The sequence below is a fragment of the Monodelphis domestica genome, chromosome 5 (genome assembly GCF_027887165.1).
Source record: "Monodelphis domestica isolate mMonDom1 chromosome 5, mMonDom1.pri, whole genome shotgun sequence".
NCBI lineage: Eukaryota > Metazoa > Chordata > Mammalia > Didelphimorphia > Didelphidae > Monodelphis > Monodelphis domestica.
In genome coordinates, this window is record NC_077231.1 from 120,698,772 (window position 1) to 120,842,950 (window position 144,179).

Genomic DNA, 144,179 nt, shown 5'->3' on the forward strand with positions numbered 1-144,179 from the left:
TATTTTCATATTTTGGGAATTTCCCATGGTGAAGACTTATTTTTTATTTTAACTCAAACACACTAAAAATTATCCTTTACAGTTTGGCCAAAACCTTTACAATTTGGCATTTACAGGTTTTAGTATTCACAGTTTTGGCAACACATTTTGGCGGTCACATTGCCAAGAAAACCTCCATGAATAGCTTTGGTCCATGAAGTCATGAATAGCAAAACTGAGCAACAAGTCCCTTATTTTTAACTCTTGATATAAACACTAAATTAACAAGCACTTATTAAATTCCTATTATGGTCTAGGCATGTGCTAAGCTCTGGAGGTATAATCAAAGATGAAAATGATTCCTGCCCTTCAAGAGCCCAAGATGGGGAAGAGAGCATGCAAATGATTATGTACAAATAAAAAATGTATAGGATGAATTGGAGATAATTATATAGGGAACAGACTAGCATTAAGGGGGATAGGAAAGAGAAAAGTTTCTGGCAGAAGGTGGGATTTTCACTGACATTTAAAAGGAGCCAAGAAGTAGAGGTGAGGGGAAGAGAGTTCCAGGCATGGGGGACAGTTGGTGAAAATTCATGGAGTTAGAAGAGTCTTATTTGAGGAATATTTAAGAGGTTAGTGTCATTGGGGTGCAGAGAATGTGAAGGAGAGTAAGTTATAAGAAGAGTGGAAACATAGAAAGAGGCCAGGTTATGAAGTCTTTTAAAAGCCAAACCATTTTCTATTTGATCTTGGAGATAACAGTAATTTATTGAATAGAGAGCGTGACATCGTCAGTCTACTTTAGAAGGATGAATTTGACAGCTAAGTGGAAACTCAAGTACAATGAGGAGAGACTTCAGGCAGAAGACCAACTAGCAGGCTATTGCAATAGTCTTAAGTGCAAGGTGATGAGGTAGTCAAGGTTACAGCAAAGCCAGAGGACAGAAGTGGCTATGCATGAGGTGAGATTAATGAGTCTTGGCAACAAATTGGATGTGAGGACTGAGGTAGAGTGAAGAGTCAAGGATAAAGCCTACATGGCATTTTTGAGTCACTAAGAAGGATGGTGGTACCCTTGCCAGCAATAATGAAATTAGGAAGAGGGAAGGATTTGAGGGAAAAGAGAAAACATCCATTTTTACACAAATTGAATTTAAAATGTCTATTATAGATCCAAGATAAGAAGAGAGGTTAGGTCTGGACAGACATATCTGAGAAGAATCTAAACAGAGATAAAATCCAATAAATCACCAAAGGAGAAAATTAAGAAAATGAAGCAAGGAGGCTCCAGGATGGAATCCTGGTGATACTCACACTTAGAGGGAGAATCAACAAAAAATACCAAAAAGGAAAGGTAGGAGGAGAAATAGAAAGGAGTAGGAACATAGAACCCAAGAAAGGAAGTAGGCAACAGTACTTTTGCACCAGATTTGAGGTTCTAGTTCAATGGAACCAAGAATAATACATTACTTTTTTTCTGTCTCCACAATAACACCTAGACAGCAGATACTGACTACTTCTGAGTATTACTGCATATTCACATGGTTGAGATGACGGAGACCTCGTTTGTAGGTGCTCCATCCTGGAATTTTTTTAAACCATCCCAAGTTTATTTTCAACAATAACAACAACAAAAACCCCAACAGAAACACTTCAGCAGGTACACAAAACAATAGAATTTCTCCTCAGATCATACATTCACAAGGAAGAAGCTTGACAATGACAATGCCTTTGGTAATTTTTTTTTTTTGGTAATAGTATCACTTCACAGTGTAAACAAGTGCTATTGTGTTCTCTTTTCACAGATTCAAGAGGAAAGGAAGGCACAACTTGGCTAAAAGATCATATACAAGAATAATCAGATATCCAACCCAGTTTATAAAAATGATTAGCAATTTTGATCCACATTCCATTTCAGGTCCTTCCACAGTTAAGGGGAGAAAAACTAAATGATTTCCCCTAACCCAAGTCAGGGTCTCCTTTCTTCCTTCCCCCTAGAGTCACTTTATAGCCATGTTTAATCTTTAACTTTACATTTTATTACACAAACCAGATACAAGAGGAATGAAAGTCATCCAAGTTCAACTGCTCCCACTAATATATCAAATTATTTATTAGTGCATGGGAATAAATTTGTCACCTGTTGTCCACAAGGTCCCCTTCTCCTACAAGTGGCTCCAGCTCTGGGCTTAAATGAATTGTATTCATTTCCAGGAAAGTCTGACTCAAAAGAGAGAGACTTGCAACAGAGTTACACAGCTAGTGAATGTCTGAGGCTATATTGGCACCTAGGTCTTTGTAGGTAATATTTATTGGGAAAGGAAAATGGGATTGGAAAAATGGGGAATAAATGGGAGGTTTGTATGAGGTATGGAGGAGGTTGAGGGGAGAGAGGGAATATTGCTTGGTGAGTCAAGGGAGGGAGATGCCCCCTGCTGAGAGGAAACAGCAGGGGTCCGATAAGGTCTGTTTTGTCTAATGAATGACTGAACTGAAGTTCAGCTCCCTCTATGACCAGAAAAGATAGTCCACTTATCTGACTGCCGATTCAAATAATATAAAGTTCAACAACCAGTTGGTTATTAATAACCAGTTGGAATTGGAGTTCTTTCCTCAGATTCAGAGTTGAGGGCAGGCCAGAGGCTGGTGGAGGGTTCTCCCACTCCCCTCTACTCTATATTAGTCCAGTTTTGTCTTTTTTAGAATCTTAGCAGTAGACAGGAAGCAAACAAGAACAGTTCTAACTTTCAGAAGAGATTGGGCTTGAATCTTCAGGCTGAACGAAGAAAGGTGGCACACCACACCAGACTGGACTGAACAAGCTCCTCTCCTCCAACACCCGGAAGCAAGTCCCCCCGGCAGGAAGGAAGTACTAGTCACAAGACCCCTTCCCCCACAAACAGTCAGTCTTGTTTCCTTTCCACAATGTCCGAGGCTATATTGGCACCTAGGTCTTTCTAACCGTAGTCTAGTGCTCTACCCAATGTGTCACCCAATTGCTTTATTTACAAGCTAGTCCCAACTTACATTTCTAGCCTCATTGTATGCTATTCTTCCTCTCACATTCTGCTACCCAATCAAACTGGTCTTTTCTATTCCTCATACACTATAGTTCATCTCCCATATTCATGCCTTTTGTGAAGATAGGATTAACTCTCCCCTTCTCTATTTTTAACTAATCAAATAAAGAACTTAAAGTGCCCCTACTTACCATTAAGTATGAGTTCAGAAGTCACTTACTAGAGTGACAACTCCAAAGTGTAGTGATTAAAATAGTGGGAGTTATAAACTGTGGCAGATAAGAGTGTTTGGCTTAAATTGTGACTGCAGAAATATAGTTTCAAGACAGTGTCTTGTTTTAAATCAAAATATAAAGTGGTCACCAGGGAAAAATTCCCAAATATGAAATATACCCAAGTCAGCTGGGTTTTATAGAGATTTTAATTAATACAAATGAGGAATAAGAGAGAGAGAGACAGAGAGACAGAGACAGAGAGACAGAGAGAGAGAAAGGGAATAAATGAGAAAAAGGGAATAAACCAGCCTAGGCCAGCATGAGCCAGCCTAGGCTGAAACCCTAAGAGAGAGATCAGTCAGTCTTTTATCCACTCACCACAAGATTTGTCCAAGCAAGATTCTAGTGTTCAGAGAGATACCAGCTGCCTCCTCCAATTTAGCTTTTCCCAGCTGACTGTCCTGAGCCCTCTTTACCTGCTTTTAAAGGGAATTTTCTCCTATGTCACCTCCCCTAAGTTCTCACATCTACCAATCACAGTAGATGTTTTCCAAAGGACAGACCATTCTTAATTCACACCTAAGTCGACTTAAACTTTTGATTAAGTTCACACCTGAAAAAACCTCTGAGTAAGTTCTCACCTCTTTGCTCCTTGTAAATTCAAAGTTGCCTGACCTTTATAGGTACTTAGCACCCTTTTGTATTAGATCTAAAAATAGGCACTGCTCAAGAACTTTTGCCTTACTATAAGTATGGGTTTAAGTATTTTTCATTGTTCAGCAAGGAGTTTCTTCCCCTAAAGCATGCTTAAGTAGGGGTGGAGTAGAGGTCTCACATTCCTGATCTAAGTCCCTTCATTGTTTAAATGGGGAATGGTCTTAACCAAACTTTATGAAGTAGGGTCTGAGAATTTTTTAAGGTTCACAAAAGGCCACTTGGGCAGTTCTAGGAAAACTGAAAGACTGCCATTGTTTTTTGTGAAGAAGGGCAAGTGACAGGAAGTGACATGGAAGAAGGGAGTATAAAAAGAGACCAACATGGTCTAGCATTCATTCCCTTCCTGGCATTTGGAGAGATTGTTCTGGAGATCCCTGCTTTGGCTTGAAGGAGACCTTTTCCCTGGATCCTTCATCAGCTTGCTGAGTGAGTGGAACTCTGGCTGAAGACATCATGGGGACTTCTGGCTGAGGATTATTAGAAAATTCACATAGTTTTTTAAAAATATTTTTAGAGGTTTATTGAAGATTAAAGAATTTAAGAATATACAAGTAAGAGAAGCATGTGCTAGGTGGGCCAAGAGGCCCATTCAATTTTCACTCACATCATGAGACACATCTGCTCGGGAGCAGAAGTAGGAAAGAGACCCTCAATATGTGGGGAACTCCTTTAAATAATGATCTGTGATCTTGCCCAGGTGAGAATTCAGTGCGAATACAAAGCATTCTGGGAAGTGAGGAAGGACTTCTGGGGACTGGAGTCCTGGATTCAAGTCTCCATTTTTACATTTCTCCGTGTGACCATTTGGAAAAAAAATAAATTTTTCCCAAAGGATCATGAAAACATAATCAACTTAAAGATTACAATAATTTGAGGATAAGTGAGAAAAAAAAATAATTGCTGGAACACATCGACAAAAAGCCAGTTAGGGGGTAGTCCACTTTGGCATGAAACTTATACATTCAAATAAATGTTTAATAAACCACACCCAAAGTTCATTCTTGTGCAGCTTTTGGTCTGGAGGCGTCTTCATGGTGTCTTCTCAAACAGTTCAGTTTCTGAACCCCCTGTGGGGCTGAGCCTCACTTTACCAGAGAAGGACTGGTTGGCTTGTTAAAATAGATCTCTTTAGCTACATTTTTTCCACTTTCACTCTTTCCATCTCTTTGTAAATAAAGCTGCTAAAAGTCATTTTGACTTAAGCTGTAATATTTTAAATTTAGCAACCACAATATTAATTTATAACTGTCATATTTAGCATAAAACCTAAATTTAAACTTACACTTCACATGACTGTACATTATGCTTTGAATGCCCTGTCTCCTCACTTCCACCTCCCAGAATTTCTCTTCAAGATGTAGTTCAAATGCTACTTTCTACATGAAACCTTCCCTGATCTCCCCAATTGCTAGTGCCCTCCCTCCCTAACAATCTTGTATTTAATTACTTTGTATTTATTTGATTTGTACTCTCTTTATATTTATTCTGCATATATAGACACACATATACAGATACTAGCTATCTTCCCTATTAGTCTGTATGTTCCTTGAAGCCTGAGATTGTTTCATTCTTCATCATTGTCCCCAGAGCCTAGGAGAATCCCTGGAATGTACTTGATAGATGTTGATTAATTTATTAATAGATAAATGACTTCTTAAAATCTCTTCCAATTCTAGAACTATGACCCTCTGATCTATAAAATAAGACAGCTACATGACCAAGTATATAGAAAAATGTGCTATAATAATAAAAAAAAACTTACCTTTCATCTTAGAATCAATACTAAGTATTGGTTCCCAGGCAGAAGAGCAGTAAAGGCTAGGCAATTGGGATCAAGTGACTTGCCCAGGGTCACAGGGTTGGGAAGTGTCTGAGGATTTAAACCCAGGACCACTTGTTTCCTTTCTTCCTTCCTAATAGATGTGACCTGCAGCTCTCACAATAAAGTCCGTTTGCTCAGAAGATCTGTTCTTGTCTTTTCTTTGGACATAAAGTAAGTAGGGCTGGCAAGCTAGTGTGAAATCATAAAAGCTGGAGATCAACAAAATGATGAAGTTCCTAACTATGAAAATAAAAATATAAAACATTCCTTAGAATAAATGTATTATTTTTAGTTCCATTGAACTAGGCCCTCTAATAAGGCGTAAAAACACAGTTGTCTACTTTTTTCTTGGTTTCCACATTACTGCTCCTTTCTACTCTCTTCCTACCTTTCTGACCATTCCTTTTTAGTCTTCTTTGTTAATTTTCCCTCTAAATGTGAGCATCACTAAGGATTACATTCTGGGACCTCCTCACTTCTTTTTCTATACGTTTTCCTTTGGTGATCTCATGGATTTTGTCAAAAGGATAAAGGACTGGGGATAGGGAGGGACCATATGAGGGGGAAGGTAAAAATCCAAGGCTCTCTACTCTCCGTGCAATATGGGTTGGCTAGTTTTCCTCTCAAAGATAAATAAAGCTTCCCTAGGGACTTGGTAGCCAATTCCTTTGACTTGGCTTTTTGGTCACTGAAGGACATAAAAAAGCCCTTATTTATAGAATCAGAGATCTTCAGACAGGAGATATATGAAGACCACAAGCACCTACACCTTGCCCTGTTGACTGGATGTTTCCATGTTAAAATGAGGAGAGGGCACTTAAGTGTTGGAGCATCCTTGTTGAGTATCTTTTCTACGTTAGGGAGAAGTAAACCTCTCTTGGTTGATTGTTCAATGACTTATAATTGCCTCATTTCATCCTAACATCAAACTTGAAGTAGCAGAGTGCTAACCTGAGGGACCCGTCTCTAACAAGGAACTCAGAAATCTTATATTCAACTTCCCTCATTTTATAAATGAAAAGATCAGGACCCAGAGACTTGAAGTGACCTACTTGAAGATCATACAAAATATTAGTTTTGACCTGCCTAGGAGAATTGGATTAGTTTGTTCAGCAAAATGAATCAAATATATGGGAGTCCATACACAGAACCAAACAAACTCTTTATTTCATTCATATTAAATAGAATAAAAACATTTCCTCCAAAAATTACAAGTTAAAGATAATTTTACAGAGAGAACATTTAAAATAAAATTGTGGTAATTAAAAATACCAACATGGAAACAGCAAGAAAAAGAGCAATGAAACAAACAAAAAATAAAAACTCCACAAGAATGGAATTTCCTTGAGTTCTAGAAAAGTTGTCTTTCCTTTCTACCTCAGTAGAAACTTCACAGAGAAACTGTTAAGATAAGGCCACGTAGCAACATATAGTTGTATCAACTAAGGAAATGAATATCACTCATAGAAGAAATCATATTCCAAGAAGATGACCAAAAGGATGGAGAAAGTTTCTAGGTCTTTTGTATTTCTTTGAAGTCTTACTGACAAGGCAAACTTCTGAGATTAACAAGACCTCTTACTTATGTGGATTCTGATTTAACTAAGATCTAAGATGCTTAGATTTAAAAATATGTATTATTATCATTTGTTGTGTTCAGGTGTAAGTACTCCAGGGAGCCTTTTTTATAGCTGGCCACACGCCTTGGTTTCTGGTTTGCTAAACCTTGGGCCTGCCTCTTCTGCAAAGATTCAACGATCATGTTGGAAAATTCTGCCTGTAGATGCTGCTGATTCTCACTGAAAAGAAGGAAAAGATTGAAACATTAATTCATATATAGGATTCCTCTGCTCCAAGATTGTCTTGGGTCCCTATAAATTATAAATTCATATATTTATATAAAATTATAATCTTATAAATTGAGTTTCATAGCCAATGATCAGGACCACTCTTGAGTATAAAATATGGATTACTTTATGTTTGTATAATGCTTTTCTGTTTATAAGAGGTTTCCACACACATTGGTTTATTTGAATAGAAACAACTCTGGGTAGAAATAGATTTGATTGCATCTTGGTAGGAATAGAAATTAAATTGAATGGGGAAGCTAAATAGTCCAGTGGATGGAGAGCCAGGCTGGAGAGGGGAGGTCCTGGGTTCAAATCTAGCCTCAGACACTTCCTAGTTGTGTGAGCTAGAGCAAGTCACAACCTCAGTTGCCTAGCCCTTCCTGCTCTTCTGCTTTGCCACCTTTACTTAGGATTCTAAAACAGAAGGAAAAGGTTTAAAACCATAACCACCACAAGTTGAAATGTTTTTGGATATGTTAATGCTGGAAGGGCTATAACACCATGTCCTTTTCCTGGCTCTGCTCCTTTCTCTGTGGAGTTCTCCATCACTCCCCAGCAACTTTTTCACCCTGGAAACTTCCTCTGGTGTGAGAGCCCTCTCTTCCAATTGAGGAGCTCATCCAGGGAGCTCCATTTTGAGGAAGTGCCTAGGTCAGCCATACTCACTCCTCACTCCCCTCTCAACTCTACTCCTGCATTTCTTGACTTCTCCTGTTAGGGTCCAGGTTTTTGCCCACCACCACAGAAGACCAAAAGACAATGCAATTAGCAGGAGAGTCGTTTATTGAACTGGTGTGCACCAGCAGCACACACCAGGGGAGCCCTGCCATAGAGTTCCAATTGTAGTCTAGGGATGCTAGGATATATATACTCTCCAGCATGCATGGCCCCCCAGTCCTTATCTGGTATATACCATTGTTGGAATGTTTGCCAGCATTTATGGTCCCTAAGCTCTTATCTGGGACTTACTGCTGCTGGGACCTTTGACATATTAACTTCCAAGGTCCAGCAGTTCCTGCTCCCTCATTCCACCATACCCCTCCATTGGTACCTTGTCATCCTTCGCCTGCCATTTGTCTCAATCGGGGTAGGAATGATCTTTCTTTTTTGAATTTATTTGTATTCCAAATTCCTAGCACTCAACAAATACTTATTGATTTTGAAGTAGTTCAGTGAATCTCAAGAGCCCTGGAAATCATGCCTAAAGAACAGATATTTCTAAGTAGTGCAGGTTATTCATGGGGAAGAATCAGAGTAAAGAAGGTGTGATACAGTTCTGGGTCATTCCAGATGAAGGGAAGTCTTCTTGGTACCCCCATCAAAGAAGATGGTAGGCTCTCAGTAGAGGGCTTTAAAGGGGTCAGAATTTTGGTATTATTCCCTTGATGACCTTCCATAGTAGAAGGAAGAGGCTTTGGCTGGTACTCCTAAGAACCCTAAAAGAACCTTCATAACAGTATGAAGGATGTCCATTCTAGACCTTGGGATATATTGTGTGAATGAGGACTGTGCCTTCTTAGACGTTTTAATTCCAATGGTTCAGACCTATGATAGGGACCAGTGACAGTGTCTGACCTGGTGTTTTTGGTGCTTGTTATCCCTGTCATCACAGATAATTTATGCCATATTTTAATGAAATATCCTGACATTATTTCCCCAAAGCTTTAAACTGATTGTTTTTTATTGTTTTATATTTTTAGTGGTTCATCCCCCCTCCCCCTCACTGATAGCTATCATCTCACATCTCTCCGGTCTTCTTTTGTGCCTTGAGAAGGTCATACATAATTGGTACTTCCATTTCCTTGCTTCTCATTCTCTTCTTAAATAAAATCTCTACAGTTTGAATTCGGATCTCATTATTCAACTGGTCCCAGACACTTATTAGATGAATGACTCCTGGCAAACCACTTAACCCTCTTTGTTTCAGTTTCTTCATCTGTAAAATGAGCTGGGAGAAGGAACTGGCAAACATATCTCTGCTAAGAAAACCCCAAATGAGGGTCACAAAGAACCAGATATGACTGAAAATGACTAAACTACAATAAAATAGTTTAATAGTTATTTATATATTGTCTTCCTCCATTAGATTGTAAGATCCTTGACAACAGGGAATGTTCTTTGTCTTTCTTTGTATTCTCATCACTTAGCACAGTGTCTGGCATATCATAGGTACTTAAAAATGCTTGTTTGTTGACTGACTCACAAACCTGGAACTTGTTGGTCAAAGACAAATTTAGGCTTAGTCCACAATAATAAGACTCCAAGAGTTTGAGTTGATCTCATGGCTCCACTGGTCAGAGATTACAGAGCTATTCTCAGTGCAAGTACAAAAGTTTGTTTTAACCTTTGGTCCCTATCAGAGTTGACTATGTTTAGAAGTTTAAAAGTATTTTTTTTGTCTTTGTTGCAGGTCAAGGAAAAACTTATCTGAATATTTGCTGTAGTCTTGGTCAGTTTCCAGACTACGGAGAAACCTCGAGATCCTGCGATGCTGAGTATCTATGAACTACAGACATTGTAGCTTCAATTCTAAACATATTCATGCACTCCCAAAATATCAGCGACCTCAGCGTCTAGGCTCTGCTTATGATGACTAGGTGAATGGCTTTTCTAGATAGCTTAGGCAGTCCCCAACATAGCAAGGCCGAAAACCTGCTGACCTCCCAGGTAATCTTGCCATTTGCATTGTAGTTATAAAAAATTATTTCCACAAGTGACCCTAGCTAGGGTAGGAGGGATCTGAAGATTCAAGGATGGAGCATATACATCTTGAAGAGACAGAAGCAGAGCTCTTATTCCTTAATTAGCTGGATTTTTCTCCAAGAATAGAGATAGAAACTAGCTTCACAACTCTGGTGGCAAATTAAAAGTTGGCTTATCTCCATTTTTTTGTCTCATTGGAATATAGAAAGGAATATTGTATTATATAGTGTATGTGTGTGTGTGTGTGTGTGTGTGTGTGTGTGTGTATACTATACATCCTAGCCTTTCTGGGGGGTCTGTAACCTAAACAGACCCCCCAGAAAGGCTAGGAATCAAAATTTGTGTAGTCTACTCATGTATAGCTTCTTAATTATCAGCTTATGATAATTACATATATCAGATGTATTATTTTCATACACACAGGATTTATCAAAGGTTACATTTCATATGCACAATGAAGTCCAGAGGAACATTTCTCAAAGTATGGGCTAAGGACCCTTGAGGGCCTCCAAGAAACTTTTACTTCTGACCTATGAGATCACAATTTAAAAAAATAATTTTTGGAAAATATAGCTCATGCAAAACATAATTTATGTAAAGATGTAATCAAATTTATTATTTTTTTTAATTATTTAAGAGATTTTTTCAAATTTAACAGTTTTAATTTCAAATATAATAAACATCGCTAAATACAACATATGTAAAGAAAATCTCTTTAGGATCCTCAGTAATTTTTAAGATTATAAATGGTTTCTGAAAACAAAAGTTTGAATGTTTGAAAACTGCCTGTCTAGATAAGACAACCAAGAAGGTCAATTTCCCTTTCTTTCTGTACCCCCATTCCCCATTCTATAACTTACACGGAAGGTGGTGTCGGCAAAGTATACTCCTGCTCTTTAACACCCGTAAGCCAATAGGTGGTCTCAGTTCCTCTTCCCTAATGAGACAGAAAAAACCCCACACATTATAGTAGTGGAATAAAGGAATTCATAGACATCTTCACAGATTTCTCTGAACCTGTCTTTTTTGTCATTTCTACTAGCACAATAGCATTTGTCCAACAATTCATCAATTGGTAGGCACCTTCACCTCTTAGTTTCCATTTCTTTGTTGCCACATAAAGAGTTGCTCTAAAATTTTTAATGGTACAAAGGGGTCCTTTTCCTCTTTATTTGATCTCCTTGGGGTTTAGGTGTAGTTGAAGTATAGTTGGGTCAAAAAGTATGCATAGCTTAGAGACTTTGGGGTCAGTTCCAAATTGTTTTCTAGAATGACTATTCTAATTTACAACTCCATCAATAGTGTGTTAATGTGCCCAAGGGATTATTTTCAAAAAGTAGACAATAACAAAATTTATTTGCAAGAATAGGTTTAAATAGAATCTCAAGGAAAATAATTAAAGGGGAAAAAAAAGAGAAAGGACAAGGCAGTAACAGTTCTAGATCTCATACTATACCAAGAAGCAGTAGTTGTCAAAATTATTTGGTACTAATTAAAAAGTAGAAAAGAAGATGAGCAAGGACTAGAATAAGTGAATTCAGTAGCTGTTTTTGATAAACCCAAGAATGTTAACTATTTGGAGAAGAACTCCTTGTTTGACTGGAATTTCTGGGGAAACTGGAAAGCAGATTGACAAACAATAGGCTAATCCACTGATGGATTTAGAGTTAGATTAGACCTTAGGGGTTGTTGAATCTAACCCCCTCAACTGGGGCTCAGAGAAGCAAAGTAGCATTCATAAAATCCTACAAATAGGTGGCAGAGCTGGGATTCACAATTCTTAAACTCCAAATTTGGCTCTTTTTCCACTTTACTACCCAGGTGCTACCGGCTTAGACTAAACTTTTATGCTATTCAAGGTGTTCCAAAAGTCTTAGTGCTATTTTGAGCTTCAATAGTTTAAAGCAATTAGAGTAACTACTATGATACCACTGCTAGGCGTATACCTCAAGGAAATTAAAGACAGAAAGAAAGGGCATCCTCTCTCTGTCTCTGTCTGTCTATTTATCTGTGTGTGTGTGTGTGTGTGTGTCTCATCCATCCATGAAAACATTCATAGCAGTACTTTTTATGGACATAAAGTAATGGAAACAAAGCAGAGATCTATTGATAGGGCTATTTTAAGAAAGCTGTAACTTCAGGGGTATTCTAAAAACCAACTCATACTCCTGAATAAGCCAACTGTTAAATTTCCATTGTGTGAGTTTGCACTACAGAAATCTACAAATGTTACAAAACAGAGCTTGATTTATTATTTTGTTGATTGTCTAGATATATGAAAATAATGGAGAAAATGTTAATAATACAGGTTAAAATAAAAAGTATGTAATATATACATTTGGAGGGGGCTGATTGTAAAACATTTACCAGCACACCCCTGAATCGTTTTCAGGAATAAAGTGAGAGCTATTCAATATTTTATGCTACCCTGATCAAATTATATCTGATGTATTATATTTTTAAAAGATATTGACATGTTAGAGATCATTCAGAGAAAAAACAAACAAAAATGATTAGGATGATAAAGGATAGAAAAGTGCCTTAAGTCCATGACACATGAAAACTAGTTGAAGGAATCAGAGCTGTTTACCCTGGAGAAGAGAAAACATAGAAACAAGATGACAGGTATCATCAAATATTTGAAAGCCTAGCTTAATGAATAGGGATAAGATTTGTTTTACTTGGCCCCAGAGAACAAAATCAGAATCATAGAATTTCACAATTGTAAAGGACCTTCTAGTATGCCATTAGGACATTAGAGGGGTGTTTTGGATTATTCTGGAAGGAGTAGCATCTCTGGTGTGAGGACTTACTGAGCCCTTTTCAGGGCTTCTCATCCAACGTTAGACATGATTCATGTGTTGGTTGCTTCTGTTGAATTATATTTTTTTGAAGGATCTTTTAGATATGGGATTACTGGTTCAAGAAATTCAGAAATGAATGTGCTATAAAAACACAAGGTATTAATATAACTCTTTAAAAGATACATAATAGCAGAAGAATTCTGACATGATTTTATATGAAAGGCAGGAAGTGAGGAAACAGAAGTATATAACTAATTGATTAAAACCTGATTCACTAACCTTACTTGTTTGTTACTTGTTCAAACTCCCTCCCTTACCCCAGGAACCACACGTGTGCACGCACACACACACACACCCAGGGGTATACTGGAAACAATAGCATTATGAAACAAGTTGTTAAATTTTCAGCATGAGCTAACACCTTATAAATTGACAAATAAATCAGGGCTTGGTTTATATTTTGTTGAGAAAGTGATGGAGAAAATGTAAATAATGTAGATGAAATTATTTTTGAATAGCTAATTGTTATATATTTATCAATATACTCCAGTGCTTCTCTCCAGATGTAGCTCCCCTGAATGAAAAGGCAAAGAGAAGGGTATTGATATGTATGTAAGGAAAATTTATGTGAAAACAATAGATCCATTTCTTTAGGCCTTGAATACAGAAGAGGAAAAAAAGACTTTTTTAGTGTCAAAACCAAATCTGAGATCATTTACTTGAAACAAAATTAATATATTGATATTTCTCACATGAATTATAAATCAATGAGGACTATGCAGAAAGGAGAATTAGAACAATGTTGTGAGATTCTATCTCTACCTTCTTCAACTTTGTTGAACATTTCTAAGCATAATTACACTAAATAAAAGTAGTGGTTGGTGTTTCTATATATCTGTTACCTTTAAGTAGGTTTCTCCTCTCACTTCATACAAGAACTGGCATTCAGTCCTCTTCAGAATGGCAATAGTGGATCCACTCACATGAATCCTCAAAGCTAGAAAGGAAAAGCAAAATTGAATTACTTCCATTCAGAATCCACTTTCATAGTCACAAGTGTTCTCACTTATTCTACCACTCTTTTTCAACTGTTATTATTTTGGTATCCTCCTAAAAAGAGACTTTGTGTGACCTACTTAAAGCATTTCCTTTCACGTGGAAGGACAGATGATTTTCATTATTCTGTAGACTGTTTCCTAATTAGCCTCATAGATCTTTGCATGTTTGTCTACAGTAGCAGTAGATGTGTCCTAGCTTGGGGCAGGGAACTTGGGATTTTGGCCTTGTTTGCATGATGATGTAAAGTCAAGAAGCACCACTAGGATGGTGGCCATATGAGTGAAGAGGACAAGTATGAGAGATATAAATGTAGAACTAGTGAGATTTAGCAATATATTGGCTATGTGGGATGAGAGAATAAGAAGAGTCAAAGATGACTCCAAATTTACAAACTTCAGTGTCTAGGAGGAAAATGATACCCTCAGTAAAAAGAAGGAAATTTAAAATAAGGGCAAATCTATAGAAAAAGATAAAAATTTCAGTTTTGCACATAATTCATTTGAGATGTTTATAGGATATACAAGAGAGGATATTTAATAGTCAACTAATGATATGTGATTGGAGGGAGTTCAATTTTCTTGTAATAATTCACCCATATGAGAAACTAAAAGAAGAAGCTAGAGCTCCAAGTAAGTTGGAAATCTCTACTACATACATTGCATCACAAATACTCAACCAAAGCATAAAACCAGTATTTCCCAAATTAACCTCATATATAACCCACAAAAAGATGTTAGCCTAAATCCTATTTGGCTTATCCAACTTTTTATGAGTCTCCTCTACACTCATGAAGACCACTTCTTTCCTTCTATTGTATCCATCTATTGTAATTATAGTATTTTGGAATCATACATTAAGAGCTGGAAGGGATTACAGTGGTCATTCAATTCAAACCTTTTATTTTATAGATGAGGAAATTGAGGCCCAGAAAAGGTTCAGTGACTTACCCAAAAATATACACAAATTAAATAGAAGACTGGTCATTTAAACCTAGGTCTTCTGATTTTAATTCATGTCTTACCACTCTATCATGACTGTCTTTCATAATCCTCAATAACAAACATTTGCTGGGTTTCTACCATGTGTAAGTGATTGTTCTAACATTCTTCTCATTATGAGGCTGCAGCAATATAGACTCCATACTGAAGAACTTGGGAATTCTAAGTTTTACTCTTCCTGGTCCCTACTGTACACAGAGTTTTATAGTTACTGCTTCTGTGAAAGTTCCCTGAAGGCACTATACCTTCAAAATCTTTATTCCTCTTGTTAAGGAGACTCTATTCTTCTTTTTTTATTGAAATTTTTATTTAATTAATTAATTTAGAATATTTTTTCCATAGTTACATGATTCATGTTCTTTCGCTCCCCTCCTACTCCCCCTTGTAGCCAACACACAATTCCACTGGGTTTTACATGTATCATTGATCAAGAACTATTTCCCTATTATTGATAATTGCACTAGGGTAATTGTTTAGACTCTATTCCTCTTGAGGACATGGTAGTTAGAAGATCCAATGATGTGATGAGCCCTGCTTATGAGAATTAATCTTTCAGTGTGAGCATATACACTTGAGAAAGACAAACATTATGTCAGGGCTTGACTTATTGTTTGGTTAATTCATTTTGTTGACTGAAATTCAAGAAAGTGATAGACAAAGTTTTAATAACACAGTTTAAACTTAAAAGTATGTCATGTGCAATTTTTTTTTTCTGGAGAGTTGGTTGTTAAACATTTACCAAGAAAACACTGGGAGAATTCCACATTCCTCTCCTACCCTTACTTCATCCTCAACAGATTCCACTAAAACAGCTGCTACCAAAATCTTAGTTCTTCCACTCCCTTTGCCATTGGAGCACCAAGCCCTTTCTTAAGAAACCACTGGAGCTCTCCTCCCTACCCACAACTTCCAGATCCCACTGTCTCCTACTTGACCAAACATCTCCATGACTCCAAGAGGCTATCTCTTCAACCCAATATTTTCAAAAGAACCAGATCAGTGGAAGCAAGGGAAAAGAGTAGGGATACTCATAGTGTATAGGGATGGGAAGGTGGGGAGGAGTTTGTGACTTTGAGAGTGGGAAATGGTAGGTGTGTTCCTTGTATTCCTAGTGGGAATCTGGAAAGTGTTTCTCCTTAGCAATGATGTTATAAATGTTAGAATAATTCTACAGAACAACAGAATTCATGTATTTCATCAATCTCAAAGAACTGTCATTTCATCCTGAGCTACTCCCTCCACTGATGTAACTTGGCATTGCCATGGTTGAAAAATGTATCACCCTACGTGTAGCCAACCCTGAAATGAGCCTTGCCCATAAGACAAACATGCCATCAATCCTTCACCAGGCCTATCCTATAAACTGACTGGCTGGCTAGAGCCTTCAAGAACTCAGGGCTACTTCCACAACACAAAAAAGCAGAGTAGGACTTTAGCACAATATATCACATAAGTAAGTGTTTGCAGGCTGACTTTGTGGGCAGCTAGGAGGTACAGTATATAGAATGACTGGTCTAGAGCCAAGAAGAGCCAAGTTCAAATTCAACCTTGGATACTTAATAGCTGTATGACCTCACTGGTGTTACTCTTCACAATAACTAAATAAAATGGAGATGGGAAGGCAAGATGAAACATATTCATTTTTTCATTGGACCTACCCATCATTTTCTTTAAGCTTTTCTCTGATCCTATGAACCAATGTTCAATTTCATGGTTATCTCATTACATAGGATCCAGGATAAAAAACAAGGAATCATGCATTTTGGTCACCATAAACGTGACTGATATCAGAGGGGGAAATTTCTACATATAAAAGGGTTTTCCATCCAAGAAAAGGATATTCATCTCACTGAATCTCATTATCTCGAATATTTTTCAGCTCTTTCTACAATGCTACTCTGTTGATGTACATTCAGGCCACAGTGAAAGCCAGTTTCTATTCTTACGGAGGCCTGTGGATTCCATCCTTGAGGCTGTGTTCACAGTATCTCCAAAGAGACAGTAACGAGGCATTTTGATTCCAACAACTCCAGCTGCACAAGGGCCTGGGAAAGAAAAGAAAGAAGAGAATTTAAAATTGTTAACCCTGTGCAACTTGAGTCTGGTAGAACACACTCCTTCAGAGCTGGATGTTCTGTATCAATGGAAGTGGCAAAGGAAAATGAAGAGCATGAAATGAGGCTTGCATTAAATGGATATCTAGAAAGGGAAAAATCATTAGTATATTAATGTGTTCTGTGTCTGCCAAGATCTTGTCCCAAAAGTTAATTTTTAAGTGAGGGCAGCTATGTTGGATTTGAAATCTGGAAAATGCAAGTTCAAATCCTGCCTCAGACTCTTTCTAGTTGGGTGACCTTGGGCAAGTCTCTTAACCTCTCTCAAACTCAGTCTCCTCATTTGTAAAAGAGGAGTTGGACTTGGTAGCCTCTAAGGTCACTTACATATTATGAATTCTACCCTTGAATAGCCTAACATATAAAAAGCATGTTTAAACTTTAGACATCTTGCATTCTGTATCAGGGGGTAAGGATTTCAAGCATGTTCTCATATGTGCATGACACTAATTAAAGAACAAAACCTCACTTTTAACAATTAGTCTTGGGAATACAAGGTTAAATGGAAGTTTAAATACATGCCTGTCCTAATTGTTTTCTTCTCTTTGTAGAGATGAACCAAATTTTCCATTTTGAGAAACATTTAGCACATTTGCAGCCTTGAAAGTAAGAGCTCATGTTAGAGTTAGAATTCTCAACTGGAGGAACAAAAAAGAAGCATTTACAGGGAAGGATTCCCAATTTTTTTTAAATCCTTACATTTCATCTTAGAAACAATGCTGTAGGCAATAGGGTTAAGTGACTTGCCCAGGGTCACATAGTTAGGAAGTGTCTGAGTTCAGATTTGAACCTAGGACCTCTGGGCATGGCTCTCAATCTACTGAGCCACCTACCTGCCCCCTAGAATTCACAATTGTTATAATTTGGTGGTAAACCCAGGAGGCCAAATGAGGATGGATCCTAGGTCCTTTAACTCTAAATCCAGCACCCTTTCCATTGTACCATACTGAAGCCTACATCCCTCCTACCATTTTTCTTTTCTTTCAATGTGTCACCCTTCACGGCGATGATTTAAGGATGGAGGTCATTCCTGTATTAGAAAAAAAGAGTCCTTCTGTCTGTGGGACTCTGCCCAAGGGCACTAGAACACAAGACCACCTAGGTTGGAATGAGGTATTCCTGAGCTGAGCCACCTGGGGTTGGGGAGCTGCAGCTGTGCCAGTTGCCCTCACTGTTTGCTTCAAAGGCTAAAGGGCTCCATTTCAACTGGAAGGGAAAGGGCAAACTACCAAGGGCAAAAGGATTCAGTGTACAGAACCAGATTGGCCGGGGAAGGGGACAAAAACAGTTACTCAGTCAAATATTTGGTTGGAATGTTTGAGGGCAAGGCATTTTGCAAATTAAACATTAACTTGGCACTAGCAAAATAAGGTGTATATTGAGCAATGACAGTTGAAAAAAGTGAACAGATTCAATTAACTTCGTGTGATTCTCATGTTTCTATTTTGTATTTTCTAGTTGGTTTTCTCAATTGTTTTGGGCTTTAATATCATTTACAGAGTCTCATCCTACATCTTATGTACGTTTAAAAAACAATCACCAGCATCCCCTGCCAAGAAAATAAAAGCCTCCCTCAAACACCAGGCGAATTCTTTCATCTATTGGAAAGGCATTTCTACCTCAAGGACAAAACCAAGTTTGGCATAAGGAAGTTGCTGCTTCTTGAGGAAAGTAATCTTGGGTTTCTTCCCATCTTTGCCTCTTTTTCCAGAAATCCTCCCATTTGCTTCTAGATACATACAAAGGTTAAGTCTCTCCAACTTGGAAAATGGGGCAAACAAACTTGGAGATAGCGGGGTAGTGTGGAAAGTTCCCAGCACAGCCATCTGCAGATTTGGGGACTGGAGCCTTCATCAGGTCAATAACTAGCTATGTGACCTGTATGTCCCAGCATCCTTGGGCATAAAATGGGGATAATAATAACAGCCACATATGCCTCATATGGCCGTTTTGAGGTTCAAAGGAGCTCATATGTATGAACAAGAGTTGAAAAAGAAAAAAATGCTATTCAAATGCAAGTTCATCTATCTTCTTATTCTTATTCCCACTAACAATAACAAGGAGAAAGTAAATAATGCCTACAAGGAGAAGAGTCCTTCTGTACAAATGTGGAAATGAGACATTCTCTCATCAATGGCATTGGACAGATGCACTCACTGGACAGCGAACGAGCCTCAAGGGGTGAACAGTAAAGCTAGCTAGCATTCTTCTAGTGACCTAAAGTTTCCAAAGTGCGATTCATACACCTGGGATACAGGAGGAGGAGCACACCAAGTGTGACTCACAAGACTGAAGCACCTTTCAAGGAAGGGAGCTTTAAAAGCATTCCCTACCAGGGCCACCTCATCACTGAACTCCTAGTCATAGTGAAATAGTCATGGGATACCAGGACCCCTTTGCATCCTAGAAGAGTGCCTGCCGCATAGTCAAGGTGGTGGGGCCACTGCTGGAGCCCCCAATTCCCACTGAGATGCATGGTTTAGAAGCCAAGCGCTCCTGTGGTCCATCATTTATGTGGCTGTGGACTGTGGAATCCTTGAGGGACTGCAGATCTGAGGCATACTCTATTATGCTACACACACACACACACACACACACACACACACACACACACAGGCACATACCATCACCCTTTCTTTTTTTTAAGCAAATAGAATGTGGTTAAAAAAAACACCAAAGGCAGCCCTAATCAAAATAACAGTGAGGGTAAAGGAGGCACACAGCAAATAAAAATGCCGCAATGAAAAGCAGCAATCAAAGCAGGGAAGATGTCAGAGCAGCAATTTTTAGCCTAAATTGGGTATTTGTGGAAGTGGGGAAAGGGAAAGGTATTTTCTCCAGGCAACTAGTCTTGGTCCTCTCTGTGCTGCCTTGATGACAGAAGAAGGAATCTTGATGTTGATTGCCATCTGAGATCCAGTCCATTGTGGTAACTGGAAGTCCCACCTCCTTTTCTGCCTCCTCCATCCCTAAGCTATGTCTCAACAGAGCACTACAGAACTCAAAGTACAGCAGCCAGGCTGATCATTTTGCTGTGTTACACTAGGGATGATTCCAGCTATGTGGGTATGGCGGCTGACCCAGAGATTACAGTGGTTTCTTTAGCCTCTTTTGCTGAACCAAGGTCATAGGTTTGTCACTTCTAGATCAGATTTGAAGTTTGTGAACTTAAAAAAAAAATGTGTTGATCACTATTCTAACATAATTAGTTTCCTTTGTAATCCTGTATGTTTTACTTTATGCATTTAAAAACATCATTCTGAGTAGTTGTTTGCCAAAGGGGTCTAAAATACAAACCAAAAAGGTATCAAACTCTTGTTCTGGGTTGACCTACATTTAAAAAAAACCCTTGTCTTCTGTCTTAGAATCAAAATTAAGTACTGGTTCCAAGGCAGAAGAGTGGTAAAGGCTAGGTAAATGGAATTAAATGACTTGCCCAGGGTCACACAGCTAGGAAGTTTCTGAGGTCAGATATGAACCCAGGAGCTCCCATCTCCAGGCCTGGCTCTCATTCCACTGAGTCACCTAGCTGGCTCTCCCCTACATTTCTGAAAGAAGATTATTGTGTAGAAGAGGAAGAATAAAGAATAATGCTCTTTCATCATGGGAATGTACCCAGATTATCTTGTTTAAGTAATCCAATATTACAAAAAATAATTTGGTGATTGGATGATATGGGAAAGTTTAAAAAAAAAAGCAATGGAATCTCAGATTCCTTAATTAGCTTGAAACATGGAGTGGCTTATCTCAAAAGCTTACACCTGTCACTTGGTGATCAAAAAGAATCAACTGAGGGAAAACCAAATCAATCAGACAGTTCTTGCATATCTAGGTACCCTTGGGACTTAAAGAGAAAAACATAAAAGATGCAGGACAGATTTATATAAAGATCACATTTGGAAATCCTTTCTCTTTAAGGACTTAGCTCCTAGTTGGCATAATTCTTAAGTCCATACCAGAATGTACTCCAATTCGGATCCACACAGGGAGGCCAGGAAGATGCTGGAGTTCAAAGGTTCCCATGAAACTGAGGATGTCCAAAGCCATCTTGGCAATGTCTACTGCATGGCGATTGCCATTCCTCTCTGGCAAACCACTAGCAACCATGTAGGCATCTCCAATGGTCTCCACCTATGGAAATAGTTTTCTACTTAGCTGCCTTATTCTTGGAAAATCACAGAAATTCATTCAACAAGTCATTCTGCATCATCAATAATATGACCTGAGTGCTCACCATGAGCAGATGCTCAACTACTAGTGGGAATTATCTTTGAGAAGATATTATTTGTCTTATTGGGAACCCAAGTAAGAGTATTCCTACAATAACTTCCAATGGTTGTCATCTAATCTAGTTAAATGAATAATAAAACAGCTTCCATGTGCTTTATCTGCACAGTGAACTTATTAACAATATAAATCACCCATATGCTCTGATGATGAGCATTATATAAATACTGAATTGGAGAGAATAATTTTATGTGATTCCAACAATTGGCCTTCTTCCACTTCCCCTCAGGAGAGAAATATTAGGAAATATTTCATAAAAGCCTATATTTCCTCCATTGAAATTTTTCTCATTTTTTTTTTACCTCACCCAACTTGGTAAAAGAATATATTAGAAACATGTCCTCTAGCATTTGTCATTTTCCAAATAGCAGTTCATAGGTAAGAATCATTTCCTTATTGACAGTTCCTTTTTTGACATGATACAATGCTTTTAATGATCTTTGTGGACTTTAAAGGGATATGTAAACATCAGTTATTATCAATATTGTTATTGCAAATACATTAGTCTAGCGATGAGATTCTTAATCTTTTCCTTAAAATGATCTCAAGATTGATGTTGTTACTGAGTGCATGTATCCTTTTAACTTATTTTGATTTCAACCAATTTTGAACTTAGAAGACAAGAAAGATAATGATGTCCCTCATTGCAATAGATAAGATAGGAAAAGGTAGTTTAGGGGGGAAAAGATCATTTTTTGAGGACATGTAGAATTCCCGATGCTTGTAGGACAGCCAGATACAGATTTCTAGCAAAGAGCTGATAATGTGGAACTAGAGCTTGGGAGAGATGAGAACATAAAATATGGAGGCTTTGCAGTCATCTGTATAGAGGTGATAATTAAATTCTTTGTGATTTATGAGATTTCCAAGAGAGATTATGGAGAGAAAGAAGGGGAGAGCACCCAGGCCAGAACTACAGGGTACATCAAAGAATAAGAAAGAAGATTTGGAAAATTTTCTGGAAAAAAAACACTGAAAAGCAATGGTCAGACATGTAGGAAGAGAAGCTGAAGCAGAAACTTTTCAATTACTTCAGCTGTTAAGTTATTTCCTCAAAGTAAATTTTCTTTGCAACTTCCTTAAATCGATTTTTTTTTTGCCAATTTTGCCCATTGTTCTTAGTTCTGCCCCAGGGGTCAAGCAAAAATAGTCTAATCATTCTTCCACAAGACAGCCCTACAGTCTTGTAAACAGCTGTGATCTGCTCCATGTTGTACTCTTATCCAGGCCAAACACTCCCAGGTCCTTCAACTATCTTCATCTCTAACCCCCATATCCTCTTGATTGCCCTTCCCTGGAGATGTGTGAATAATGTCACCTCCCTCATTATGAGCAATATGTCTTCGGTGGGGAAGAAGCTTAGACTTTGCTGTTATCACTATTAGAGATCTTTTTGTATACTGATTCTCTCAGCACATGTTAGCTGACATCCCTTCCAACTTCATGTCATGTGAAACTTTAATAAGCATCCCATCTTTTGTTTTTAACCTAAGTCATGGATAAAAATATCAAACAATGATTGGCTAACCTTTGCACTCCAGGAAAACTTCAAATCACCATCAATCTAGTAATGATACTTTTTGGTTCTGGTCATTTCACCATTGTTAAATCCACCTAACTGTACCATCTTCTAGCTCACATCTCTCCATCTTGTCCATAATGGTATTTCATTTTAAAATTCATTTCTATTCAGGAATGGAAATCACACTCACTCAGTCTATAGACTCTATCCTCCCACTGGTTCCCAGCTCTTTTTTTTTTTAATTGGGAAAATTCCCTCTTCTAAGGAGGAAAATTAATACAAATAAGAAGACAACCCATTTTCATCTTATATACTGATCCTCTTCTATCAACGTATTCAGACTTATTAAAGGTATTTTAAGACTTTTACCTTGTAGACATCATGATGATCCAGAATGTGGTCAAAGCTCTTGTAGATGTCATTGAGCATGTCGACCACCTCCATAGGGGTGCTATACTTGCAGATGGTGGTAAAACCAACGATGTCACTGAAGTAGATTGTGACCTCCTCGTAGAGTTCAGGTTCCACAAAACCTTTCTCCTTCAAAGATTTTACCACTAACCTGAAGAAGGGAAGGAGCACAAAGAGAAGGGCTTCCAGTTAAGGCCATTTGTTCTTTTTTCCCACAAGCCATTGCCACGAAACAGCAACAAATCTGTAACATGTTCCAATAAATTTAGAAGGCTAGACTCCAACTGAACTAGACAACGAGGAATGAAAGAGAAATGACAGACATATATATGTCTATGTACATGTGTGGAATGTGTATCAGGTGTGTATGATCAATGGCTTGATATTTGAATACTATAATTATTACATGCATATTCTCTCAAATCACAGTATTGTCTTATCCACCTTCACATCAAATGATGTCTTATGGAAACTATGGAAATCATGAATGGTCTGCTAAATAATAATAATAGCTACCATTTACATAGAGCATAAAAGTTTGCAAAGTACCTTACATATGTTATCTCATTTGTTCCTTATACCACCCTATGAGATAGATGCAATTATTAACCCCATTTTGTTGTTTGTCCTTCATTTTCGAAGAACAATGGTATCATAGGATGATGATGTCTTTAAAGTGTGGATTTAATTTAATGAATTTGTGGACTGAATTTAAATAAGATGGAGTTGCCCAAAGTTGGCAGCCTGACTCTCTCTTCCAGAGTCATCAAAGTCTAGTGGCAAGACAAAAGTCAGGGTGACTAGTAATTAGCTCCATTCTACAGATGAGGAAACTGAGACTAAGAAAGATTGAATGACTTGTCCAGGGTCACATAACTAATAAATGTCTGAGGCAGGATTCAAAGTCAATTCTTCCTGATGCCAAACTAGCATTTTAGCTATCTTGCCACCAAACTGTTTCATGAACAAAACACTGTCCAAAAGCATATTCACTGACCAAAAATTAGAAAACATTCAAAGTCAGAATGTCCTTTATGAGATTATATGGAAAAATGCTTGTCCTAAATTTGGAAATATAATCTAAACCAAACTAAAGGTTCTGTCTAATTTTATTGGAGTTAAAAACACATTTGATTTTCTAAGCAGTTTCATTCCTGTCACCATTAAGCCATAAATATTAAATTGTTTAAGACAACTGGGAAGACAGTAGGGTTTTTATCTTCTAAATTAGTTGTGAAAATTCGGAATGCTTGAAAATATTTCTGAAGGAAAAAGATGTTTGGTTTATTTAAAAAGTAAATTTAGTCAGTGGGAGATCTCGACTACCATGATAAAACTGAAGAAATATGGGGTCTCTTGAATACCAAGTCAAATTGAATATCCAATATCTGAGCAGGAGAGATGAGAGGGGAAAATAGCCTAATTGTGTAGCAGACTATATTTTTAATACTTAATATGATGAATCAGTCTTCTGGAAATGGGACCAGAATCACCCTACTTAGTTGGTAGAAGAACAAAGTAAAGACTAATCACAGTGTCCTTTATCAGCAGCATTTTAGTAGATTCAGAACATAGGTATGGTTACTCCATTCACTAGTGCAGATAGCAACCCATCCACACACCTTTTAATAAATTAAATAAATATTTATTAACTGCCTAATTTGTACAAAGTATTATGTGATTACTGCCCATGTTTTTACATAAATCTCCCAGAGGAGATTAAGCCATTGTCCTATACCTTTTCTTTTTACTATTTCATGGATATCAGTTTAGCAATTGCACATTCCATCTATAATATTTCACTTTTAGTTACATTGCCAGCTCATCTCCCTTTCTAGTCAAGAACAATATAGCCTATTAACATTAATCTCAGGAAAAGTTATTATAGACCCATCGGGTTCATGTGGTACATCTAGTAATGTTGTTTTCAAGTTTCCATTTAGTGTTCTTCCTATTAATTAGATAGTTATGGTTATTTAGCTTTTGAAAAGGAGTACTTACTAAGGAGGTATGACATGGATGGTCTTTATAGAACATCCCTCCCAAAAGTCTGGAGCATTTCCCCCCACAATTACACATAGGATTCAAGGGGAGAATGGGCACAATCCAGGAGAACTTATATAAACAAATGGTAATTCATAATTCCGGGTAACAAGAAGTCTTTCTTTCCTTTTTTGGAGTCCTTATGAAGTTCTTCTAACTCTGTTCTGGGACTACACTTGTAGAGTCTGAAGCTGATTTTCTTCAATGTATTTAGTTTGTCCCTGGAATGTTGCTCAGCTCTCACTGCAGATACTACCATCAGCCACTGCTGTTTCAAGGATATGGATGCAAAGAACTATAGAAAGTCCAAATCTTACAACATCCATTTATTTATTTATTTGATTATTTGTTTGTTCTTTTATTTGTTTGTTTGTTTGTTTGTTTGTTTATTTATTTGTGTTTAAATCCTTACTTTCCATCTTAGAGTCAACACTGTGTATTGGCTCCAAGGCAGAAGAGTGGTAAGGGCTAGGCAATAGGGGTTAAGTGACTTGTCCAGGGTCACACAGTTGGGAAGTGTCTAAGGTCAGATTTGAATGTAGGACCTCCCATCTCTAGGCCTGGCTCTCAATCCACTGAGCCACCCAGCTGCCCCCCTCACAACCTTTTAAGGAATCTCAATCATACTTCCTTCCTTTGCTGCCCTCTCTATCTCTTCTTTGTTATACATAGAAGAAAAGATGTCATTCCCAAAATATTTCCTGTGTTGTATAAACTGATTTTGCCAATCTGTTGAGGCATTTTTCTCTTCCCCAGATAACTAAGGACGTGTTCATACTTAGTTTATGCCTTTGGTTAATTTCCTAGAATTGTCTAAAACTTGTGCATTCCTAATTTTAAAAATCTATTTTATTTTATTTTTTTAATTAACATTTATTTTCTTTTCCTTCCACCAAAAATATAAAGCATAAACATTAGAGCACATCATGAGATATTGTCTATCTTGAGTTAACACTAACTTAAGTACCCCTATTTAGTAATTCACTAGACTGAAGACAGGATTAACTCTCCTTTGTTTACTTTTAAATTGAATCAACAAAAGATTGAACATCCTACTTAGTATTAGATGAGAAGCTAGCAAGGTACTTAGAAAAATTCACACCCTTAGAAATTCAGTCAGGAAACTGTGAACCTTTTTGATGAGAACTTATCCTTCAGAAGGTAAGAAGTCTATCCCACAGATATTGCCCTCTGAGCAGTGCTAGACAATTTGGAAACTGTGAAGAGGGGAAGGGACAAGAAGTCGTCATAAAAGCAAGCCTGAACTCCTTCAGAGCAAATTGTTCTTTGAGAAAATAGTCTGAAGAGATTGTCTTTTGGCAATAGTCTTCTGGCTGGAGATAGTCTTCAAGGGAGCTTTGCTAGAGACTGCAGCTTGGATTGTGGGCTTGGAGCTCAACTTCAACTTGACCTCTGAATCCAGAACTGCTTTGTTGGGTGAGTGAAAGGCTGACTCCTTTCCTAGTTTCTGAAGAGACTAGCTTCCATCTTGGAGGAGGCCATGTGGTTACTCACTACTAGCCTCCCTGGTTGAGGGCTAATTAATCTCTGCCTGGATTAAGCAGACCCAGAGTAAAACATTTAGTTTGATAGGCTAGATAGCCTCTCTAACCTCTTTACATTTCTCTGCCTTATTGTGAATTAGCCCCAGAAAGACCAAAGATGGAAAAATTACCCCGTTCACATTTTTAGGGGACAGACCTGGTTTTTCCTTCCCTCCAGAAGGACAAGATGTTTGGGGCAGATAACAAAATGCTTTCTGCTTAGTTTGGGTGGCAAGAGACAAAAGAGGAATTTCAGGAACATCAAAGGGTCAGCAAACTAATATTTGACTTAGTACAGATAAACACTCCTTAGATCACAACCCCAGGATGGACTCCTTGCATTAAGGTCTATTTATTGTCAGATAAGAACCTGTATGTGTAACTTGTATCTAGGAAACCTATATAACCTGTTCCCTAATGCCGAACCTGTGCAGTTTTCCACTAGGGAATTCTGTCCCAGCTGGTAGATTCTTTATTTCTCTCTTTTGTTAATAAATTATGGTTCCAATAATCAATATTCTAGGTGTTTGAACTCATTTGTGAAATGTCCCACTTCAATTGTTTCCTCTCCATTTTGTAAATATTTGTAAATAAATCCACACTTGAGATACAATAAATATTGGTGACCAAATAATCTCATATAATTATTATCCAACCATTAATTTTAACTCTTACAATATGCAGTTAATGTTTCATTCTGATAGATCCTGTGGTGGAATTTTCTGCAACCATTCTCATAAAGGTTGGTATTCCCTGAAGTTAATTGTGCATGTTCTCCACAGATGCACCTACATATCCAACCAATGCTGGAAAAATATTCTGTCATTATGCTGAGAGGTCCATTCTGATCCTTCTGGCACTGGAGAGTTACCAAATAAATATTTTTGGATCTACATTTGAGGTATGAATATGAGGGTGGGAGGCAGGGATGGAGGAGGTTTAATGCTTCTTTGTTGCTTTTATCACAAGTAGCCTCTGTTTTAAGCTTCCAAATACAAGGCATTCATTGTCAGAGTATCTAGGTATTGATCACCCACTCATTGCTTGTAATGCTGAGATATTACTTTGAAAAGAGTGCAGGTGGTTTCATTCAGTGCTGACACTCTGCCCAGACAGCAATGGAGCAACTCTATCCATTGGCAATGGAATTCAGAAGTGATTTTGACCTTTTTGTTTCTTTTGAAATTTTAATTTAATTATTTTTTTCTGATACTTATTTCTTCCTTTCTCTTCCCCAACCTCTCAAGATGAACAATAACTTTTAAAAACCCGCAGAACAAACATAGTCAACAAAAACCAATTCCCACTTTGGCTATGTCCAAAATTTTTTTCTTCTCAATCTGCATTTTAAGTCCATCACTTCTCTGGTAGGAAGTGCTTCATCTTTTGAAATCAGGGTTTGTCATTACATTGATCAGAATTCTAAAGTCTTTCAAAGTTGTTTTTCTTTATAATGTAATCATTGTATAGATTATTCTCCTATTTCTAACAACTTCATTCTGTATCAGTTCATAAAGTCTTTCTAGTTTCCTCTGAAATTGTCCATTTTGCAATGTTTATGATATAATCATATTCTATTGTATTCATAAACTATTTTTTTTAATTTTAAGGGTTTTTTCCCTTCAGATTACATGTTCTCTTCCTCTTTCTCACCCTTCTTCAGTCCTTAGAATGGCTTCACCAATTCACACCTCCACCAATAATGCTTTAGGGTTTTCCAAGCAATCCTTCCAACTTTGGTCATCTTTGTCAGCCACAATTGCTTTAATTTGCATGTCTCTAATAGTTACTGCTTTGGAGCATTTTTCATATGGTTGTTGATATTTTGGATTTCTTCCTCTTAAAATTTTTTCATATCCATTGCCCATCTATCCACTGGTAAATGAGTCTTTTTTCCCCCATTTTTTTATTGTCATACAAAGCACACTTTGATATTAGTCATTGTCATAAGAGCACACTCCTACACTACCAAAAACCCCCAATAAAACCATAAATGCACTAATGTGAAATAAGATTCCAACAGTTCTTTTTCTGGACAAATAAATAGTAAGACTAGTATATTTGAACCATTTCCCTATATATCTTGAATATGAATACTTTATTAGAGAAACTTAACTGTAATTATCATGAGTTGAAGCACTCTCTCTTCCAAGAGATCCAGATAGTAGATATTGTATATTTTGTGTGTTTTTGTTTTTTGTTTTTTTTTTAATGGGAAAAATGAATATGTTTTGGGCAAAATATATCCCTTTGTAAAAGCTAGTTGATCCTGGATTATATGATATAGGTTAACAATTAATAATGATTAATATTGGGAGGGAAAACCTCACATCAGAATGGCTCAAGCCAATAGCATAAGAAAAACACTCCTATCCCTTTAGGGTACCTCTAACACCCTAAAATAGTTGGGAAGGTAGCTGTCCAATATCGCTGTCCTCTGGGGACTCAATTTACCAGTGCATGTGGATGTTGGGATAAGGACCTGCAGAGTTTACATGAACTATAAAGGTTAATAAAGAGTATATTCAGCATTAATCGGTTGGCAAATGTCACATTATTAATTCTTTCTCTCCTCTAGGGGTTGCCTCAAGGCTTAGACATAGTTCTTGGCTCTTCTGCCCCTGCCTTTATCCATTAGTGTAAGTATTTTAAATAATTAATTTCCTTTTTTAAATACACATTGGTAGACACTAGCTGTTTCATAATTGTTTGGAGCTGAAAAAGTACGGAGCTCACCCTTGAATCCTGCCTTTTATTGTATGCCTACAAAACTATTTAACAAAACGAAGGGCATCAGCTGGCTGTCTACAATACAGCTTCTAACCTTTATCTTCAGGCATCTCCTCTCTGAGGAGATCTGCATCCGACTTCTTGGTATTTCTTATTTCTCCCATCATCCTGCCTTCTACTGCCCCTAAAGGCTTCCTAACGGTTTAAAACTCTTAACTACTTTAACATTTCAAGGACCTAGAACATGGCTTAAACAGGGTGGGCATTCAAAATGTCTATGGACCTGCCGAGCTGAAGCAGAGCGAGAAGGGACCCGCGTGTGGGACAGGAAGACAGACAGAGACAGAACTTGTAAAGGGCATGCTGAAGCACAGTTTAGCCTATGAAGCACAGCTCTGGAATGCTGGGAAACCACACTAGCAGGAAGCCTAATTTCACCTGGGTAGCAGCATGAAGTTAAGCCTGTCCGCTCTGTCCCGCTCTGCCTTGTAGAGCTTCGTCCTTTCCTCCACCAGGTGTTCGAGGTTCCGGGAGTAGAGTTGGAGGCGCCGGATTAAGGAGTCCATGTAGCTCTCGTTGTTATTTTGACTGTGAAAATGACTGTAGAAAAGACAAAGCCAAGTTATTTTCTCCCAGGTGGGAAAACCTGAGAAAGGGGGAGGAAATTCACCTGCATTCAATAGTACAGACTCACACACAGATCCAGGGTCTTTAAAGGAAGCGGGCTGATGAGGAAGGAAGCATTTTTCAAGTTGATTTGCAAGGAAAGTATGCAGATCTGATCTTCTCTGTATGTTTGCAGGCTGCTAATGCTTACCTGGGGCAGAATATTTATCCTGAAGAGTGGGGGAAGTATGGGTAGGTTTGTTTTCTGTGGTCGTTTTGGGGAGCCAGTCCCGAGGACCTTAAGTCAGCCTGAAAGCATTTATTGAATGGGGGTAAGGGCATTGCCCTGGACTGTGCTGGGGCTTATAAAACTTATACTTAGTCTTTAGTCTGGTGGGTGACACAGGTGTCAGGGAAGGGGCAGGGATGGCCTCTGGTTAACAATCTCAGCTTAAGGAGTTCCTTGAAAAACTCTATGGCTAGGAGACATATTCGCAACCAAACAAGAGTGAGAGGTAATTACAAAATCTAAAATAGATAACTTTAATTATTTAAAACCAAAATGTTTCTCCACAAACACCATCAATGCATCTAAGATATAAAAGGAGAAGTGGTCAAATGGCAAAAAAAAAAACCTGTTATCAAGTTTCTCTGATAAGAGTTTGGTATGCAAGATATGTCAACTACACACACACACACAGAAATATATACAATGACACATTTCCCTCCAATTGAAATCAGATGAGATCTGTTGTTTTGCATAATAACATCCTATTCTTGACCTTGTACCAACTTGCACTGGTCTTAGAGTAGCCAGGGGAGATGATGTAGAACTAATTGAGTGATTGGGACTCACTGAAATGAGCTCTTAATAGACTTTATATAGTTTATATAATGCATTGTGGTCTGTAAAAAAAAAATGATAGGCAGAGAGTTTGTGTTTTTATGTTTTCAGAGTCCAATCCTCTGAAATATATTTATCATTTTTACAAAATAGCTAAAAATTTTTATTCAGTAAAGTAGGGGAAGAGAGGGAGAAAGAAAAAGAGAGAGAGAGAAGAGAAAGAAGGAGAGAGAAGGAAAGAAGATAAAGAAAGAAAATGAAAGAGAAAATGTTAAATATTGTTAAAAATTATTTCATGCAAGCAAGAGTAAGTTTTTAACATTTACCAGCACATCCCTGGTAAAAGCTATATATAGCACTTGCCAGTCTATATATAGCACCCTGCAGAAAGGCAAGGAGAGTATATGTCCCATTCTACAGATGAGGAAAATATCTGAATTTCTTGGTAGGAAAATAAGTAATGCCACCCATACCTAAATAGTTTAGCCAGGGTGCTCTCAATTTTCTTAAAATCTGGTCTCTTCTCTGGGTCTTCTTCCCAGCAGTTTTTAACAAGTAGAAATACCTAGATGCAAGCAGGGGGAAAATTAACTAAGAGATGAGTTGTATCAAGGCAGCAAGATGAATCAAGATGAAATATTGCTTTTCCTTTCCACAGTTGATTGGAAGCAATCCAGCGAGTGTTTTAAGGTAGCTCTACACTTTTAACAAGGATGTGGGGAGCTCCCATCTACTAACTAATCTTTAAATAACTGCCCTCGCCACTGTCAAGGGCTTCACTTTCCTCCAACCACCTTACTACTATTAAGAGGAAGAATGAGGCCTAAAAATCCTCAAAGAAGTTTCAGTCTAGGCTCACTGCCTTATTCTCTGAGGGTAGCTCAAGGATAAAATAGAAAAGGAAAAGGAGTAGGGAGGTTGTGTAATATACAGAAATATTAGCAGGTCATGGGAGGACACAGATTTAGAACTGAGAAGGGGGTTTAGAGAGAATTTAGCCCAGCATGATAATTTTACAGATGAGGAAACTGAGATCCAAAGAGTTGAAATGTTTAAACCCAGAGTTACACAGCTAGTAAGTATGCAAGACAGAATTAAAAACCAGCTCTTTCTAACTCCCACACTTTGTCCATATGTGCCTGTGTGTGAAAGATATTAGGGGTAAAAAGATGAATTAAAAGAGTTCCTGACCTTAAGTAGTTTATAATCTAATAGAGAGGAAGAAGTGTTTACACAAATAACCATGACACAAGGCAGATTGTAGTAAATGAAAGGGAAAGTCCAAGGTAGGACAGAAAAATTGAGAAAAGAAAGAAATTACTCTGGATATGGGTGGGGGTGTAAGGTTTGGGCTGGGGGCAGGATTAAAGAAAGCTTCATAAGGGAGAGAGCAACACTTGAGTTGGACATTGATGTAAGGAAGTGGTTTTAATAGTACCAGATTAGGGTAAAAAAAAAAATCTTCTCTAGGCATGATTGAACAAAGGAGTGGGCAGAATGATAATGATGGGCATAACTAGTTTGTTTAAAACAGTCTATATGAGAGAGAAAGCATCACATAATCAAAAAATGTCAAGAGCCAAAAGAAACATTAGGGACCACCTAGTCCAATCCATATTTGAAAAGAAATTTCCCCATGGGGCAGCTAGGAGGCCTGGGTTCAACTCTGACCCCAGATACGTCCTAGCTGTGTGATCCTGGGCAAGTCACTTAACCCCAGTTGCCTAACCCTTTCTACTTTTCTGTCTTAGAAATGATGTCAATTCTAAAGCAGAAGAGAAGTCTTTATTTGTTTTTTAAGGAATTCCATCTACAAAATATTTGAAAGTAGTCCTCTAGCCTTTGATTGAAAATTTCCTTTGAGAAGAATCCACCAACTCTTGAGGCATCCCATTCCATTTTTGGAAAGTTCATCTTTAAGAAGTCTTTCCTTTTTTCTACCCCAAATTTGCCTCTTAGACACTTTTGACCATTGATTCGAGACATGTCTTGAGGAAAGCGGAACAAAGCTAACCGCTCACATCACAACCCTTTAAATACTTTAATATAGTTGTCATGCCTTCCTCCATTCCTTTACCTTTACCCACACACCCACCATTCCTTGTCTTCTCTAAGCTGAATGATTCAACCTATAAGACATATAAACCAGGCCTTTCACCGTCCCAAAGTATCCTCCTCTGGATCTTATTAGTTTATTAATTTATATTCTTCTTAATATAATAACTAGTTTAATCTTATATTTTATAGCTTATATACAATAAGCTTAATACAAACTTATTAGTTTACATTCTTCTTAAAATGTGGTGTCCACAATTGAACACAATTCTCCAGATGTTGTCTGACCTCTATAAAGTATGGGAGGACCCTCCCCTACTTGTTCCTGGAGGCTCTATATCTATGAATGCTCTCTGTATGGCATGCCATTGATTCTTATCCAGCTGCAGTTTACTAGAGCCTGCAGATCCTTTTTGCACAAACTGCTATCTAATCACATACCTTTCCCATCTTCTACCTGCAATGTCAGTTTTTAAATAGTGTCCTTATTTGAATTTCATCATATTCTGTGCAGCTCAGTGTTCCAACTTGTTAAGATCTTTTAAAATATTGATTCCGTCATCTAATCTGTTAGCTGTCCCTTTAGATTGATTTAATGTCTCCAAATTTGATAAATTTTCTATGTATGCTTTTATCTAAGTCAATGATAAAAAATGTTAAACCACACAAGGCCAAGAATAGAAGCCGCGATACTACACCAGTGACCTCTTTCCATACTATTAATGACTATTCTCTGAGTCCAGACACTCAAATAACTCAGAATCTACCTAGTTGCACTATTATTTATTTAGTCAAATCGATCTTGTCCCCAAGAACAGCATAAGAGTTGTTTGTTTTTTAATCAAATATCCTGATAAAAATCCAAGTAAACTATAGCATCCCTTTAATCTTCTAGTTTACTAACTTCATCAAAATGTCAAGTCAACTAGCATGTGTTGTTGTTGTTCAGTCATTTCAATCATGTCCAATTCCTCATGAACCCATTTGGGATTTTCTCAACAAAGATACTGGAGTGTCTGCCATTTCCTTCTCCAGCTCTCTTGACAGATGAGGAAACTAAGTCAAACAAGGATAAATGACTTGCTTGCCCAGGGTTACCCAAGTAGTAAGTGTCTGAGGCCAGATTTGAACTCAGGTCATCCTGATTCCAAGCCCCAATGCTCTACCCATTGGGCCACCTAGTTGCCCATCTATCACTATATGTAAATTATCTTTCATCCTCTGAAGACTCAGCATGTAGTAGAAGTGACCTCAGTTTCTTGAAGACTTTGTTAATGGAGCCCAAGTCCTGCTAAGTCATACCAAGCTGGAAAGGCTTCCATTATGCTCCAAGTACTGGAGCACCAAATTCAGAGGGTCATCATCAGGTTGCCTGGGAGATAATAAGAGTCTTCAGCCATACCAACTCTCAACAAGGATCTTTGAGGGATGGCCATCAGCATTGATGAAAGATGTACCCATTCTAAGGAAATCATGGATCCCTGAAATACTGAATTGTCCTTGGGCACATGCAATCAGATCCTGGATTTTGAGCTAGAAAAGACTTTAGAAGTCTAAGACCTTCATTTTACATTTGAAGAAACTGAGGCCATGAGAATGGTTAATTGATTTGCTCAAGGTGATGCAGGAAGTAAAATTTGTTAAAGCTTAGCATAGTACTTGGCATATAGTAGGTACTGTATAAATTGATCATTCCCTTCCCCACTAAGTGTTTTATATGCATGCTATATCACCTGATCCTTCCAACAACCCTAAGAGGGAGGGATGACATTTCATCATCCCATCAAATGAGACGATGCTTGCAAAGCATGGTTTTTCTTGTGGTCATCATGTCTGACTCTTTGTGACCTCCTTTCTGAATCAGAGGGTTTCCTTGGCAAGGACACCATTTTGCCATTTCCTTCTCCTTTTGTCAGGCAATCAGAGGTTAAGTGATTTGCTCAGGGCCACACAACTAAAGCATTCGAGGCCAGGTCTTCCTGACTCTAGACTCAGTTCTCTATCTACTGAGCCATCAGCTGCTTCTATTTAGCACACAGGAGAGAAATATACCATATCAGTTCTTACTACTTTTCCTTCCTTCCCTTCCCTTTCCATTTATAAATAAAGAAACAGACTCAAAAAAGTTAAATGACTTGTCAAATGTCAGAGGACAAGTAAATAGATTCAAGCTAGGATTCTTCTGAATTCTTGTCTTGGGTTCTTTCTATAGCACCATGGTGACTCCTTGAGTCAAGAAAGAGCAAGGAATGGGCTTCCATGTTCATGATCATAGGGATTTACCAAGTGAATATAAGCAAGATGGTGAGCTGATGAATTAATGTGACAATGCCCTAGGGATGAGGGGAAAAGAATAAAGAACAGGGAAAGAAGAAGGCTATGTAGGAAAGGTAGGAAATTCTTGCTCTGCCCCTTAACATTTTTGGACATCATCATCTGGTTGATCAGAAATGGTTGATGTAGGGAGAAGAATAAGACTTGAAGGCAAGAGAAGGATTTTCTGGAGGATTTGCCTTACTTCTAGTTCCTTTTCATCCGTTGTCTCCAGAAAGAGATCTGGGCGGAATGGTTTCAGACCATTGTAATTCTCCACTCTGAAAATTTTCTCTAAGGAGACAATACACAGGAGTTAGACTTTTTGATGGCAGTCTGAATGTTATATTGGTTTTCAGCAAACTTCTCCTCCACAAGCACTAATTGGCCTCTTTGGTAGCCACAAGCATAATTTCCAGGTGAAAGGATCAGGGTGATAAGAAAATTATCACCTGTAGCAGTGACATCATAAGACTGAGGGATAAAATGTATTTGGAGCTGTCAGTATAACAACTGCAGATCTTTTGTGATTAAGAGCATGACCCATGCTTGTCTAGCTAGAGTAGATGGTGGAGGACAGGCGTCAAGCAGAGATGCCTCTCCCATTAGGACCATTAGAGAAAGAAAAAAAACCAGAATCATATTAAGGTCTTCCAATCCACAATAATCATTAATAATAATAATAGTACATATTTGGTTAGCATGTTATATTATCTTATTCTTATAAGAACTCTACAAGACAGATAGGGTAGTGGGTTTGGATTTTTGGGGAGGGAATCAGACCTATGAATTCATTGGTATATGGAAATTATCTTAGCACTTTGTTGTTATTGCTATTGTTCAGTCATTTCAGTCATATCTGACTCTTCATGACCCCATTTGAGGTTTTCTTGGCAGAGACTGCAGTTGTTTGCCATTTCCTTCTCCAGGTTGCTTTACAGATGAGGAAACTGAGGTAGACAGAGTTAGGTTACTTGCCCAGGGTCACACAGCTAGGAAGGATCTGAAGCCAGATTTGAACTCATAAGATAAGCCTTCTTGACTCTAGGCTCATTACTCTACCTAGCTATATTTAACTGACACTTAATAAATATTTACTGACTAACAAAGTTACCTCTACCATGCATATTAGAAATTCTTTTGCAACTTTCATTTGCAGAGATTTTCCTGGGACCCTGATGGATTAAGTGGCTTCGCCCAGAGTTCTACAGCCAAAATGTGTCAAATGCAAGACTTGAACCCAGATCTTGTGGTCTTTGGGGTCCACTATCTCACACAGCCTCTGTGAGCAGAGATCATTACTCCAATTTTTGAGAAAAAGAAACCTGAAAGCACAGAGTGCTTCATGGCTGATTGATGAAGTGAATTGCCTTGTGTCAGAGTTAGTAAGAGAATCTCAGCTAGAACATGCAGCTCCTGACAGCTAGGGTGATGTTCTTTTCTGTGCTGCCTGGCTGGTACACACTTACCTTTCTGGTCCCGACATCTCAATGTGTAAAAGGTTTCTCTTCGAAGTATGATTTCTTGAGTGATGATCCCATAGCTGTACACATCCCCTTTCTGAGACACACTGGCTTCTCTGAGGTGTTCAGGAGCCATCCACAGATCTGAGAGGCCAAAAACATTTGGCAGTGGTCAGCATCACTTCCTCCTCCCTCCCTCCAAAACTTTTTACTCCTTTTGAAATCCTTTTCCTGCATAATCTGACTTGATTTTAAAAAGATTATCTTGAGTTTAGAGGCAGAATGCCTTTCTTCCAATGCCTCTTTTTCTTAAACTCTAGCCTAACCCTTGACATTAATGCATAAATAAATTTTTTGTTTTGTTTTTAAAACAACATCCAAAGCCTAAAAGAAATTTATCATTAGGATGGTATTAGGGAAAGGAGTTACATTATAACCTTTGTTCAAGTTGGCCTTTTTTTTCTTTTTTAAAAATTTTTATTAATATCTTTTAACCCCCACCCCTTTGTTTCCCAACATATCCCTTTTATACTCATCAACCACTATCGCTTGTACCAAGAGTGGGAAAGAAAAAGGAAGTTGAGAAAGTGGAGAATTTCAGCAAAACTCACCAGCACATTAACTAAGTTTAACAGTATATGCAGCAACATTCCATTCCTATAGGCCTCATCCTCTAAAAAACTAAGGAGGACAAGTACCATTTTCCCATTGTTTCCTGAATTCCTCATACTCCTAAAGGGGATGGATGTTGTAATCAAGTATTATTATTCCACAAGAAGTGGCGAATATGAAACAGGCTTGCCCCAAAACATTTGCTATAGCTGGAAGTATTGAACTGAAATGACCACATGGCTGGCTTTCTGGCCCAAGCTGGGGAAGGGCCATGTGGAAGAAGGGGACACTGGATGTCCTGATATGGGAGTCTTGTACCCTGAAGGTACTGTGCTTCTGGTCACATATCTTGAGTCCTCTCAAAGGGACGGGGAAGAGGCCATAGGATTAGAAAGTAAACTAGAGGTAGATGTGACTGTATTCTGGGTCTTTAAGAATAAAGTACTGAAGATAATAAATGTAGCTGCTGAATTTGAATGATTGTATTTGGGAATGATTGTCACATCTAATGTGATAGGCCTGGTTCCTCCCTGAAGGCTGTTAATTCAGTGATAGTCTAAAAACTGTGCTGAATAGGACTTTTTATGGGGCATAAAAACCATGGAAAATTGTTCCACATGAAAGTTGTTTAGACTTCTAGGGCTAAACACTGAGAGAAGCCCTTGGAAAGATAATATTGGAGCTGCTCTAATCTCCTCACCCTACTCCAACCCCAATACCCTTTAGAATTTTCTGTCATTTAGGATATAAACAAATGAGGTCTAGGTACCCCACATGATTTACTAAGGGAAAGAGTAGTAATGGGACCTGGAAGAGGGAAATGGCAATGCTCAGGTCCCAGAAGAAGGGGGAAGCAGTAATACTCCCATCTAGCTGTACTTAAGGGGATTTATTTGGACTTCTCTTTCATGCTTCAGGAACCTCATAATTGGAGAATCTCACTATCTTGATCCATTCAATCAGCCTTGGTACTCAAACCTCATTAGCGCCCTCTGTGTCTCTGATTGGAGGGCCAAAATTTCATTTAAAGAAAGGATCTCTGAGTCAAAGGTATGGTCATTTTAATCACTTCCATAATGTGTAATTCCAAACTACTTTCTGGACTATTGGACCAATTTGACTTTTTAGATGGGAAATGAATTGACCCATGGTTTTTCCAAACCCAAGTAATTTTGAGCTACCTTTATAACAGGGATTGACTTGAGGTAGATATTTTTAAAATACCTGTTGAATGGAACTAAACTGAATCAATATCATTTTGTCTTTATCATAACCTTGGAAAATAACCAGAGAAAATGATTTTCATTCCCACTTTAACAGATTCAAAAATAAAAGGACAAAGGCCACTTGTCCAAGACCATAATTCTAGGTAGAAATAAATTTTGAAACTGGAGGCTTAATAAGTGCTATTTCTCTGAAGTCATTTTCAAATCCAATTGTGTTTTAAGTCAGGCTTGGCTAATTGTATAATTTAGTTGTCAAGCCTTTTTAAATATGCTTTCACATCAGAAGACAAGCTGAAGTAATTTATTAGGAAGAGAATGGAAAAAAAACCCATGCCATCTTAGGATGGGTCAAAGAAACTGGGGATGTTTTAGCCTGGAGAAGAGATAGCTACCATGCTAACACCTCTTATGATAGATAAGGGTTCATGAGGGGAGGAATGTTCCTAAAAAAACAGAAACCACTCTGTGTTTTTCTTTCTTCATAATGATGCAGGAATTAAGCAGGGTATAGAAGGTTGTAAAGGAGCATAGGTTTTAAAAAGTGAAGGATCACAGATAAAAAGTACTTTTTTTCCAAGAAAAAGCATAGGCTGTCATAGCTGGAAAGAACCTTAGAGATTATTTTGTCTAACCTCATTTTACAGATGAGGGAGCTAACACCCAAAGAGGTTGTGATTTGTACAGCTGCACATGGTAAATTAGTGATGGAATCAGGACTTAAATTCAGGTCTCTTGACTCCTAGTCTAGTTATCATTCTACTACACTACTTCTTGGTTGTTTTTTTTTTTGTTTTGTTTTCAGTCATTGTCCTACTCTTCATGACCCAGTTTGGGGTTTTCTTGGCAAAGATACTGGAGTGGATGGGCTATTTCTTTCTCCAATGTATCCCCATTTTATAGATGAAAAAATTGAAGCAAACAGGATTAAGTGACTTGCCTAAGGTCAGACAGCAAGTAAGTATCTGAGGTTGGATTTGAACTCAAGTCCTCCTGATTCTGGGCCAGCACTCTATCACCTAGCTGTTCTTATTACAGTATGATGCCTCCCTAATTTAACATCTAGATTTTACATTTCTGGAGTCAAAGACCCAGAAAGGTTTGGTAATGAGAATAGCATAGTGGGCTAGTGGCAGTTTATAGGGAATGCCAACTTAGAACCAGTCTTTTGACTTGAAATCCAAGGTTCTTTCTATCAATACACACTAGGTGACTGGGTATGGAATCAGGAAGACCTGAATTCAAATCCATCCTCAGATATTTGCTAGCTATATGACCCTACACAAGTCACTTAACCACTGTATGCTTCAGTTTCCTCATCTGAAAAATGGGGATAGTAATAGCACCTGCCTCATAGAGTTATTGTGAGGAAGAAATGAGATAATATTTGTACATTTAGCACAATGCCCAGCACATAGTAGGCACTTAATAAATGTTTATTTCCTTTCTTCATTATATTATTATGCCATGCATGAGAAAGTGTCAGTTAATGTCTAAAAGCATTCTTCCCAAGTGATGGAAAGACATAGAATGTTATAGATAAAAGGGATCATCATATTCTATTCCTGTTCTTTTCAAATGAGGAAACAAGGAGATGTACCGCAGAACAATAAAGTAGCATAGTCACAAGTTAGTGGTCTGCAGAGCCAGGACCTGAATTCAGGACCTGTGCTTTGTGGTTGTTCAGTTATTTCAATTGCACCTAATTCTTGCTGACCCCATTTGGGGTTTTCTTGGCAAAGATATCAGAGCAATTTGCCATTTCCTTCTCCAACTCATTTTCCAGATGAGAAAACTGAGGCAAACAAGGTTAAATGGCTTTCCCAGGGTCACACAGCTAACAAGTGTCTGAGATGGCATTTGAACTTTGGACTTCCTGTGCCACCCAGGCTAGGGCTTCCCATTGCTTTATGCTATAAAACAAATGGCCCACCTGTGAGTATTCAATAAGCTCAAAACCACTATCACAGAATAGTATACTTGTCAGATCTTTGGGAAGGGAAAGACTTTAAAACCAAGCAAGAGCTAGAAAAAATCACATAATGTAAAATCAATAATTTTGATTACATCAAATTAAAAAGGTTTTGTATAAACAAAATGAATGCATCCAAAATGAGAAGGGAAGCAACAAATTGGGAAACAAACTTCATTACAAAAACCTCTGACAAAGGTTTAATCACTCAAATTTATAAAGAGCTAAACCAGTTGTACAAAAAAATCAAGCCATTCTTTAAAGAAATCAAAACTATTGATAAGCACATGAAAAAGTGTTCTAAATCTCTTATAATCAGAGAAATGCAAATTGGCTAACATGACAGCTAAGGAAAGTAATGAATGCTGGAGGGGATGTGGCAAAGTAGGGACATTCATTCATTGCTGGTGGAGTTGTGAATTGATCCAACCATTCTGGAGGGCAATTTGGAACTATGCCCAAAGGACGATAAAAGACTGTCTGCCCTTTGATCCAGCCATAGCACTGCTGGGTTTGTACCCCAAAGAGATAATAAGGAAAAAGACATGTACAAAAATATTCATAGCTGCGCTCTTTGTGGTGGCAAAAAACTGGAAAACGAGGGGATGCCCTTCAATTGGGGAATGGCTCAACAAATTATGGTATATGTTGGTGATGGAATACAATTGTGCTCAAAGGAATAATAAAGTAGAGGAATTCCATGGAGACTGGAACAACCTCCAGGAACTGATGCAGAGTGAGAGAAGCAGAACCAGAAAAACATTGTACACAGAGACTGATACACTGTGGTACAATCGAATGTAATGGACTTCTCCATTAGTGGCAATGCAGTGATCCTGAACAACCCAGAGGGATATATGAGAAAAACCACTATCTACATTCAGAGGAAACACTGTGGGAGTAAAAACACTGAAGAAAAACAATTGCTTGAATACATGGGTTGAAGGGATATGGTTGGGGATGTAGACTCTGAATGAACATCCTAGTGCAAACATCAACAACATGGAAATAGGTTCTGATCAAGGACACAAGTAATACCCAATGAAATTGCATGTGAGCCATGGGAAGGGTGGGTGGAGGGGAGGGAGGGAAATAACAATATTACTGTAATCAAGGAATAATGTTCTAAATTGACTAAATAAACTAATTCAAATGAAAAAAAAAAAGCTCAAAACCAGAGATAAAGTCAACAAGTGTGGAAACTGAAACTAAATGAGATAATGACTGACCTTTCTTCGTAGGTAAAATGGAATTGCAACCAAAATCAGTGATCTTCACCACCATTCTGCTGTCCACTACACAGTTAGTAGACTTTAGACGACCATGAACTTCAGTTTTACTGGAGTGCAGATAGGACATCCCCTATCATTTTTTAATTGCAAACAGAAAATAAAAAGAGTGGAAAAACAAAATAATTGAAAAGCCTTAGAAATAGCTGAGAGCCCACAGATATTTGTTTTTAGGTCTGTTTTAATCATACTATAGTACTATACTTAAAACATATATAGAGATTCTCAACCTATCCATCTCACTATCTCTGTCTTTCTATCTATCTGTCTGTCTGTCTGTCTGTCTATCTTTCTGTCTGTCTGTCCATCTGTCTATATCTATCTAACCATCTATCTCTCTATTCATCTATCTGTCTATGTATCTCTCTGTTCATCTATCTATCTATCTATCTATCTATCTGTGTCTGTCTATCTGTCTGTGTATCTATCTATTCATCTAGCTATCTGTCTGTCTATCTATCTGTCTGTATATCTCTCTATTCAGCTATCTATCTATATATCTATTCAGCTATCTATCTATCAGTAATCTATTTATTTGTGTATCTCTATCTCTATTCATCTATCTATCTATCTATCTATCTATCTGTCTATTCAGTGATCTATCTGTCTATATATCTATCTGTCTGTCTATCTATATCTATTCAGCAATCTATTTGTCTATCTATCTGTCTGTTGTCTGTCCATTCATCTATCTATCTATTCAGTGATCTGTCTATCTATCTATCTATCTATCTATCTATCTATCTATCTAAGCATCATCCAGCTAGTAAAAGTATCTACAAGTATAGTATTATAGTATAACTTGCACCACACACATGTATACATGCACACACACATGTACAACTCACAAATATACATGAATCAGGTCATATACACACATGTAGCTCTAGTCACACACATGTGACCACATATAAACACATATATGACCCTAGATGTATGCCTATATGTACAATTAATATTATACAAGTGTTATTTATAACCACAGATGTATAATTATAGTTGTGTGTGTCATGCATGTCTATTTATGTGTATATATGTATATGAGTGATATATGTGTGACTGGGGCTCTATGTGTGTATCCCTAGTCATATTATAGTGATACACTTATAGATACTTGTACTATTTATATGACTTTAGGAAAACAACTCTGTGATCTCACTTTGCTCACCCAATTACCTCACCCAGAAATGTGGAGGCTGGACTCAATGGCCTTTGAAAGCTTTTATGGCTTTAAGTCTATGATCCTTATTAAATCTTTTTTCAGATTTGTTTCATAATTTAAGCCTGTCAAGGTCTTTTTAGATCCTGTCATTCAACTTGTCAGTTATTCTTGCTAGCTTTGTGTAATCTGCAAATCTAATTATTCCCTTACCCAAAGAGCTGATAACAAATGTTCTACAGCATTGTTCTGATGGTAACCTCTTACCCTTCCATGGGTCCATGTCCTTTCATTCTTCTAAATCTATTCTTCACCCTTGCTGTTATACTGAATTATTCAATCCTTCTTGGCTGGAGATTGCTACCTGTAAACCACCTAGGGAAGCATCAGAACTTCTAAACCACGAACCCTTCCTAAAGCTCCAGATGCTCAGTTCTCTAGTTATATAGTTTTGATCCTCTTACTTTAGCCAGCTAGTTCACAACCAACAGATTCTAAGTGCTTGATTGAAGTCTAACCAGACATTGCCAGCTGTCAAGGGGAAATATTAGCATCTCTTCATATCTTACATTGCTATTCCTCTCTAGGCTTTTGTGTGCATGTGTGTGTGTATGTGTATACACTCTTGAATGTTTGTAGAATTAAAAAGATCTTCAAAGTTAAGAAGGGTAAATGGAGGCAGATGAGAAAACAGAAATAAAAGCAGAAGAAAGAAGATAAGGGAGAAAAAGAATAAAGAAAGGTAAGAAAATAATAAAGGGGATGGTATTGGAGTATTGAAAGAACAGTGTCCTATGCAACTCTGTAAGACTAGAGAGTATAGCTAAGATGCCAATATTCATAGGTCAAGGAAGTTCCTTTCTGTGTTCTGACTTTGATGAGGGCTCAAACAACAACAAAAATTAAAGAAGAAGGAAGAGATCTTATAACTTCTGTAACTATAATTAGAAGAACAAGAAAACAAAGAAACAATATCCAAAAGTAGAGGTGAAAAAAGGACAAATGGAACAAAGATAGGACTAGAGAGATGGTAGATGGGTTGTTGTTCAGTTGCGTGCAACTCTTGGCAGACATACTGGAATGTGGTTTGCCATTTTCGTCTCTGATGTGTTTCCACTTTACAGATGAAGAACTAAGACAAAAAGGGTTAAATGACTTTCTCAAGATCATACTGCTAGTAAATGTCTGAGGCCAGATTTGAACTCACAAAGATGAGACTTTCTGACTCTAGAACCAACACTCTATTCACTTTACCAGGGACTTGCTCTGATAGATGGTTAGCACTGAAAGATGGGTAGCAATGTGCTAGGTGGTGCAGTGGATAGAGACTCCTGGAATCAGGAAGACTTGAGCTGGCTTCAGCTACTTACTAGCTATGTGATTTTGGGCAAGTCACCCATCAGTTTCAGAGCTTCCATTGCCATTTCCTTCAAGAAATTCACCTACAAACATTGAATTAGACCAATATTTACTAAAAACCAATTTCATACAAAACACTATGCTAGGTATCATTTATCCAACAAGCATTTTTAATCACCTATTTAGAGATGCACTAGGGACAGGGAGAGGTGCCAAGATGCCAAGACAAGAAGGACACAATTCCTGTCCTCTACTGGGGGAGCAATATTTAAATAGAGAAGAAGATGTAAAATATGCACAAATACAAAATGATTTGTTTAGAGGAACACACTAGCAATGGTGGAGGGGTTAGGGGGAGAGATAGTCCAAGTTAGGAGATTATGGTAGTCCTGTTTGAAATCGATTATGTGGAGAACATAGTGGAGAAAGAATAGGACTATTGTGTACAGAATATTGTGCTAGACACAGGGGGAAAGCCAAAATTTAGATCAGACCCCGTCACTCTGCTCTGATGGAGCCAACATTTTATTACAGATGCAGATGTTCACCCATTTCTTCTTCCCTTTATGCCAAACTGAATTTCTTTATTGCACTATTTCCAGCTTGCTTCAGGGAGCTCTCTACCTAATTTGTTACACATCATTCATCCCCTCAGCTCATATACCACTTAATACTATATTCAGAAACTATACCACCAATCACACCTCAAAAGGCAGAAGTGCATAGCAAATTTTAGAGAACTGAAAAAGGGGCTTTTCTTCTTGTTGATTAAATTTAATAGTTAATTAGGAAAGTATAAACTTTATGCACTATATATTAATGTTTAAAAAAAACCTTATCTTCCATCTTGGAAATACTAACCCATTCCAAAACAGAAGAGTGATAAGAGCCAGGCAATTGGGACTAAGTGACTTGCCCAGGGTCACATAGCTAGGAAGTATCTGAGGTCACATTTGAACCCAGGACCATCAAACCACCTAGCTGCCCCTATTAAGGATTATTTTTACAGTCATTTAATATAAGGATAAGAAATGAATGATTTTTATCTGACTGACATATTGGCTGAAAAGTATAATTCCTTGAATATTAGAGGAGAGATGACAACATGATAACATTTTTCTCTAGATAACTTACAGAATGTGCTTAATGTTAGCAAGACATATACTTACCTTGGCAATATCATACATAACAGAGATTTTAAACTCCCAATCCATAAAGGTGCCATCAGGGTAGGAGATTGTATCATTTAAAACTTCCTAAGTGAAACAAAAGAGGAGGAAGATTATTGATGGCAAGGAAGTATGTTACTTGTCACCTTTTTATTAACAAAGAAAAAATCTCCAGATGAAGATGCCTTGAACAACACAGGCTAAAGTGGGACAATGTACTCCAGAGTTTACTTGAAGATTTTTTAAAATGTCAAAGTATATTTGATCACTAGGAAGACCTACAAGGTAGCAGTCTACAACGTGGCCTCTACATCTTTCTTTATCTTTTCATTTCTGTCCAAAGTGCAAAGGTTGAGTACCATCTACCCACATATGAGAGGTTTAGTACTTCATAAGGAGATGGCTCCACTGTGAATTTTTCATGCCATACTTAAACTAAGGTTCCCAAATGGTAAAAAAAAAAATACTATTGTGAAATTCATCCACTAAATGCTAGAAAATTTTTCTTTAAAATATTGACAAAGAAAGCATTCAACAATTCTCCTTTTATGAGAAAAACATAATTCTACTACTCAAGTCAAATAAGAATAAAGCAAAGAAAGACAATTATAGAACATCAATGTGGTAAGTCTCTGGATAGGGAGAAAATTTATGCCTTTCTCACAAAGGAATCATATTCTTTGTGCTTTATTTTTTTCTGCCTGTTTCTAGACAAAAGAATACTGAAACATATTGTGAGCTTGGAAATATTGGAAGTCCAATAAAAGAAGTCCAAATTATAATTTACTATAAGCCAGGTCACTAGCAGAGCCCAGCAATAGCTAAAAAGTTCACATCCCACAGTTATGCCGAATGGAGGTGAACTTGGTAGGGTGACTGCTCAGAGGAGCTACTTTAAATTTTGACCTACTCTCCTGAGAGACTTAGATGGTACAGAGGAAAGCATCCTCCCACACAACTACTGGGGAAGGGAATGCTTTGTTAACTTCTATTCTTGTTATGTCAGCTCAGTAAATACATCTTTTATAAAAGCTAATTGATGTCATTGGGTTAAATGATATTGGGGTACTAATTACTGATAGTTAACACTGGAAATAACTCAGCAGAATGGAGGTTCAAGCCAATATCATTCAAAGGCTGGCTCGCAGGGTGTACCTAGAACCCTGAAAGAAAGTTGTACTCATAGCCCTCTGGGGACCTGGATGGGCAGTGTGAGAGTTGGAAGAGGGATCCCCAAGATTGATAAGGATTATATGTGATCCCAGTCCCTCATTAGAGATAAAAGATGGAGAAGTTCACAAACTTCCCCTCTGTTTTTGTTCTTATTTTTTGCAACCCCCATTTGGTTATTTGTGTTCATTGTTAAGGAAACCAGAAAGACTGCTTGTTCAAATCTGAGAGAATGCTCAATGATCGACTAAATTATAGATCAAGGTTCTGGCTCTAAAATCCCTCAGACTCCTATTTATAAGGTTCCCTCTTCCACCTTTCTCTGGACTCCATCATTCAATAGGCCTTTTCCTTCTTTCAGGACCATGTTTAAGTATTAAAGCTGATTAAGGAAGGCATCTGAAAAGACTGATTCCTTACCCGAAGGGATCCCCTCTCACAGTATTCGATCACCCCAAAGATCATGGTGTCAATCTTCACAGTTCCATAGAATTTGGTCAGGTTGTAATAGTCTATCTGAAGCAACTAAGATAACACATTTTTATACAAAGTAAACAGAGAATCCCAAAAGAGCAGTAGTAATTAGTGCACTGTTATAAAAATATTTTCTATTCATTCTGGGTTCTTTAAGATTAAGCCATTAAACACAGGTATTCTAATCAACACAATGACTAACCACAATTCCAGGGGACTCTCGCATTATAAAACATGCCATCCAACCTCCAGAGAGAAAGGTGATGGGCTCAGAGTGTAGCCTGATTATATATATGTTAAATGGCCAATGAGGGAATTGGTTTTGTTGACTATACATGTCTGTAATGGTTTTGTTTTTCTTGCTTTCTCAGTGGTATGAGGGATAAATAAAATTGGATTTAAAAAAGATGAGTCCTTTAATAAAATAAAATACATCTTATCTCAAATTCTCTATTATCAAATATGATACAATAATGAATTAAATAGCATTAGATATGATAAATGAAATATCTTTAAATATGATAGGATATGCATAACTGTTCAGAGGATTCAGAACTAGAAGGAACCTCAGAGATTTTATACTTAACTCCTTCCTATTTACAGATGAGTTCATATCATAAAATGAAACAACAGCAATGAATAGATATTCTTTTTTTAACCCTTATCTTCTGTCAGTATCAATTCTAATACAGAAAAGGCCCAAAGGCAAGGCAATTAGGATTAAGTGACTTGCCTAACATTACCCAGCTAGGAAATGTCTGAGGCTATATTTGAATACAGGTTCTCCTGACTCCAGACCTGGAGCTCTGTTCACTGCACTACCTACCTGTTCAGATAAATATTAATTCTTATAATTGTATTCAAAAATACAAATATACAAAAAATATAATTGTATTCAAAAAAAGCAGTTGTAGAACTAAGAGTAGAGGATGCCGAAGGGGATGCCCTTCGGTTGGGGAATGGCAGAACAAATTGTGGTATATGTTGGTGATGGAATACTATTGCGCTAAAAGGAATAATAAAGTGGAGGAATTCCATGGAGACTGGAACAACCTCCAGGAAGTGATGCAGAGCGAGAGGAGAAGAACCAGGAGAACATTGTACACAGAGACTAATACACTGTGGTATAATCCAATTTAATTGTCTTCTCCATTAGTGTCAATGCAGTGATCCTGAACAGTCTGCAGGGATCTATGAGAAAAAACACTGCCCACAAGCAGAGGACAAACTGTGGGAGTAAAAACACAGAGGAAAGGCAATTGATTGACTATAGGGACTGAGGGGATATGGCTGGGGATGTAGACTCTAAATGAACATCCTAGTACAAATACCAACAGCATGGAAATGGGTTCAGATCAAGGATACATGTGATACCCAGTGGAATTGCACATTGGCTATGGGTGGGATGGCGGCAGGGGAGGGTGGAAAAGAAAATGATTTTTGTATCCAATGAATAATGTTTGAAATTGACCTAATAAAAATAATGTTTAAAAGTGAAAAATAAATAAATAAATAAATAAATAAATAAAATATAAAGAGGTTTTACAACTGCTTGATTACATGGGTTGAAGGGATATGATTGGGAATGTAGACTCTGAATGAACATCCTGGTGCAAACATCAACAAAATGGAAATAGGTTCTGATCAAGGACACAAGTAATACCCAATGAAACTGTATATCAGCTATGGAAGGGTGGGTGGAGGGGAGAGAGGGAAATAAAGTGATTATTGTAACCAAGGAATAATGTTCTAAATTGACTAAATAAACTAATTCAAATGAGAAAAAATATATAAAAAGGTTTTAGTAAAGGGCAAGCACATTATTCATCAAAAGAATAATATGGAGGTCAAGAAAGTCAGTGAATTCCTAGCCTGCATTAATAGAATCATAAGACCCAGAACAACAGTCCTGATATAGTCTTTGCATATTCTTTCACTAGTCAGACCACATCTTTAACTTTATCTTTTTATCTTTTTAAAATTAGCATATTGTGTTAAGTTTTGAGGACTATATTTTTAGTTGAAGGAAATGGGGATGTTTAGCCTATAGAAAAGAACACTAAAAGGGCTTAAGATTTATTGTGGGGTTTTTTGAACCCTTACTTTTCATCTTAGAATCAATACCATGTATTGGTTCCAAGGCAGAAGAGTGGGAAGAGAGGCAATAGGGGATAAGTGACTTGCCCAGGGTCACATTGCTGGGAAGTGTCTGAGGCTAGATTTGAACCCAGGACCTCCCATCTCTGAGCCTGGCTCTCAATCAGCTGTGACACTTTTCTGGCCCACCTTAGATTTGTTTTAGTCAGCTCCAGAGGACAGAAATAGGGGCAATGAGAGAAAATCATGAGATACATTTGGGATTGCTACAAAGGAAAGAATTCTTTCCATTAGAGGTGTCTAAAAATGGAAAAGGTAGCCTCCTACCAGGTCACAAGTTCTCCATTCTCAGAAGATTGTCTGCCTGAAATTTGTTGGAGGTGCTTTTGATATAGTGTTTAAGTTTTGGGTAAGCTTCAGAACTAGGTGATCTCTGAGGTCCATCTCCACTCTGGGACCCTATGGTTCCAAAGTAGAGGTAACAAGGAGCACGGCTGGGTTTCAATCTGGTTCTGCTGGGCTTATTGATGTTTACGTGTTTGTTTTCAACCCTTACCTTCTGGGTAACCCAGCTGCCCCCTGAACTCATTGTTTTTCCTTTCCCTCAAATCTAACACACCATCTGGGAGTCTAAAATCCAGTAGAATATCTTGAATGATGAACTGGTCCGCAGTTCATCAGTTAGTTTCAGCCATGCCCCCCCCCCCAATCCCCTCAATTGCCTACTCCCCTCTATGTCTGATAGGAACGTCTGGGGGAGGGGGAGGGAGAAGGAGCTTGTTGTTGACCCCTGCTCTCCTCTCCCCACCTTCAACCATCCCTGACTGGGGGGGGGGGGGGAATCTTGGGGCTTTCGGGAAATAAATGTAGTGGGTGCTCTTAACAAAAATGACTGGGTACCCGGACTCTGGTTTGCAGAAGGAAATGACCACCTACCTTATTCAAGTCTATCTTCTGCCTCTCAGTGAAATTGCCGTCGTTATTCTTGAGGTCTTTAAGGATCACCACCTGCCAAGACCAGATGAGATACAGTCAGGAGCGCTCACTCCTGTGGCGCAACCTTGGCTTTGACAGTCTGGTCCCACCTGGGAATGTCACACGTCTAAGGCGAGAAGATTTCAGTCTGCGTTTACACTGGAGCTGATCTAAGGGCTCTGGGCTCCCTGGAACTCTGCCTCCCTGTCCCATCTCCCAGTGAGCGCGAGCAGGTGCAAACATACACACCCATGGGCTTGAGGGCAGATGTCCAGGGGGCTGCAGCTTTGGGATCCGCGTAACGGAGCTCTTCCCTTTCGCATCCTCATCCGCCCCGCGGAAGAACCCCCTAAGCTTTTTCAGGCGCCTCCGGCACTGGGCTGTTGTCTCTAAAGGCTCAGCTCGGGGCTTGAGCTAAATTCTGGAGGAAGCCCCCAAAACCAGAATCATACTGACCCCCTGCCGTCCATCATTTAACTACACACAGAAAGAAAGAAAGAAAGAAAGAAAGAAAGAAAGAAAGAAAGAAAGAAAGAAAGAAAGAAAGAAAGAAAGAAAGAAAGAAAGAAAGAAAGAAAGAAAGAAAGAAAGAAAGAAAGAAAGAAAGAAAGAAAGAAAGAAAGAAAGAAAGAAAGAAAGAAAGAAAGAAAGAAAGAAAGAAAGAAAGAAAGAAAGAAAGAAGAAAGAAAGAAAGAAAGAAAGAAAGAAAGAAAGAAAGAAAGAAAGAAAGAAAGAAAGAAAGAAAGAAAGAAAGAAAGAAAGAAAGAAAGAAAGAAAGAAAGAAAGAAAGAAAGAAAGAAAGAAAGAAAGAAAGAAAGAAAGAAAGAAAGAAAGAAAGAAAGAAAGAAAGAAAGAAAGAAAGAAAGAAAGAAAGAAAGAAAGAAAGAAAGAGAGAGGAGCTCCAACTACCTTTTTGTCATATTTTCCCTGGCGCAGTCTTGTAATGGTATCCCGTCTCTTGTCTTCTTCAATCTGGCACAGAGAAAAACTTATTTATTCCAGAGGCATATGGAGATTCCTAAGACTAGATGGCTGCCCAGGTCCTTTCTATTAGACTGCAAGCTCTTAAGAAATATACGGGGGCTTAGAGGATCGAGAGCCAGGAATGGAGATGGAAAATCCCGGGTTCAAATGTGGCTGCAGATCCTTCCTAACGATGTAATCCGAGGTGAGTCCCTTAAGTCCAGTTGCCTAGCCTTGGAACTGACACTTAATATCAATTCTAAGGTGGCAGGTAAGGATTTTTGAGAAAGAGAAAAAAGAGGAGTAACTGTTTTTCTCATTTATTCAATTTTTCTTCTTTGAAACACCAGTTTAGCACAATGCCTGACACATATTAGGTAAGACATTTATGAAGTGTCTACTATGTGCTTGTTGTTAATCAGTTGTGTCTGATTCTTCATGACCCTGTAACAAACAGGGTTCTCAGAAAAATATTGGAGTGGTTTGCCATTTTCTTCTCCAGTGGATGAAGAGTAAACAGAGGTTAAGTGACATGCCCAGGGTCACACAGTGAGGCCAGATGAATTTTGAATATGATTATTGTTTTCAAATGTAATGTCAGCTTCATTTTCAGTAAATTTTATATTCTCTAAATCAGTCATTGCTGGATGGAAAGTTTCAGCTTCAGGATTCAAATTAAATGATTATTTTAAGGGTATCTGTGCCATATAGCTATTTAAAGAATTAACTCAGTTTGGTGGTCAGGTTCCTGACTCCAGGTCCCATACTCCATCCACTGAACCACCTAGCTGCCACCACTCTGTGCAAGGCACTGTGCTAAATGCTTTACAAATATTATCTCATTTGATCCTCACAGCAACCCTGGAATATGGGTGTTATTGTTGTTATTATTATTACTACTATTATTCTCATTTTAAAGTTGAGGAAACTGAGGCAGAGAAGTTAAGTGACTTGCCCAAGATGATTCCTCTAGTAAGTATCTAAGGCCAGATTTGGACTCATGTCTTTTTGACTCCTGGATTACTTATTTGTAGTGGACTCTCATTCACTGCACCATCTAGCTGGCTCAGTGAGGTGGGAAACATATTAAAACATACTTAAACATGTTAAAATGTGATGGTGAAATAAAATAAATTTTAATTTAAAATACAATGAAAACAATAAATAAGATAAAATACATTTAAAATTAAGTTAAAATAAATTTAAAATGCAATAAAAATACACAAATATAATAAAATACAAATAAGATAAATTTAAAATACAAACTACAATAAAGCATAATGTTAACAAATGGTTTTCTAAAGTAACATACCCTCCACTAAGATGCATATATATCGTTTACTGGCCCATTTTTATTTGAGCTTTACTCCATTGGCTTGCAATTTATGATTTAAGCTTTGTAATATTTTCACCTATATCTCCCTCCCACCCCAAAACTTCTCTTATCCCCTATTTAAACTACTCTACTTGGGGCACTTACACTTTCAAATCTTCACCTGGGCTACCTCTGTTAAAATGTCAATACATACAGGAAAATTAAGGGGGTAGATTCATTCATTTTTATACCAGCATAGTATAAGTGTGAATTAATTTAATCAAGTCACTTTCCTCTTAATATCTAGTTGAGATTAGCCAGTTCTGAGGGCAGCAAAGAGGAGAGATCATCTTGGAACATGAGACACTGGTGAGAAGAGAGCCCACCTAAGTAGAGTTGGAATTGGGACACTTTGAGCAGTTGGGGTTTAAAAGATAAGGGTTAAAAAAAATGCCAGCACATATCTCAGAATCTACAGGTTACTGTTAAAATGCAAACATGTTACCAGAGAAACATAACACACTAAGCTATGAGTACTCACTAACATGGCACCAATGAATTTTCAGATTAATTAGCTGCCACTCAGAAAAGCAGAGAGCAGAGCCCTGAGAGATTGGGGCGAATATCAACAAAATTCTACCAGGGAAATATAGGAAGAGGAAAGGTACCACATTTGTCTATCTCTGGCCATGGTCTTTGGAGATTAGGCACACAAAAACTTTTACCAATTCTTGATATCCTTAAAAAAAAAAAAAGAGGGGGTCAGGGAGGGTTTGGGCCTTACCTTCAGACTCACATGACCAGTCTCATTAGTCTCCAGAAGTATGATCTTTTCTGTTGGAATATGGGACCATTTCTTCTGACGAAGTTCATTATTCTTTTTGTTTTTCCTTAGCATAAACAGAACTAATTTAATTGGTCAATTAAATCAGTGGTCAATTCTTGATTATCAGGAACCAAGACATAAAATCTCAGAGTATTCACAGAAATTTGGAAACCATTGTATCTCTCGGGTACTCCTTATTAACTGGTGTAGGCAAATAAGGTGGGTAAATGGTTTAATTCTATGTTCTCCAAAACCTGAGGGTTTTACAATGAAGCTTTCTGTTGAAACTTAATGCCCTACCCTTTGACCCAAAGGGTCTGAATCCCAAAGAGATCAGAAATAGAGGAGAAGGACATATATGTGCCAAAGTACTTTTAGCAGCTCTTTTGATAATGGCAAAGAAATGGAAACTAAGGGGTTGTCCATCACTAAGGAAGTAGATGAACAAGTTGAAGTATATGGTGGAAATGAATACCAGGTAGGTGGTTTGATGGTCCTGGGTTCAAATGTGACCTCAGACACATTCTAGCTCTGTGATCCTGGGCAAGTCACTTAACCCTCATTCTGACTAGCCCTTACTGGTCTTGGAACTGTATCAAGTCTAAGGCAGAAGATAAGGGTTTTTTTTTTTTTTTAAGGAAAGAAAAGAAAAAAGACATAAATGGATTAGATAGGTAGATAAATGTCTATTGAATTTATTGACTATATTAGGAACATAATAAAAGTCAAGTATAATTATAATATTGAATAATAATACTAACACTGATATATAGTGCTTTAAAGTTGGTAAAGTTTTACATTAGATCGTTGGAGTTGCACAATGACTCTGATAGGTTGCTACTAAAGGTATTATTCTCATTTTACAGATAAGGAACTTGAGACTCAGAGATGCTGAGACTTATCCAAGCTCATATAAGTCATAAATATCAAAGATGAGATTTGGGAGCATCAAGAGGTATTCAGAAGATTGAGGTTCAAAGGGTGCCACTAATATTTACTACCTATGTGACTTTGGACAAATTGTTGAACCTTCTTGGGTCCAAGTTCTTTCATCTATAAAATAAGTTCAACCCTCTTATTAAGATTAATTAATTAGATGGTCTCTGAGGTCGCTTCCATGTTTAGATCTAATTACAAGAATTTTATGAATTTGTGACAAGTAGGTAGCTCAGTGGATAAAGAGCCAAGCCTGGAGACAGGATGTCCTGGAATCAAATCTGACCTTAGATACTTCCTAGCTGTGTGACCCTGGGCAAATCATTTAACCCCATTGCCTAGCCCTTTCTACTCTTCTGCTTGGAACCAAAACTTAGTGATAATTTAAATTGCATTTAAATTTTATTTTTTCTGGGTTATACATGTATTGTCACACAAAAGATGTTTCCACATTATTCATTTTTGTAAGTGAATAATCTTATAAAACCATAACTCCAAAACATATACCCAAATAAACAAGTGATTAATCAAATGTTTTCATCTGCATTCCTACTCCAACAGTTCTTTCTCTGGACCTTAGTATTAGTTCTAAGAAAGAAGGTAAGAGTTTAACAATAAAAAAAGATTTTATGAACTTGGTGGCTCTAGATAGTACAGTGGATAGAGCACCATGCCTGGAATTGGGAGATCCTGGCTTTAAATATGGCCTTAGGCACTTCCTAGCTGTATGACCCTGGGCAAGTCACTTAACCTCAATTGCCCAACCCTTATCACTCTTTTAAGCCAGAGGGTAGGGGTTTCAAAAAACAGATTTTTGTGAACTCTTGTTTTCCTGACTCCCAATCCAATTCTCCATCCACTATGCCATGCTGCCCTGATGCTATTTAATTAATATTAGTTCTGATTAATCGAAGGTATGAGTAGAGGAGTGGATGTATCCTCCCTCATAGGAGAGGTGATATACCTGAGAATCAGTAGAGAAATGACTAATATTAATATAACTGCTCCTGTGAGAGTGAAGACAGCAATCAACAGAATTTCAGGGTCTGTGGTAGAAGAGACAAAGAATAATATTACATTACTGAAAATCACCAAAAAGAAGATTTTAAAAGCATTTCTTTTAAAAATCACAGTGGTCAAATGCTACTTGGAAGAGAAGCAAAAGTCTAACTGTTTTCCCAAATGTTTCCATGAACTTTGCTTCCTCTTTGGCTTCTATCTGTCCTATCTTTGGAAGATGTTGTATCATTAGACCTCTGCGCTGGCTGTGGGGAGAGGTAAGGGAGAGAAGAAGAAAGGATGGCGTGGTCACCTCCTCACTAAGTATCTCTATCTCCTCTCAAAAGTTATGTTGAAACTCAAATATCTCAATAAAAAAGAATAAAAAGAGGATTGTATAAATAATAAAAAAGTTAAACATTCCTAAATCAGGACATGAATAACCATGTAGCATTAATTTTTTTCATCACACACGTAATTTTGATGATAGAAATTTGCTGTACCAAGAAAAAAACAACCTTATATATTATGTAATGCTTTCTATGTGCCAGGCATTGTGCCAAGCACAATTATTATCTCATTTGATCCCCACAATGACCTTAGGAAGTAAGTGCTATTATTATTCTCATTTTGTAGTTGAGAAAACTGAGGCAAATAGAGATTAAATGACTTGCCTAAGGTCTCACAGCTATTAAGTGTCTGAATCTGAATTTGAACTCAGGTCTTACTGAACTCTACCCACTGTACCACCTAGCTGACCCAATAGATAGAGATCACTATCTATGCATTGCTAGAAAAGAAAGATAGGAAACTAGAAGAATATTCTTTTTAAAAGGAAGTCATGGAGGACTTCCGGTTAAGATGGCGGCTTAGAGAAAGCTAAAGCTCAGATCTCCTGAAAACCCTTCCCGACCGATCTCAAACGATAAGCTCCTAAGGCGCCGAAATTCAAAACGATCAACAGCACAGACCCTGGGAACCCTCCTCCTGGACCTGGACCCGGATCAAAAGGTACGGCTCCCCTTAAAAGCCAGAACCCGAGATCACTCGGACCTCAGGGGTAGGAGCGCAGAGTCCAACGCTCCCGGAAGCCGCAGCCTGGCCGGGCTCAGAGAGCAGAACCCTCAGGGCCTTCTACAGTCCCGGTGAAAGTTACTGCCTGGGGCTTCCGCTGCAGAGAGCTGGTCGAAACAACAGCAACCCTCAAGGCGGGCAAGACAGCCTCACGGGCTGGATCCTGCTATCCAAGTCTCAGTGAAAGTCCTTGCCCTAGAGCTTGGGCTAGCTGCAGCCCATCCCCCCGCAGGCTGACGAAACAGCCTCACGGCCAGCGATTCTGAAGGCAACTTCCGGAAAGCGAGCCGGGGGGAGAGTGTGGTCCGACCCTTCCATTCCAGTTCCAGTGAGGCATATTCAGTTTAACCCAGGGAAAGCTCATAGAACCATCTGCCCAGGACTAAAGCCTCTGAACACTAGACAGAGACAAGAAAAACTAATCCTCCACACTCAGAAATGGCAAACTCCACAGAACCACAGAAGCCCCAAAATACCAAGAAAAATAAGAAGAAAGGGGCGACTTTGGACACATTCTATGGAGCCAAAATACAAAATACAGAGCAGACAGAAGATAATATAAAAGAAAATGCTCCAAAACCTTCCAAAGGAAATGGAAACTCTCCACAAACCTATGAAGAATTTGAATCAGAAATGACCAAAAAGATGGAAGCCTTCTGGGAGGAAAAGTTGAAAATAATGCAAAAGAAATTCACGCATCTACAAAACCAGTTTGACCAAACTGTAAAAGAAAACCAGGCTTTAAAGGCCAGAATCAGGCAGCTGGAAGACAACGATCGTGTAAAAGAGCAAGAATCAATAAAGCAAAGCCAAAATACCAAGAAATTAGAAGAGAACATAAAATATCTCACCGACAAGGTGATAGATCTGGAAAATAGGGGGAGAAGGGATAATTTAAGAATAATTGGACTCCCAGAAAAGCCAGAAATAAACACCAAACTGGACATGGTGATACAAGATATAATCAAAGAAAATTGCCCAGAGATTCTAGAACAAGGGGGCAATACAGCCACTGACAGAGCTCACAGAACACCTTCTACACTAAACCCCCAAAAGACAACTCCCAGGAATGTAATTGCCAAATTCCAAAGCTATCAAACAAAAGAAAAAATCCTACAGGAAGCCAGAAAAAGACAATTTAGATATAAAGGAATGCCAATCAGGGTCACCCAAGACCTTGCAAGTTCTACTCTGAATGATCGTAAGGCATGGAACATGATCTTCAGAAAGGCAAGAGAGCTGGGTCTCCAACCAAGAATCAGCTACCCAGCAAAACTGACTATATACTTCCAAGGGAAAGTATGGGCATTCAACAAAATAGAAGACTTCCAACTTTTTGCAAAGAAAAGACCAGAGCTCTGTGGAAAGTTTGATACCGAAAATCAAAGAGCAAGGAATACCTGAAAAGGTAAATATTAAGGAAAGGGGAAAATGTTATCTTCTTCTTTTACTCAAACTCTCTTCTATAAGGACTACATTTATATCAACCTATGTATACTAACATGTGGGGAAAATGTAATGTATAAATAGGGGGTAAAGAAAGACCAAATAGAATAATCATTCTCACACAAAGATTCACATGGGAAGGGGAGGGGAAGAAAACTCCTATAAGAAGGAGAGGAAGAGAGGGGGGGGGGGTTACTTAAACCTCAATCTCAGGGAAATCAGCTCTGAGAGGGAAAAACATCCAGATCCATTGGGATCTTGAATTCTATCTTACCCAACAAGGGTAAGGAGAAGGGAAAACCGAGGGGGGGGAGGGGGAGAGGGAGAACAAAAAGGGAGGGAAAGAGAGGGGGGAGGGGGAGGGAACAAAAAGGGAGGGACTAAAAAGGGAAACATCAAGGGAGGGGACAAGGGGGACTGTTTCAAAGTAAATCACTGGACTAAAAGGTAGAGCCGAAGAAGAAAAGGTTAGAATTAGGGAAGGCAATCAAAATGCCAGGGAGTCCACAAATGACAATCATAACTTTGAACGTGAATGGGATGAACTCACCCATAAAACGTAGACGAATAGCAGAATGGATTAGAATCCAAAACCCTACCATATGTTGTCTTCAAGAAACACACATGAGGCGGGTTGACACCCACAAGGTCAGAATTAAAGGATGGAGTAAGACCTTCTGGGCTTCAACTGATAGAAAGAAGGCAGGAGTGGTAATCATGATATCTGATAAAGCCAATGCAAAAATAGACCTGATCAAAAGGGATAGGGAAGGTAATTATATTTTGTTAAAAGGGACTATAGACAATGAGGAAATATCATTAATCAATATGTATGCACCAAATAATATAGCACCCAAATTTCTAATGGAGAAACTAGGAGAATTGAAGGAAGAAATAGACAATAAAACCATACTAGTGGGAGACTTAAACCAACCATTATCAAATTTAGATAAATCAAATCAAAAAATAAATAAGAAAGAGGTAAAAGAAGTGAATGAAATCTTAGAAAAATTAGAATTAATAGACATATGGAGAAAAATAAATAGGGATAAAAAGGAATACACCTTCTTCTCAGCACCACATGGCACATTCACAAAAATTGACCATACATTAGGTCACAGAAACATAGCACACAAATGCAGAAAAGCAGAAATAATGAATGCAGCCTTCTCAGATCACAAGGCAATAAAAATAATGATTAGTAATGGTACATGGAAAACCAAATCTAAAACCAATTGGAAATTAAACAATATGATACTCCAAAACCGTTTAGTTAAAGAAGAAATCATAGAAACAATTAATAATTTCATCGAGGAAAATGACAATGGCGAAACATCCTTTCAAACCTTTTGGGATGCAGCCAAAGCGGTAATCAGAGGTAAATTCATATCCCTGAATGCTTATATTAACAAACAAGGGAGAGCAGAGATCAATCAATTGGAAATGCAAATGAAAAAACTGGAAAGCGATCAAATTAAAAACCCCCAGCAGAAAACCAAATTAGAAATCCTAAAAATTAAGGGAGAAATTAATAAAATCGAAAGTGATAGAACTATTGATTTAATAAATGAGACAAGAAGCTGGTACTTTGAAAAAACAAACAAAATAGACAAGGTACTGGTCAATCTAGTTAAAAAAAGGAAGGAAGAAAAGCAAATTCACAGCATTAAAGATGAAAAGGGGGACAGCACCTCCAATGAGGAGGAAATTAAGGCAATCATTAGAAATTACTTTGCCCAATTATATGGCAATAAATACACCAATTTAGGAGAAATGGATGAATATATACAAAAATACAAACTGCCTAGACTAACAGAAGAGGAAATAGAATTCCTAAATAATCCCATATCAGAAATTGAAATCCAACAAGCCATCAAAGAACTTCCTAAGAAAAAGTCCCCAGGGCCTGATGGATTCACCTGTGAATTCTATCAAACATTCAGAGAACAGTTAATCCCAATACTATACAAACTATTTGACATAATAAGCAAAGAGGGAGTTCTACCAAACTCCTTTTACGACACAAACATGGTACTGATTCCAAAACCAGACAGGTCAAAAACAGAGAAAGAAAACTATAGGCCAATCTCCCTAATGAATATAGATGCAAAAATCTTAAATAGGATACTAGCAAAAAGACTCCAGCAAGTGATCAGAAGGATCATTCACCATGATCAAGTAGGATTCATACCAGGGATGCAGGGCTGGTTCAACATTAGGAAAACCATCCACATAATTGACCACATCAACAAGCAAACTAGCAAGAATCACATGATTATTTCAATAGATGCAGAAAAAGCCTTTGATAAAATACAACACCCATTCCTATTAAAAACACTAGAAAGCATAGGAATAGAAGGGTCATTCCTAAAAATAATAAACAGTATATATCTAAAACCAACAGCTAATATCATCTGCAATGGGGATAAACTAGATGCATTCCCAATAAGATCAGGAGTGAAACAAGGATGCCCATTATCACCTCTACTATTTGACATTGTACTAGAAACACTAGCAGTAGCAATTAGAGAAGATAAAGGAATTGAAGGCATCAAAATAGGCAAGGAGGAGACCAAGTTATCACTCTTTGCGGATGACATGATGGTCTACTTAAAGAATCCTAGAGATTCAACCAAAAAGCTAATTGAAATAATCAACAACTTTAGCAAAGTTGCAGGATACAAAATAAACCCACATAAATCATCAGCTTTTCTATATATCTCCAACACAGCTCAGCAGCAAGAACTAGAAAGAGAAATCCCATTCAAAATCACCTTAGACAAAATAAAATACCTAGGAATCTACCTCCCAAGACAAACACAGGAACTATATGAACACAACTACAAAACACTCGCCACACAACTAAAACTAGACTTGAACAAATGGAAAAACATTAACTGCTCATGGATAGGACGAGCCAATATAATAAAAATGACCATCCTACCTAAACTTATTTATCTATTTAGTGCCATACCCATTGAACTACCAAAATACTTCTTCACTGATTTAGAAAAAACCATAACAAAGTTCATTTGGAAGAACAAAAGATCAAGGATATCCAGGGAAATAATGAAAAAAAACACATATGATGGGGGCCTTGCAGTCCCTGACCTAAAACTATATTACAAAGCAGCAGTCATCAAAACAATTTGGTACTGGCTAAGAAACAGAAAGGAAGATCAGTGGAATAGACTGGGGGAAAGCGACCTCAGCAAGACAGTATACAATAAACCCAAAGATCCCAGCTTTTGGGACAAAAATCCACTATTCGATAAAAACTGCTGGGAAAATTGGAAGACAGTGTGGGAGAGACTAGGAATAGATCAACACCTCACACCCTACACCAAGATAAATTCAAAATGGGTGAGTGACTTAAACATAAAGAAGGAAACCTTAAGTAAATTGGGTAAACACAGAATAGTATACATGTCAGACCTTTGGGAGGGGAAAGGCTTTAAAACCAAGCAAGATATAGAAAGAATCACAAAATGTAAAATAAATAATTTTGACTACATCAAACTAAAAAGCTTTTGTACAAACAAAACCAATATAACTAAAATCAGAAGGGAAACAACAAATTGGGAAAAAATCTTCATAGAAACCTCTGACAAAGGTTTAATTACTCATATTTATAAAGAGCTAAATCAATTGTACACAAAATCAAGCCATTCTCCAATTGATAAATGGGCAAGGGAAATGGATAGGCAGTTCTCAGATAAAGAAATCAAAACTATTAACAAGCACATGAAGAAGTGTTCTACATCTCTTATAATCAGAGAGATGCAAATCAAAACAACTCTGAGGTATCACCTCACACCTAGCAGATTGGCTAACATAACAGCAAAGGAAAGTAATGAATGCTGGAGGGGATGTGGCAAAATAGGGACATTAATTCATTGCTGGTGGAGCTGTGAACTGATCCAACCATTCTGGAGGGCAATTTGGAACTATGCCCAAAGGGTGCTAAAAGAATATCTACCCTTTGACCCAGCCATAGCACTGCTGGGTCTGTACCCCAAAGAGATAATGGACACAAAGACTTGTACAAAAATATTCATAGCTGCGCTCTTTGTGGTGGCCCAAAACTGGAAAATGAGGGGATGCCCATCAATTGGGGAATGGCTGAACAAACTGTGGTATATGTTGGTGATGGAGTACTATTGTGCTAAAAGGAATAATAAAGTGGAGAAGTTCCATGGAGACTGGAACAACCTCCAGGAAGTGATGCAGAGCGAGAGGAGCAGAACCAGGAGAACATTGTACACAGAGACAAACACACTGTGGTATCATCGAACGTAATGGACTTCTCCATTAGTGGTGGTGTAATGTCCCTGAACAACTTGCAGGGATCCAGGAGAAAAAAACACCATTCATAAGCAAAGGATAAACTATGGGAGTGGAAACACCGAGAAAAAGCAACTGCCTGAATAAAGAGGTTGAGGGGACATGACAGAGGACAGACTCTAAATGAACACTCTAATGCAAATACTATCAACAAAGCAATGGGTTCAAATCAAGAAAACATCTAATGCCCAGTGGACTTACGCGTCGGCTATGGGGGGTGGGGGGGGGGGGAGGAAAAGAAAATGATCTATGTCTTTAACGAATAATGCTTGGAAATGATCAAATAAAATATATTTAAAAAAAAAAAAGGAAGTCATGGTATCGAACAACTTAGAAAAATAATTTGTCTGTTTTCTCCAAGATATTGACCACCTGGAGTATGTCTAAAGAAAGGCTATCAAGTGAAGGGACTAAAAGCCATGCCATACAAAGAAGGTGTCAAACTCAAATGGAAGGCTGAAAATTGACTCAAAAAACAACAAATTAACATTATCCGTGTTGTATTATATTTTATTTATTTTGTTGAACATTTCCCAATTATATTCATTTTTTTCAAACCCTTACCTTCTCTCTTAAAATCAATAGAGACAGGGAAGGGAGGTGACTCAGTTGATAGAGAACCAGACCAAGTGATAAAAAGTCCTAGGTTCAAATCTGGCCTCAGACACTTCCTAGCTGGGTGACCCTGGGAAAGTCACCTAACCCCAATTGCCTAGCCCTTATTGTTCTTCTACCTTAGAACCAACACTTAGTATTGATTTTAAGACAGAAGATAAAGGTTTTTTTTTTTTTTAAGTAAGAATTAATACTGATTCCAAGGCAGAAGAGCTGTAAGGGCTTAGGCAATTGAGGTTAAATGAATTGCCTAGGGTCACCCAGGTAGGAAGTATCTGAGGTCAGATTTGAACCTACGACCTCCCAAATCCTGACTTGGTGTTCTTTCCACTGTGCTACCTAGCTGCCCCTACAATTACATTCTAGTCTGGTTCAGGCAACACTCAAGAGGTTAAGGTTGTGGGTGGCTGAGCTAAATGATAATATGATTACAAGGATTCAGAGTTGGTTGAATGACTATACCCCATAACTTTGATGAAGGTACTGATGACATGCTTACTGAATTTTCAGATGACAATCGAATAAAAGAATTAGAATCCAATAATATCTCAGTAGTCTCTATTGATGAGCCAAATCTAATAAGATGAAATTTAATAGGGACAAATTAGAAATCCTACATAGGGGTTCCACAATTATGTTCACAAGACAAAGAGAGTTTGGCTAGATAGAAGGTAGTCTAGAGAGGATCTGGCAATTTTAGCTTCACATAAATCAACATGGCAGCCAGATAAGCTAATAACGGAAGTAGGAATGCTTAACCTGAAGAAGAAAAAACTTGAAAGGAGATTTTGAAAAGTTACACTTTAAAAATACATCTTATTCCCAAAGCACAATATAATCACAATCCAAAGTGAAGTAACAAATGTCAACATTTATTCATAGACAAAATCTGCCTGAAATATTCTTCTAGAATTAGTTTAATGAGAACCTTTTAAAGGATCAAAAATGTTATGTGGGCTCCAGATCAAGTCATCCATTAGTTGGTGTTTAATGCTACAAGAACCACACTAAAATTAATCTCATGTTCTTCTATGTTTTATCACTATACCAGGCTCCATCAGACTATATTTGACTGGGATGGAAATTCCCAAAGTCACATTAAGTAGTTCCTTAGTATCCCTTTCCCCCTAAATTCATGAGCTCTTAAATAAAGCCCTAGACCAGAAAATCAAAGATTAGGAAAACTTTCTCAGATTTGTTCTATGTCATTCACAAGCAGATCCTCAGCCAAAGCACTAGTTAAAGTAAAATGGAAAAATATTATTTTTTCTAACCATATTTCACCTAAATGGCATATTGGCAAATCAAATATTTAAGATAGTATGTTTAACATTAAAACTCTAGAATCACAGACCACATTAAACAATGGGATCTATTCCTTGCTATCAGAAACTACTTTAAAAGGAGAAAATGTATCAAAAGTGCCTCATTTACCTTTTCCTTGTTCATCACTGGGAAGTTTATGGTTTTTCCAGTTGAGCTCAGGCCTCTCTTTGGACCACATAGTCTCATTTCGATGGGTGTCATAGTACAAAAGAACCTCATACTGTGGCAGTAGATGAAAAGGAAGCCAGTAAAAAGAAAGATTATGTTAGACCTTCATGAAACTTGTACAAACTAATACATCCTGAAACAAGAGGATCTAGGGGAATAATTCACATGATTGCCACAAATATATAAAGCACAACTTGGAAAAATGTTGAAGTTCTGATTAATTCAATGACCATAACAACTCTGAAAGACTGATAAAGATTAAGTTTATAACTGAGTATGCTGGTAAATGTTTAACATTTGCCTGTCTAAAAAACTGTGCAGAGGACAAAGTTTTAAGTTTTAATCTACATTTTCTCCATGACTTTCTTAAGTCTAGACAATGAAAATGACTATAAATCAAGCCCTGATTTATAATGTTGACATATTTCTGAGATGTCAATACTCACTGAAAATGAAAGATTTGACTCTGACCAATAAGAGAGACTGCAGTATAACTCTCTGTCCGCCTATTTTCCACCACTTGGATGGACTAAAGGTGCTGAAGGAAGGGTGTGGTTTCAAACAGGGTCAAAGTATGGATTTGTTTCCTTGACTATGCTTATTGATTATGAGGCAGAGCTTTGGGAAGCTGAGTGAGGAGGTATGTCAAGGATTGGTAGGTATTGAGAAGGATGAAAAACAAAAAGAACGTCCATTAATCGTTAAAAACAACAGAAAATGGAGCAGCTAGGTGGTGAGTCCCTTGACCCCCACTGTCTAGCCCTTACCACTCTTCTGCCTTGGAACCAATACCCAGTATTGATTCCAAGATGGAAGGTCAGGGTTATTTAAAAAACACCAGAGAGGAAGTTCAAAAGGGGACACAGACAAGCTTTATAACTATTATGTTAGATTTAATAAATTATACTTCAGTTTTTTATGTACATAACAAGGTCATAGTTTCAGTTTTTGTTGATTGAAATATTCATATTTGTTTAGTTCAAAACTTAAGACAATTGAAAAATAAAACCTTCATTGTGGTTCACTTTCCTCTAAACTATACTAGAACTTGCTTATAGTACCTCTCAGTATAGTGAGGTGTTTGATAAAAAGCCTCTACGTTCTGTGGTGTATCCAAGGGAATTAAATTACTATAGATTGAACCTACAGTTTGGTTAGGTCAAGCATAATCCCCATATGGGTCAAGGAACTTTCCTCTATGGCAGAAGCCTCACACTGCATCTGTATCCCAAGCCTGACACCTCATAAATGCATTTATGCAGATCCAGTTATTCCCATATGGGAGAGAGGGTGGGAGGAAAGGAGGGAGGGAGGAAAGGAAAAAGGGAGGGAGGAAGGGAGAGAGGAAGGGAGAGAGGGAGGGGGAAGGATAGAAAGAATAAAGGAACAGAGGGAAAGGAAGACAATTCTTTACAGGCCATATAGTACAGATTGAGACAAATAACAGCATAAAGTAATGAGACAGCATGGAATATTTCATTGGTTATTGGGGACTCCTGATTAGAGAAACCACTTCTCCCAATGCGGGTGAGCACCTCTCAGGGCTTTAGATAACAAGTTTAAGAAAAGGTATCCCCTCTGCCCCATTCCCATCATATTCCAGTTATTCTAGTCATCCCTCCTTACCCAGCCTTTAAAGGCCAACATACCTTAGTAGTATCTGCGGAAGTATACAGAATAGTGACATTGTTGTCAATATCTCCCCATTCATCCAGAGTCACAGGACCTAGAGCTCCTGGGGGGGAATCAGTAAGCACTGGTGGTTACTATTCAGATTTTTCTCCTACAGATGTTAAGACACTGACAGGAACCATAGTGTAAAAGCAAATGGCACCCAATTTCTTTTATTTACAGGCTGTAGATGATGCTGTGCTGCAATGAGCCTGAGTGAAAGAATGAAGAGCTGTTTGTTTCCAAAAGCTAATTAAGGATGTACACAATTGGTTCTGGCCAGGAAATCTCTGAAGAACATTTGCAGAAAGGTCAGTGTCCTTACTCAAGGGAAAAACTCTTCTTCACACAGCGTCCAGGTTGGTAGAAGAGAAAACTAGATACTAATGGGAGACTTATGAGTGCTCAGCAATGAATGTGTATTGGGTCAAAGACTTAAGTCAGATTGATCTCATTTGCCACTTGCAGCAGAACAACCATGGAGCAATGGATTCAAGCAGTTGTATTTATATAATTTGTACTTATAGAATGATGGAAATAACAGCATGATAGTGTTTTTCAGCTTATTATTTCAGCCAGTGAAGAACTGGAGCAGCTTGGGAGGGCACAGCCATCAGTGACTTTCTAAATGATTCTTAGAGTGGATAAAAAAAGCCAATGCACATTTTCCCTTCTCTCCACCACTTTAACACCCATGGAAGAAAAGAAGAAAAAGCTTGTCTCTCCATTCCAGTCATTATACCATTCAGGCTGCCTACACATACATTGTGTGGGATTATGCTGCCATCTAAAGGTTAGAAAAGAGATATCAGTGGCTTATGGCTAATAAGAGAATGAGACTTGTCTTGGGTGGGTGGGTGGGGTTTTTCTAGAGAGTATCATAAATTTAAAGTTACAAGGGACCTTAGAGAACATCTATTATCCTTCCCTTGTTTTACAGGTGAAGAACTGAGAAGTACAACTACTACTAATACAACTAATATTTTTGTTACATCCTATTGTTTGTAAATATCTTCTTAATACCCTGGAAATAAACTATTTCCTAGTGAATCCACCATTCCCCATAAGAAGACTTGAAGAACTACCTTGTATCTTCAAGACCTTTATAAATGCAAATTTTTCTTTCTTAAAAAAATAAGTGCAAGTATAGTAGAGGTGGGGTTTGAACTCAAGTCTTCTGACTGAAAATTGCTCTTTCAAAAGATCAAATAAGAGAATGTCATATAATAGCATCATAAATTTAGAGTTGGAAGGATCTGAGAGATTTTAGGTTTCTCCCTTGGGTTATAGATGAAAAACTAAGGCTCAGAAATGTCCATAGTCACAGAGGATGTAAGTAGCAGAACCAGAAACTGAACCAAGATCTTCCAACTTCAAAACCATAATTCATTCTACTGGACCATTCTTGCTTTTGTGGGGCAAGAGAAAGTCTCATGGGAGAAATATGGAGAGTGTCTTTTGATTTCAGAGCCTAGGTTTTAAATGAACACCTCTGTTGGTCCACAACATTATTTCTTTTATGGAAAAGAAAGTATCCCAACCATGTAATATTAAAAAATACAGAGGATAAATGAAGTGGATCAGTGCTTCATGAAATAGAATTTTAGACAGTAGCTTCTGTTGTAATATACATAGCAAGAAATTCAGAGATCAGAAAGACTGAGTGTTTTAGGGAGAAGGAGAGAGGTAGAATGGGGGAATGATAATTGTCAGTGTAGGAGAGGAGCTGTGAAATAGGAGTGAGGTCTTCAGTACAGTTATAGGAGAATTGGCAGCAAATATACTTGGTAAATGAAACGTCACTGGTCTAGATCAGTCTCCTTCAAGGTACTGCTCTAATGGGATGGATGTGACCCAACAAGCTTGAAGGTTTGCCAATGGGATGAAAACTCTACCAAGTCCTACCAAGGTAGAAAGGCTTCAAGTACAAACTCCTGTAAAAGAATCTCTGTGTGTGTGTGTGTGGTGTGTGTGTATGTGTGTGTGTGTGTGTGTGTGTGTGTGTGTGTGTGTGTGTTGCCTGAGATTTAGCTTGGCTAAGTACAGGAAGACTCACATTTCCAAGACTAATATGTGGATGATTGATTTTTATTCACAACTAATAAAACAATCTAAATCACTGGTAGATTGCAATCTGCACCCACACAGATGTAATTCACAGATATCTGAAGTCTTGGAAAAATAGGAAACTAAGTTCTTAATTTCTGCCTAGCTAACTAGAACTGAGGAGGAGGAGGAGGAGAATGTGGAATAGACTAACAGGGGTTTTAGGGGTACTTGGTCTCAATAAATTAGACAATTCTAAAATTCCTGGGTTGAAGTCCTCTCCTTTTCAAACATCTTCCTTGAGGGCAGAGCCAAGATGGTAGCTTAGGAGCACCTAAAGCCCAAACCTCTCAAAAATCTTCCTTTTTAGCCTTCTCTCTACCAATATAAATTCTACCTGTTCCTCTTTGAAGGTCCAATTATGATATATCATGTGATAGATATGTGATATGTTTTCAGTGACCACCTCATCAAATGCTTCCACTGCTGCCTAAGGTCAATTCAGATGTCAAAATCTTTCTTCAGCTTTTTTTAAAAGGTGCTGGTTTTGGAGGTCGCTAGGTGACTCAGTAGATTAAGAGTCATGCCTGTAGAGGGGAGGTCCTGGGTTCAAACCTGGCCTCAGATACTTCCTAGCTGTCAAGTCACTTAGCCCCCATTGCCTAGCCCCTACCACTCTTCTTCCTTGGAATCAATACACAGTAGGAATCTAAGAGAGAGGGTAAGAGCTTGATTTTTTAAAAGGTGTTGATTTCACATACATGAATTTTAAACATTAGTACCTTGGAAAGTGAGGTTACGGAAAGCATGAGAAAAATAGGCACTTGAATTGTCATGCAGTGATTTCTTCACCATATGTCCGAAGAGCAAGATTCCATCCAAATGGGCAAGGACAAAGTCATCTTTCACCTAAACGGGAGGGATGGTGGGGAGCACCCCACAGGAAATTTGAGTCTAGACAAATATTCCAGTTTTAAGCATGTTTCACAAGGCTATATAGTTCAATTCAATACAAGAGAACTCTAAGACTAATATTGGAGGTGAAAAGAGTTGACATTTATGCATTAACTCATTTGATCTTTACCAATAACCCTATGAAGTAGGTGCTATAGGCAGTTTTATTCCTGTTTTATGGACAAGGAAACTGGAGCTTACAAAGCTTAAATGCCCACAGTGTATTAGAGGTTCTTTTACTGTTACCCAGTTAATAAGGGTCAGAGGCAAGACTTGAAACCAGGTCTCTCCTGATTCTCAAAGAGCATTCTTTCCATCCTAAAACATGAGAAGGACATTAGCAGAGCTGTGTTGAAGAGTCTCAGTCTATAGCATGAGTGGTAATGGCTCTTGGTCAAATGATGTAATTCCAGATATTTGTATACCTCACCCCAATCTGAACCCTTGACTGTCCAGGTTCCTAGAACCCTCAGGTGCCCACTAGATATCCAAGGACCCCTACAGCAGTCTTTGCCCATCTGAACTTAGCCTTCCTAGGATTCTAGGCTAAAAACGTTTCAAAAAGCATTGTCCATTAAGGTAGTCACTGATTAAGAATCCTGTGCTACCTATCCTCCCCTATGGTATTTTAATTTTAATTTTAATTTAACAAAGGACAATATCTTAACCCAAGAATGAATCTCTAATGGTGGCACGCTTGTCCAGAGGATACTTAAGAGGGTAGGGAGAGGAGGAGGAATGGGAAAAGCTTCGCATCCCTTACCAAATGTTACTGTATATCAATGGCTAAGAGAGTCAAAACTTGGGGACCACTGGGGGCTCCCCATGTTCATCTTTCTTTTTTTTTGTAAAGATATTTTATTTTACCCATTACCATGTTCATCTTTCAGCTCAGATGTGACAGATGCTTCTCTCAATATGAAGCCATCACACTAATAGAGTAATTCAAGCTTGATCCTTAGCACAATGTTGAGTAATCTTAATGATGCTAATAGTCTGAGTGGAGCAGAAATTGTTGTCGGGTCTAGCATATAGGTCCCTGTTGTCCAGATTAAAAAAAATGGTACTGAATGTGTATTACCAGAGAGATATTTAGTAAGTTAGATAAACTGGAATTCGCAGGCATCAGTGTCACCACAAGGACGTTTTTCATGTAAGGAGCTGATGTAGTGTTTTCAAAATACTGGTTACTGAAATAAAAAGCACAAGTTCACCTTTGAAGATAGATACCCAGAAACAAAGATGCAGCTTTCTTACAACATAAAAGAGGATTAAATCAACCTCAAAAATAATTTCTTCATTTTTTTTTGCTTAAAAAATTGCATATGGGTCACAAAATTTTCTATCATTCCACTGCTCTTAATACCTTTCTGCCCATTGAACTATGAGCTCCTTGAGAGCAGGGACTGGCTTTTGTTTTCTTTGTATCCTCCATGATTAACCCAGCACCTGATACATAGAGGAGGGTTAAGAGATGCTTGTTGACTAACTGACACATTTCACTTTTTCCTACTCCTCCCTTGGTCATTTGCTAAAAAGAGAGTAAGCTTTTCCTAGCCAATAAACAAAAAGGAACATGAAGGAGAATCAGAAAACGTTGAATTTCTTTTTAGTTCTGCTGCTTTATTTTCTTTAGACTTTGGTTTATGAACTTATACTTTCCAGATTAAATTATATACTGGCATCTAGTTCACTGCTAGCAGTAATAATATTAAGCAGAATCAAATGGAAATTTCTAACCACCTGAAGATATCACCTCAAATTCAACATTATCTTCCTCCCCCACTCCCCATATTCTTTTTAAGAATTCACAACTTTTACAGATATTGGAATCGATAAAATGAAAATCAAGATCAACTATTCAAGCCTATTTAACATAGGAGGAAGGAGAAGCAAAGATAAATTGAGAAACTTGTCTGATATTGTCCCTGCATATGCAAGAGATCCAAGTTTTCTAATGAATAAGTTAACATTTATATAATGTTTTAAGATTTGCAAATTACTTTTCAAATATTCTCTCATTTTATCCTCAAAATAATCCTAGGAAGTAGGAGCTCCTATTTTATCTTCATTTCAGAGATAGAAAAACTGAGGCAAAGAGGTTAAGTGACTTGCCCAGGGTCACACAGCTAGTAAGAGTTTGAGGCTACATTTGAGCTCAGTACTCTTCCCTAGGAAGCACAGTCTCTTGCCACATTTTTCACACCATTGTGGACCATATACCATTTTTGAACTGTAGCTTCAAAGAGTACTCAAAATGAATACATTCTGAACTTTCAACTCAAATAGAAGAGCATGCAGTGAAAATTTGACCACTCAAATCTATTCAGTGTGGATGATAAGACTAGGAAAATATGGGACATAGTAAGTAGCACAGTAATAGCCTTGGGTTTGAACTTTTAAAATTTGAACTTAGATAAGAAATCATTAATCATCCCCTCAGACAAGAAAATAATCAGGTGACTCAAACTAAAGCAAATGGGCAAATGGCCAGAGAACCACTACTTCCCGAGTTCCCAATTGCCTCTTCTCTAAAACTACGTCTACTCTAAATTAATTTATAGTGGTTATAAGGAAGGAGGGAGGTAAAAGGAAGAATATTCCTTATCCAGAATTCTCCTTCTCTGGTCTTAGTAAGAGGAGAAGAAAAAAACCCTCTACATATTTTATAGTTTATATTTCTCTAAGGCAAAGATCAATTATACAAATCGGGTATTTTTATCTAGAATTTGCATCTTATCAATTCAGGCCTAATGAAAGTTAACTGGGAGCAAAGGCTGTTCCTAATCAAAATGCTGACTACATTCTTGGGGTGTATAGAGCCAGAAATCAGTTGATTCATCATTCCTGCCAGATGTGGCTAGGCAAGTGAGCAAGAGTGCAGAGTAATGGAGCTTTCAATTCTTATTTTATTTCATTTTATAGTGAATTCTAGTCTGTTCACTGCTGGCACTGATACTGAACAGAATCAAATGGAAATTTTCAGCCACCCTCCAACATCACCTTAAATTCAACACTATTTCCTTCCCACTTCCCTACCCCAACTTGTTTTTCTTCTTCCTCACACCTTCCCTCTTTTCTGGTCATGGCTCGACCATCCTCCAACTCAGACTTTTTATATCTTGGAATCATCTATGATTCTTGCTCATCCCTCTCCCTATGTTCTTTACCTCTAAAATGTCTTTCATAATCCTTTCCTTCTTTACACTCTTACTGCTGCTATCCCTTCTATCTAAACTATTGCATTAATCTCCATACCAGTCTCCTTTTCATCTCTCCTACAAATAATCACCCAATGAATTTTCTGAATGCACAGTTCTTAGAACACTATTGCCCCATTTGGAATTTCCCATCAGTCCTCATCATGCCATCTACTACATCCATATTATTTAGTCTGGCATTTAAGATCTTCGATAATTAGGTTCTACCATATCTTTCCAGTTTTATCTTTATCTTTCATCTTTTTTTTTACTACTGTTCTTTCAATCTCTGCTATAGCCAAAATACCAATCATTCATTCATCTTTACCACTCTCTCCTATCACCATACTTTTGCTCATATAATCTCTCATGCCTGAAATGCCCTTCCTTTGAGGTCTTCCTGTTCAAATACTCCCCATTCTTGTCACTCAACTCAAATTTATAGATCCCTTCTCTGATTCCTTCAACTAGGAATCATCTCTTCATTTTCTGAAGGCTCACAAAGCTTAGTTTCATTAGTGGTAGGAGCATTTATACTATTTACAAAGAAATTTCAGTGTATTATCTCATTTTGTACCCCATTCATTTATTATATTCCACTTTTTGTAATATTTAGTTATGCATATCTTATCTCCCTTTAATGGATTATAATCTCCTTGAAGATAGAAACCATGTGATATATTTCTGTTTCTCCCTCAGTCTCAAGTGAGTGCCTTATGAATGTTAGGCATTCAATAAATGTTTATTGAAAATCATTCTCTGGCTTTCAGTATTCTCATTTGCAAAATTAAGAAACTAATATAGATCATTTCTAATGATGTTCTCTGTCCCAAAAGTCTATGATTTTAAATTTAATATGGATTTTAAAGAAGAATCTAAACTATAGTTCAAAATGGTAACATGGTCCACAGATGCCATGAAAAATGTGGCAGGAGACTATATTTCATATATATTTCAGAGAAGAGTATTCATAAGATCATAGCTTGTCATTTGCAAAGGATCTCAGAAACTAAGTAGTCCAATCCCATTTTACACATAAGAAAACTGAAGGCCAGGGAACAGCTTACTTAAGGTTACACAGGTAATATGCATCCAAGATGGGATCTGAACCTAGGACTTCTGGCCTAGAGCCAGTGCTGTATTCACTGTACCATTTTCCTTTATCATAATCACAAGAGGAGAGTGGTTGGAGAAATACTTACTTGAAAAGATCCACCAGAATGATGACAATGTCTTCATCTGATTCGTGGTCTCCCTTGAGTGCATTAACAGACTCTGGAGAGCCACACATAACAATCACTATGAAGAGAAGAAAAAAGACAAAATCAGATATAGAGGAAATCACAAAAACTCAGAGGAGGAAAAGACCTCAGAGTCATCTCGTCTACTTCATGCCCAAACTAGCATTCCTTCTACAATAACCTAAACAAAGGTGATCCAGCCTCTATCTGTAAACTTCTGAAGAGGAGGATCCCAATACCTCTGAAAGCAGTTATTTTTTATATCATATCATGATACATATATATATACAAATACAACATATATACACATATTTATATATGTGGATGTGAGAACATATAAAATTGACAATCAATAAGTATTTATTAAATGTCCACAAAGTGTGATAAAATATGAGGCATATAAAATATAAATAAATATATAAATTGGAAGGGCTTAGGATAGTCTTCATGCAGAAAGTGGTGGCTGTGACACATCTTAAAGAAAGAGAGGGACTCCATGAGGTAGAAGATAGAATCAATATGTTAGAGAGCTTCCTCTATATGTCTGAACATTCTGTGGGTTGCATGGCAACATCCTTTTGTTCCTTAGTCCAAGTGCATGATTAATCTACCTCCATTTCCTTAATCTGTTGCCTTGATGTTTTATGTAACTTCTCAGATGGCCCCATATTCCAATCTCTTTCCATCTACCATGGACCCCTAGATATTCCTTTGGATAACCCACAATTTTGATTCTTCAGAAGTTGAGGGGTTCTACCCTATAGGTCAAATCTCTTCCCACTCAGATCCATCTTCCATTTGATTGCCAAAATGATCTTCCTAAAGTGCAGGTTGGATAATGTCTCCCCTCTATACAATAACCTCCATGGACTCCCTATTACTTCCAGGATCAAAAATAAAATTTTCTGCTCAACATTTTAAAGTCTTCACAGTCTTTCTTTCCTTTCTAGTCTCCTAACATTCTATATTCCTCAGTATATTCTAAAAATCCATCATACCAATACTGCCTACTTGTTGTTCCTCCCACACAATACTCCATGATTAATTCAAGAGTCTTTCCACTGGCTCTCTTCCACACCTGGAATGCTTCCCCTCCTCATCTCTGCCTACTAGCATCCTTGGCTTTCTTCAAGACTCAACTCCACTCCAACCTTCTATAGAAAGACTTTCCTGGTATCCATTGCTAGTGCCTTCCCTGATCTGAAATTACCTTACCTCCCATCAAATATATATACATATATATATATATTTGATACATGCATATATACACATATATAAACATACATACATACACATATACATATATACATATGTATATTCCTTGTATAAAGCTTATGCATGTTGTCTCTCCCATTAGAATGTGAGCTGCCTGAGCCCAGGAACAGTGTTTTTATCTTTCTTCACATCCCTAGTGCTTCCTGAACACAGTGCCTGGAATGTAGCACTGACTAACTAGCACTGACTGACTGGTTAAGCAGTGAAATAACTGTTAAATCATAGCAGTAACCTTTCTGCTAGAGAAAATGAATTTTTGTGTCAGTGAGAAACTTGAGGCTCACTGAAAGTATGGTACTATTTCCCAGGTAACAATAAAACCTGCTGGTTCAATTTCCAATCTATGACAGAGTCCAATTTAAGTCCTGTCTGATATGTGTGTATGTGTGTGTATGCATTGAGAGAGAGAGAGAGAGAGAGAGAGAGAGAGATATGGTGTGTATCTATATCTATCTACTTTATTTATAGCTCTGTCTATGGAGAGCTATATTTATGCTAGATGGCACACATGATAAAGTACTAGTCTTGAGTCAGGAAGACTTGAGTTCAAATCCAGCCTCAGATATTTACTAGTGTGTGACCTTTGGCAAGTTACTTAAACTCTTTCTGCCTTAGAAACTTCATCTACAAAATGAGAAGTTTGAACCAGAAGAATAATAACACCTACCTCCCAGAATTGTGAGAATCAAATGAGAAAACTATAAAGTACTTATTCACAGTTCTTGGACACATACATAGTAAACACTATATAAATGTTAGTAGTAGTTATTATCATCAACATTAATTGACTGAAAGGCTAACTCAATGAAGATGTAGTTCAGTGATGACAAGCCTTTTAGAGACAGAGTTCCAGGTCCCCCCACCACACCCCCTGGACTGAGCGCTGTGCCCAGCCCCACTGTAACAAGGGAATTTATAAGTCTAAGGAAATTTGAGGTTTACACCACCCCCACCTCACCACCTGCCCCCCCTTACCCCACACAGAGGAGGAAAGAAACACTCCCATTGGGCTATAGAGTGGAGTGGTGAATAAAACAAAAAAATGTTCTCAGAGCAGGTGAACTGGGGGGAAGGGAGTGCCTCAAGTGCTCTGCCCCCCTCCAGTTCTGCTGCGTGTGAGCTTCCCACCTTACCCAACTGTGTATTCCCATTGGGCTGCTGGGCAGAGGGATGGGTGATGTGAAAAAAAAAATATCTTGGGCATGGTGGAGAAGGAGAAGGGAACAGCTCCACCTGAGTACCTCTGCATTTCTAGTAATGAACTCTGGGGGGGTGGCTGTGTACCCACAGAGAGTGCCCTGCATGCCATCTTTGGCACCTGTGCCATAGGTTCACCATCACTGCTATAGTTCTTCTCTGATAAAATTCTAGCATAATACATTGAGGTAGTATTAAGGAACATCTCGTGTCATTCCTAAACAGGACCATCTGAAGGAATTCACAATCTAATAAGAATTCCTCTTCTATTTAAACTTTTCCTGGCACATCCTCTATAACAGTGGTGAACATCTCTTTTTCTTAAGACTCATTTCAGAAACAAAAGTAAGTACTCTGGAAAGTATCATCTAACATCTTATTTGTGATAAATTTATTAAATCATTCTTCAACCCTGACAACTATCTTGAGAGATAATGGGCACTTGAAATGGTTCTGAGACTTCATAAAGGGAAATAAGGGAATAAAAAGGAGATGGAAGAGCTTCAAAGATAAACTTAGCTTATCTTTTCCAACACCACATTTTCATAGATATTCACTTTTGACAACAAAGGTAATCAGGCAAGAGAATGTCAATGAACCAGTATAAATGTATTCCCATTATTGGAAAAAATAACTATGATATATATATACATATATATATGCCTATATACACAATATTATATATATATATACATATACATATACATTTGTGTGTATAGTTTCTCCCCTAAGAGAATATTGATCCCTTATGGACAAGACTATTTTGATTTTTCTTTATATCCTCAGAATCAAATAAACAAAAGAAACTTAAATGTTTGTAGGGAAAAATGCCTATTGAATTGATATTTCATTAGGATTATCATTTTGTATATGAAAAATTATAAATGCTAAAAATCTCACTTTCTCATTTCAGCATAATTTTTTAATCTCATTTAATGATTAATATAAATAAATAAAACACGGAAATAACACAAATTGTACAAAATTGCAGGTAATATAAAATGACAATCTCAAAAAAGATAATGAGAATAACTATTAGATTTGGGAAAAAATAAGTAGTAGACTTTAGAAGATGCAATTCTGAAGAAAAAGATTGGAAGAATTTCTTACCATTGCTTTTCCTGTTTTTATTCGTCAAGATATTCTGAAACTGTTCCTCAGTTCTCAGTATATCCTTGAATTGAAGTTCCTGTGAGAAATAGGAAACTCCAGCTTCTAGAGCATTGAGGTACCTGGAAGACAACAAAAATTCTGGCAAACTACAAATTGCATTTCTCTGTAAACCTCTGAGATTGCTGAATTGTTCATTTGATTGCTTTCTAGAAAATGTTTTCATCTATCACTCTAATGATAAATGAGTGACAAAGTTAATGTAGTTGTATATACACTAAGAGAACCCTGTTATGAGTAGAAGCAAGAGGATATGATGGAATGAAATAAATAATTAACAGTCTTAACTGTGAACATGAATGGGGTAAATTCATCCATAAAACAGAGGAAGTGAACAGAATGTATTAGAAAGCCAAGTTGAACAATATATTGTTTACCAAAAAGCCAAATTTGAAGCATTCAGAGTTAAAACTCTACAGGCCTGCAACAGAATTTTTTATACTTCTAGTGATTAAAAAAAAAGTAGTTGTCGTGATCTCAAACAAAGCAAAAGTAAAAATTGTTCTGGTTAAAAGAGATAAATAAGGAAATTATATTATACTTAAAGTCACTACAGATTTTTAAAAGTAATATAAATATAATATATACACCAAAAGAAAATTTAAACTGTTATGATGACAAATAGAGGGCAAAACTACAATAGTTGGCCTCAACATACTTCTTTCTCACCTATGCCAATCTAACAAAAAAAAAAAAATTAACAGGAAAGAAGAACCTGAATAGCATTTTAGAAAAGTTAAGATCTCTTGTGATTTCTTAGTAGGAACTAAAAGCTATACAGATACATATATATGGAAGGAATGGGTTGCTTATCAAATTATGTGTATGTCTACATGGATCTAACTAAACACCACTAGTAGGGAGGCATGAATAGATATAATTCTATTATCTCATTAATCCTCCACAGAAGACTTTGATTCCTACCAGGAAGGGACCAGAAAACAAAGACTGGCATCTTTTCCTCTTCTCTCTGCTTAGAAAGGATATTGGACTAGAATTAGTCCTCCAATCTTCTGTTCTCCTTATAGAGAAAATATTGGGCAAGAGGACATTGGACTAGAAACTATCTGCCACCGTAAATACTGCTAGTCGAGGAGGGGAAAATTTTAAGTTCAAGCAACGCTTCTGATTGTTATCCCTTATTAGTAAATAAGTGCTTCAAGTTATATCTAGAGGCTTGACTTCCTTCCCTCCAAATGTTAATTACACAAAGACCATCACAATAATGAACAGCAAGCACTCATTTATCCAAGCTGAGAGAGAACAGAAATCAGAAATTGCATAAAGATGAAAATATACCAGACGTTATAGGGAGAGAATGAGCTCCCCCTCTGAAAGCAAGATATCTCAACTCAACAGAAAGTTCCCAATCTCAACCAGAAAGAAATTATCAAAAAACTCTAGTGAGGCACCTAGAAATAGAAATGGCCTCAAGGTGTCAGCTCTTCTACATGCTGAGTTCTTCCTGAAGGCTTTCACTCCTTTTAAGAGACTTTCCCTGAAGAGATCCTAGAAGCACATATGTCTTGACTCAAATCTGAAAGCTAGAAGATGAGAATTCTCCTCTCCCAAATTTTCATCAACTGAGTCTTGGGCAGGCAGTGTCAAGAAATCATTCTGTTATACAAATGTCATGTCTTAATACAAAAGTCTTATACAAATGCCAAGGCTTAAACTCAAGTTTAAAGAGAGAGAATAGATAGATAGATAGATAGATAGATAGATAGATAGATAGATAGATAGATAGATAGATAGACAGATAGATAGATGTATATGGCACCTTTTCAAAAATCAACCATGTACACAGGCATAAAAACTTCATAACATATAGAAAAGCAGAAATACTAAACACATACTTTTATTGACCACAATATCATAACAATTGCATTCAATAAGTGGCCTTATAAAAATAGATCCAGAATTAAGCAGAGTGTAGCATTTAATCCTAAAAAAATATGAATCAGTGAACAAATCACAGAAACTATGGAAAATATCTTTAAAAAGCTAATAATTAGAAAAGAACTAAAATTTTTTGATTCAGCCAAAATAGCCCTTGGGGGAATACTTGCATCAACAAAAGAGAGAAAAAAAGCAGATCAATGAATTAGGCAGACAATAAAGAGAAAAAATTACAAAAGCATCAAATGGAGTCAAAGGTGGGTTAGAGACAAGAAATCAAATAGATGAAATTTTAAAAAGGAAAAACCACAACCAATTAAGAAGAAGTATGGGATATTATTAGAAATGATTTGCCCAATTACATACCAACAAAATTAATAGCTTAAATGAAATAGATGAATATTTAGAAAATATAATCATTAAAGATAAGCAAAGCAAGAAATAAGGAATTTAATAAGCCAATTCCATAAAAAGAAATTAAACAAGATTTATAGGAACTTCCAAAGAAACATCAGCTGTTCCATCCCCAGAACAAGATGAATTTACAACGTAATTCTATTAAATATTCAAAAAACAAACATTTCCAATATGACATAAATAGCTTGCAAAAATAGGGTGAATAAATGGTCCTCCCAAACTTTTCTTATAAGATAAATGTAATTTTGACATTTTATCCAGGTTAATGAGAGAGAAGAAAAATAAATACAACAATATTTCTAATGTATATGGAAATGAATACTGAATAAAATGCTAGCAAAAAGACTATACCAACACATAAAAAAAGATTCTGCACTCTGGCTAGGTTGGGTTTATACCAAGAAAACAGGGTTAATTCAACACTGGGAAATGGCACATATAATAGACTATAGGAATAACAAAAATAATAAAAAATAATTTTATCCTCTTCCTAGCTGCTAACTTCATACATGCCCAAACTTCCATTATTCAAAAACAAAACAAAAAAAAATACTTCACCAAACCCTGCCATTCTCTCAAGATATCATCTAATATCTCTTTTCTCTTTCTTAGTCAAACTCCTAGGGAAAAAAAAAACAACACTACATTGTCATTGCCTCCAATTCCTCTTCTCATTCACTCCTCAGTCCTTTGTAAATTAGCTTCCAACCGCATCACTCCTCCAAAGTTACCAATAATTTCTTTCCTCTTGTTTTTTTAATCCCTTACCTTCTGTCTTAAAATCAATACTAAGTGTCAGCTCCAAAGGAAAAGAGAGGTAAGGACTAGGCAATTGGAGTTAAGAGATCTGCCTAGGGTCACACAACTGTTTGAGGCTAGATTTGAACCTAGGACCTCCTGTCTCCAGACCTGGCTCTTTATCCATTGAGTCATGTAGCTGCCCCTAATTGTTTCTTAGTTGCAAATTCTTGTTTTGTTTTGTTTTGTTTCCAATCCTCACTGATCCTTTGCAGTGGCCATCTCCCATGTTTGGAATGTGCTTTTTAGTTCACTTTTTATTTAGGTATTAACATTTGACCATTTTACATCTATTTGTATTTATACTCTTCATATTTGTACATATGATCAAATAAATATTTCATGAAGCTAGCTGCCTGTTAGCTATATTTCTGACTAAAAATTTTGCCCAGTATAGGTCACTTATTCACACCCCTCCATCACACTTTTCTGCTCCCTTTTTATGTATTGGTTTTCCCTAGTAGAATGTAAACTTATTGTGGTCAGGATTCTGTTCGTCTCCCTGCACTAAGCACAATGCCTAGCATATAGTAAGTGCTCTAAAAATGCTTGTTCCCTTTTTGCCCAGTTTTTTTTTTTTGGAAGGTGTGTAGGAAGAGAGAAAAATAAAACCCATTCTTAAAAAATTACAGATGATAGAAAAAAATCCACGAGTCCACCTACCAAGATACACAAAGGAATTATAGGAATATAACTACAATATAATCTTTAAAAAAAAAACACCCTACCTTACCTTCCATACTAGGATTAATACTGTATATTGGTTCCAAGGCAGAGACGGGATAAGGGGGTTAAATGACTTGCCCAGGGTCACACAACTATACTCTTTATAAAAATAAAGGCTTAAATAATTAGTTATTCTTGGTTGAGTCATGCCAAACAAATAAAAATGACAATAGTACCTAAATAAATTTGTAGGTTCAGCCCTGTTTCAATTAAATTGCCAAAAGGTGTTTTTTTAATAGATTGAGAAGGAATAACAACAAAATTCATCTAGAGCAGAACTTTACCAGGGATCCAACGATCCTCCAAAGGATGTATGGATAGATTTTATAGGGTTCATAAACTTGGATGGAAAAAAATTACATCTTTATTTTTATCAGCTTCTAATTGAAATTAAGTATTTCTTTTCATTATGAATGTAGGCAACAAATGATGGTAATATTAGCAGTATCCATAGACTTTGTCACCAATAGAAACCACATTTTCATATCAAGTTACAGTTTTTGCGGATATCTCAAAATATGGTTTATGGGATCAGCTAGGTGGCTCAGTGGATAAAGGGCTGGACCTGGAGACAGGAGGTCCTAAATTTAAATCTGACCTTAGATACTTTATAGCTATGTAATCAATCATTGGCAAGTAATTTAACCTCCCTTGCCTAGCCCTTACCTCTTTTCTACCTTGTAACCAATACTTAGTATTGATTCTTAGGCAGGAATTTCAGGGTTTAAAAATATTTTTATATATGATTTATGTTCATCACTACTTAGAAATTAGCAGTTAGACCCAATGCCAGATCACACATGATTTCAATTTTCCTGTCTACAGACACTCAAGCAATGTAGCTGGCCAAATATTGGGAAATTCTGCACCCAATAGTCATTCATTCAACCACCAAACAGTGGAGTTGAATGTTTTCACATGGGTGACTCAGAAACCTATGTGGCTTTCCACTCTTCTCTATCTACAATTGGTTATTGATCAACATTTTAAAGGAAGTTTTTGTTCTCATTGTGTGAAAACATACAACTTCACTGTTTGGTGGTTGAATGAGTCAGAGTCTAAACACATCGACTACATACAGTGAGTGCATTCATAAGAGGATGACCATAATGATGAAAGGCTACAAGATCATTCTGTGCCAACCTTAATTATTTCTATTATTGGTGTTGCCAAGGAGTTCAGGATGATAGAGATAGATGACTGCTAATTTATGGCAGACACCTCCCAGAGACCTTTGTGCCCCTTTCCCTGGAAAGTTTTGCTCTGACCTTGGGGCCAATTTGACTCATTAGCTAGTTCCACCCATCCTAAAGGTCCGTGAGAAGAAAAGTCAGGCTGCAATCTGGAGAGGGGAATTTTTACAATCTGAGCAAATAGAAGTAGCTACCATGAGAAATAGGTACCAAGTCTCTAGAATTTGAACTTTTTAGAAGGACTCATACTTGAGATGTGGCACTGCTGAAACTGGTTAGAACTAAAAAGTGGTACAAATATCCTCCATTTCCATTTTTCTCTTTCCTTTCCTCTGTTCGGAGTGGTCTGAACTCAAAGTCTTCTTCTAGGGGCAAGATGTTTACCCATATTCTTTTTTTTAAATTAATTAATTTGTTACATTAAAATTCTCAGGTATCTCCCTCCCTCCTGTCCCCACATGAGAGAAGATATCATTTGACAAAAAGGTATATGCTCATATAAAATTATGTCTTGTTCATTCCTATTTATCAGTTCTTTCTCTGGAGGTAATATACAAGTTATTCTTCAAACAATATTTCTGTTGCTCTCTATATAATGTTATCTTGCTTCTGCCCATTTTGCTTTTCATAATTTCATATAGGTCTTACCATGATTTTTTTCTTAAAAACTGACCTGCTCATCATTTCTTACAGTGCAGTAATATTCCGTTATAATCACATGCCACAATTTGTTTAGTCATTTCCCAATTGATAGGCATTACCTTGATTTACAGGTCTTTGCCACAACAAAGAGAGCTGATATAAATAGTTTTAAAATAGGCTCTTTTCCTTTTCCCCTGATCATCTTAGGAAATAAACCCAATAGTGTTATTTTTAGATATTGTTGGGTCAAAGGGTATATATAGTTTTACAACTTTTTGGAAATAATTCCAGATTGCTCTCTAAAATCAGTTCACAATTGATCCAACCATTCTGGAAGGCAATTTGGAATTGTGCCCAACGGGCTTTAAAAGACTGTCTACCCTTTGATCCAGTCATAGCACTGCTGGGTTTGTACCCCAAAGAGATAATAAGAAAAAAGACTTGCACAAGAATATTCATAGCTGCATTCTTTGTGGTGGCCAAAAACTGGAAAATGAGGGGATGTCCTTCAATTGGAGAATGGCTGAACAAACTGTGGTCTATGTTGGTGATGGAATATTATTGTGCTCAAAGGAATAATAAAGTGGAGGAATTCCATGGAGACTGGAACAACCTCCAGGAAGTGATGCAGAGCGAGAGGAGCAGAACCAGGAGAACATTATACACAGAGACTTAATACTCTGTGGTACAATCAAACATAATGGACTTCTCTACTAGCTTCAAAGCAATGATCCAGGACAATTCTGAGGGACTTATGGGAAAGATGTTAATCACACCCAAAGAACTGTGGGAGCAGAAACACAGAAGAAAAACATTTGCTTGATCACATGGTTTGATGGGGATCTGATTGGGGATGTAGACTCTAAAAAATCACCGTAGTGCAAATATTAATAATATGGAAATAGGTGTTGATCAATGATACATGTAAAACCTAGTGAAATTGCTCATTGGCTATGGGAGGGAGGAATCGTGTAACCATGGGGAAATATTCTGAATTAAATAAACAAACAAATAAATAAATGAACAAACAAACAATGTATTTGGGTCTCAAATCTGGCCTCAGGCACTTCCTAGCTGTGGGACTCTGGGCAAGTCACTTAACTGCCATTAGTCCTTAGTCTGTTAGTCCATTAGTCCTTACTGCTCTTCAACTTAAAACCAATGGACTCTAAGATGGAAGGTAAGGGTTGTTTTTTTTAACCCAATGTATTAGTGTCCCCATTTTTCCATATCCCCTACGTTTGTCATTTTCCCCTTTTACCATCTTATCCAATCTGAAAGGAGGAAATGGTATCTCAAGAGTTGTTTTGATGCACATTTCTCTAGTCAATGATGATTTAGAACATATTTTCAAACAATTATATACAGTTTTGATTTTCTTTAATCCACAAATGATCTGTTCACTTCTTTTGAGCATTTATCAATTGGGGAATGATTCATATTCTTATAAATTTGGTGAAGTTTTCCATGTGTTTTAGATATGAGACCTCTATCCAAGAAACTGTCTATAAAATGCTTTCCCAATTTTCTGCTTTCCTACTAATATTAGTTCTATTTATACAAACCCTTTTTAATTTAATGTAATCAAAATAATCCATTTATATCTCATAATTCTTTCCATTTTTTATTTATTCATGAGTTTTTTCCTCCCCATAAATCTGATTGATAATATGTTCCCTATTCTTCTATTTATTTATGATATCTCCCTTTATGTCTCAGTCATGTATCCATTTTGATCTTATCTTGATAAATGGTGTAAAATATCACTCTGTACTTAGTCTCTGCCAGACTGCTTTCCAGTTTTTTCAACAATTTTTACCAAATAGTGAATTCTCATCCCAAAAGTCTGGACCTCTACTTTTGTCAAAGAAAATGTTACTATAATTTTCTACTAATGTTTGTTGTGTATTTGTTCTGTTCCACTGATCTACTTTTCTATTTCTTAGCCAGTAGCAGATAATTTTGGTGAATTACTCTATGTAATACAGTTTAAAGTCTGGTTTTGCTAGACCTCCTTCCTTCCCATTTTAAAAATTAATTCCTTTGATATTCTTGATCTTTTGTTCTTCCAAATTAATTTTATTTTTCTAGCTCAATAAAGTAATATTGTATTAATTTAATTCAGTTGGCATTGAAGAAGTAGATTGGTTTAGGTAGAATTGTCATTTTAATTATATGGCTCTTCCTACCCATGGACAATTAATATTTCTCCAATTATTTATATCTGACTTTATTTGTATAAAAAGTGTTTTATAATTATGCTCAACTAGTTCCTGGGTTTGTTTTGGCAGTTATACTCATATTGTTTATGCCTCCATATTTAAATATTTAGACAATTATGATAAAAGATGCTAACTAAATTGATAGAATATGTATATGTGTATAGATACGTACATACTTTTTTTTGTTAAGTCATTTTCAGTTTTTTCTGACTTTCTGAACACTTTTGGGGGTTTTCTTGACAAAGATACTAGAATGGTTTGCCATTTCCTTTTCCAGCTTATTTTATAGATGAGGAAATTGAGACAAATAGAGTTAAATGACTTACACAGGATCACACAGCTAATTTCTGGAGCCAAATTTGAATTAGGGTTTTCCTGACTTCAGTCTCAATACTCTATAGATAGCACCACATAGCTACCAATAAACATACACACATATAGTCATACATATACGCACATATTTATATATGTATATGAATATACATTTTTTAAATACACACACAAATCCATTTAACCAGTATTCCTCTAAGCAATTGAGTTTCCTGCTAGTAGTGCCTGCTAACAACAGCTGGGCTGGTGGTCCCAAGGCAGGTCATCCTAACTATTTTACCCCCACTGCATTTGAAAGGAAAACCATTCCCAAAGGGGAGGGGGGTCAAGAGGGTTACTGAAAAGAAGGCAAAAGAGAGGTGTAACTAAGCTAACTTATAGACTTACTTGTCTGCTTTCCAGCTCAATATATCTCTGCACTACCTCTACTAATGCAGGCAAATAATGGGGATGGGAGAAAGATCTGTTTACTCTGAAGGTTAGAAAGCAAGAGACACTTTTCTAGGCTTTGGTTATGTTGTGGCTCTGGAGAATTCTCTGGAATGATCATATTAGCAAGGACTCACTATAAACTAGTGAGTCCCATTTCCCATAATTGAAAACTAAAGAAATGAATTCCAGAGAGATGAAAAGCAATAGTTATGATCAGCCAAATTCAAAAGAAGAGAATTTAAAATAAATTGGTAGAGGGACAGAGGCAAGATGGCAGAGTAGCAGAAAGACATTCAAGCTTTCCCCTATACCTTCTCTACAAAAATCTAAGAAAAAGAGCAGATCAAGTAATATATTGGCAAATCCAAAAAGGAAAAAAATCCCACTGAGTCAACTTTCTAGCTCAAGACAGCATAAAGAGACAGACAGAGAAATCTGTAGATTTTGGGGTTGAGGTCTAGCCGATAGTGAGCTGCACAAAACAGTCTTGTACACAAGAACTGAAGGAAGACAGGCTCTGTACCATGAAAAGAGTCCCAGATCCATATTGGAAGATGATGATGTTGTGTAAGATAAGGGAATGGGTATCAGTTGGCAGCTTAATGATTTATAAAACAGTTCCAAGTCACAGAATGAGAGTGGACAGAAGGGATTTACACTTATAGGTGGCATTCCAGGTAAGGAGCAATCATGAACTCTAGGCTATTTCTGAGCAAAGAGCAAGTTCAGAAGCAAATGATAGAAATAGAAAGGAAAACACATATTTTTCAGCTGTTCAAGGCACCTTTGAGAAAATAAATCATATATGAAGGCAAACAAATACAAAAACACATCAATGGATACAGAAGGAATTCTTGACAAGATACAACATTCATTCTTGGGTTTTTTTTTTAAAGCAACTAGAAAGCATAGGAATTAACAAAGTTTTCCTTAATATGATAAATGGTATCAATTTGAAATCAAGAGTCAGCATTTTATATGTATTGGGGATATACTAAGAGGTCTTTCTAATAATACTCTGTCCAAAGACATATCTAAATAATTGGGAAAATATTAATTACTCATGGGTTGGCCAAGTCAATATAATAAAAATGACAATATTACCCAAATTAAAATTTATGCAATGTCATACCAATCAAACTACTAAAAATACTTTATAGAGTTAAACAAAAATAATAAAAATTCATATGGAAGAACAAAAAAATTTAAATTCTTAAGGGAAATAAAGAAAAAAGTGGGAATGAAAAAGACCTAATAATATCTGATCCCAAACAGCCGTAATTGTTAAAAACTATTTGGTACTGGTTAAGAAATAGAGAAATTAATAAGAGGAATAGATTAAGTATTCTACATGTAAAAGCAAATAAACATGGTAGCCTGGTATTTAATAAATCCAGAGATCTCAGCTATCAGAGTAAAAACTGACTATCTGAAAAAAATCTATTGAGAATATTAGAAATCAGTCTGACAGAAACTAGATATAGTGAGCATTTCCAAATATCTGCCAAGATAAGCTCCAAATTAATACATACTTAGAAATAAAGAGTGACACACACACACAAAAAAAAAAACAGAGGAGAAAGGAAATATCTACTTGTCATACTGTGGCTGGGGGAACAGCTCATAACCATACAAGAGATATAGAAGATCACAGAGGGTAAAATAAGCCATGTTGATTACATAAAACCAAAAAGATTTTTACATAAAGGAAACCAATGCAGCTAAAATTAGTACAGAAATAGATAAAAAGGGAGGAAAAAATATTTGCAACCTAGTAAAGGTCTCATTTCTAAGATGCATGTGGAACTGATTTAAATTTCTAAAGAATAAGTCATACAACACCAATTCCAATTGAAAACACTACTCAAAATAATAAACAGCATATATTTAAAACCATCAGCAAGTATCATCTGCAATGGGGATAAGTTAGAAGCCTTTCCAATAAGATCAGAAATGAAATAAGGATACCCACTATCACCTCTTTTATTCAATATTGTACTAGAAAAACTAGCAGTAGCAATTAGAGAAGAAAAAGAAATTGAAGGGATTAAGTGGCAATGAGGAAACTATCACTCTTTGCAGATGATATGATGTACTTAAAGAACACCAAAAAATCAACTAAAAGGCTAGCAGAAATAATTAACAACTTTAGTAAAATTGCAGGGTACAAAATAAGCCCACATAAATCATCCGCATTTCTATATATTTCCAACAAAACTCAGCAGCAGGAGTTAGAAAGAGAAACTCCATTTAAAATCCCTCTAGACAATATAGAATATTTAGGAATCTATCTGCCAAGACAAGCACAGGAACTATATGAACACAACTACAAAACACTTTCCACATAATTAAAACTATATCTAAACAATTGGAAAAACATTAACTGCTCCTGGGTAGAATGAGCTAATATAATAAAAAATGACAATCCTATACAAATTAATCTATTTATTCAGTGCCATACCTATCAAACTACCAAAAGACATTTTTATGGATTTAGAAAAAATTATAACAAAGTTCATCTGTAAGAACAAAAGATCAATAATATCAGGGGAAGTGTTGTAAAAAAAATGTGAAGGATGGGGGCCTAGCAGTACCAGATCTTATAAAATAAAAATTAAAAATGGATTTGATTATATCAAATTAAAAAGGTTTTGTACAAATAAAACCAATGCAATCAAAATTAGAAGGAAAGCAACAAACTGGGAGAACATTTTTATAACAAAACTCTCTGACAAAGGTTTAATTTCCCAAATATATAAGGAACTAAGTCAAATTTACAAAAAAAAAAAAATCAAGCCATTCCCCAATTGACAAATGGTCAAGGGGCATGAATAGGCAGTTTTCATATGATGAAATAAAAAATATCAATAAGGACATGAAAAAAGTGTTCTAAATCCCTCCTGATTAGAGAAATACAAATTAAAACAACTCTAAGGTACCACCTCATACGTAGCAGATTGACCAATATGACAGCAAAGGAAAATGATAAATGTTAGAAGGGATGTGGCAAAATTGGGACACTAATACACCATTAGTGGAGTTGTGAATTGATCTAACCATTCTGGAGGGCAATTTGGAATTATGCACAAAGGGCTTTAAATGAATGCCTACCCTTTGAACCAGTCATACCACTGCTGGGCTTGTACCCCAAAGAGATAATAAAGAAAAATACTGGTACAAAAATATTTATAACTGTGCTCTTTGTGATGGCAAAAAATTGGAAAATGAAGGGTATCCAAACACTGGGGAATGGCTGAATAAACTGTGGTATCTGTTGGTGATGGACAACTATTGTGCTAAAAGGAATAATGAACTGGAGGAATTACATGGGAACTGGAACGACCTCCAGGAATTGATGCAGAGTGAAAGGAGCAAAACCAGAAGAACATTGTACACAGAGACTGATACATTATGGCACAATCGAATGTAATAGACTTTTCTACTAGCAGCAATGCAATGACCCAGGACAATCCAGAGGAACTTAAGAGAAAGAATGCTATCCACATCCAGAGAAAGAACTGTGGGAACAGAAACACATTAGGGGAAAAAAATGATCAATCATGTAGTGTGATAGGGATGTGATTAGGGTTTTGTTGTTAAAGGATCACTCTACTGCAAATAGGAATATGCAAATATGAATGAATAACAGAGAAATGGGTTTTGAACAATGATACATGTATAACCCAGTGGGAACTGCTTGTCAGCTTTGGGGGCAAGGGGGAGGATCATGAATCATGTAACCATGGAAAAACATTCTAAATAAAAATAAAATAAAATAAAAAAGAATAAGAGTCATTCCTTAATTGATGAATGGTTAAAAGATATGAAAAAACAGTTATCAGAAGGAACATGAACTATTTAAAGCTATATAAAAATGCTGCAAAATACTAATAATTAGAAAAACACATACTAAAATAACTCTGAATTTCATCTCAAAACCATCAAATTGGCAAAGTTGACAAAAACAGAAAATGATAAATGCTGCAGAGGCTTTGGTAAAATAAAAACAGTATTGACTACATTGTTGGAGAAGTAATAAATTGGTACAACCATTCTGGAAAGCCATTTGAAACTATGCTCCCCAAATCACTGGATTATGCATACTCTTTGACTCAGTGCTACCTAGTTTATTCTCCAAAAAGAAAAAAAATTTTAAGGAGAAAAAAGATTCATATGTATAAAAATATTTAAATTGTCTTTTTTAAAATAGCAAAAAAAAGTGGAAGCTGGGGGGCTAACCATCAACAGAAGAATGGGATATGAATATGTTAGAACATTACTACACTTAAAAAAAAAAGACAGCAACGTTTAAGAAAAATCTGGAATGACTACTATGAACTGATACAAAGCAAACTTATTAGAATCAGGAAAACAATGTATTTAGCAACAACATTGTAAAAACAAACAATTTTGAAAGACTAAAGAATTCAACACAATGACCAACTATAATTGCAGAGGACTCATGATAAAACATACTATCTCACTCTGGGCAAAAGTGATAAACTCAACCTCTCCTCCTTCTCTCTAGGTTTTCAAGACACTGCTTTCTCCTGCTTTTCTCCCTACCCATCTGACTTCTTCTCTGACTCTTTTGATGGATCCTCTTCTAGATCACACCCTCTAACTGCAGGCATCCTCTAGGGTTCCTTCTTGGGTCCTCTTCTCTTCTCCTTCTATACTACTTCATTCATTGATCTCATCAGCTACCATGTATTTAATCACCATCTCTATATTGATGATTCTCAACTCTAGCTTGGCCTAAGCTCTCTGTTGACCTCCAATCTCACATCTCCAGTTGCCTTTATAGACATTTCAAATGGATGTCCAATATACATCTTAAATTCAATATGAACAAAGCAGGACTCATTATCTTTCCTCCTAAACCTTTTCCACTTCCAACCTTTCCTATTATTATAGAGAAGAATACCAATCTCCTAGTCCTTCAAGTTTACAACCTAGGAATCATCCTGGATTCTTCATTATCTCTCATCCCCCTACCCATATGGAATCTGTTGTGTGGCAGGTAAAAGATTAAATGACTGAGGAAACAAAGGTTTAAGTTTCCAAGCACATCAGTTTATTAAGCAATGCACACTAATAACCTCACAAATCAAGACCAGACTTCCTCAACTCAGTGCTGGATTCCTAATAGAGGGGGTACAGACTTTTATCATGAAAGATAATTAACCAAATAAGGCCCATTAATTAAAACAAAGAAACCAGTACAAAATTACATAATCTAACTTCTAATTGGAGGAAAGACTTTCCAAAATGCAAGGGGAAGAGGGAACATGTACAATTCCCTGAAATCATAAAAAGAAGTGTCCCACTTCCCTTAAGTGTCTATTCAAAGGAACATGGAAAGAATAACTGACCAGTACAGGTCTAGTTTTCAGATAAGACATATAGGTTTTTTGAGATGTATAATTGTGAGAAAATCCAATCTTTGGATCTGACTAGATTTCCAATCAGCAAATCCTAGGTCATTATTTAAGGGTCTCTAAAGAGCAGGTAGAGGTGGTCAGCTTCCCATTCACACCCAGGACTAGGTTCAAGCAATGCAAAAAGATTTTCTTCAAATTCTCACAACTGAATAAAACTTTCTCAAAAGCCAGAAATTAAACTATTTTTGGACATAATTGTATAGAAAGAAAACTGAGCCAGATCCAAAATTGAGTCACAAGAAGAAGTGTGATTCATACAATCACCACTATCACTTGCTGTTCTAATCTCAATTGTGAAAGTCTTTTGATTTCTCCTTTATATCATCCCTAAAATCAGTCTGCTTCTTTCCTCAAAAACTGCCACCACTCTAATACCATCACCTCACCTCTGGACTATTACAATAGCCTGCTTGTGGGTCTGCCTTGCCTAATCTATCCTCCATTCTCCAATTCATGCTCCAATTAGCCCATAAAGTGATTTTCCTAAAGGTCAAGTCTAATCATGTCATTCCCCCTACTCAATTGCAGTTTCTCCCTATGACCTCTGGAATCAAACACAAAATGGCATTCAAAGTTCTTCATAATCAAGTCCCCTCTTACCTTTGCAATCTTCTTATACCTTGTTCTTCCATACATACTCTTAGATCCAGTGACACTGTCTTCTTGGCTATTCCACAAACAAAGCAATCCATTTCTTAACTATAGTTGTTTTCTCTGACTCTCCCATGCTGGAAAATTTTCTCTCCTCTGCTTTGACTAGTGACCTCCCTGGCATCCCTTAAGTCTCAACTAAAATACCATATTTTATTTAAAGTCTTCTCTAATCCCTCTAAATTTTTTCCTTTTATTAAATTATTTCCTATTTATCCTGTATAGTATTTGCTTTGAATACATTTGTTTGCCTCTTGTCTCTCCTTTTAGATTTATAGGTTCCTTGAAGACAGGAATCACTTTTGTTTTGTTTTGCTTTTTGTCCCTTTTTGTATGCCCTGGGCTTATCACAGTGCCTGGCACATAGTAGACATTTAATATTGATTGAAATTGAGATATTTATTTTTGGATATGGTTAATACAGGAAATTGTTTTCCTTGAGATTCTTGACCTTTTGCTCCTCTGGATGAATTATATTATTTTTTTCCAGCTGGTTTCCAGTTGGTTATTTGATGAAATGACATTGAATAGATGCTTGGGAGAAAAGGAAGCCTCATATGATAGAGACTTATTGCTCTTTAATGTATAAAAATGTTCATGGGGGGGGGGGGGTTATCAAGTAAAGAATAAAAAGAAAAGGAAGTAGTGAGCCTAGAAGTCTGGTTCAAATCCACAGACATTTTCTCAGAAGCTAACTATAATGGTTAGAATACTTCTTACCAGAAACATTCCTCTGTATAGTTATTGTTCTTAAAAACGTAGGCTGTTTTCCATGAAACGGTTTTGAATGTCAAATTGTGAGTCTTCCAGAAATCAACTAAGAAGTACGTCAACTTCCTAGCTGGAAACATCAATCTGGTTAAGGTTTCTTTGTGGTCACATGATAATCCAAAACTTCCTGCAGAAATCATAGGATACTCCAAAATTGTGTCAAGGCTAAAGTGTGTGGGGGGAGGCAAAGAACAAGATAGATAAACAGCATTAATGTCAATTTTATTAAATTTAAATACAATTTTAATACAAATGTTGGGGAGTATGTACATAAATGTTGAAAGATTAAATTAGGCTATTTAGGCAAGGGTTTTAACTTTTTAAAATGTCCTTCCTATATAGGTTGGTTACATTTTCAATTTTACCTTATCATGTTCTAGCTCAGCTAAATAGGAATTAGGAAGTGGGTCAAACCTCATGCTACTGAAACTAGCAAACCACCACTATTGTTCCTGTAACATAAGAAAAGTACCATTCCATTGGCAAACCTTATGATGGGCAAATCTTTGTAGCTTTTCTCTTAGTTCCTAGAATCCTCCCTTTCTAGCTCTGCCCCTACTTACTATCCTCCTTTCATCTCCACTCTGAAGTTCTTCAAACATTCCTTTCTTTCTTGAAGTAGCCAATTGAGAGGAGTCTGGGAATGTGGAGAGAAGGAGAGGCAGCTAGGGGGCTCAGAGGCTAGAGAACCAGGCCTGGAGACAGGTCTTAGTTTCAAATTTGATCCCAAGACACTTCCTGGCTGTGTGATGCTAGGCAAGTCACTTAACACCGATTGCCTAGCTCCTGCTGCTCTTTTTTCTTAGAACTGATACTCAAGGTTAAAGGAGGGTGGAAGGGATATCTGAGAGATATTTGGGACCAGATTGAATCCCACTCCTGGGGATGACAGAGATTGTGTTCTGAGAGGGGTCCAAATTGTCCCTGAACATCTATTTCTGGGGAGTTCTATTCTGAGGAGTTTGGGGAAGGGCTTTCCTAGAAAATCAAATAAAGTCAAAGTCAGAGGCTTTTTCAAAACTGGGTTTTAGTTCTGAAGGAAAGAGAAGTTCAGCTGTTGAAAGGCAAGTTCTGGGATAAAGGACTATGACAGATGCAATAAATGTCCTAAGGGAAAGGAAGAAAAAAAGGGAGGGAGAGGGGAGGAAGGCAGAAAGAAAGAAGGAAGGAAGGAAGGAAGGAAGGAAGGAAGGAAGGAAGGAAGGAAGGAAGGAAGGAAGGAAGGAAGGAAGGAAGGAAGGAAGGAAGGAAGGAAGGAAGGAAGGAAGGAAGGAAGGAAGGAAGGAAGGAAGGAGGGAGGGAGGGAAGGAAGGAAGGAAGGAAGGAAGGAAGGAAGGAAGGAAGGAAGGAAGGAAGGAAGGAAGGAAGGAGGGAGGGAGGGAGGGAAGGAAGGAAGGAAGGAAGGAAGGAAGGAAGGAAGGAAGGAAGGAAGGAAGGAAGGAAGGAAGGAAGGAAGGAAGGAAGGAAGGAAGGAAGGAAGGAAGGAAGGAAGGAAGGAAGGAAGGAAGGAGGGAAGGAAGGAGGGAAGGAGGGAGGGAAGGAGGGAAGGAAGGAAGGAAGGAAGGAAGGAAGGAAGGAAGGAAGGAAGGAAGGAAGGAAGGAAGGAAGGAAGGAAGGAAGGAAGGAAGGAAGGAAGGAAGGAAGGAAGGAAGGAAGGAAGGAAGGAAGGAAGGAAGGAAGGAAGAGACAGGGACAGAGGAAGGGAGGAACAAAACTACTTACTACATCTGATAGGTGGAATAAGTGCAGGAAGGTCCCATGAGAGCACATCCTGCAGAGTTGTTATCCTGTAAAAATATAAATAAATCTTTAGGTGCTTACTTCAGCAGCACATATACTCAAATTAGAACAATCCAAAACTAAAAATAGCATATTCATGAAGAGTTCCATATTTTTTTAGCTTTATAAAATATTTTTTAAAGTACATCAATGGGAAGAAAGGGTCATGGGACAGATTGGCATCAAGTAGCCATAAGGACAAACTGCAGAAACAAGAGCTATAGAAGGGATCTTAACCTGGGAAACCACCTCAAGACATTAGGAAGTCAAAAAGAGAAGAAACCATGGTTGTGGTGAGAATAAAGACTATAATTGCAGATTTGTGTTGATGTATCAGACTGAAACTGCACAGTATGATGGGAAAGTTATTAGCAAATCAGTGTTCTATAAATGCAATATCTGGGAGACAAAAATGTGAGGAAAGAGAGAAGACAAGATAAAATCAACAAATAGCTTCAAAGCAGTGTTGAATTGTACAAAATACAATGAAGGGCCAACATAATGTTACTAAGTTTGACCCTGATTATAGGAATAATTAGGACACTGGATTTTAGAAAGACCAAGTAGTGTGATTCCTTTCACCAAAAATCCACATAAAAGAACCAAGTAACAGTATTTATACTGATTCCAACCTTTTCCATTCTGAGCTCTCCAAATAAAAATACTGTCATTTTTTAGGTTAGGTTTCAAATCTACCATTTAAGGGGTGGCCAGGTTGCTCAGTAGATTGAGAGCCAAACTTAGAGAGAGAAGATCCAAGGTTCAAATCTAGCCTCAGACACATTCTTTTTTTTTTTTTTAATTAAAACCCTTACCTTCCATCTTGGAGTCAATACTGTGTATTTGTTTCAAGGCAGAAGAGTGGTAAGGGCTAAGCAATGGGGGTCAAGTGACTTACCCAAGGTCACACAGCTGGGAAGTGTCTGAGGCCAAATTTGAACCTAGGACCTCCCCTCTCTAGGCCTAACTCTCAATCCACTGAGCCACCCAGCTGCCCCCTCTCTCAGACACATTCTAGCTGTGTGCCTCAGACATATCCTAGCTGTGTGACTCTGGGCAAGTCCCTAAACCTCCATTGCCTGGTCCTTACTGCTCTTCTGCCTTAGAACCAGTACGCAGATTCTAAAATGGAAGGTAAAGGAGGGGGGAGGGGAATCTACCATTTAAAAGCTTTTTGCTTCTTCTTAAGTAATTGACCTGAAAGTCAATACAAGGGGCAGGTAGGTAGTTCAGTGGATAGACTGAATATGGGAGATCCTGGGTTCAACTCTGATCTCAGATACTTCCAAACTGTGTGACTGGGCAAATCACTTAACCCCATTTGCCTAGTCCTTCCTACCCTTTTGCCTTGGAACCAATACACTGATCCCAAGATAAAAGGTAAGGGTTTGAAAAAAAAAAGTCAATACATATTTTGACCTAGACTTAAGGAAAAATTCTGGGTACTATTTGGTACTCTCTCTTTAATTATTAATGATTGTCACTAACCTTAATTTTTTTCTGCCATATTGAATAAAATACTTTTCTCTTTTAAAAATCATCTCTTCTCCAATCATCCTGATTCCATAGCATTTGTTTTCATTTTAACATTCTTCCTGCTAAAAGTATTGAGGTCACTGGGTATATTGTGTTCCTTTCCTATTTACTTTACTCTGCATTAGTTCATTTAAGTTACTCCATGTTTCTCTGTATTCATCACATTCACTGTTTCTTACAAAGCACTAATTTCACATTATATTCATATACTATAATATATTTAGCCTTACCCTAATCAATGGACACTAACTTTATAATATAACTTTAAAAGTGCTGTTATAAGAATTCCAGTGTATGTGGAGTCTTTCTGTATTTTACCTTTTTGAGAAAAACACTAATCAGTGAGCTCTCTGGGTGAAAGCATATGGACATTTTAGTCACATTCACTCCAAATCATTTTCCAAAATTCACAATTCCAATATCAATGCAGTAGTGTGTCTGTCTTCCTACATCCCCTGTGATATTGACTTTCTTCCTCTTTTATCATTTTTGCCAATATGCTTCTGGGTATGAGTTGAAATTTCAAAGCTGTTTCACTTTTATTGGAACGTTTCTTTACAACTCACTTTAAGTCCAAACCATTCATGGCCTTAGTTGCCTCTCTAGAGATTGTCCGAGATCTCTGAGACTTTGGAACACCTTGAATTAAACAATGACTAGGTTGCTCCTAGGACTGAGAGTTGGAAGAGCCTTTGGAGATCATACAGTTCAAACTCCTCATTTACATATGAGGAAACAGAGACCCAGAGAAGTTGTCACTTTTTCCTTGTCACCAAGGAAAGTGGCAGAGCTAAAATGTTAACCTAGCTCCTCTGATTCCAATTCTAGCACTATTACAACTACACCATGCTACCAAATCTTGGTTCTATAATAACCATACATGGTCTATTGACCTTGTGTGATGTTAGGACCAACCAAAGAGATTTTTCATTTTGTTTGGCATTTTTACTATCTTTTCTTACTTCTTTCTCCCACAAGCTCAGAAGCAGAAGAATAGATATTCTAACCTATTAGTAAATCTCTACCCTAACTGGGTAAAACCTTCTGCATTCTCTTCTAAAAAGAAGGAACTTAACTTCCAATATTCCTTCTCCCAGTTCTATTCCTTTGCATATACTGTCTCTCATACCTGGAATGAATTCCCTCTTCACCTGCACCTTAGGATTCCTCGCCTCCTTCACAGCTTATCTTAAGTGCTATCTCCTACATAGAGCTTTTCCTGATTTTCATTTGTTAGAACTTCTGCACTCACCTTGTATTGACTTTATATATATTTTGTATTTATTGCTATGTGCACAAGTTATTTTCCCCAATAGAATGTAAGATGATTCTATAACTTGAGGGAAAAAAACATATCACTTTTGTCCTTGTAGCCACAGTAGCTGGTACATAGTAGGTGCTTTATAAATATTTCTTCATTGAGGAATTTATTTATCCTACCACCCCTATATGTGACTGGAACACAACAGCAATCCAATTATTAACTATGGAATCCACGATCTCTGCCAATGGGCATTACAATCTTTTTTTTTTTTGCCTCAGTAGATAGTGCCCATGAGTTGCTATATCCAAAAGGATACATTATCTAGTAGCCAACCTTCTGGGGATGAGCTGTTTCTTGTAGCTGGGCTGTTCCTTTGATGACAGTAAATGAAGTTTTGGAAGTGTGGTTGGATTTGCCAGAGCTAACATTGAGTTAGCCTAGCCTTTGAGAACCCTCTCACTTCCATATTAAGATGAAGCTTTGAAATGGGATTTCAGTGAAGAACATTGTGTTTATTTAATGCAATGGTTCATGTAGCAACAAAAACTTTTATAGTTAGCCCAGATTCAAGGTTGGAGGTTCAAAAATCCCAGTTTACATTATACCAGAAACTCTCCTCAAGGGTTGGTAACTTATCCAGAACAAATGATCTTAAGTCAATGTTTAAAGAGAAAACAACATTTGTATAAACAGAGATTATAAAATTATTTTATTCCACATCTAAAACAAAGTAGACATATTGAACAGCTGGCATTCTCCCCTAGATCTTGGACTAAACATAGCTAGACATAGCAAAAGGCCTCTCTATTCATATCTGAAATAGAAAGAGACAGGTTAAATCTATTGTAGACCTTTGTCCTATCCTATAATCAGTAAGATACATTAATAAAGATGTAAATTAGGAAAGTATGCCCCAAACATACCTACCCAATGCTATGAAAATTTACCTTCTGCTGAAAGATAACAAGTCATTTCTATCAAAATGTAGTGAGGTTTCCATACTTACTCTGATAGTCTTAAGAACACTCAAGCCCTCACAGGTGCTACTAGTGCAGTCATTTATAGTGTAGATTGGAGTTGTAGAGTGGTGGTACTCAATTTCCACATGTATGCCTGTCATCCAGAAATGAAGAGGAAAAAAAACCCAGAAAACTAATGTTATATCTTATTTGCATTTATTTTAAGAGACAGCAAGGATTTTTGCTGGCCAAAATATAGTACTAAAGCTAGGGAGTTTTGTTGTTAGGAAGACCAGTGAGAAGGGTAGAGAATAATTATTTTTACCTCCTTCCCTAAGCTTTTATTATGCCTCAAATTCATTTAAAATCAAGTAAATCAGATAGCAGTATGGGTCAAATGACCGAGATTCAGACCCAGGGAGGAAAGAAAGAAAGAAAGAGAGAAAGAAAGAGAGAAAGAAAGAAAGAAAGAAAGAAAGAAAGAAAGAAAGAAAGAAAGAAAGAAAGAAAGAAAGAAAGAAAGAAAGAAAGAAAGAAAGAAAGAAAGAAAGAAAGAAAGAAAGAAAGAAAGAAAGAAAGAAAGAAAGAAAGAAAGAAAGAAAGAAAGAAAGAAAGAAAGAAAGAAAGAAAGAAAGAAAGAAAGAAAGAAAGGAAGAAAGAAAGAAAGAACTTAGAATGTAGATATATCTCCTGAATTTTGTTAGCTGTGATATATAGCTCCTGCTTGTGACAAAATATCTAGATCCATGTTGATGAACCTATGGCACATGTGTTGGAGGGGTTTGTTCCCCTCCCCTTTTCCATGCATGCCTGAGGACATTTCTCTCATCACCTGACCCTCTGCCTAGCAGTCCAGTGGGAGTGCTTCCTCCTTCCCCTTTGGGATAAGGTATGGGGCTCACATGTGGTGTAAGGGTTGCAGTTTGGGTACTCAGTCTCTAAAAGGTTCGACACCACTGATCTAGATGTTACCTTTATCAAAAAGAGGCTTTCTAATCACTGCATCCTGGTAGATTGGAGCTGAGACAACTGGCAAGGGGTTGATATGAAGCCAAGAATATGATAATGAGTAGCAAGTAACCTGTGAGACTAATACAATAATATCTGTAGTGAAGAACAGAGGAGAAAGAGACAGAGAGAGAAAAAAAAAGGACAAAGGAGAGAGAATGAGACAGAGACCAGCAAAGACACAATGCCCACCAATGAAGCACAGAAATGTGACATAATGCTTAGAAGTAATTTCAACAGGGATAAGCACTTAGAAAGGAGCAAACTGAGAGAGTAGAGTGATGACATTACCAAAAGATATCTGTTGCTCTGCAGTGTTAGAAGAGAGCTGCCCCTCCACATGAGTGTCCTGGCCACATGTGATCCCTACCTGTGTACTATTCTAGACATGTACCTTGGTGATACATATGTATCCAATCTTTCCTCTAATAGCGTATCTATTTGTGGAAGTGCATGCCTCAGATTTATGCAAGAAAATTTGCCGTTTTCTTAGCTATCTTATCAAAGGCATTTGCTTTGTGCTAATATGTCCTTTGATTGGGCTAAAGTGAAAACACTGATGGGGGTTGGGTGTGGATGATGAGCTTTGGTTTTAAGTAGATACCAAACAATGATGTAACTTGAACCTGGGATAATTTTTCTAGGAGACCCACATGCAACTGAGGATATCCTCGATGCTACACTGACAATTGTCCTAAGATTTACCACTTGTTCAATAATTCTGAGGGAAAATGGGTTTTGACTATAAAGATTAGGGATCTGGGTTCAGGACAATCCTTGTCCTCTTGGGTTCAAAAATCAACATCACAAGGATACTTTGGGATAACTGAGGCTAGAGAACAGTTACTATAGAAAAGAACCCGTAGATCTTATTGGATTGAAAATTTAGTATGAGTCAACAGTTTAATATGGTGGCCCAAAAAAATTTAAACAGTTTTGTCTGTAGCTCTTTTATCTATGTAATATATGTCATATTTGTAGTTATGTATATAGTCTATCTCTCTCTAAAAAAGGCATAGCATCTGGAACAAGAGAGGGGATAGCCCTTCTGTACTCCACCCTGGTTAGATTTTATCAGAACTAAGTTTCTTAATGTGTAAATTGAGGGGAGTTAGCTCAGTGATCTCTAAAGTCTCTTATAATTCTTACCTTCTATGAGTTTCTCTTTACTGACTTCCTTGTATGTGTGCCTAGCACATCATAGGCACTTAATAAATGTTAATTAAGTTGCATTTCTTGGGTCCATCTGAGGTTGCAATTAATAATGACATAATAATATTATAGTAAAAAGAATCCTAAACTTGGAATTAGAAAATTATTTTATAAGCTGTGTCAGTCTGTGGCTATGACAAAAGATCAGGAAATTATCCTTATCAGAGAGAGGTTTTCTTGTCACTGCACCTTAGCAGATGGCTGGCAGGAGATAAACATGAAACCAAGAATACGATGGTAGAGAACAACCCATGATTGTTCAATTCAATGATTACATGTAATGTAGTGGAGAAGAGGAGACAAAAGTTGGGAGAGTGGGGAGAGAGAGACATAGAGAGACTAAGAAGACAGAAAGAGAGAAACACAGAGATAGTTAACATTTACTAGCTGTATGGCCTTGGATAAGTTACTTCATCTCTCAAAGTCATAGCTTTCACATCATAAATATTCCTTAAGAAAAATGATATGTTTTTGTAAGAACAGATCTCCATTTTGGCAAGTCCATTGCCTTTGTGCCTTTGTACAGCTTGTCTTCTCCACATGGAGTGCTCCCCTTCCTCACCTTGGTGTATATGTTTTAGATTCACAGTGGCATTGCATCTCAAGCAAAGGGTAGGTTCTAAAGTCTGCATATAAACTGAAAATCTGAGAAAGTTAAAATTATCTGCTTTGTAGTAGGTCTCTAAGGTGAATAGACTTGTTCATTTTTTAACAGTTTGGGTAAGAGATATCAGGAAGCCAGTATGTTACTTTGTTGGGGTTTTTGGGGGGGAGAGGGTTAAGATAGAAAGATTTTTTTCTTTATTAATGACCCCAACCATATTTTTAGATACAGGAATTTTAAACTCAAATACTTAGAAGAGAAAAAACAAGTTAATATTGTATTTCCTACAACTCATTACCAGTAACTTATTGCAAAGAGAAACAGCTTGGAAAGAGGATGAGAGGAGGGTGGTGGTGAGGGAGGGATAAAGAAAAGGAATTCAGTTGATCAAAGTGGAATTCCTTTTTTAAAAATTCTTGGGAACTCTGAAGTCCTTGCAAGCACAGCTCGATTCTGCAGATTGTTTTCCAAACGTGTACAAAATAGAACCAAAATGGAAGAATTTCTTTAGAATCTGGAGAGGTGCAACATTAAAAGCTATGATTATCCGGTAGCAAGTGTTCAGCATGCTGTCATCAGCCTGTAACTCGTGTTCCCATGAGTTTAACGGGCTGCGAATGTCTTCCCCGTGATTGTTTTCATTTCCTTTTTTTTTCTGCATCTGGGCGCACTCGATTCAGCACCTTGAGGAAGTAGGACGTTTTTGCCCTCGTTGCTGTGTGAATATAGGCCTCAGAATATTTGATGTGATAGTGCAAGTAATCCCGGAATGTGTGAATCAAGTTAATGGTTTTGTCTCTGGCATTAGCATTGGTATACCGAGGGAACAGCACAAAAGTGATATAGCCAGTATTATCGCCCACAGCGGCATCTGTCTTTCAGCTCTAAGGGAGGTTCCCGGTGGCTGAAGAGGACTTGCGGAGCTGTATGGCTGGCCCTGCGTCCTCCTTTGAATTCCAGCATGAACACCTTTCCAATCACCACATCGTCATCGTCCTTAACTACTGGGCTAAAGACAACGGTGCCCCGATCTTTCTTAGACTCAACATGCATTGTCTCATCGTCTCTGCAATGACTTACTGGCCTGTTCTCTCCCTCTTTCCACTCTTCCTGGAATTTGAAGTATTTCTCAAAGACGGAGGCAAAACAGGTTCTTTTCAACATTCCAGCCTGATGCCCGATGGAGTCCTGTGAGGCAGGCAGGCTCTCAAGGTCAAATAGCAAAGAGACATTGTATCCTGATTCTGGATTTTCCAAGAAGCTTCCATACCCTCTTCAACAATTTTTCAGTCCCATGCGCTTGCAGTTCCTTGTAAAATTTCAAATATACTGGCCCTCACTTTTGTTTTGTCTCCACTGGGATTTGCAATATGATAAAAGACTCCGACAAAGTCTGCAAATGTTACTTCTCCTGCCTCTGGGGGGTTTTTTTCCGGCGGTCGCGTTTTCGAACTTGAGCGCGAGCGTCTTCTTGGTGATGAGGTTGTTCACCGCCGCTGCTGCCTCGGGCCGGGGTGGGGAGGTAAAGGGGAGAAGGAGCCTGGTGAAGGAGGAAAGGGCAGGGCGCACACCCACACACTGGAGCAGCGGTTCAAGCCTTGTCCCCTGCTCTCCCACCTAAGCGCCCTGGCGGCTGGGACCTGGCCTGCATCCATCCCATCCGCCAGTCGAAGACCTGCAGCCGCTACCTCTGCCTCACCGAGGGCCCCTGGTCCCCGCCCGGCCCCCGGCTCTAGCAGTGTGTTACTTTGAAATAAAGACTGCCTGTAAGGCCTGGGTTGGTGGGGCTAAAATTCTGAAGTGGGGTTGGGGGCGCCCTCCTTTGTTGTCTCTCAATGAGAATTTCCTCTATCACCCCCACACATATCTTCCCACCATTATATCCTGAAAGGGGAGGGGGCAACAAAGGTTCTGAGTGTGGGCAGGCTATGCTATGAGCAAAAGGAGAGCTGAAGGCATATTCATATTTCTCCTCTTCTCCATCTCATGTTCACTGAATGGAATGGTGGGTACTATTTATATATTTTTCTCCATTTTATTCATTTCTTTTGCCAAACACTCTGTGCTTGAATTGTCTTAAGTTAATTAGTGAATATGATGCAACTCCACCTTAATTTTCCAAGTATATAGTGTTGCCCCAAATGAATGCAAACCTTTTGAGAACAGGAACTATTCTGTCTTTGCCCTTGAAGCTCCAGCTCCTCATACAGGGCTTGGGACATCATGAGTATTTAACAAATGTGAATTAAATTCTATTTCTTGGCACATCTGAGCTGATATCCCATAAGTACCCAATAATCAATCATTTAGAATGTACAAACATCTTAAAACTATAGGAAGAAAGCAAATGGATTCAATACTAAAAAAATGACAATATCAGCAAATTCTTAATATCAGATGCTCAGCTCCTAAGCATAAAAATTACAATATATTTTACGAGCAAATTTCTAATGAAGTCCCAAAGGAAACCAACATTTAGTAACTTTGTACCTGTGATTGGTCTACTGAATTCAACATATAACCATGTGTACTTTAACTTTAAAGTCAAGTCACTGAATTTTTCTCTATGCAAATGCAGAAAAGACTTATAAATATTTTTTTCCTTTTTTTTTACCCTTTTTTCCTTTAAGAAAAATCTTTGTTATATGGAATGGTTCTCCTGGAATGGGTAGAAAAGGGTTACAAGAGAAAATGTAGATGATATGAAAACAAAAGATAGGGGCAGAGATGAGAGGTACTAGGTTCAAATGTGACCACAGACATTTCCTAGCTATGTGACCCTGGGCAAGTCACCTAAGTCCATTTGCCTAGCTCTTACCACTCTTCTGCCTTGGAAAATATTGGTTATACATATGGGTATACATATGTATACATATGTATACATATGGGTATACATATGTTCCAAAATGGAAGGTAAGGGTTTAAAAGAAGAAAGAAAAAATATATCAAAAGAGAAATTTTTGAAGGAAAATACCTATAAAGTCAGGCTATTTTCTGGAGCACTTCATATGACTTATAGATAGGTCTTTTATATAGAGACTCTATGTGGTCATTTATGTAAATTAATTTTTCTCCTACTAGTCTCCTGACTTGATACAAAAGGGTCATCAAAGACTTGGAAAAATTAGAGTAAGAAAAGGAATAGAAGGTCAGACCTGAATCTTGGAAGTTATTTACAGCTCAGAACAAAGAGATAATATGGAAAAAATAGAACAGATCCTTTCACCATATATTTACCTTCATCACGCAGATTTTCTTTCACCATTTCCAGGCCCCAATTCATAGCTATTTTCAGATTGCCTAGTGGTTCTGGGAAGGCTGAGTTATTCATCATTAATACACTAATCCCATAATGGCTGCCCCGACAGGCTTGGTTATTAGGTAAAATCCATCCCCATCCCTGGAAACAAAGGAGAGGCCAGAGAGCCAAACCCAGAACTAATCTCTTCATGACCCCCTCACCTCAAGCCCATTTCTTCTGCACTCACTAGTCTTGGACTTGGGATTATAAAGGAAAATGAAAATCTAAAAGGATGATCCTCCAGCTGGCTCTATCAGGCTGCTTTACTCCACCCACTTTCTAAGCACTGCCCAACACAAATTCCCAGGACTCAAAAAACACATAAACTAGCAAACCATGAACAGGAACCTCAGAATAGAAGATAAACCAAAGTCCACTTCATGTGTTTGCTCATAAAAGGTCAGAACCATAAAACAGAAAGATTACTTGGGCCTCATCCAATAAACTCATGCAATATCAGTGGTAAGGGAAAAGGGGTGAGGGGGGGGGGGGGGTATGTGATGAGAGATGCAAAAAAAAAAAAAGGCTTCACTTTGGAAAGGAAATAAAGTTTAAAGGACTTGATGAATATATTAGCTTCTTCGGGTTTGGACCCCAATCTGTTGGTCATGGATCCAAACCCATACTTTAATTTGTTGGTGTTGCCTTCTAGAGCATTTTCTTGCCAAACGATAAAATGTTTTGATCTCTACCTCTTAACTGATATAAGAGCAAAAGGAAGAAATATGATTCAGTCAATGTGAAGTAAAGAATTATACAATGGAAGAATGAGGAGAAACTTTAGAATCCATATGTGAGAGGTATCTCTGACAGAACAATTATCAACCTTTTCATCCCTTGAAGCATGCTGTTCTACTTTTAGATAGATCCAGTTCTTCAAAAAAATTTCTTTGATGTTAAACTAAAATATACCTTCCTCAAGCATCCACCTTCTGATTCTGCCTTCCAACATCAAGCAAAATAAATCTAATACTCTTTCAGAATAATCCTTTGAATATCTATAACCTCATAATATATATTAACCAAGAATGTTTGGCCTGGAGTCAGGAAGACCTGCATTCAAATACAGCCTCAGATACTAACTATCTGTATGACTGGGCAAGTCGCTTAACTTCTGTCTGCCTCAGTTCTCTTACCTATAAAATAGGGAAAATAATAGTACCTAGCTCCCAAGTTGTTATGACAATCAAGTGCATAGTACAGTGCTTAGCATGAAACTTGGCACATAGTCAACATTTATTAAATATTTAGTTCCTTCTTCTCCCAAAGCTATAATCTCTAATTCATTTTATCTGTTATCATGCTTAATGAATATACTAGTGTATAGAAATAATAACTCATATGGTACTTTAAAGTTTGTGCAATATTTTCCTCACCATAATCACAATCCAGTGACACTGACCTTGCTATTCCATGATCTCTCAGCACTGGCCATTTTTGCTGGCTGTTCCCCATTCTTGGAATACTCTCCCTTCTTCTACTTTAATTATTGACCTCCCTAGATTCCTCTAAAATCCACTTCCTTATGGAAAGCTTTTCCTACCCCCTTTGATTCCAGTGCCTTCCTTCTGTTAATTATTGCCTATTTATTCTGTATATAATTTGCTTTGCCTATATTTGTTTGCATGTTGTCTTCCTCATTAAATTCTTGAGGGCAAGGATTGTTTTTTGCCTCTTTTTGTGTCTTCAGTGCCTAGCACAGTGCCTGGCATATATTAAATGCTTAATAAATATTGATTGATTGGTTGATGAGCAGTGGACAATGACAGAATTTTCTCTCCTTTATAACTAAAGAAATTGAGGCACAGAGAATGTAAATGATTTGCTATTAGCTGGCAGAACCAATATTTGAACCCAGGTCCTCTGATTTACTCTCTTTTGAGCTTTCTTTATAATATAGCAGGCCATCTGAACCCATAAATACAGTTTGTGGTTTTCTTTGTGTATTACTGAGTATTCAGTTCAGGAATATGCTGCTAAATGCTTAACAAACTGCTATTTTAAAAATGCCCATGGCCCTCCTTAACTTTAAGTCTGTATTGATAACATTTTCTCTATCACTTTCTTATGATTAGACAATCAATAAAACAAATAAATCAAGCCTTATCTGTAGCATTTGCCATTTCAAAGGCATAAATGCTCACACTGAAGATTTAACTATCAACTCTAGCAAGCTGATTTGAGCTAGCTCCAGCATACCCAAACTCTTTATCTTTTTCCTTTCTCTGGGCGGCTCCTCTCCTCTCAGTCTCTGGGCCTCTCCTTTCTTTTTTTTTTTTAAGTCCCTTTTAAAGTTCATCCTGGACTCCCCGTGCATTTCTTTCATTTTGTGGGGGATGGCATGGAGGAGTCCTACATTCCTCCCCCATTCCTCCCCTTTTCCTGCCACCCCTTTGCCTCTCCTCTTTTTGGTCTTCATGAATATATTTATAGGGACAGAATTAAGAAGAAAAAATCAATTAATTTTCCCCCTCCTTTAACCTCCTCCCATCTTGTCTCTCCTATTCCATAAATTCAAACTTGTGCCTACCCTTCCTCTCTCCACCTGGCCTCCCCAACATTTGTATGTTGTTTGTTTGAGGTTCATTTGGTGATAACAGACACAGTATTTAATTGTACATACAGATGTTTGCTGGGTATGTTCACTGCAAATTTTATTTAATCTGGATTTTTCTGTTTGGGAGGATTGGGGGGGGGTATTTTATTTTATTTTATTTTTACAATGGATGACAAGGAAACAAAGGCCGCTGTACAGAGTGGGAGGAGAGCATCGGTGATACCCGGGATGAGTAACATAATGTCAGATTTTATACAAGGTGGCAAAAGTTATGGGCACAATGATACAAAATATAAAGTATATTTCCATCTATATAAAGACAGAGCTGAGGGGAATAGGAAAGGACAGGGTTATATCTTTTCTAGGGAAGGTCTAGTGGAAGGGGGAAGGGATTTCTTACTTTTGCTTTCAATGACATTTGAGATAAAAGGATGCAAAACAGAAAAACACAACAAACATCTGTGCACTTATACACTAAAACACACACACCCATTTTTGCCAGTTGCCTTCTAGAGTTCAAAATTATGTCTGGGTACTTTTGTCACTCTTTCCCCAACTCTACCTTTTTTATTCTTGTTTAGAACCCCTTTAATAAGATCAGTCAGACTTCAGGCAAATATAATCTTCAGTCCTCACCCCAGCTGTCCTTTCTACATTACAATTTGATAGAAATAGAACTGGATTCTGAATCAGACATTCTGTGATCTATGACTTAGTAATAGTGACATGACTGAAGAAGTAATAGGTCACAGAATCTTAGTGCTAGAAGGGTCATTGGGTTCAACTCACTTCTTGATGGATCCCCTCTTCAACATCATCGATAGGTGCCCAGCCTTTCTTTGCTCCAACGTTTCCAGAGATGAGGAATTCACCATCTCATGAGGCAGTTCATTCCATTTGGAGACTACTTTACTTGTTAGGAAGTTCTTCCTCTATTGAACTGAAATCTGCCTCTAACTTAAGAACAATAAAAAGAGCTAGTTCTGTAAGGTTTGCAAAGTGCTTTTAAATATCTCATTTTATCCCCCTGACAACCTTGGGAAATAGGTGTTATTATTATCCTCATTTTTATAGATAAAAAAAACTGAGACAAAGAGAGGTTCAATGACTTGCCCAGGGTCACATAGCTAGAAGGGGTCTGAAGTGTGATTTGAGTTCAGGTCTTCCCCACTCCATGTCCTGCATTCTATCTACTACACCACCAAACTGCCAACTATGTTGGATTTAATTGCTTTTCCTCATGACAGACATTCAAATATTTGAGAATAACCATCTTTTCCTCCATTAGCATTCTTCTTTCTAGGCATGTGAAGACACACACACACACACACACACACACACACACACACAGCAGAAAGGGCATATGGAAACAATTTGTTCCAATGGCCAAGAAGGCAGTGGAAGCAGGCACCCTAGAGCACTTAGAACTTGGTTAGATGTTGAAGAAGCAAAGGTCATACATACACTCCATCCCAAGCTATCACCAAGTCATCTTGGCTTTCACCTTGCCACTGGACTTTGATGACTTTGGAGAGTGACACTAAGGACTTTGCACAACTTTGCCTCATCTAAATTAATTTATGCTCAAGTCAAAAGGCATCCATCACCTGATTTCATTTTGATCTTCTTAGAGTATGAAGGATGACAACCAACCAACATTTCTGGCCTTTTTTCCACTTTATTTTTCTTGCCCTTTTTTGCAATCTAGTTAATGGAAACATATTTTGTGTGACTTGCCATGTGGTATCATATTGTTTGCCTTCTCAATGGGTTGGGGAGGTGCTGAAAGGAAAGAGAATCTGCAACTCAAAAATTTAAAAATGAATGTTTTAAAAAAAAGCATTCTCAGGGGCAGCTGGGTGGCTCAGTGGATTGAGAGTCAGGCCTAGAGATGGAAGGTCCTAGGTTCAAATCTGGCCTCAGACACTTCCCAGCTGTGTGACCCTGGGCAAGTCACTTGACCCCCATTGCCTAGCCCTTACCACTCTTCTGCCTTGGAGCCAATATACAGTATTGACTCCAAGATGGAAGGTAAGGGTTTTTTAAAAATAATAAAAAAAAAGCATTCTCCTTTCTGTAATCAGCAGCCCTGATTATTTTAAATCAATTATTTTGTGACATTATGTTGAATCTCTCCACTATCCTGTTTGCCATACTCTGTGTATGCACCAGTTCGTCCATGTCCCACTTACAATCAAAGCCAAATGGAAGAAGTTTGTAGAGGCAGGAGTGAGGCAATAAGACAAGGAAGAGAGAATGGATGCAGTAAAAATAAAGACACTGTCTGCAGTCATCTGAGTGTACAAGAGAGAAGAGCAGGTGCTTAGCCCAGCATCTAGCATGCTGCCTGTCTCAGTAGGTGTCTAATACATGCATGTTGATTGGCTGATAGGGCATATAAACAAATTGGGGGGTAAATACACATATAACCAATTTTTGACAATTGTTTTCTGATAGTTTACGATTCAGATTCTCTCACCAACCCTGCCCGAAGGTGATAAATAGTCTGATACGGTTTCATAGAAACAAATTGTAATGGCAGTGAATGAGAAACTTCAGATCATGGAAATGTTCTTTATAGAACTGTTTTAAGAACAGGTGCAGAAGTCCACATAACACACCGAACACCAGAGTAGACCTCAAAATAGTTTGAATGCAACGGGACCGTTGCCAATGGGTACCTAGTCTTAGAGCATATGCTGCCTCTTGCCACTTCAAGCAGAGGCTGGGTGAGCCTGTGTCCAGAAATGCATAATGGAGAGTCTTACCTCCATCTCCCATTCTTGGATTTCTATCAGCTTACTGTGACATGACTTTTAAAAAAATAGTCATTTAATTGGCTGCTGGGCTAGCACTGAGTATATATAAAAGGTTCAAACACACGAACTCTTTCTTCTTTTCTGGTGCCAAATAAGAAAGCCTTGCTGTAAGCCTCTGAGTTTGAGGAGAGGTAGCAACAGCAAAGGCAGCAGCAGGCAGCCACTGACTGCCTTCTCTCCCCATCCAGCCACCCTGTAGAGGTCAATGGATATCACTCTTTCTAGATCTATTGTACTGATTCTTTCCTGATCTTTCACTAATCTTACCTTCTCACCCAACCACCATGTGGCTCTGAATGCATGTTATCACTGTTTTTGTGTCCGAATGAGTGTTGGAATTGGAACAGACCAGATTACAACTTTGTAACTTTCAAAGGGCAGAAGAGCCATCAGAGATCCAGCAACCAGAGTCTGTAACAGAGTTTGCCAATGGTCATAGGAGCCAAATCTGGTCAGGAGAGGCAGAGGATGAGAGCTGGTAGAGAGGGACAACCAAGTGAAGGTTTAGGGGAGATAGGAGAGACATAGACTCTTTACTAGGCAGTATAGGTATAGAGACTGAAGATTAGTGAGAAAGTGCTGGAGAAGACAGGATGGAATGGCATCCTTTGTGCACATAGAGAGTTTGTCTTAGCAAGAAGGGCCACTTCTTCATGTGCCACAAAGGTGTAGAAGGAATTAGTGGAGGAAAGCCATTTGAGTGATGCCATTTGAAATTATGGGATACACAGATTTGTGGTGAAATTATTTCAGATCAGAATTCTTGATTTGCTCCAGCTTTGTTCAGAAACGAAGGTACTCTATCCAGGGACAAAGAGGGTGTGTAGACAGCAAAGTGTACCCCTTTTTTGAGGAGGATATTTTTGTCTTTCAGCTCTTGCTGTAGCTCCTTAGTAAATATCCCTTTATGAAAGCTATTTGAGGAGCAGTTGGGTGGTGCAGTGGATAGAGTTCAGGGCCTAGAGTCAAGAAGACTTCAAATTTGTCCTGACTCTTACTAGCTGTGTGACACTGAACAAGTCACTTAGAATTATTTGCCTCAGTTTCCTCATCTTTAAAATGAGCCAGAGAAGGAAATAGCAAGCCCCTCCAATATCTTTGTCAAGAAAACTCCAAATAGAGTCACAAAGAGTCAGATATGACTGAACAACCATAAAGCCAATTGATGTTGAGTGGTTAATTAAGAACACTGGGAAGATATTAATTGAGCAGACTGATATTGATGAGAATACACTGAATGGGGACTTGAGATCAATAGCACTGGAAATACCCCCCACCTCCAGCATTACATCTAGAAACCTTTGGCTAGGAAGAGTCACCCTCTGAGAGTGTGATGTACCATTTCAAGTTGGGGTTGAGAGAGTAAGCCCAGAGCCTGGCAATAATAACAAAAACAACATCATGAAAACTGGAAGATAAAAAGAATACTATATCTCAACCTTTGAAATAACAGGGTTTTTTTTTTCAATTGAATATAATAGGGTCTGAGAATTGACTGGCTTTCTAGGATTTATAGTGTAAAGGGACAAACATTCCCTTTAATCTTTGAAAGTGATTTAGGGGCAGTAAGGGAGCACAGTGTATTGAATGCCAAGCCTAGAGATAGTAACAAATTTGACCTCAGATACTTCCTAGCTGTGTGACTGTGATCAAGTCACTTAACCCTAATTGTCTAGCTCTTACCATTCTTCTTCCTTGAAACCAATGCTTAGTATTGATTCTAAGAAGGAAGATACGGGTTTTTAAAAAGAAAAGAAAATGATTTAGACTCTATTAAACCAACTGATGGCAGACTTGAGTCATTCCTGGAAGATTTTTAAAAAGCTTACCCAGAAAGCAGGAGAGAGAGAAGTGTGAACTATATGAGCTGGGCAGCAGAGGGCATCCTCAGACCCAGCCAGGACTAAACCACAGAGAAATGGGCATAGAGGCAATGGACAAAAAGAGAAAAGAATGCTGAGCTCTTTTTTAAAAAGGAATGATCCAGAGGGGATGCCCATCAATTCATCAATTGGGGAATGGCTGAGCAAATTATGGTATATGTTGGTGATGGAATACTATTGTGCTAAAAGGAATAATAAAGTGGAGGAATTCCATGGAGACTGGAACAACCTCCAGGAAGTGATGCAGAGCGAGAGGCACAGAGCCAGGAGAACATTGTACACAGAGACTAATACACTGTGGTATAATCGAATGTAATGGACTTCTCCATTAGGGGCGGTGTAATGTCCCTGAACAATCTGCAGGGATCTAGGAGAAAAAACACTATTCATAAGCAGAGGACAAACTGTGGGAGTAGAAACACCGAGGAAAAGCAACTGCCTGACTACAGTGGTTGAGGGGACATGACAGAGGAGAGACTCTAAACGAAACTCTAATGCAAATATTAACAACATGGAAATGGGTTTGAATCAAGAACACATGTGACACCCAGTGGAATCACACGTCGGCTATGGGGGGTGGGGGGGAGGAAAAGAAAGTGATCTTTGTCTTTATTGAATAATGCTTGGAAATGATCAAATAAAATATTATTTAAAAAAAAAAAGGAATGATCCAGGTGGGTTATTGGGTGGTCTTTTTGAGTATTTTAGAACAAAGAGCTCAGACTGAAACCATAAAGTTAATCAAGTTCCCAAAAGAGTACCATTTCTCCAACTTCCCTTCCCCACTGTCCAGTAAGAAGCATTATTATATAACCTCTATTCTCTTCTTTTATGTAATCATCTTTTTAAATGCAAATAGGACCACGTCATTCCCTCCTACTCAATAAACTCCAGTGACTTCCTATTGCCTCTAGAATCAAACTTCTTTATTTACCTTTTAAAGCCCTTTCTAACCTGTGCCCAGCCTATTTTTCTAATCTCATTGTGTACGTTATTTCTCCTCTGATACTCTGTGATCCAGCCAAATGGACATCATCTCTTTTCCTCCCACATATATACTGGATCTCCTATATTCTTACCTTTGCACTGGCTGTTCCCCTTTCCAGGAACACACTCTGTGTGTCCCATAATTTCAAATGGCATCACTCAAATGGCCCTCCTCCACTATTTCCTTCTACACCGCTGTGGCACTTGAAGAAGATGCCCTTACATGATTCTGATTCAGCAATTGAAAACATAGGTAACTCATTATCAGTACAGGAAAACAGTATATTACAGGAGTCGGTAGTTTTGAAGAATTTTGTAAGAAATATAACTTAGGGGACAGTGACACTGAATTAGAAGTAATAGGATAGAGAACTTGGTACCAGGACTGGTTTGAGTTCTATAGGGTAGCAAACAACACAAAACTTTATAAGAACCCAGACTGGTACTAGGCATAAGATCTGACACATGATCCTCTAAGAAACTTTAATCAAATTAGGATAACTCCAAAGCCATAATGACAATCCCTGACTGAAAAAAAAAACAACTGAGAAGTTCATGAACCCCAGTAAATGTAGATGAAAAACACCCAAGATGATATTGGAGCATCTTACCCAAACAAAAATTATTACATGAAACCAAAATAGAATAATGTCCAAGACAGATAGTATCAATTTGGGTTAGTTAGATCAGGGAGGATTAGTGTAGCCTGTGAAACACAGGAGAAGCGGTTCCTTGCAGAACCTGGGAGTTTATTTGGGTGGATTTAGAATCCCTTAGAATGATTAAACCTATATATGAATTTCAATCTCAAGCCTAGACTGAAATATCATTAACCTCTACAATCAACTACATAGGAATAGAACAATTGCCTTACAAACACACATTAAGAAAGTTACCTACATCCATTAGATTAAAAAAAAAATCTCACTTGCACATGAGGATGGCACAAACATCCTATATAAAGTTTCACCCACATGCAACAAAATATTCACTCTTACATGCACGCACATGTTAATCTTACACACAGGCATGATCCTGTAGTTCTGGATACCTGAGATCATCTTTCAAGGTGAGACAACAGACAAGTATGTATCCTGTAAAGGAGAAGGCACCCCGGACCTGTGATAAACTTCAAGCAATACCAAAGGATGGAAGATACACAGACAACTGGCAAGAACTTTGAATCAAAGACATTATAGGGAATGAACTTTGGGAAAATGGGTCATGTAAGATTAATTGCCGATCATATTAACTTCACATATAGGGAATTACATCCACATATATTTATTGGAATAAATATGCATCACCATGACATATCTAGAACACGAACAAATTTCACATTGACATTAAGGGCTGTGCCGTAAATAAGGACAACCCATGAATTGTATATCTGTAAATAGATCTCTACTCCCTGAAGATATATATGTATATATGTATATAAATAGCATGTGACATATGTAAATGTGTAAAAATAGCAGACTATATATATATCATAAAATAATGATCTAATCAGAAGAGTTAAAATACTAACCATTAATAGACAGGGACAGAGAAGTTATGGGTGGAAAAGGGAATATTATAACTAGAAAGGTAACATAGGGACAGAATAAATCAGATTTCATTAGATACAAGTTAATATATAAATATATACATATAAATGTTATGAGTTGTTACATTGGAATTAGCATAAGGCATAGGATAGTTCAATTTTACTTAAGATTTGAATTTTATATTGATTGCAATAAGATGACTTTTGTATTAAGAAATTGTTATATTGTAAGAAATTTTTGTTGGCACATAATCCTAACCCTCTTCCCACAACTCAGTCTTAGCATAAGATAGGAATTTAGATTAGCGAATAGACTGATTAGGATAAGATGTATTATTTTGGGAGGAGGGAGGTTAGATGGGAACAATAAGTAGCATAGATAGATTAGAATAAACATAGAAGATAAGTAACTGGTGTGGGCCAAGGTGGCACCACACAAACAACAGGAAATGGAGGATTTGTGATAGAGGCTGGCACTAAAGAAAAAGTGCCAGACTGAAGAGTATATGAAATTGATCACCTCGATGGGGGCGGGGTCCCAGGAGTGGAATCCTGAGGAGAGAAGACTCTGGCTGGAGAGCAGTGAGGGTCTCTCCATCTTGAGATGTTGAAGAGAGAAGGTGGATAAAGACTTTCTCCTGAGCATTACCCTTTTTTTCCTGCTGGTGACTGGAAATCTTTCCCCCCAACATTTTCCAATTGAAGAGACTTTCTGAAGAGAAACCGGAACAAACTTTACCTCAGTTCCTGTTGCCCAGGGGTGAGTCAACCTGACTTTCTCTCAAGGGACTCAGGCTGCCAAGGCCTGAGTTCCCCCCAAACTCAAGAAGGGAGGGAAAGAGTTTAGATAGAGACAGGGATCCCCTTTTCCCACTTTCCTTTTCTCATTCTTCCCTGCCTATTATTCCTTTTGTGTTACCTGATTGAGTTGACATTAAAAGTTATCTGTTCCCCAAGCTGAGTGTGAGTGAACAGATCAAGGGGAAACCTTTTTGGTCTCGAGTAGTGGGGGGGGGGGGGGACAAAAGGGACAAGAGCGAATTGGGAGAGCAGCTTTAGCTAAAGAGGGAAGGCAGAAGGGGGAAAATCTTCAAACCCCCTCTCCTCTCTGAGCCAACCTGTTACATCTGTTGTCTCCCCAGAACCCCGCTTTGCAGAAGGGGGGGTTCTCCTCTCTTCCCCCCTCCATACCAAAGGTCCAAGCCTCCCCTCTAGACTACATCCCTTCTTTTTTACTTTTTTTTTTTTAAACAGCTCCCCGCAAATAGATATTGTTTCATTCATTGTATTTGTGCAGTGCTTGGCATATAGAAGATGCTTCAGTTCTTGCTCATTAATTGACACTCTTTAACTGATCAACAACACCATTACCACAAAGAGATCAAAGAAAGAGGAAAGTGACTTATATGTACAAAAATATTCATCACAGCCCATTTTTGTTATAGCAGAGAATTGGAAACTAAAAAGGTTCACATCATTTGGGAAATGACTGAACAAATGGTATATTTAATTACTATAATATTACTGTTCCATATGAAAGGAAGAAATAAAGAAATTTAGAGAAACCTTGGAAGACTGAAGCAAAATGAAATGAACAAATCCAGGAGAACAATTTATACCATGATTATAATGTTATAAAAAACAATAATTTTGAAAGATTTAAAAACTCTGACCAACACAAAGACCAGCCACAACTCCAAAAGACTGGGGGTTAAGTATGCTTCCCATCTCTTGACAGAGAGATGATGCCCTATAAGGGCTCAATAAGACATTTTCAGAAAGAGCCAATGTGTAGGTTTATTTTGCTTGATTGTGCTTGCTTAATTGAGAGAACTGGGGCAGGGGAAGTTGGTGGAGGAGGGGGATGATAGGGGTAGACATACTACATAGAGATGTAATTAAAAAAAAGAAAAATGTCATTTAAAAAATTAATGGGTGGAAGATAACAGCACATGGTTCAGAAGGAGAAAGCAACAGGTTTGATAGATTTGGACCTAGTGGATTGAAATTATATACATATATTTTTTAATTTATGTAATAATAACTAATTAAATGTCCCTGGGATACTAACTGGTGGCTAAGGAGAGAAGGAAACACATCTGGAATGTGGGTTTTATACACTATAATCAACTTTTTCAGTTTTTAAATGTGGAAATATTGATATTTATTTGTTTTTCAAGTTTAAAATAATTAAAAATTAGAATTAAAATCCTGATAAAAAAACAAACAAATAAGAAAATTAGAAAATAAATGGATAAATAGAAAGCAAATAACCCTATAGGAGTGATTAACAAATCTAAAATCTGGTTCTTTGGGGGAAAAAATGAAATCAATAAACATTTAGTTAATTTTATTTTTATAAAGGTAATTCAAATTATCAAAATAAAAAAGAAGCAAGTAAAATGACAACAAAGATGAAATAAAATTATCAGAATTTCCTATAAGTGATTACATGTTAACAAAATAAAAAATGTAAAGACAATGCATAATTGTCCACAACAATATAATGTCAAAGGAAATAGAACTTGAAATAAATATCTTTAAAAAAAGAAATAAAGATCTTAAACAACTGAATCTCAGAAAAAGATAATGAACAATAAGGGAACTATCAAAGGGGAGGGAACCTTTTGGTCTAGATAGATTTATAGGTGGATTTTGTCAAATGTCTAAGGAGCAATTAATAGCTACACTACATAAATTATTCTTTCTTAAAAACCCTTAATTTCTGTCTTAGAATCAATACTGAATATTGGTTCCAACGCTTCTGCCTTTAGAAGAACAGAGGGTTATGTGACTTGCCCAGGGACCCACGGGTAGGAGGCATCTGAGATCATATTGAATCCAGAACTTCCCATATTTAGGCCTGGCTTTCAATCCATTCATCTACCTAGCTGCTCCATTATAAATTATTCTTAAAGTCAATTCTAGTATAGTGTATAAAGCATTGGACTTCAAGTCAAGAAGACCTAAATTCAAATAATAAATACTCACCAGCTGTCCAATTGTGACAAAGTCATTTAACCTCTCTCAGCCTCAATTTCCCCTCCTGTAAAGTGGAGATAATAATATCAACTGGAAGCTGTGAGTCATCCCTTGTTGTTCCTTGGACACCACATTCCATCTTCTGACTATGATTATTTTCACTGTCTCCCACGCCTAAAATTCTCTCCCTCCTCATCTTCACCTTTGGGCTTCCCTGGCTTCTTTCAGGTCCCAACTGTGAGATTTAAAATGGTTGAGGTCTTAAACTGTAGTTAGTTAAAATGGTGGACGATATAAATTGTGTTAGATATAAGAGAGGGTGAGTAAATTTTGACCGCAGAAATATGTTTCACTACAGTGTCTTGGGTTTTAAATCAAATATAAGGTGGTCGCCAGGGAAATATTCCCAATTATTCAAATACCCAAGTCAATTGGGTTTTATAGAGATTTTAATTAACAATACAATGAGTTATCAAAGAAAGAGAGAGAGAGTAAGAAAGGAATAAGTATGAAGGGCCTCAAGCCAATATGGCCTAGACCTGAGTCTTAAGAGAGAAATCAGTCAGTGTTTTTAACACTCACCACAAGGTCTGACTAAACAAGGATTCTAGTAACACCAGGCCAGCTCCATCTCAGCTGACTTCACCAGAGAGCCTTCCAGCCAAAGACTGTTCCAAAGGGCCTCTCTCCAGAGCCTCCAGAGGGACAGAGTCCCCTTAGAGGAGCTCCAGCGAGACCTCCTTAGAGGTTGTCCTCCAAGAGCTTCCCTTCTCCAGAGCCTCTCTCAAGAGATTCTTCCCAAGCGATCCTCATCAGAGATCCTCCAAAAGGATTTCTCCAAAAGGATATCATCAAGAGATTCTGCTTTTTCTTATATAGGGGTTTTTCTCCCATGTCACCTCCCCTAAGTCCCTACATCTACCAATCACTGTAGATGCTTTCCAAAGGACTGCCCATCTGAATTCCTGCTAAGTTGACAAATCTCAGTAAGTCTGAACCAGTGAAAACACAGCTGAGTCAACTAATCTCATTAAGACAAAACTTGCCTGACCCTTTTAGGTACCTAGCATCTCATTGTATCAATTCTAAAAACAGGCCTGGCTCAAAGAACTCCTTGCCCCACCATAAGCATGGATCAAAGTACTTTCTTTGTTTAGCAAGGAGTTTTCTGCCCTAAATCAGTCTTAAGTATGGGTGGAATAGAGGTCCTCCCATTTCTGATCCTGGCGAGTTCTCACATCAAAATGGGGAATGTTTCTCAGTAGGGAATTTGTTCCAATTAAGAATTCCCCGATGGGAAAATTTTTAACATTCACAAGTCTGAGAGATTTCAAGATTTACACAACTAAAATCTCACCTTTGAAATTTTGAAATTGTGGGAAACTGTTTAAAATTGTTACATGAGTTATTATGTCAAAACCATGTTCATGTAAATCCCTATTACCTAAACCATTTTTCTATGCCCAAACTTAGCATAGAACTAGATAGACAAGAATAGCTAAGATAAGTTTAGGATTTGTTATTTTGGGAGGGTAAAGGAATATTTAAGATAGTATAGGGTAAGAATTAGATAGGTAGGAATATCTAAAAGGTGAGTATCATTAAAATTCACTGAGTAAAAATGTTGTTGTTGTTGTTTTTTAAGACAAAAAAGGGAGGGATGTGAAGAAGAGAATTTTCAATGCATGCAAAGGACATCATCTGTCAGTCAAAATGAAGATTACATTTGGAATGTGACTGGGAGACAGTTGGAGTCAAGCCAATGGCTGAACTGGGCTTTGGGGCTTTTGGTTTCTGACAGAGGTGGAGAAGAAGCTATTTGTATATCTTGGACTGATCTGGCTGATTGGCAGAAGAAGAAAGAAGACAGATAGATCTCTCTGACTGACTCTTTCACAAGAGTGACTGGATTGCAATTTCTCCCAATATCCTCCTATTATCCTAACCAATATCCTAACCCTCATTTATAGAGAATAGGGAAACCTTACTCCTCTTACCTTATCCTCCATCCTTGTCCTGCCTTCCCCAAATAAACCCTTACCTGAGAAAAGAGAAAAGAGTATTTCCTCTGAAATCTGATAGCTCACAGAATAAAGGGGGAAGGGGAAGCTGAAAGGCTTCTGAAGAGTGGGAGGAAACGGGAGGCATTGAGGGAGAAGGGTAGAAAAACTTGATCCATGAATCATATAGAATCAATCAATATACACTCTCAAGTATCTATCTATTATACCTTTTATAAGAAGACTTTCCCAACTGCCCTAAATGCTGGTGCCTTCTCTCTGTGATTATGTCTAGTTTATCCTGTGTGTATGTTGCTTGAACATAATTATTTTCCAGTTATCTTCCTCATTAAACTATGACCTTCCTGGGGGGGGGGGGAACCTTGGTTTTTGCCATTTCTTGTATTCCCAGAATTTAGCTCAGGACCTGCCACATAGTAGGTGCTTAATAAATGTTTGAGTTCTTGACAATATTACTTCTACATATAGTTGCCACATACAACCCAATTATGAGATGTTATGTGTTGTTTTTTGTGTATTTTAGCCTACTATATATAATATCACCATATATCTATTGCATTATGTTCTAAACATTGTTTCTCCCTGTGATCATTCTTGCTGTATGGAATGAATTCTAATGCAGATGACATACACTAAATATTTGCATGTGTACTGTGTTTTTAGGTAATTATCTATGACTTTGTTATATATTATTTTATGGAGACTTTTATGTCTAAAGCTTTACCAATTTGCCCCCTCACTTCCCCAATGTCCCTGTACTATGCTGTTTTTATTTTTTTAACCTAAAGGAAAAGATGTAAGGAGCCTCTTCAGGAAGCTGTCATATTTCCATAATGCTTTAGGATCAAGAAGACATGTGCCATGGGCAAAGTCCACCCTTGCTCGTGACTTCAGGGTTTCCTGACAGGTGACGAATGATCAGTCAACAAAAGTAGCAAATGGAAGACAGCTTAATCATTACAGCCATGGGATTGCTTTGCATTTGATAGCTGCTCCACCATACCCATGCCTGGTTTTTATTTTTATATTCATTTTCTTGGCATGTAAATACATTACTAACACACATGCTCAAAGAGAGATAATTGGAAAAGTGATACATTAACTTTTAACAAATCACTTGGTTAACATTCTATATTTTTGTATTGTGATTACAGACAGCATACAAGATAAATGATTTCTTCACAGGTGGCTTAATTTTCTCATTACCCTGTGAGAAGTTTTAAGCTTACAAACAATCAAGGAAAATTACTTATTGCTTTTAATAAAATTGAATAATTAATCAACAGTTCTTAAAAGACAATTCAACAATCATACCATTAAGGTTGAGGGGTACTGGGAAAACAATTCAAATTTAGTATTAGACTGGTCATTTCTCAGGGTTTTTACTAGGGAGTTCCTGAGTTACTGATTTGTATAATTGAGTCGCTGAGGCATATTGAAGCTTGATGTACTTGTATTTATTGTATGGGCCTCTATGATTGATTTGTGTGCTGGCTTCATGAGAATAGGTTTCTGTGAGTGGGAAAGTTTTGGACTTGACTTGTAACTGCGGTTTTGCTGGGAATTATGTACCTAAGTAAAAGTTAACCCATGATAGTCTTTTTTGGGATTGGGTTTAAGGGTCTGATCTTTTGGTGATTTTGGGGGGAATTAGGGTACAGGTGTTTTGCTCTTGCATTATTCCTTTTGAGACTAGGGAGACTAATAATCATGTCAATTCATAGGTAAGGGGCATTGATGAAAGAGGTCATATAAAGGGGGACTGGGTGGGCAATCACATCTTTCTAAGGACCACTCTGTGGTCTCCTTAGCTACCACGTGTGACTCTGTCAAGGTGTCATGGCCTGATGACTCCCAGAAGATATGTTCTTTATATGGGTATATGATTTGGGGGTCTGGGTTTTAAAAGATTATTATAAAAATGAATAATATGGAAATCGGTTGTGAGTGATAATATATGTAGAACCCAGTGGAATTGTTTATTGGCTCTGGGATGGGTGAAGGAAGAGGGGAGGGAGTCAACAAGAATCGTGTAACCATGGGGAAAAAATTAAAAATAAAACCAAAAGAAATTATAGAAGGAGAAGGAGGAGAAGGAAAAGAATGAGAAGGTGAAAGAGAAGGAAGAGAAGAAAGAAAGAAAGAAAGAAAGAAAGAAAGAAAGAAAGAAAGAAAGAAAGAAAGAAAGAAAGAAAGAAAGAAAGAAAGAAAGAAAGAAAGAAAGAAAGAAAGAAAGAAAGAAAGAAAGAAAGAAAGAAAGAAAGAAAGAAAGAAAGAAAGAAAGAAAGAAAGAAAGAACCTATGGAGTGTGAATGAAAATTGAAACATACTGTTTTTTACTTTATTATTCCCAAGTTTGGTTTCTGTTTCTTTTTTTGGTCTGTTTTCTTTTGCAATGTGGATAATATGGAAATATTTTGTAAAACTTTATATGTATAATCCATATCAAATTACTTGTCTTCTCAAGGAGAGGGAAGGGGAGAGAAGAGAAAAAGAATTTGGGATTCAAAAAACTTTTAAATGAGTGTTAAAAAAAATTTCTTTTACTCCATTTGGGATTTTCTTGACAAAGATACACAGGTGATTTCCTAGACATTTCCTTTTCCAGCTCATTTTACAGGTGAAAAAACTGAGGTAAAGAAGGTTAATTAACTGACTCAGACTCACATAGCTAGCAAATGTCTGAGATGACCTGAATAAATATTAACTTGTTCATTATATCCAGCAGTCTGGAAACTTGGACATGAGAACTGAGAATTAAATCAGGAAATTCAGACAATGAATACATTTTAGGATCATTTTCTCTTGTTTGCCATAATAGCCATCTTCAGATCATGCAAAGAAAACTTGCATTCTAGGAAAATTTCTTGGGGTCCAGCCAAGACCATGATGAACAGAGCAAGATAGAAAGAATACACCAATCATCTCCGGAAAGAAATCCCAAAAGGAAAATTGTTCCAGAAATGTCATAGACAAAATTCAGAGTTCCCACACCAAAGAAAAATTGCTGTATCTAGAAACAAGCATTTCAACAACCAAGAAGTTTCAGTTAGGATCACAAAAGACCTGGCAGCTTTTACTCAAAATGAAGAGGAATCTTAGATTATGCAATAGATAAGTAAAGACCTAAATTCTAATTCAGTCTTAGAAACGTATTGCTGGGTGACCTTGGGCAAGTAATTTAACCTCTATTTGTGTCAGTTTCCTCATATGTAAAATGGGGAAGATAATAATACCTGTCTCCCAAGATTGTCATGAGGATCAAATGAGATGTTTGTAAAGTGCTTAGTAGATATTTAATAACATTTTCTTTTCTTTCTTCCTTCCATATTCCAAAAGGCAAAACAGAGAGGCTTACAGCCAAGAATAATAAATTTTTAATGGAATAAAGAACTTTCAGGCATTTTTGATGAAAAGACAAAAGATAAGGAGGAACATTGAAATTCAAACATAAGAACCAAAAGAACCCAAAAAGGCAAGTTTATTTAAGTAATTAGAAGGGGCCGTATGATAATATAGGGTTAACATTTTCTTTCTTTATTTTTTGAACTTTAATGATTTCAAAGAATATTTAGGGAATAAAAGAAGAAAAATAAGCATCCTGGTAGTTAGGGTGGGGTAGTTTGATTCTTTTCTGAGAGTCTGAATAAAAGAAAGAGAATGGTTAGTCAAAGAATGATTATACCAGTGAAGAAACAAGTGGAGTAAAAGGAGATAGGACACTTACTTAATGGTTGTCACTTAACATTTCTTAGTCTCAGTCTCCTCATTTGTAAAGTGGGGATAATAATAGCAACTATCTCATAGAGCTTGGAATATGACATTCCATATGGCTAAAAATCTAGGCTTACAGTAAAAAATAACTTATCCAGAAAAAAGGTATAATGCTATATGGAGAAAAATAGATTTTTAAAGAAATAGAGGACTCCCAAGTATTCCTGATAGAAAGACCAGAGATGCATAGAAAATTTTGACATATAAATATGGGAGTCAAAAGAAGCATAAAGAGGTAAACATCAATGGTAAATCATAAGGGACTAAACAAGGTTAAACTGTTTACATTCTTATAATGGGAAATCATATATGTACCCCCAAAGAACTTATATGATTAGGGGTCACAGAGGGAGTCTAATTAAATAGAAGGGCCAAGAGTGATTCTTTTATATCTTGATGCTCTCAAAAGAGGAATGGAAAGGTTCAAGAAGAATACCTTGGAAGCAGGGAAGGAAAGGGAGAGAAATATGGGGGAAATTATCATATAATTGTGGAATACAAGTAGAAATATATACAACAGAGAAGGGGATGTGGGAGAGTGGGTCACACTTACACACACACACACTCACACACACACACACACACAGTTGGGTACAAAAATATTTGACCCAATCAGAAAATAGGAGGCAAAGGAGTTTAGGGAAAGGGAAGATAGACTAGCCAGAAGCAAAACAAATTTTAAAGAGGGGCAGGAAACAACAAGAAGGTTTTATGAGAAAATAAGAAGGAGGCAAATACACAATAAACAATCATAACTGTGAATCTTAATGGTATGAACTCACCCAAAAAATGGAAGAGGCTAGCAAGATCAATTAGAAACCAGAATCCAACAATATGTTGTTTACAAGAAACATCCTTGAAATAGAAAAACAGATAGCTTAAAAAGAGGGGGAGGGCCAGAACAGTTATGCATTAGTGAAAGCAAAAAACAAACAAACAAGGCAGGAGTAGCAATAATGATCTCAAACAAAACAAAAATAAACTCAATTAAAAGACACGAATGGAAAAACTACATTTTACTGAAAGGTACCATAGATAATAAATTTCTGTTTATTCATACTAAACACACATATACTAAGTGGCATAGCATTTAAATTCTTAAAAGTTAAATGAGTTGCAGAAAGAAATAAATAGTAAAAAAAAAATTATAATGGGGGAAACTCGGGTGATACTCTGAGACCTAGATAGAGAATATAAGAATAACAGAAGAAATGAAGGATCTGAATAGAATCATTACAAAGTAGATCTCTGGAAATAACTGAGTGTAAATTAAAAAGCAGTATGCATATTTTAGCTGTGCATGGCATCTTCACAAAAAGAGATTATATATTATCACTTAAAACATAAAAAATATATGCAGAAAAATAGAAATATTAATTTCACCAATTGGAATGAAATTAAAACAATTTTAATAAAAGACCTTTAAAATAAAGATTAAAAATTCATTGGACCAAACTCTTTTTTTATAATACAAATATGGTATTGATACCTAAACTAGGAAGAGCTAAAACAAAGAAAACTAGAGACCAAACTTCCTAATGGACATTGATGCAAAAATTTTAATATAAAATACTAGCAAAGAGATTATATTATATTACAAGAATCATATAATATGATGTGAATCTTAAAACTGCTCAGATTCTACTTCAGAAGATTTGATTAAGCTATTCCCCATTTTCTACAATGGAGGTACTTAGTCAGGAATGTATTGAAAACTTTAAAATTACTCCACCCTGCTCAGACAGTGCCTTAGGGGAAGATAAAGTTGTAAAATTCCTGATTGAACAATGAAAAGTCCCCAACTCATACTTATAGTGAAGCAAAAACCCCAAGCTAGGTGGTCTATTTTAGACCTAATACAAAAAGGTGATAAGTACCTATAAAGGTTAAATTAATCTCTAAAAGGTCAAGCAACTTACAAAGGGCAAGCTTAGCAAAGAGATGTGAAATACTCAGAAGATACAATCTAATCAGAGAAGGTGATAACAAAAGAAGATGTAAACTAAGAATGGACAGTGGGGGTGGGGGGGGGAGTGATTACCTTGATTGGTAGATGTGAAATTTTAGGGGAGGTGACATAAGAGAAAATTCTCTTTAAAAGGAGGTCAGGAGTTCAGAGCTAGCTCTCTGAACTTAGTTGGAGTTTAGAGTTAGTTTGGAGGAGCTGGGTCTCTGAACTGAGTTCAGGAGTTGAGGATTTCAGTGAAGGACTGGAGTTTTGCTTTAGGACAATCTTGTGGTGAGTGATAAAAGACTGACTAGTCTCTCTTAAGGCTCAGACCTAGGCCATTTGGCCTAGGCCCTTCCTACTATTTTCTCCTCTCTCTTTCTCTCTCTCTCTCTCCCTTCCCTTAAATTCCTTAATTTGTATTAATTAAAATCTCCATAAAACCCAGCTACTTGGGTATTTTAATATTTGAGAATTTTTCCCATGGCGACCACTAATTTTTTATTTAAATCAAGACACTAAAAATTATCTTTACAGTTTTGGCAATTCACAGTCTTGAAACCCACATTTTTGTGGTTACAATGATGAGTTGGGTTTTATATCAGGAATGCAGGAATAGTTCAATATTAGGAAAATCATCAGCATAATTGACTAACAACCAACAGAAGCTACAAAATTATTTCAATAGATGCAGAAAAAGTACATGCTCATTTCTATTAAAGAGATTAGAAAACACTGGAATAAGTGAAATATTCCTCAAAGTCATAAATGACATCTATCTTGCATCAGCAAGCATTGCCTTTAATCAGGATAAACTAAAACCCTTTCCAATAAGATCAGGTGTAAAACAAGGATGCCCATTATCAACACTCTTATTTAATATTGTACTGGAAATACTTGCTATAGCAATTAGAGCAGAAAAAGAAATTGAAGGAATTAATATCTAGAGAATTCTAGAGAATCAACCAAAAAACTGATAGAAATAATTATTCTGCAAAGTTGCAGGATACAAAATAAACCCACATAAATTATCAGTAACAAAATCCAACAGCAGGAGATTGAAAAGGAAATTACAATCAAAATAGCTCTAGCCCATATAAAATACTGGGCTTGTATATCTACCAAAACAAACTGGGTAGAGGGGATCTTATCCCCTTCCCTTCCTGGAGGGCCAGCCCAGTTCATCAACATTCCCCACATATCAGTTTGCCTCAGTGAACATTCGAATGTCAATAAAAAAAAGTAGGTGGAGCATACTGGGGCTTTTTGCTAGAACAGCTGGAGAGAGAGAAGTAATGGGAGAGAGGTAGATATTTGGAGGCTAGGCACACGCGGTTTGAGATCTTGAGTAAGGCAGTGAGATTTAACTATGCTTATCTGCCTTTTCTAGTAAAAAACTTTATGAAAAATAACTAAGAGATATATTAATTTTAAATATAACTAACAGTTGGCAACCACTGGACAGGTTTATTTAGGATTCTTAAATTCTTCTGAGAGAAGTTTTGAATAAGTGCTTAAGTAAGGGTAAGGAATTTTTAGCCAGCTGCTCACCTGCTCTGATATGCTACACACCTTGGCTGGGACACAGGAGCCATGGTTCTCTTTTCAAGTCCATCAACCTGGATCAGTGAGCATTTCCCTCCCATGTGGTCCCCCCCATCCCCCATTCCTTTAGCTTAGATACAGGTGGGGTGGTAGAGAAAAAAGTCCCTGCTCCTAAACCCCAGCACCCACACCTAAAAAAAAAAAAAAATTGGAATTTCCCACCTCACACCCAGCAGGAACTTTTCCCAGCCCAGTCACTTTCCACAGTGCCAAACCCACAGGGACGCTGCCTTGGTCCCGCTTTGCTCAGCACAGTGCAGCCCAGGGGCTGAGTGCAGGATGTGGAAGTAAGCGCCCCGTCCCCAATTAAAAATGGAGCCCAAGCCTTTTTTGCAGATTGGAGAAAGAAGTCGAAGTCTTTTGTACAGACGGGAACCTGGCCCCTGACTTCCTCCAGCATGCAAAACTGGAAGAATGCCTAGCTGCTGTGAGCCCAGCAGGCTGGGGTTGTGAGCGCAGCACAGAGACACTCCTTAAATTAATCCTGGGGGTCCTTTCAGGTTGTGGATTAGAGTTAGGAGCTCCCGGCCTGAGACCCAGTGCCCTCAACTTTGAAAATATGTGGCTTTTACCTCTGGGGAGAGGAAGGAACTTAACTCAGTTTTTCTTTCCCTTCTCCCTTCCCCTTCTCAAACCATTCTTTTCTCTCCCCGCTCCCCTGCCCCAAACATTCCTTCTGGGGCTTACCATCTCTAACTGCTTTTAGATAAATACCTGCCCGCTAATGTCTTACACTCTACATGCTAATAGTGCCACCTACTTTCGAGAATTAAAACTGCAGAAAATTTTAAAGAAAATACCTTCCCTGCTACACCTAGTGAACTAAAATAATAACATTAAATTGAATACACTTAAATAAAAAGTTTATTAATAGTTAATTATTAATAATATTGAATTAAAATTAAAACCAAAGTTCTAAAATTAAACAAAGCCAAAATTAAATCAAATTAATTAAATGCAATATTGATAAATACCTTTAGAGCACAATAGTATTAATAACACTATTAATAACAATAATTATTAATTTTCAATAACTATTATTGGTCACTAACAACTATCAATTGTTAATAATTATTATGATTGATAATCAATACTCATTTATTAGTCATAATTATTAAATATTAATAACAACAGCAATTATAATAAACACATTAACAACAACAAAAATTATACTAAATACACATTCATTATTAGTACTATTGCTGTGCAACAATTATTTATTCCTTATATTAGCTTATTTTTTTAAACCTACTCTCATTGCCTTCCACAATAACATTGAAGAAATTTGTGTCTCCATTTTTTAATGTTTTTGGATCATTTCATTGTTTAAACTGTCCATTTAGCAATACTTAGACTAACTTAAATAGGCAGATTAAGACACTATGGGAACACTATGGGAAATACTGCAACAAATCATAAGAAATCAGGAAATATTCCTCCATATTCACCCCTGGATAAACTTTTTCATTCCTGGGGTGATCCAAATCTTCCAAAGGAAAATTGGATGACAGAAAGAAGTTAGAAAACTTTATAAGTCATGGATGGAAAAGTCATTTACCTGGTCAAAATATGGCTCCTTTGACTTCAAGATCTTAAAGGATTTGAAGTTAGCCATTAAAAACAAAGATTCCAAAGATTATAAATACTAGCTCTTGTAGGTCAATCATGTTGATAAATCAACCATTCTCTCCAGTGAGGGAACCATTCTTTCTTTGGAATCAGATCATTCTGGCCTAACTCCTTCAGTTCCTCCTCCTGAACTCTTGATTAGATCTAGCAAGAAACACACTCTATCATCCCACCTGACCTGTGAGGAGGTTTATCCTCATTCTAACCCAAACCAGAACTTGAACCCTTCAGCTCCTCTCCCTGTCAGACCTCACTCATCCCCCACTCCTCTCATCCCCTTTCCTCCCAATCTATCTCTCTACCCTCCCTTACCATCCTACTACTCAAACCCTCAAGAGTTTCCTTCTTCTCACTACCCGGTGCCCACCCATCTCCCCTATCCCCACCTGTACCATCCCTATCTGCCTTATTCTTTTTCCTACCCCCCCCTTCCCCTGACCGATCCCACCCACCTTACTATGACTCCTCCTCTAGATCTCACCCATCCTACTTCTCTCCTCCCCAGCCCTACCCCCGTTCCTCTCCACCCTTCCCCCAGTCCCACCCCCAATCTTTTCACCCTGCCTCCCCATTCCCTGACCAGCCCCTCCCTTTCCATTTGCCCACCCCCCCTTCTCCTACTAGCCTCACTATAACCCACTCCATTGAACTCCAGAAAATAGGCCAAGCAGCAGTTAACATAGATGATTCAAAAAAAATGCCTTTTCCCTCTAAGGGATGTTCCAACTTATAATAGACATGGAGATTTAGTAAACATTAGACATCATACACCTTTCTCTCCACAAGACATTGAGAGATTCAAAGAAAAATTACCTTCCTTTGAATCAGAGCCTATACTGCTCATAAATAAGTTTGAGAGTATTTTCCACACATATGGGATTCCACACAATCCCATATAGATTGATGTAGAAGATTTTCTCCAGGCCTTGCTAATGGAAAGAAAAAGAAATAAGATTCTTTCTCTTGTTAATCAGGCCCAGGGAGAGGGAACACCTAGTTGGCCAACTGAAGATCCTAAATGGAACCCAAATTCAGAACAAGATTACTTACAACTATGCCAGGCTAGAAATGCATTACTAAAAGCTATGAGAGCTTGTTCTGATAGGTCTGGTACATGGACTAAATTTGAGAATCTGAAACAGGAAGACAATGAAAACCCCTCTCAGTTTATGGATAGACTTATTGAGCTAAAAGATACATAGAAATGGATCTTGCTAGGGAACAGGATATTAGACAAATCAGGATACAATTTGTAAAAAACAGTTGTAAGGTAGTTAAGTTTATGACTAGCTGTCCAAATTGGCCTACTATGGACCTTGAAGATTTAAAAAGAGTGGCAGTTTATGTTTTTGAGGGACATAAGAAAAAGGAGGAGAACCCTGATTTAGTAGTAACATTAAGGAAGGAAATAAAGGAATTAACTGCTAAATAGGGAGAGAAGGATAAAGAGAACACTACTTTAGTGGAGACATTGAAGAAGGAAATAAAAGAATTAACCAAAACAGTTGGAAAGGCAAAGCAGGGAAAGGTCATAGAATCCACAAAACAACTACTAACATGTTATTTTTGTGGAAAAGTGGGTCTTGTAACTATGAATTATAAGAAGATAAATCAGGAAAATAGCAATAGAAGTTTCAGGAATAATGATATTGATAGGAGGAATAGTTATTCAAATGAGGCAAATCAAAACTCACACCTAAACATCTGTACTCAGTGTGGGAACTCCCCTCAGTATGGAGAACCCCAGGGGTGTGGACAAAAGAACTTAGATGACTGATGGTACTTGGGAGGGAAAGGAACCTAAAGTTCAAGATTTAAAATTTTTTGGAAAATTTTCAGGGAAAAAAAACTTGCCAACATCCCAAATCAAGAAACTGGATCCTTTTGGAGAAGGTGCTGGTAAGATACTTGCAGAAGCCACACACTGCATCAAAAGATCCAGAATGAGCTTTGGGATATAATGAACTGAACTGAAGGGGGTTGAACATACTTATTCTGAATGTAAACTCTTATGCCAAAGGGGACTACCCCCTAATTGGCATTCTGTTAATGTGTCTATCAATCAGTTTTTGTATTTTTCCTCTCATATTTCCTTCTTATCTCTAACTATTATAACCTCCTCTTAGAAAATGCAATATTGTATGTGCCTTTAACTAGAAGATATTTAGAGATATAAGATGGTTGTTTAAATGATCCACTGTGGAGAGTGTTCTCCTAAAGGATCACAGGGGGATTGTGTTTAAGGGATCTTATCCCCTCCCCATCCTGGAGGGATCAGTGTCAACATTCCCCACATATCAGAGTTTGTGTCAGTGAACATCCGAACATCAATAAAAGAAAGTAGGTGGGACATACCAGGGCTTTTTGCATGGACAGTTGGAAAGAGACAGGTAATGGGGGAGAGGAAGATACATGGAGGCTAAGCACACATGGTTTGAGATCTCAGAGTAAGGCAGTGAGATTTAACTTTTGCTTTTTCTATGAATAAACTTTATATAAAATAATAATTAAGAGATATATTAATTTTAAATATAACACAAACCCAACAACTATATAAACACAAATACAAAATACTCTTCACACAAATAAAGTGAGACCTAAACAACTGAAACAACATTAATTGCTCATGGATAGGCCTAATCTATATAGTGAATATAGTGAAATGTGAAAATCCTACCTAAGTTAATTTACCTATTCAGTGCCATACCAATCAAACTAACCAAAAATTGTTTCATAGAACCAGATAAAAATAACAATAAAGTTCATCTGGAAGAACAAAAGGCCAAGAATATCAAGAGAATTGATGAAAAAAAAAATGATGGAAGGAGGCCTGGCTATACCAGATATCAAACTATACTATAAAGTGGTAATCATCAAAACAATCTGATCCTGGCTAAGAAATAGAGTGGTGGATCAATAGAGTAGATTAGGTAATTAACAAGTGGCCATTAATGACCATAGCAACTTAGTGTTTGATAAACCCAAAGATCTAAGATTTGGGGAAATGAGCTCACTATTTGACAAAAACTGCTGGGAAAACTGGAAAGGTATATGAAAGAGATTAGGCATGAACCAACATCTCACACCAGACACCAGGATAAAATTAAAATGAGTACTTGGTCTAGAAATAAAGGTGGTACAGTTTGTTTGGGAGGGAACTTTGAAAAGTTTACCTGTCAGCCTTATGGATAAGGAAAGAATTTTATAACCAAACCAAAGACAACATTATGAAAAATGAAATGGATAATTTTGATTACATTAAATTTAAAAGTTTTGCATAAATAAAACCAATGCAACAAATATTAGAAGGGAAACACCAAATTTTGGAGAATTTTTATAGCAAATGTCTGACAAAAACCTCGTTTATCAAATATGTAGAGAACTGAGTAAAATGTATAAGACATTTCTCAATGGTCAAAGGATATGAATAGGCAGTTCTCAAAGGAAGAGATTAAGATATCCATAGTCATAAAAAAAATGCTCCAAATCACTATTGATTAGAGAAATGAGAAATTAGAGAAATAAAACATCTTTGAGATCCCAGGTAACAGATTAGCTAGCATGACCAAAAAGGAAAATAAGTTTTGGAGGGGATGTGGTAAAATTAGGACACTAATACACTGCTGATGAAATTGTGAACTGATAAAATCATTCTGGAGGGCACAAAACTATGCATACCCTTTGACCCAGCAATACCGCTACTGGGTCTGTATCCCAAAGAGATCAGAGATAGGAGAAAAGGACCTACCTGGACCAACATATTTTTAGCAGCTCTTTTTATAGTGGTAAAGAATTGGAAACTGAGGGGTTGTTCATCACTTGGAGAATGGATGAACAAGTTATGACATGTGGTTGTAATGGAATACAATTGTACCATAAGAAATGACAAATAGGGCGAGTTCAAAAAAGTCTGGAAAATTTCTATGAACTGATACAGAGTGAAGTGAGCAGAACCAGGAGAACAATGTATACAGTAACAGAAATATTATATGATGATCAATTATGAAGGACTAAACCATTATCAGGAAAGCAAGTCTCCAAGATAACCTATAAGGAACTGGGTGAAAATGCTCTCCACAATCAAAGAAAGAACTATTGGAATCTGAATGCAGGTCAAGGCATGCCATCTTCCACTATATTTCCTTCATGAAATTTCTATTGTATATATGATAGGTGTCTTCTCTCATGACATGAGCAATATGGAAATGTGCATTATGTGAAAGTACAGGCATAACCTATATCAAACTATTCACCACCTCAGGGAGGCAGGGAGGGAGTGAGTGAGATGGGGATCTTGTGCTAACAATGGGTCCCTTCTCACTAATAATTCCTTGGAGTCCAGGACTGAAGACAGCTTTATTGAACACCCCTGGCTTTGGATGAATAGGGAATGCCTACATCTATGTGTAAAACAGATTTTTTTATAATACTCTTGACTCAAGATTTCTGTGATGTTACAGTCCTTAAGCATATGATTGATTCCCCCAACAAAAGTTCCTTTCCAGCATCTCCCTGCTAGCTCCTTCTTATCGAACTTGTGATTTTTCTAGGCTGTACCCATAGGAAGGCAAGGAGATAAATTTGCAAGGGCACACATTTTAAGAAAGTTACTGAGTTCTTGGATGGGGGACTTCCTATCTTGTCCCTTCCTGGATTTATTCTCAGACTGAAGCCTGTCTCCAGAGTTAATAAGTCACCCAAGGTTTTGAAACATAGAAATAGATGAGAGTTGGGCATGGGGGTGTGTATACTATTTTGAGTGGAAATACCAAGTCTAAATGGGGTCCTGAAACTACTGGGGTGCAAGTCAGGGGGCTAATAATACATTACTGAAAAAGATATACTATTATCCTACTCAGTAGGGAGGGAGAAAACCTAAATTTTAAAATGTCCAAAAAAATTTGTCAAAAAATGTTTCTACACTTAATTGAAAAACAATTCAATGGAAACAAATCCTAAAGAATCGCAGTATTGATGACAATAATAAAATAGTGACAACATACCAAAACTTTGGAGATGTAGCCAAAATATTACTTAGGGGAAAATGTATATTTCTAAAAACTTTCCTCAAAAACAGAGACAGATCAATAAATTGGTTATTCAACTAAAAATAACCTAGAAAACCAATAAATTAAAAGTCTATAATCATCAAATGGAAATCCTAAAAAGCAAAGAAGAGATTATCAAAATGAAAGCAAAAAATTATACTAAGACCTGGGTTTTAGGGGTGTATGGGTTGAAATTGTGTATTATTCTCCAGCATATATTAGTATTGGTAATTTTAGATTGGCAACTTCCTATAAAAAAATTAGTGTAAGTAAGGTGCCCTTCCTTATGAAGAGTAAAGAAATCCCCCTTCCCAAGGAGCACAAATATACACCTTTAATTCACTCTTTTTAATATGGCCAAAACACCCCATTTTCCCTTTTTTTTTTAAATTAAGGATTCCTAATAGCTCTGACAGTCAGCATTCAAAAGGTTGAAAGAGGTTAGAAACTGAGTAATGGTGATGGAAAATTCCCATGAAATCTTGACTTCCTGTATCAAATGTTTTAGTATGAAAGACCTTGACCATGTCTAAACTCTGATTCAACTTAGAAATTGCAAACTTAAGGAATGCTCCCATGAGTTCAAGAACACTAGGAAACTTAAGGAAGGTAGGACAAGATAAAGGAAAATATAACACACACGGATGTATCTTACACAGTTAGTGGTGGGCAACTAAAAGAGATGCATTGTGTTAATTTCCTATAAATTCTGAATTTACTTGTATACCTTTGGACATTGCTATTGATTCAACCACTGAGAGCAATGCTCCCATCTCCCCTTCTCAAATAAAGGCTTCGTTTCTCTGCAAACATCTTATCCAGTCTCCTGTCTGCTCATTAGAGTGACTTTGGGGTACAGACCCCAAGATGCCACTCCACACAGGGGGAAACAAAATAAGTCTAGATAATTTTATTTTAAAAAGAAAGAAAAAACAAATTATCAGTATCAATCATGAAAAAGGTGAATTCACAATCAATAAGAAATAAAAGAAGTTATTAGGAGCTATTTCATCAATACAGATGATATAGAAGTAGATGTAGAGCTGGGTGGTGGTTAATGTGAGTATTTGATTCATTACAAATTCTAAAATGATAGCAGCTGGTGTTTAATATGAACCAAAATTCAATTCAATTACTGTGAGTTACATGATCTATTCCCTTGGTTTAATACACTGATACTTAATCAGTTAACACTTGCCTAATGACTCTCATGGATATGATATGCTACCAATAGTCATGTTATTTTTTAAAGAGCCCTTAACAAAAGAGACAAAGAGAAGAATGCTTCAGAGAGAAACACCAAAAGCACCAAAAAGAAGAGGTTCATAATTACATTAAAACAAAAATGTTATTTGTAATCAAATGGGGAGAATGTTATCATAGTGACTCTAAAATAGAATGAGATGATGGGATCTGAATCTACAGCCTGAATCTACAGTTCAGAATTTTATAAACATGCAGATCAAAGAAAAATTCAAAACTGCAACAGCTTTTTGTCATTTGCAGACAATTACAAGGAATATAAGTGTTACATTGATGAAAATGGAGCATCTTTTAGCTATATGGATTGGAGATGGCAATCAAAGAGTGTTCTTAGCAGAACAATCGTTTAGACAAAAGCTTCAAGTTTACTAAAGGCAATGAAGGCAAATGGAAATGAAGTGATAGTGAAGACATTTTTACTGCAAGTATTAGTTAGTTTGGATACTTTAAATTCAAGTTTAATTGCATTATGTTAAAATCACTAGAGAGGTGGCCATTGCAAATGAGGATGAAGCAGCTAAAACATTCTGATGTTTTGAAGAAAATAATCTAAGAAATTGTATACTCTAGCAAATTTTTAAATGTATATGAAACAGGATTATTATATTATTATATTTCTAAGGGGAAAAAACTTGACCTGGATTTAAAGTGTCTAAGGATTGCCTGACACTTGCATTGGGAAATAATGCAGAAGGGGATTTTAAATGAAAATCAATGCTTGTTTATTGTTCTCAAAATCTTTGTTCTCTGAGAGGTTACAACCATCAATTACTTCCAGTTCTTTGCTGTCCAAATAGGGGAAACATGAGTGATTAATGCTTTATTCAAAGACTGATTTTTTTAAAGTTATTTCATCCCCAGTCACTGAAAAGTATTACAAGGACAACAATATTTCATTTAAAGCATTGCTGATTTTAGATAATGCCCCAGGACATCCAACTATCCTTGGTTCATCATGTGAGTAAGTGAGACCTGAAGAAAGCTCTTTACACCTACCAATATATGTATGAAGAGTTAAAGAAAGAAGAAGCAATTCAATCTACAACTTATTTTAAACCACAATAATGATGCTTTTGTCTGTCATATTGTCAGTGAAGGCTTATCTTTAGGTATGAGAGTAATTTTAAAGATTTTGTCTCCTATAACTACTCTATTACTTTTTTAACATGCTTTAATCAAAAATACATTTTTCTTATCTTTTTCTATGTTAACAAACAGAAAAGACACATTAAAGATTCTTTGTTGCAAAGCTTCATTAAGTTCAAACTTATCACCATATTTTATTTGTATTTATAATTTATTTGAATAATGGGACTACTTTATAGGGTTCATTACTCACACTAATGAGGATCTAGCTGTAGATGCAGATTTGTAACATGTGACTTTCTGGTCTCAGTCTCCCAAAGCAAGGATGAATACATCTACTCCTCCAAGTACTAGAGGTACCTCTGGATGTATATTCTCTAATTCTAGTGGCTCTAATCCCCAATCTGAAATGGTTCCCTCTCCCCTGCTGTTAACTACCAGTAACTATCTGACCAATTCCATTAACCAATGATTCTTAATCAGCCTTCCAAAGCGATATTTTTTTTTAATTTAACAATAAAGGAACTATAAATTCCCCTTACCAACAGCAGGGAAGAAGGTACACTCTTCTTCATATCATCTCATTCTCTGGGAAAAGTGGCCTCAGACTCAATGCAATTTCTGATTGGATTGAGTCCCACCAAGTTCATGTCTAGCTGTGTCATTGTTAACAGACATGCCCTTGTCTTGGATATCTTTGGTCTAGGCTCTAAAGGTTGCTCCTCTCTCCTTGAATCTCTAAGCTAGATTGACTGGGCATAAATGCCAGTATGAACTTTACTCCTAGATCTTCGCATGTTTCACTCTGGCCCTTTCAAAATTCACAAGATTATAATCTCATGAGGTCTAGTCATGTTTAACTAAAACAAAAGAACCGATGCCAAACTGAGGTACATATCCATAGACCCCATGACTACGGGAGGCAAGTTGCCAAAGGAGATGGGAGGGGATGGGATGAAGAATACAAATAGAGAGTTGGCATTAGTGAAAAAAACCATATCCAACTCTGGGATAAAGAAAAATAGAAGAGTGGTGGTGCTGAGGCAACATGAAGTATGGAGATGGGGAACAAAGGGATCTTGTCTTTGATTTGTTCACTAAAATATGAGGTGAGAGCCTCTCTTGACAGGAACAAGGGAGAATGTGAGTGGTTTATGGAGAGGAAAGAAGGTTTGGAACAGCTCCCATAGGCTCTAATAAAAAGAATCAATTAGGGAAAAGTAAAAGGAGTCCCTTGGCAGTGGGGATCCAGCTGAAAATTCAATTTTTAATGAATCCTTTTGGCATGATGTGAATTTCTTCAGCATCACTCAGCAGAATGTAAGAGCAAAGGAGGCAGGTAGTAGAAGTAATTCAGTGTTGAGGTTTGGCAAGGCATGAGGAGAGAGAGGTTTAGAATGGTGAGGGGACAGGATATTATTAAATTGGTCAACTTGAAGATCAAAATTAGGAAAGGATGAGAGTAAAACAACTTCTCTAAAGTCTTGTATCATGGGTCCTTAAATGTGATGTCTGCAGAAAACAAATATTCAAGGTCCTCCCAGATTAGATATGCTTCAAGTACACCCTGGATTGCATGTCTACTATCTGAGGACCAGACTAGCTAAGTTCAGAAAAGGTTATTACCAAGTTGGCTGTAGGCCACTTATTATTTGGCCACAGCAACTCTTAAAATCAATCTAATAATGCTTTGCTTGACTAAACATATTTGTAAAGGGGCTTTGTTTTAGTTCCTTTCTCAAACTTGGAGTGGGTGGGAGATTGAAGGAGGGAATACAGATTTGAAAATAAACTAAAAATTCAACTGTAAAAAGGAATAGAAATAAAAGCTATCTACTAAACCAGGGGTTCTTGACTTTTTTTGTGTTATGACCCTCTGGCTTCCTGGTAAAGATCAGAATGTGTTTTTTTTTTAATGCATAAAATAAAATATATAGGAATTTGAAGAAAAACAATTATGTTGACATATAGATATCAAACTTAAAAGTAAAACAAAACAAGTTCACAGACACCAGATTAAGAATCCTTGAAAAGGGGTGGGGGGTGGGGGGGAAGAAATCATTTACATTATTACATATGTAAAATCTGTATCAGATTTCTTACCAACTCAGGGAGTGGGGAGAACAAGAAGGAAGGAAGGAGAGAGAGGAGGGAGGATCAGAAGAAGGGAAAGAATTTAGAATTCAAAAAAAATTTTTAATGAATGCTAAAAATTAAAAATAAAGAAAAAAATTTAAAATATAGTTTTAAAAGAATCTTTATAAAGAACAGAGTTGTGTTGATCAATACAGTTTTATATTATGGATCCCCAAAATATTAAAGGAAATATATACTGTTTTTACTATTAGTGATAAAATCAGGGCAGCACTATAGTAACCTGGATGCTGGCTATTTACATGAGTTTTAGGAGTTTGAAAATGAGGAGGTAATCAGTTTTTCCTATCTATTTTACTTTCTACTTATGGTGACAAAGGCCTCTCCAAATGAGTGTTTATGAAATCAATTCACACCCACATAAGGGAGAAGGGAGAAACCCCAAAGAAAAGACACGTGTCCTAATGAAATTTTTTTATTTAACTTTTTTTTTTTATGAACACAGAAAAATAGCATGGGGAAGTAGGCAAACAATATCTAAAGCATTATCCTGATTTACAGTCTAATCACCCTGTCATAAAAAGAAAACAGGTTGGTCTGGTATGACATCATGTTGGCTCTTCCTGATGACTCAATAGGAAGTGTTTGCTGAACTCCTCTGTGCTCAGATCTGTGCTTGCTATTATGTGATTCTTAAGCAATAAGAATTCAACACAGGCTGAATTTGTGAGAAGCTTAGTCTTACAAATTCCTGCAATCTTAGAGAGGCAAGATTAATACATAGGAACAAAAATAAGACATTAACCAATTACATACTGAATTTTATATTTGGAAGTGGTGTTGGAGATCAAAGAGGGAGATAGAGAAACAATGGGACGATGTGGGGAAACTTCATGAAGATGAAATTTGAGCTGAATGTTTAAAAATAATTATGAACAGGGGCAGCTATGTAGCACAGTGGATAGAGCAACAGTCCTGGAGTCAGGAGGACCTGGGTTCAAATCTGGTCTCATACACTTCCTAGTCATTGTGATCAAGTCACTAACTCTGATTGGAATCTTGGAATTGATACTAAGAAGGTAAGGGTTTAAAAAAATAACTATGGACATGATCACAATTTATAATATGCTGAGACTCAACAAACACCAGGTTTAGTGACAGCAACCATCAGGAAAATTTATCAAATTGAGAACAGAAGTGACAACACCCTGATCTAAGTAAAGATTAGAGAAATATATGTAAATAATCAAGGAATTCATTTCTGGTGGTAGAACTACTTTAGACTGTTCCATAAATCTTAATTATACTGATTAGCTATCTCACATTTTTAACAATGTGCAGAAAGGCAAAAAATGGTATCATTTTCCTTTAATTCTAAGGGTAGTGAAAAGGAATAAAAAGAAACATAGAAGGAAATGAAGATGAATAGGAGGAATCCATTTCCTAAGTCCTACTCCAAAATGATTCTTTTTGGCCTTGCCCATGCCTTTCTTCCTATAGTAACCTTTCTTTTTCCTTCACTAATACACCAAGTAAGTGTCACACTGGTATGTGCCAGAACCATCTTGAACTCTCTGGAGAGATGATTGTTAAATGTTCAGTGTGACTGCTGGGTTTATACCCCAAAGAGATAATAAGGAAAAAGACTTGTACCAAAATATTCATAGCTGCGCTCTTTGTGGTGGCAAAAAATTGGAAAATGAGGGGATGCCCATCTATTGGGGAATGGTTGAATAAATTGGGGTATCTATTGGTGATGGAATATTATTGTGCTGAAAGGAATAATGAATTGGAGGAATTCCACGTGAACTGGAACTACCTCCAGGAAGTGATGCAGAGCGAAAGTAGCAGAACCAGGAGAACATTGTACCCAGAGACTGATACACTGTGGTACAATCGAATGTAATGGACTTCTCTACTAGCAGTATGACTCCGGATAATGTCGAGGAATTTAGGAGAGAGAACGCTATCTATATCCAGAGAAAGAACTGTGGGAGTAGCAACGCAGAAAAAAAATATATGATCAACCACATAGTTTGATAGGGATATGATTAGGGTTTTGATGTTAAAGAATCACTCTACTGAAAATGCTAATAACATGGAAATATGTTTTGAACAATGATACATGTATAACCCAGTGGAACTGCTTGTCAGCTTTGGAAGGGGGAAGGAGAGAATGGGGGAGGGGAAGGATCATGAATCATGTAACCATGGAAAAATACTGTAAGTAAAAATTAAAACAAATAAAAACAAACAAACAAATAAAATTTCAGTGCGAGCACTTACATCTCAGAAATTTGAAACAAATGCTATAAATCAGGACCATTTGCTGTTTTGTTGATTGTCTAAGAAAGTGATGGAGAAAATGTTAATAATGCAGACATTAAACTGGAAAATGTATCCTGTGCATTTTTTTTCCTGGAGAGCTGAATTTTAAACAAATCTTTACCAGCACACCTCTGCTATCCAGTAAAGGGGTGGGGGGTGGGGGTGCCTCAAGATAGAATGGGAATCACAGGGGAACATATATTACAATGTCAAACTCTTTGAGATAGGGTTTATCCAACATGATGTAATAGACTGTAAGCTCCATGAGAGTAGGGGACTATCTTACTTATACTTTGCACTTCCTCCAGCATCTACTACTTCTTACTCCACTAGATTTTGCACACATAGACACTTAATATTGGAAAGATTACTGAAATTGGTTTTAGAAGACATGCATTTTGATCTACAATGTATTACTACCTGTCCTTGATCCTGAGTTTGGTTTTTTGAGACTGTAAAATAGAAATATGTGCTTTCATTTTAAAATTCACATTGTTGCCAAAAAGGAAAAGCTTTGTGTAGAATTGTCCACATAGTAACCCTGTAAAAGAGGTAATGTTAAATACATATGAGTTACTATTACTTGACTAGCCAAAGGAGTGTAGGATTGTATCTGTTTGTTAATAAGGGCCAGTTGCCTTAACTTTGTAAAAAAGTTGATAGAGGCTGGGAAGAACAGTGGGTCTTTTAACAGTGAGACCTTCTTGAAGGATTTGGACTGACACAAGTATGGAGACAGTAATGGGTTAGAAACGAATTTAGGGTTAGAAAACAAAAATTAATGTTTTAAGGATTAAAAGGGTTTATCGGAACGGTAAAAGCAGGAAAGATCCCTAAATAATAATGGTGTGCTATCTCCAACCACACCAACTCAAGGTCCCTCACGGGATCTACTTCCTTCCGGTAAAAACCAGACCTGCTCTCTCTCCTTATTACTAACTTACCCAATTCCTAACTATCTAATCCTATTTCTAATAAATAATTCTAATAATCTAAAAAATCATATTTATATACTGCCTCCTTGTAGTTGTTCAGTTAGGTTTCCAACTTCAGGGATTTGGCCTAGTGGCTTCTGGCCTGAAAAGGTCAAGCCCAACCTGCTACACTCTAACCACAGAGGAACAAAAACCAGATTTTCTTCTCTTAATTATAGATCTTCCTTTCCCAGCTCTTCCAAAAACTTCAAATTTCTTCCTCTTTCCACAATTGTCATTATGGTTCAAGAAATTTCCAAGAGCCAAAGTTTTAGCCACCTCTCTGGGCGGGGAACACCAGCAGAGTGAGAGAAAAGATAGTTGACTTAACAGAACTTCCAATTCCCAAATCACACAGAATTCCTAAGCTAGATCTTAGCTCAAGGTTCCATCTCAAGGCAGTCGGCCAGCCTGACAGGATTCAGATTCCTGTCACTTACTTATCAAACCCCAAATCTTACTTTACCCCTAATAGGAGATAGTCACAGTCTCTCTCTCTCTCTCTCTCTCTCTCTTTCTCTGTCTCTCTCTCTCCCCCCCCCCATTACCCATTTTCCCTCAGTTTCCATTCTCCTCAGGTGTCCATCCACGAAAATATTAATAAGTGGTTACAAGCCCTAGATTGTAAAAAGCATACAGTACTCTCAGTGAGAGGTCTTGGAATGACAACACTCATGATTTTGTACTTCTATGAGCCCTCCTCACCTAAAAAAGAGGAATGGATGAAGCATATGAAAGCAAATGTGAATAATCATCCAAAAAACCTGACTTGGGACCCCCCATTTCTAAGTTGTAAATGTTACCTCTGTTGCCACAGAAGAGGAAACCAAGTAAGAATCTGAAATGATGGAATTTTTATGTGGCCAATGTACTTTGCTTAGTAGAGCCATTCTCAACAATACATGCGTCTTTAATTAGGTTTGGTATTATCAAGACCTGTGGACAAGGGTCAGATGGAAAAGTAAACACCTCTAGGAGAAATTAGATATTTAAAGCTCCTAGGTAATTGCTTTGTTCTCAGGTAACCCACAACTTTTTGCCTTACCTTTGTAAGAAGAATGGAAGAAAGTAGGACTTTTGAGAAAGAGACTCACTACAGGAGTTTGCAAAGGGGCCTTGCTGCAAGCCATCGAACTTCAGAGGACTCTAATCTGGACCCTGGGGAACACCTAAAACCAGACTCCTTGAGAGAGTTGGGATCTATTGTTCCTGTCCTTCCAGGGGAGCAGAGAAATAACTTCCTGTTGGTGGTTCTAGCTAAGCCTGAGAGCAGGTGACTTACCTATTCACTGAGAGCCTGAGACTCCTGCTTTCTAGCTATTCAGAGATCCAGACCCAGTCTATCCCTGTCTCTACTTATGCTCCTATAAAATCCAATATCCTGAGAGTTTCTGACTACTGTGAGAGTGAGCTGCCAGTACCCAGCAAAACCCTGTCAGTGAGAACAACCCAGCCATCTTGGCCTTTGGCCTAGAAGGGCGATCCCTCCAAGAGGTCGAACTATCAAATATCTGATGAACTTTTAACTTGCCTACCAAAAATTTGGAGGACCAATTAGATCAGATTAGATAGCTAGTGTCGGGATTTATAGACAGATAGAGAAATGTAGCCTGAAGAACTTGAAGACAGCTTCATGAGAAGCCCATATAATGAGGGAGGAGTACCCAGATTGCATAGCTTAGGGACTCCTTTCCCTGGTCCTCCTTCCTTCCTATTTAATAATAATAAACCTAATTTAATGTTTTAACAAGTTGTAAACTAGTCAGATAGTGTTTGGCCTACAACCTGCTTCTCAAGCCTACACAGGTCTGTCCGCTTAGTCTCTGAGTGGTATACCAACAAGTCTACAAACCTTTATATCCATAATATCAACCTAATTGTACCTTCTCTGAGCCTCATTTGTGGTGCTTCTCCTTCTGCTTCTGATTCTGACTTCAATGTTCTCTTTTTCCCAATTATATGTAAAAAATTTTTACCATTCATTTAAAAAATTTTTGAGTTCCAAATTCTCTCCCTCTCTCTCCACCCTTACCCCTTGAGAAGACAATGTATTGATTATACTGTAAAGATTAAAATTAGGGAATATGGGGAGACTGAGGCAGGTAGAAATTAGTTTCTCTCTGCAAGGAGTATTATATTTTTTAGAGGTTTATTAAAGGTTAAAGATTAAAGAATATACAAGTAAGAAACATGTGCCTAGGCCAGAGGCCTAGACAAAATAACCTCACATCACGGAAGAGACGCCTCTGCTCCAAAACAGAAGTCCAAAAGAGAGCCCCCAAAAACCTTTGCCACCAGCTTAAATCCTTCCTCGATCTCAGCCCACCTCAGAATTCCCGTGAGATTACAAAGCATTTTGGGGAAGTGGAGCAAAGGCTTGTGGGGATTGTAGTCCTGTATTCGAGTCTATATTTTACATTTCTCCATTTGATCATTTGCAAAAAAAATAATTTTTTTTCCAAAGGATCATGAAAATATAATTAATTTAAAGATTACAATAATTTGATAAGAGAAAAAAAACAAACAAACCCAATAATTGCTGAACGCATTGACAAAAAGCCAGTTAGAGGACAGTCCCCTTTGGCATGAAAGTACAGATACAAATAAATGTTCAATCAACCACACCCAAAGTTCAATTTTGTGCAGCTTGTGGTCTGGAGGCTTCTTCATGGTGGCTTCTCCAACAGTTCAGTTCTGGATTCAGAGAGGTAGCATCTTCTTTACCTAAAATTCTTCTCAAAAGGAATTTAAACTTTGCAATTTAAATAATGATATTTTTTTACATTCCCCCCATTAAGAGGGCGATTTAAAAAAAAAAAGGATCACTTAGGGATACATGGCTGAGGTATGAGGTATATGAATCAATTGGCAAGAGATATTAAAAAGACATCAGAAAAATCAAAAAGAAAAGAAAAATCTCTAGATGAAAATATAGACTCTCAAAGTCTTATGTGTAAAAATTCCATTTAAGTCACATATATGGCCAATGGAAAACTGGTACCATTTTTCCAGGCATCCATTGTTCCTTCAAGTGTAAGACTTTTTCTTTTTGCTTTTTCTGTTTCCTCAGTGTTCTG

General features: G+C 37.3%; 1 protein-coding gene across 1 annotated transcript; it reads right to left on the reverse strand.

Moving 5' to 3' along the window:
- Positions 1-6,899: 6,899 nt before the first annotated feature.
- GUCY2C (guanylate cyclase 2C) lies at positions 6,900-104,897 on the reverse strand. The gene is made up of 27 exons (XM_007503690.3): positions 104,492-104,897; positions 98,478-98,584; positions 94,615-94,679; positions 92,842-93,057; positions 77,308-77,429; positions 73,687-73,783; positions 70,366-70,474; positions 69,113-69,239; positions 66,263-66,348; positions 64,554-64,665; positions 55,606-55,687; positions 53,664-53,769; positions 51,511-51,573; positions 50,563-50,634; positions 47,476-47,580; positions 45,886-45,972; positions 42,139-42,271; positions 37,109-37,246; positions 35,845-35,933; positions 31,745-31,836; positions 30,260-30,421; positions 23,463-23,655; positions 21,241-21,415; positions 17,117-17,215; positions 14,016-14,110; positions 11,170-11,246; positions 6,900-7,555 (listed from the first exon to the last, which is right to left on the reverse strand). Exons 1-27 carry the CDS (start codon positions 104,703-104,705, stop codon positions 7,381-7,383), a joined length of 3,198 nt encoding a protein of 1,065 aa, XP_007503752.2. The 5' UTR covers positions 104,706-104,897; the 3' UTR covers positions 6,900-7,380.
- Positions 104,898-144,179: the final 39,282 nt, after the last annotated feature.

Coding starts and splice junctions, on each gene's coding strand:
- GUCY2C (XM_007503690.3), bottom strand. CDS start 104,705: ATGAAGAGATTAGTTCTGGGTTTGGCTCTCTGGCCTCTCCTTTGTTTC. Junction 94,680..98,477: donor GTGTTCTTAAGACTATCAGA/GTAAGTATGGAA, acceptor ATATTTTTACAG/GATAACAACTCTGCAGGATG. Junction 45,973..47,475: donor GTGAGAGGGGATCCCTTCGG/GTAAGGAATCAG, acceptor TGTTTCACTTAG/GAAGTTTTAAATGATACAAT.